At 44.4% G+C, this 129755-nt stretch overlaps 13 protein-coding genes, 1 long non-coding RNA gene, 1 other non-coding gene and 1 pseudogene across 36 annotated transcripts in view; 10 read left to right on the top strand and 6 right to left on the bottom strand.

Annotated features, from left to right (window-relative positions):
• The window catches only part of pip5k1cb (phosphatidylinositol-4-phosphate 5-kinase, type I, gamma b), a 28507-nt gene extending 22817 nt beyond the window's left edge, over positions 1 to 5690 (top strand). For 3 of the 9 annotated variants that reach the window (XM_081723224.1, XM_081723226.1, XM_081723222.1), the window contains 4 exons: positions 516 to 798; positions 2466 to 2537; positions 2869 to 2955; positions 3738 to 5690. In XM_081723224.1, the coding sequence (XP_081579350.1) occupies positions 516 to 798; positions 2466 to 2537; positions 2869 to 2955; positions 3738 to 3740 (445 nt within the window). In that variant the 3' untranslated portion in view covers positions 3741 to 5690. The other 6 variants (XM_081723223.1, XM_081723225.1, XM_035528591.2 and 3 more) reach the window with 6 other exon arrangements.
• A 2467-nt stretch (positions 5691 to 8157) lies between these two features.
• LOC145659865 (uncharacterized) lies at positions 8158 to 11560 on the top strand. The gene is made up of 2 exons (XM_081723228.1): positions 8158 to 9559; positions 9708 to 11560. Exon 1 carries the CDS (start codon positions 8774 to 8776, stop codon positions 9125 to 9127), a length of 354 nt encoding a protein of 117 aa, XP_081579354.1. The 5' UTR covers positions 8158 to 8773; the 3' UTR covers positions 9128 to 9559; positions 9708 to 11560.
• A 657-nt stretch (positions 11561 to 12217) lies between these two features.
• rab11bb (RAB11B, member RAS oncogene family, b) lies at positions 12218 to 17005 on the bottom strand. Its single transcript, XM_027023802.3, has 5 exons — positions 16798 to 17005; positions 15440 to 15635; positions 14933 to 15126; positions 14063 to 14143; positions 12218 to 12583 (listed from the first exon to the last, which is right to left on the bottom strand). Exons 1-5 carry the CDS (start codon positions 16835 to 16837, stop codon positions 12438 to 12440), a joined length of 657 nt encoding a protein of 218 aa, XP_026879603.1. The 5' UTR covers positions 16838 to 17005; the 3' UTR covers positions 12218 to 12437.
• A 5812-nt stretch (positions 17006 to 22817) lies between these two features.
• LOC113585956 (mitochondrial import inner membrane translocase subunit TIM44-like) lies at positions 22818 to 26295 on the top strand (annotated as a pseudogene).
• A 1731-nt stretch (positions 26296 to 28026) lies between these two features.
• On the top strand, positions 28027 to 30561 carry ctxn1 (cortexin 1). Of its 3 annotated transcripts, none has more exons than XM_081723509.1 (2): positions 28027 to 28095; positions 29626 to 30561. In XM_081723509.1, the coding sequence occupies exon 2, from the start codon at positions 29688 to 29690 to the stop codon at positions 29991 to 29993; it is 306 nt and encodes a 101-aa protein (XP_081579635.1). In that variant the 5' UTR covers positions 28027 to 28095; positions 29626 to 29687; the 3' UTR covers positions 29994 to 30561. The 3 variants fall into 3 exon arrangements, with proteins under 3 accessions (XP_081579635.1, XP_026879604.1, XP_035384511.1); XM_027023803.3 differs by having other exon boundaries at positions 29614 to 30561; XM_035528618.2 differs by having other exon boundaries at positions 28028 to 28095; positions 29651 to 30561.
• A 4062-nt stretch (positions 30562 to 34623) lies between these two features.
• On the top strand, positions 34624 to 42674 carry cers4b (ceramide synthase 4b). 3 transcript variants are annotated; one of them, XM_081723881.1, is made up of 11 exons: positions 34624 to 34963; positions 35543 to 35739; positions 37711 to 37828; positions 39083 to 39201; positions 39348 to 39405; positions 39887 to 39937; positions 40529 to 40621; positions 40895 to 41023; positions 41325 to 41431; positions 41580 to 41833; positions 42358 to 42521. In XM_081723881.1, exons 2-11 carry the CDS (start codon positions 35570 to 35572, stop codon positions 42369 to 42371), a joined length of 1113 nt encoding a protein of 370 aa, XP_081580007.1. In that variant the 5' UTR covers positions 34624 to 34963; positions 35543 to 35569; the 3' UTR covers positions 42372 to 42521. The 3 variants fall into 3 exon arrangements, with proteins under 3 accessions (XP_081580007.1, XP_026879595.1, XP_081580008.1); XM_027023794.3 differs by having other exon boundaries at positions 34628 to 34963; positions 41580 to 41736; positions 42358 to 42674; XM_081723882.1 differs by lacking the exon at positions 40895 to 41023 and having other exon boundaries at positions 34628 to 34963; positions 41580 to 41736; positions 42358 to 42674.
• Positions 42675 to 43972: 1298 nt separating this feature from the next.
• trnan-guu (transfer RNA asparagine (anticodon GUU)) lies at positions 43973 to 44046 on the top strand. The gene has a single exon. It is a non-coding gene; the product is annotated as a tRNA-Asn (tRNA).
• Positions 44047 to 44551: 505 nt separating this feature from the next.
• uba52 (ubiquitin A-52 residue ribosomal protein fusion product 1) lies at positions 44552 to 46140 on the top strand. Its single transcript, XM_027023782.3, has 5 exons — positions 44552 to 44655; positions 44957 to 45068; positions 45150 to 45236; positions 45486 to 45588; positions 45942 to 46140. The coding sequence occupies exons 2-5, from the start codon at positions 44966 to 44968 to the stop codon at positions 46033 to 46035; spliced, it is 387 nt and encodes a 128-aa protein (XP_026879583.1). The 5' UTR covers positions 44552 to 44655; positions 44957 to 44965; the 3' UTR covers positions 46036 to 46140.
• Positions 46141 to 46234: 94 nt separating this feature from the next.
• Positions 46235 to 69674, bottom strand: LOC113585962 (homer protein homolog 3). 4 transcript variants are annotated; one of them, XM_027023779.3, is made up of 11 exons: positions 68949 to 69639; positions 68237 to 68286; positions 62962 to 63118; positions 62760 to 62873; positions 58316 to 58447; positions 57574 to 57681; positions 53816 to 53949; positions 52647 to 52803; positions 49045 to 49152; positions 48840 to 48920; positions 46235 to 48331 (listed from the first exon to the last, which is right to left on the bottom strand). In XM_027023779.3, the coding sequence occupies exons 2-11, from the start codon at positions 68257 to 68259 to the stop codon at positions 48146 to 48148; spliced, it is 1200 nt and encodes a 399-aa protein (XP_026879580.2). In that variant the 5' UTR covers positions 68260 to 68286; positions 68949 to 69639; the 3' UTR covers positions 46235 to 48145. The 4 variants fall into 4 exon arrangements, with proteins under 4 accessions (XP_026879580.2, XP_081579118.1, XP_026879582.1 ...); XM_081722992.1 differs by lacking the exon at positions 48840 to 48920 and having other exon boundaries at positions 68949 to 69665; XM_027023781.3 differs by lacking the exon at positions 62760 to 62873 and having other exon boundaries at positions 68949 to 69569.
• Positions 69675 to 70138: 464 nt separating this feature from the next.
• upf1 (UPF1 RNA helicase and ATPase) lies at positions 70139 to 86221 on the bottom strand. Of its 2 annotated transcripts, none has more exons than XM_035528732.2 (24): positions 85876 to 86221; positions 85173 to 85309; positions 84810 to 84899; positions 84532 to 84699; positions 84112 to 84292; positions 83664 to 83825; positions 83357 to 83444; positions 82956 to 83054; positions 82570 to 82678; positions 82099 to 82258; positions 81669 to 81787; positions 80298 to 80462; positions 79875 to 79989; positions 79382 to 79525; positions 78867 to 79080; positions 78529 to 78646; positions 78088 to 78244; positions 77645 to 77787; positions 77054 to 77228; positions 75608 to 75689; positions 75325 to 75486; positions 74480 to 74703; positions 74076 to 74198; positions 70139 to 73482 (listed from the first exon to the last, which is right to left on the bottom strand). In XM_035528732.2, exons 1-23 carry the CDS (start codon positions 86044 to 86046, stop codon positions 74079 to 74081), a joined length of 3303 nt encoding a protein of 1100 aa, XP_035384625.1. In that variant the 5' UTR covers positions 86047 to 86221; the 3' UTR covers positions 70139 to 73482; positions 74076 to 74078. The 2 variants fall into 2 exon arrangements, with proteins under 2 accessions (XP_035384625.1, XP_035384626.1); XM_035528733.2 differs by having other exon boundaries at positions 83360 to 83444.
• Positions 86222 to 86399: 178 nt separating this feature from the next.
• Positions 86400 to 93753, bottom strand: pgpep1 (pyroglutamyl-peptidase I). 4 transcript variants are annotated; one of them, XM_027023774.3, is made up of 6 exons: positions 93625 to 93753; positions 92711 to 92939; positions 90574 to 90626; positions 90051 to 90167; positions 88723 to 88955; positions 86400 to 88329 (listed from the first exon to the last, which is right to left on the bottom strand). In XM_027023774.3, exons 2-6 carry the CDS (start codon positions 92898 to 92900, stop codon positions 88137 to 88139), a joined length of 786 nt encoding a protein of 261 aa, XP_026879575.2. In that variant the 5' UTR covers positions 92901 to 92939; positions 93625 to 93753; the 3' UTR covers positions 86400 to 88136. The 4 variants fall into 4 exon arrangements, with proteins under 4 accessions (XP_026879575.2, XP_026879576.2, XP_026879574.2 ...); XM_027023775.3 differs by adding an exon at positions 91268 to 92344 and having other exon boundaries at positions 92711 to 93714; XM_027023773.3 differs by having other exon boundaries at positions 93358 to 93714.
• A 30-nt stretch (positions 93754 to 93783) lies between these two features.
• jund (JunD proto-oncogene, AP-1 transcription factor subunit) lies at positions 93784 to 95589 on the top strand. The gene has a single exon (XM_027023772.3). It carries the CDS (start codon positions 94056 to 94058, stop codon positions 94944 to 94946), a length of 891 nt encoding a protein of 296 aa, XP_026879573.1. The 5' UTR covers positions 93784 to 94055; the 3' UTR covers positions 94947 to 95589.
• Positions 95590 to 103180: 7591 nt separating this feature from the next.
• si:ch211-178n15.1 (uncharacterized) lies at positions 103181 to 113083 on the top strand. The gene is made up of 3 exons (XM_035528093.2): positions 103181 to 105172; positions 106461 to 107164; positions 111125 to 113083. The coding sequence occupies exons 1-2, from the start codon at positions 104189 to 104191 to the stop codon at positions 107025 to 107027; spliced, it is 1551 nt and encodes a 516-aa protein (XP_035383986.2). The 5' UTR covers positions 103181 to 104188; the 3' UTR covers positions 107028 to 107164; positions 111125 to 113083.
• Positions 113084 to 120002: 6919 nt separating this feature from the next.
• On the bottom strand, positions 120003 to 124235 carry loxl5b (lysyl oxidase-like 5b). The gene is made up of 7 exons (XM_027023768.3): positions 122592 to 124235; positions 122374 to 122482; positions 121879 to 122016; positions 121511 to 121667; positions 121301 to 121396; positions 121024 to 121139; positions 120003 to 120845 (listed from the first exon to the last, which is right to left on the bottom strand). Exons 1-7 carry the CDS (start codon positions 123463 to 123465, stop codon positions 120839 to 120841), a joined length of 1497 nt encoding a protein of 498 aa, XP_026879569.2. The 5' UTR covers positions 123466 to 124235; the 3' UTR covers positions 120003 to 120838.
• A 1111-nt stretch (positions 124236 to 125346) lies between these two features.
• Positions 125347 to 129755, top strand: part of LOC113585967 (uncharacterized) — an 18272-nt gene continuing 13863 nt past the window's right edge. The window contains exons 1-2 of the long non-coding RNA XR_003411562.3: positions 125347 to 125468; positions 125750 to 125977. This is a non-coding gene — a long non-coding RNA (uncharacterized LOC113585967). The remainder of the gene's footprint in view (positions 125469 to 125749; positions 125978 to 129755) is intronic.
• The window catches only part of nmrk2 (nicotinamide riboside kinase 2), a 2875-nt gene continuing 2190 nt past the window's right edge, over positions 129071 to 129755 (bottom strand). For all 3 annotated transcript variants that reach the window (XM_081722587.1, XM_027023786.3, XM_081722588.1), the window contains 3 exons: positions 129664 to 129755; positions 129478 to 129563; positions 129071 to 129392 (listed from right to left, as the gene is read on the bottom strand). The exon at positions 129664 to 129755 is cut by the window's right edge and continues 15 nt beyond it. In XM_081722587.1, the coding sequence (XP_081578713.1) occupies positions 129478 to 129563; positions 129664 to 129755 (178 nt within the window). In that variant the 3' untranslated portion in view covers positions 129071 to 129392. The remainder of the gene's footprint in view (positions 129393 to 129477; positions 129564 to 129663) is intronic.

Genomic DNA, 129755 nt, shown 5'->3' with positions numbered 1-129755 from the left:
TAACCAGGTTAAAAATGTCACCGGTTGTTGTTAGATTGTTCAGCACTGGGCCAGCGAGGGGGCGGGGTCGGGGCGGGACGTGGGCGGAGCAGGCTGAGAGACGGGCTTTAGGGCCTTGGGGCTTCACTGCGTCCCCAGACTCACCTGGTCTCACGGCAGGCGAGCGCTGTGGAAGTGGTCTAGCAGTGTCTCGTTTTCACTGAGCATCTGGAGCTAAATTGCACATGTATGCAAATAAATGCCTCCCACTAGACTGTACTTTTCAAGGTACACAGTTTTAGACTGAGTGAAATATGATGATATATTATTTAATAGCCAATTAGTTATAAAACAGATGTGGAGGCCCCGGCCTGTTTCACGCACAGAGCTGTAGATCACCTGAAGCTGGTGTTCTGAAGCGTGAATTGTGGTAAACCTGTTTAGAATTCAGATGTACGTCCACTATATATAGAGAAGAACATGGCGTCTAATAAGGTGCGTGATTCGATGCTTGTTGGCTGACTTGTCGGTTGAAGAGCCTGCGTCCGTGTTCCTGCACGCAGACGGGGAGAGGTCGGAGTCGCTGCCTTTCCAAAAATCCGCGAGACCGAGATCCTGGATGACATCATCTCGGAGACGACAGCGGATACCAGCCGTCTGGAGGCGGTCACCCAGCCGGTGGCCCTAAAGCCGGCAACCTCGGGCTCGGACGTCCCCTCCCGCGTGTCTCTTGGGGAGCGTCCCAAGCCGGGCAGGCAACTCTCCGGCTGCCAGGGCTCTCTGGAAGAAGAGGTGGAGGCCTTCACCGATATATTCTTCGTAAGTCCGGCTTGTGTGTATGCAGAAGGCAGAGGGGCTTCGGAACACGGGCTGTGACCCACAGCGCACTAAACACCACGTGTGTGGCACCGCTTGCATGATATTTTGAGACGTTTTGGGATTTTGAGATGAATGTTCAAGACTGTCACACACGATTGCACTACCACCGCACACGCGATGCCAGTGGGCACGTTTGTAGTAGGTGTTGTGTATGGGATGCAGTCTTGATTAACTGTGGGGCTATGTGGGGGTAGTGTAGCCGTGAGGTGCGTGTTCCACATAGAGGCTGACGACTTGGTGGAACTGTGAAGGTAAAACCGTGTGTGTGTTTGTGTGTCAGCATGCATTATCCCTCTCTACACAATACTGTGTGCACACAGGTATCTCTTCCGCTTCCTCTCACTGTGCGTGCGTGTGTGTGTGTGTGTGTGTGTGTGTGCGTGTATATGTACGTGTGTGTGTGTGTGTGTGTGTGTGGGTGTGTGCGTGTATATGTACGTGTGTGTGTGTGGGTGTGTGCGTGTATATGTACGTGTGTGCGTGTATATGTACGTGTGTGTGTGTGTGTGTGTGTGTGTGTGTGCGTTTGTGTGTGTGTGTGTGTGTGTGTGCGCGTTTGTGTGTGTGTGCGTGTATATGTACGTGTGTGTGGGTGTGTGCGTGTATATGTACGTGTGTGTGTGTGTGTGTGTGTGTGTGTGTGTGTGTGTGTGTGTGATAAACAGAGGTGCTACTCTCTCTGGCATCATGACTTCATACGAGTGACTCACTGCAATATGTGTTCGTGTCACTCTGTCTGTTTGCATGACAGCACTTTATCAGTGAACAGTCGTAGCAGTCAAGACGGAGAAGTGAAGCTTTAGAGAAGATGGTTGGTCTACCGTTTAATCTCTCTCTCTCTCTGTCTATCGCTCTCTCTCCCTCTTTTTCTCTCCCTCAATCTCCTCCTCTTCCTCCCCCCTCCCCTCATTAAAGCTGGCGTGAAGGCTCTTTCCTTTTGTGAGATTTGCTGTTCTGTGCGTTAACTGCTTGCTTGCACCTGTAGTATTGTTGGCTCGCACATCGGTTCTGTTGATCACACATTTAAATGCGGGAAAATATAGGAGCAAATGTCTTCAGTCTAGTCATTAAATCCCTGCTCACTCCTAGTGTTTAATCTAAATAATACAAATCATTTTTCTTCAGGAGGGAAATTTTCCCTGTGATAGTATTCAGTTCATTGCTATATATTTTTGTTATTACAGATTCCCTTAAGATGGGAAAACTATTTTACTGTTTCATTTTTTTCATTACACTCAGACAGTCAGTAATAAGATATTTTGGGCAGGAACAATGGAATGTCAAAATTGGAAATGTTTTTTTGGAGGTGTGTCATTTTCCTCTTTTCCAGCATCTCACTCTTTTTTTTTTCTCTTTTACTTTCACTGTTTCTTCTGTGTTCTCTTTTGCTTTTTATGAATTATAAAGTATTTTGTCTTCATCACATAACGCATGCATCTCTCTCTCTCTTTCTCTCTCCCATTTTCCCTCATTTATTTACTGTTTTCCAACCCTACTGTATTTGACCCTAAAACAACCCTTACTCTCCAATTTTTCCACTCCTGTGTGTGTGTGTGTGTGTGTGTGTGTGTGTGTGTGTGTGTGTGTGTGTGTGTGTGCGCTCTCAGTATGCAGAAGGGAGATATTGGGTTTATTCCCCCATTTCCCATAGGCACAAACTCAGCTCGGGCTATGATGCTGTAAGTGAACTGAGCCTTAATGGATATAGCTCCACCCCCAGCTCAGCCATAGCTCCACCCCCAGCTCAGCCATAGCTCCACCCCTCACCCCCAGCTCAACCGTAGCACTAAGCTCTGTCTTGAACACCTGTCTGAAATAGGAAACAAACTTAGACACTTGTCTGTTTATTGTAGTATCCCAAGTTAGCGGATGAGTGTTGACTCCACTCACTTCATGCTTTTATTCTCCTTGTCCTACTTTTGTCTGCCTCTCTGTCATTCCCTCCGTGCTGCCTGCCTGTCTGTCTGCAACTCTCTGGCGCCCCCTGCTGTTGCGTCGGTGGTGCAACAGCAGCCTCAAGAGGACAGGAGCTGGGTGTACTCCCCGCTGCATTACGGCTCAGAGTCTCGGCCTGTCTCTGATGGCGAGAGAGAGACAGTAAGTGTGGGATTCCAACCAAACTTCCCCACCTGCCCCGACCCCTATAGGCCGCCGTCACGAGGGATCCCCACTGAAGGAGACTTTGTCTTGTGTCCTGTGTCCATCACTGTGTTCATTCATCGAGACCACTCACACACATTCATGTTCACGTTCATCCATGCAGGTAGTCGGCCATTTACTCTTCGTTCTGCTCGTTTACTGTAGTCCTTCGGTCACATCCGCACGCCCTCGTAGCGAGTTTCGCCGTCTGTCCCTAACCACCGTGTTTAAGCCCTGCCTGAGTGTCACAAGATAAACACAGGCTAACGGGGGTGGTTGACCCCTGTGGCATCTGAGCTGCTGCCTGTTCCCTGCCCTGCCCTTGTTCATCAGCAGGAGCAGCGGGCAAGGTCACGGCGTGTACTGCGGCCCAGGGGGCGCTGTGGAGCACTGCAGCCTAATCTGGGTCTGCTCACACCTCCACACAGGAGGCATACTCTTGTGATACTCCGCCTCTTTGTGTGTGTGTGTGTGTGTGTGTGTGTGTGTGTGTGTGTGTGTGTGTGCGCAAACACCTTTGTTGGCTGTGTTGGACCTTATGCTGGCAGCACAGGTGCCAATTAGTTGCAACTTATTGAAGCCTCTGACTGTGTTTGTTAATTTCTCTCTTTTTCTTCCTCTTCTTTCACCCTTCCTCAACCTCTCATTCTCTCTCCCTCATTCCCCCCTTCTTTTTTTCCTCCCACCCCTCTTCTCTCTCTCTTCCTGTTCTCCATTTTTTCCCCTCACACCCACGTCAGTGAACTCTGTGCAGTGCGAGAGCTCCTGCATATGGCCTGCCCTGTGTTCGTCGGAGCTGCTTTCCAACCGAAGCGCGGACGCCGGGCACCCACCTCCCCCTGCCCACGTGAGCCAAGCAGCTTGGCCCTGCTCTGCCGAGCATCATGGGAAAAGAGGAATTTTTTCATAAAGCTAAGGGGAAGGGAAAAAAAAAAGAAAACATCTGGCAGACCATCACCCATCATCTCCCCCGCTCCTCCTCATCTGTGGGCAGTGCTGCATTTATCCGTCTCGGATCAAGCGAACGCAAGAGGTTCCCGCGACATGCGTGCATGACTCCTCAAAGCCCGCAGAGAAACGCATGGTGCAGAGGACCCATGATGCAGTGCGACCATCACTACGACTGCCCTTTAGTCATTCCACTGCCCAGACATGACCATTTCATCCACCTTGACAACGAGACTGTATCTGTGGCAGGTTGATTTTTCCATGATATTGTTCTGTAGATGTCTGCCAGTTGGGCAGTGTGCTCTTTCACATGTACTTAAACATATCACTGAAAGGCAGCCCTGGCCAGAAGACATCACTTTAATGACTGTTTCAGGTTTCAATATGTAATTTTCTGCATATCAAATAACAAAGGGCACTGGTGTCACTACTGTGTCACAATAAGATCAATATTAGAAGAAACACACATCTACTGTAATATACAAAAGTTAATAAAATGTGTCTCTTCTTTTTCTGTTACTTTTTTATTTATAAATTATTTAGCTTGAGGAGATCTGTAGTTGTATTTTTTTTAGTTGTAACAGTTTTAAATTTCATTATATAAGAATTTGACTAGAATTGGTTGGGTCATACTGTATGTTGACTCCTACTGTACTAGACAAATGTTTTTGTTTGTTTTGTGTAATAAGAATATGAGATCCTATGTCTTAAATTCTGTTTTAAAAGGTAAACTTATTCATGGTCTTACTGCCATGCTGTGTATCTGTGTGATGGGGGTGCAAAAAGTGTGTGTGTGTGTGAGTGTGAGTGTGAGTTATTAAAATGTATTACAGTCTACAGATATACAACTGCTTTTTAGTTGTTTTAAACTGTTTCCAGTTATATTTTTAATGCGTTTGTTTTATGAAAAATAAGATGTACAATTTATTTATTATCTTTTATTAACATTTATGTGATGGAAGTCTATGTCTGCTTTATAGTTTTTTAAAATGTATTTTATATGTTCATTTGTTCGTGTTGATTACAATGTCTTGTCCACCTGTGGCATTCAGTCTTGGAATGACGCTTCCCAGTCACTTAATGCAAAATAGAAATTGGATCCTTTATGTTGTTTACCTTGGTGTAGCAGTATGATCCAGAGTCATTATCCAGTACGCGATTGCCTTATTCGGGTAAATCAAATGATACGTTTTCCAGTCTGATCATGGTCAACGCTTTTGTTTTTCCCAAAATGCAACGGAGGAACTTGTGTTGTAGCTACTACGTACATATGTACCGAACTGTATGATGTATGTTTTAATTGATAAGGGGCTTTATTATTTTTGATTGCATGTGAAAACATAGATTAGTAGGACGGGAAGGGCGTAATGGTTCGTTCTTGTCCTGTATTCCAGACTGCTTTAGCTGTTCTAACGTCTGGTGCAAAGCTGTAATGTTTGGAGAAAAAGTCAATAATCTGTGTGGGAGTGTGTATGCATGCGAGTTTGCTATGGTGAGTGCGCGCGGGCGTGGACATGTATTGTTAGCTTTGTAGAAAAATCTGTGCTTTACTTTGACTTTCTCTCCAACAGTCTATTTTCCTGAAAGGCATTGCATGTACTCCGTACCAAGAAACACTGATGAAATATTCATCTGTAACCATCTGTGTCCATCTCTTTAAAGGGATAAGTTGATGGCCAGTGTGTTGAACAGATAAGATATAGTGTGAAAATGAAACATAAAATAAAATTACATTTGAAAAATAATATATGAATTTGATTTCTGGCAATATTAATACTGTTGTGTTGTTTCCACATTAGAGATTCCACGTAGGCTTTGCAGTATACGGCCAATTAGCGAATATCCTGCGTCACAGGCTCACTAGCTAATTGTTCCGACAGCTGCGGCGTTATCTGACGAGCGACTCGTGTTTAGGCTGAGGGGAGCAAACGCTGAAGGCCGCCGATGCTGTTTGCAGCTTCTTTATTTTTAATAAACAGCTCGCTGGCTACAGGTTAAGAAAACGTTAGCACGGAATTCCCTCCAGCGATTGTTTAACGTTTCCACACGTTCAGAGGTGACGGACAAAGGCGATTTTGTTGATCCAATGTGGACATCACTAGCCTTTAAGGGCAGGTTTAGTAGCGGTTAACTAGGACAGCTAGCTATTACTAGTTATGTAGCTTAACTTGTTAGATAAACTAAGCAGGCAAAAGTGGCTTTATTGATTATTGGATTCCATTATCTGAATTTCACTGTTGATGACCTATTTCTTGTATATTCGATTCTGAATAAAGAATGAACTCGCTAGCTACCTTATGTCTAATTGCATCTTAATAACGGTGACAAGTTTAACTAACAACGTAGTTGGCTGGCTAGCTTGATGGCTAAATGACTGATGAACTGCTTCCGAAGGAGCCTAACAGGGCTGAGCTCTCTCATTGTGATCTTAGTGGATGTTCTACGTCGGTATCAGAACACGACGACGATCGTGAGGATCCTACCGGACAGCCGAGCCGTGAGAACACTCATTTTCATGACACGCCAGTGGTTTAACGTTTTCGCTTTAACGCAGTGATTTAGTAATGGGACAGTAGTTAGCCGTGCAATTGAAAAGATTTCGAGCAGGGGGAATTCTGAATTTCCGCTATACGAGGGCGTCTGAAGCACTTCTGTAAACGCTCCATCGGTATGACGGAATTTCAAAGTGCAATACATTTACTCTCACCATTCAGTTTAGTAGAAATTCCCTACCTTGCACACACCACACACTTTCTGGCCAGTTAATTCCTACAATCTGTTGCCATGCAGTTAGTTTGTCAGCTACCCTGTATGCCAATTATCACCAGTCATTTTCTGACCATGGGGCATCTGCAGACTGGATATTAGTTGGATGGTGTCCCATTGTCAACACAGTAGTGATGGAACATGGTGTTGGCATGGTGGATAGCATTGCACCATGTTTCTTTACCTGGGTCCATGTCACTGCTGGGCTTGACTGGTTTGCCACCAGAAAATATCCAGCCAACAGTTGCCAGGAAAGCAAATAATGTGAGTTGAAGACAAAAGATACTCAGGAATACGAGCTGTCGTTCACATAAAATAACTTGGAGATTTAGTGTGTAAAGCGATTAAACGTTGACAGTATTCCCTCGCCACACCTTTCTCTTGATGCTTAGAGACATTCAGCACGCTAATGGCTGAGCTGAACAAGGAGATTGATCGCCCAGAGTCACTTGGCAAAGCTGAACTGCAGAAACTTGTCTCCAGTACACAGAAGGTAACAATCCGGCCTGAGCTGCTGACCGTGCCTTTTACGTCTGCCCTCACTAGCTGTGTTCGGTACCTAATGTTACTGTAACCTCCATTAGCTTATCCTTTTCTATGTGGCTTGGAAGTGGACACGTAACCTGGACATTATTGCTGCTTTTGTGGTCATTGCTGCCAGTGACATTCGTTCCACAAAGCCTCACACTTGCATCTTAAACGATCCGCACACCTTTTGTTGGCTGGGATTGAGGCTAATTTCAGATTAACTTGGTCTCTCTCTCTCTCTCTCTCTCTCTCTCTCTCTCTCTCTCTCTCTCTCTCTCTCTCTCTCTCTCTCTCTCTCTCTCTCTCTCTCTCTCTCTGTGTGCAGCATTTGTTGGAGAAAGGGCTCGATAATGATTGTAGAAACCCACATGTCCTGGAGCATCTGAGACCAGCAGTGGCACAAACAGATGGAACAGCGGAAGATCTCGACGGGATCTCGGCACGGCTGCACGTGCCCTCTCTGCAGAATCTCCTGCATAAATTAGGCTTCAGCCAAAGCCTGGTAGACAACCTTATGCTATGACGTTGTACCATGAGGCCATCCATACCTCAGAGACCATCTCTTGCAATCATCTGTTACATTTAAACTCACTGAGCTGATTTTTACTATAGTATTATTTGTTGGGTACCACTGATGTTGGAAATCTCTTTATGAGATTCTTTATAAGCAGTATGAGGCATTGCATTTCACCTTATGTAGTGCACTCATATGAACTGAATTAGCAATAATTGTTCAAATCTAAAAAGAACCATTTTGTATATTTAAAAACTTTACATATCTACAACGTAAAATACACACATACCTTCAATATTAAAAACTTGATATTAAAAAGTTTGACATTTTTGGAATTTGAGAATTTTTCAAATTCCCTTCTGTTGAGTGTTACGCTTTGGATCAGAGATTCCCAGTCCAAACCTCTGACACTCACACCATGTAGTTATTTCCCAATGCACCTGGGGAGGTAATTGAGAACTGTGGGATGTTGTGTAGCTGACTCAGATGTATTAGAAGCAGGGTTGGGGGGGGTCTGTTAAAAATTATGATATTTGAAGACATTTTCAAAATAGAAGGGTTTTTTTTGTTTGTTTTTTTGTTTTTGTCTTGTCAGCCATGTTTACTTTTTGACCAGGGAAAGGAGAATAAGTAAAACCAAAAAATCAAAATATTATAATGGCACTAATTTGACAGTGTGACATCACTAATCGTTGTTTTCATGCTCTTTATAAACCTTATGAAATGATTACTTGGTCAGCAAGACTATTGACAATACCTGTGGTATGCTCACAAAGGCATTCTGTAACACAGTTAGTTCCAATAATACCAAATCGTTCCAGTCACCCCTAGCTGTAAACTTGGCCAGAACAAAAAATGTGGACTGTCTGGGCACTGTAGTTTAGGACCTTGTCTCATTGCACCTGTAGGAGGAGGTGCAGAGCTACCTGATCTCGGCCAACCGTGTCTGCCCGATGTCCGAGCTAGACTTTGTGAGAACTGAGCTCGCGGACCTCTGGCGCAATCATCAGAATACCATTGATGACCTCTGCCGATCCCTCCGCCTGGCCAATCAGGAGAAGATCCACGCCCAGGCCACAGCAAAGCATCTGGGCCTACATGGAGGCGGTCCAGTCCCTGCAGCAGCAGCTGCATTCGTTCCACCACACCGTCCAATCGCTGCGCAAGGACCTGTCTGTCTCAGAGGGCCTCGTCCAGTCCCTGCAGCACGACCTCCGCCTCGTGGAAGACAGCGTCTTCTCTCTCCGGAGAGAGCTGAACAGCCAGGAGAAGGGCAGACAGGTGATGCGCACGGAGCTGCGGGCAGCGGTGGACGGCACACGCCTCCTGCGGAGGGGCGCCCATGCCTCTGATGAGCTCCACCGCTCCCTCTAGCAGAGGCTATGAGTGCCTGTTGAGGAAGTTGATTCAAACGCACCAAAATCAGGAGGACAAGCTGCGAGGAGCAGCGGATGAGCTCCAGAGACAGCTGGCCCGGGCGAGGCAGAGGGAGGTGGGGCTGGAGAAGGCTGTGGAGCAGATCAGGGCGGAGGTGAAGAAGCTAGTAGGCCGAGGCCAGAGAGAGAGAACTGCACAGAGAGGGAGTGAACACTCCCACATTCGGGAGTTTACTACAGGCTACCAGTTCTAAAATATGATTTAAACGTGAAAGCGAATGGTGAGATAGGGAAATTTATCGCGCAGCTAGTTCTGGGACGGATGAATTGTTCAGCATGTTAACTAATTGAATGAACGGGGCAAGGAACGAATAAATGATTGGCTTGTCAAATAGATAAAAACATAGATAGAACCGAATTAATGGAGAAGGTGATCTAAAAAAAAAAACCTTTAACAGTCCATTTTTCAGAGCATGCTTTTTGGTGTTCAAGGCTGATAACGTAAACTTGGGTCACATCATCATGTCCATGGTGTCTTGTGTCTTCAGTGTTTTTTGTTCTTTTCTTTCCACTCATAGGCTTCAAGAACAAGCTTCTGGAGGTACACGCCAACACGAACATAGAGCTACAGAAGAAGTCCATGATGCACGAAAAGGAGCTCCAGGAAACAATAAAGCAACTCAGGTGTGAAGGGCCCCGCTGTCCTGTTTGTTCCCTCTTAGATAGAGACTCTAGGATGAACTAAATAAACTCCTTTCATCGAGGCTCAAATGTGAATCTCTGCTCAATGAGCGATCGCTTAAGAAAGACAGCAACCAGTCAACAACCTTTGAATCCGGCAATAGGCAGACAGTGACGGAGTACGGGGAGGGCCGAGACCTGGCACTGGAGTGCCTCAGGAAGAGCCTCCAGGAAGTGGCAAACGTGTCTGCCGCAGTGGTGGCCAGGTCACCTGGGAGAAGGACAACGTCTGCCTCCTACTCCACAGAGAGCCGAGGGAAGGGGAGAAGGCAGATGGCCTGGGGAGAGAGGAGTGGGCGGAGCTGCTGTGGAGGGCCAATCAGTGGGAGAAGGAGGTGGAGAGATTGGTAGGAATGGGCGGGATGAATGCAAATGAGGAAAATTGGAGCAAAGGTAAACCAAAAGGCATTATGGTGGTTCTACAGTAATCCTAGCACATAACAAACTGTTCCCCAGCTGACTTGTTTTTGGATCACAGTCGAAACGGAGCACCACAGCTTAATTTGTTTGACCTCTGTCTTGCCCAATGATTCCCCCATGTGGAACTGTGCTCGGCTGAGTCCACAGAGCCCGAGCTCAGCTAGCTAAGTGACCCAGGATCCCGTTACTGGCGGCTCTTATCAGGCGCTAGCAGACTTCCTGTGCCACACGGCCAGGCGAGTTCCAGTCACAGTGAGACGAGCCTGGCAGGGGACCACACAAAATGGAAAATGTCCAGACGAATCCTTAGCATATGTTGAAGTGGCTTTCCGTGCGTGTCTGTTATGGTGCTTATTTTCATTACATTACGTTGGTTTGCTAACTTCGTATTGCATAGATTTTAAGCAAAATCTCCTGTAAGTTTGTCAAACTCTGGAACTTCCACAGCCGTGCAGGGTTTAGCGTTGGGCCTGCTCCAATACACCGTTCAGTAAGGGCTCAGTAACGCAGTTAATGAGGCATGCTAGAATCAGGGACACATGTCTGTAGTGCTTTTCCCTTCAGCACTGGATATTGATGTCCCCATCAGGTGAACAGCTTCAACTTTTATCCTGTGCGTTTCCATATTTATGCGTAAAGGTCGTTCACTTCGCTGCTCCGGTCACAGGTGAATGTCCTCAAGTCTCTTCCTGCCTGGACTTCGTGGAAGGGAAAGCCCGTCGGCGCAAAGCTGCCTCCTATAGAAAGGCCCTCAGCATCCCCTCTCCACCGTCGCTTGCCATTCCGCATCCCCCTGGCTGAGCGCAGAGGGTCCGAGGCTGACTCCCACCGTCGTGTTTGGGATCAGACGCTTGGCCTATAGGAGGAGGGCTTGCACATCCGGCCGGTTTAGAACTCTAGGTAGATTCCTTGCCACTGTGAGCTGTGCGCTCATGTTACAGTGGGAAATTTTAGACTGCAAAAGTATTTCATTTCAATTTTAGGCATCATAATTCAGCGCATCGAAGGCTGAGGAATTTGCAGACAGATAACGGAGTTACCAACTTAGTTACCATGTTGGTTTTCATAAACTAAATTATGTAATGCCTAAAGTAAATTTATAGTACAATCAGGAATTATTTTGTTATGAATGCCAGTTTGCTTGTTTGTGTCTTTCTTCCACAGTTAATTTCCAGAGCAGTATAAGCAAACTGCCTCAGAGTTTATAGACTGTGTTTGGGTCCTACTATAAGCACTGTGTGTGCTTAGATTAAACAATAATAAAAAAATATTGCTGTAAAAATGACTGCTCATTTTGCTTCTTTTCAACCTGAAATGTGTCTGGTTTTGCCAATTGTTTTATATTTATCATATATGCATATCTTTTTATGCTTATTGGGGTGCAGTGGCATATTTCTGCTATTGTTTTACTGTATTATGCCTGTGATGGACTTTGAGAGACTACTTGAAGGGATTTAGGGACATTTGAGAGGATTTTCCAGCACTGCAGTCTGCATCCCCATTTAAAACACACCCTGAACAAGATAACAGCATTCATCCTCCACTGACATGGCAGCGTACCAGTTTATGGGGGCTGCACAATGATGTCATTTGATGTCTGTCATACAGGATAGGCCTTAGAAATCAATGACTCCTAAGCCCTGATCTACAATTGTGTCTCATGCTAAGAGGTGCAAATATGATCACAGATTTTACCACTGAAAAAAGCAACAGAATTGACCAAATCCTCCATAATCTCTAGTGAAGTAATTCAAGTCCTGGGTGCTGGGAAATGTAGTTTTATGGGTGTTCCTCCACAGCACTGCAACCTAGCTCTCTAAGCTAGGCTTTTGTTTTCACCATATTCAAAAGTCAAAAAACTACACCAAAATTAGATACTGTAAAATTTTATTTCATGGCAGTAGTGTGTGTGTGTGTGTGTGGGGGTGGGGGGGGGGGGGGGGGGGGTGGGGGGTGTGCACACGTGTGCAAGTATGTGTGTGTGCGCATGCCTGCCTCGTGTATGCATGTGAGTTGAGAAGCTATCAAAAAGAAAAAATATATATATATTACACAAATAAATTGTCGGCGGCACGACACGTAGAGAGAGAGAATTGGAGATGAGTGACTTGGGGCAGTTGGGTAGGACTGATGGTTGGTTGTCATGGTTACAGGTTTTGGCAGCACTGCAGTTTGTTGCCTTTCTGCCCGTCTGTGGTGGGTGGGACGCTGATGTCCACCACATTGTTGCCCGGCGACTCATCGTGGGCCGACCGGTCGGCGATCTGCTTCTGTGATACGATGCGGTAGATCTCTGCACAGGAAAACAAAGAGCCATTAGCGTGGACCGCTAGTTACAGCGGTCCATGCTAGTTCTCTAGCCATCTGATGCTAATTAGATGCTGGGTCCTTGTCTGAATTCCCTCCCTAATATGCAATTGAATCTACAGGTGTATATATGTGTAAAACATATAGACATCATTATGTAATATAAGAATAAATTAATGAGTGAGTGACTGTGAGAATATATATTCAGAATGAAACCAGAATGGTAGTTTCTGAATTTAATGAACATCTGAACAGATGTTTGTAGATGTTCCAGCCCTGAATTGCTCTACCCAGGAATCTACAATTTTGCCTGCAGAAGACACTAAGGTTTCCAACAGAAGTAGGCTACCAAGTTGGCAATACCAGGATCATAAACTTACCTTTGCTACCCTCTTTGGTTTCCCACTGCTGTTCAGCACAATACTGTTTTACCATATAGATTCAAGAGTTGATCAACGTAAACTACGATGTAACACTACCATGTTGTAAGATAAGCACATGTTCCACAAACTTCTCCACAGAAACTTCCTTTGTTTCTTTGTGAGGACACTGACCAGTCTCAGATCCCCAGAAACAAACTGCAGGTGATTCCTTATGTGTCATGTTCAGATGTTACCAATGATACCAATCCTAATCTCACAGCAGTCACACTTTGTAGCAGTATAATTGGGCATTTAGTCACATCATGCACCTCTATAGGGTGTACTATTAAATGTTTCATAGGAATGAAAGCTCTAACAAAATCTAGGATTAATACACACCAAGGCCATGCCAACCATCTAAATCATTGATGTCTTATTATTCTAAAACACATTCAAACGCAGCCATTAAAATCCTCATAATCCCTGTTAGGTAATCACTGGGTTTAATATACCATATGGTGCAATTTTTTTAAAGGCTGCATAAAGATTGCAGAATATGCCATTATATTCATCATAGTACAGCTCATCACTGCACTGAAGCGATGTGTGCCTTTTCCCAGCAGGCTTTGATCAGTTTTACCACATTTGTACTACATATATGACTAATAGTTACATAATGAGTTACATAAAGCAATTATACGAGCATTGACTGGTGGAGAACATGCCCTTAACCTTATTTCCCTGCTACTACATGATGCAAACATTTGGAATGGCCTATAGGATTTGCTATTGCTTTTGGCTTCGTCTGTGCTTGTGCGGTGACTCGTACACTGATGTGCACATTGACCTGTGTGTGCTCGTGTAATTAGGCCCAAGACGCGTGTTGCATCACACTGCTCTCACAAGACTGCGTCCTGACACATGCTTGTCGGTGATTTTACAACCTCGCATAAACTTGAATCACTGTGGTAATGCACTGGATTGGAGCCACCAGCCAGCTGCAGTTCTCCCCCTCGCGCACACTCAGTAAGTGTAATATTCTGGCACTGAACCATGATTTTAAAAAAGGAAGGTTTTTTTTTATATACATAAACATTGTGTACCTGTTAGAATGTTCTTGAATGCCTCCTCCACGTTGGTTGAATCCAGAGCCGAGGTCTCAATAAATGAGAGATTATTCTTCTCTGGAAGAGAGTTAGACGACATGCGCGTATTCCAAATGTTCTTTTTATGTCCTTCCAAACCATAGCTGCTGAGATCACACTCAAACGACTGGCTTCCATTATGTCAAAGAGCCCTTAACCCTGCATCTCATCGAAGATGCCGGCTTTACGATTCATGCCATAAGCACTGCTAAGCACAAAGACTTTTGCCTCGCCAGCCGAAAATAATCTCTTAAAAGAAAATTACTTAGTGCTGCTTTGAAAAGCTTTTAGCCATTGGATTCCTTGGCAATCACATTGCCTGGATCTTTTCCAGCCCAGGCCTTTTGGACTGCGAGAATTGTTCGAATCGGCTGCCAAATGCAAATGAAATTCCTCAAAATTGACTAAACAAACGTTCTATACCCATCTAGCAGAGTACAGCTAGCCTCACCCCACTGAGCTGCACATTTTGCTAATATATAACCACATCTAGTTTCACAGTGGTATCTGAGGTCCAACATGCATCAGTGTTATACATGAGTCAGGATTCCACTGTTGCTATGATTCTGTATGTCGAGCTCTTGTTAGCCATGTTTTCACAGTGGAACTGTAGTACCTCTAAGCTCAAGGCTGCATTTCCACAGGATAATGATCTTTGTTTTTTTCTGACAATTCCATAAAAAACCCCAAACGATTTCTCAGTCTCAGATACAATGAGAGAAAAAAACTGTTCAGTTCTATTTTTTTTTGGGGGGGGGGTTCTTTACATCCCAACCTAAACCGAAACTCTCCATCCACCTGCTTTGCCTGCCACGCTGGAGGGGGTACCTGCGAAAGCGCGCGCCTCGTCAGTGGGCACTGCCCTCAGGTGTCGCAGGTCGCTCTTGTTGCCCACCAGCATGATGATGATGTTGTTGTCGGCGTGGTCCCGCAGTTCTTTCAGCCAGCGCTCCACGTTCTCGTAGGTCAGGTGCTTGGCGATGTCGTACACCAGCAGGGCGCCGACTGCCCCCCGGTAGTATCTGCAGACACAGACGTGGCTTTTACACGTTCTCGTTTGTGTGCGCGTGCCTGTGTGTGTGGTGTGTATATAGGCCTCATCTTAACTCAGTGGGTGGCTGAGATTATACACTCAAGCACACAATTACGGTGTGCAGGGCAGAGCTAATTAATGCTACTTCTAACGACATAAACTGTTTATGTTCTCGTTATGATCATGAGCTGAAATAACTACTGACGAAACCGTCTCGTTCAAAAGTTCTGTAGTCTATCCAAACAGCAGTATATTTTATTTAAATGGGAAATGGAAATAAGTGTAATTTGCCCTGCACTCACGCAGAGGTGATGGCTCTGTAGCGCTCCTGGCCGGCTGTGTCCCAAATCTGCGCCTTTATCGTCTTGCCATCCACCTGGATGCTGCGGGTTGCAAACTCCACCCCAATCGTGCTCTTGCTCTCCAGGTTGAACTCGTTCCGTGTGAAGCGGGAGAGAAGGTTACTCTTTCCGACACCCGAGTCTCCGATAAGAACGACTGTAGATGGTACCAAACAAAAGAGTCAAAACGGCGGCAGCAAATTCCACCATCATCGAAGATGATGCCCTCGACTATCACGATATGTGCCATAGACCCAAACACACGCGACACTTCCAGGTGCCTAGACTAGTCTATCGTAGTGTAACACACACACACACACACACACACACACACACACACACACACACACACACACACACACACACACACACACACACACACACACACACACACACACACACACACACACACACACACACACTGTGTGTGCAATCCTAGTGTTGCATCTCGCCAGGAAATAAAACAGAACTTTGTCCGTTTCACGACGCTGCAGCTGTATGATAACGGCAAATCACTCCTGAATTGGCGCTTTTGGTTCGTTTTAACTTAGCTTTTTTTCAGCGAAGAGTTCAGCATGCTAATCGGAGCCAATGGCCACATATTCTTTTGAGATGCTAGAGGTTACAGTGCAACGATTTAAGATGAAAAAGATCGTCTGATGGAGGCTTCTTCGTCATTTTTTAAAGCTCAAACGAGACGTGTCGTTCTGATGAGTAGGTTTAGCTTTCGTAACAAGGATGTGAGCTATTGGGAACCGTCTTTCCAAAAAGCTGATTTAAAATTCTGCATCATTTCTTAAAATACCTTTTAATACCTTAAAATAGACTAAAAACGTCAAAGCCTGCGGCAATGAAAATATCCCGGTTATAATTTCAAGATAAATATGCGGAGCTAAATGTAGAGAAATCCTCTTTTGTGGGTCATACACGGGCCACAGCAAACGTTCTCAACACACATTTGCGCTGGTTATCGTTCATGATTACGCATGACCATGGCCTGGGTCCGCCTGTGCACTCACTCCCGATCTTAAAGCTTCCAAACTAAAAGCAGATGTTGAGTTCATCGACTACTGATGCCGCTGCAGGCGTCGCTATGTTGCAGTGACAGCTATTGTGCCCACGGCGGCAATAGCGACAATGACTGAAAACAGGATATGGGCACCCAGCGAAATTAGAGGGCATTCTCGCTACAGTCGAGACACCGTTTCCTCACAACGCGATACACTGTAAAAACCTATGGATTTTACTGACAAGAAAACAACGACAGGGTTGGTAAGCGCGCCTCTCCGATAAGGGAGAAGGCGGTATCCAGAATTTACCTTTGAACAAGAAATCGTATTCATCGTCCCTGGTGCCCATGTTACAGAAGACCGCGCCGAGCCTTAGTCCAAGGTGGGTAAGACGCAAAGCTACGGACGTCGTATCGAGTGTTTTACAGAGGGGGGGGGGGAGAATAAAATGAAATAGGAAAGACAATGCGCCCGTTCTGGCTGTCACATATAGCTGACCGCAGGAAGAGGGATCTCTCGTCTCTGCAGAAGGGGAGGAGTCCCGAGGTACGTTCCCATACCATGCGCGGGGTGGCGCTGCACACGCCGCTGTGTCAAAGTGAGCGCGGCTAAAAGTGTGGAGGAAGGGCCCCTTCAGTCGTGGTGCCGACTTCACGTTTTTAGGAGACTTGCATTCTCTCTGTGCTCATAATCCTAATTAATCCTAAAAGACACTAATCATGCTACGCACTCTGTTTTGATTTTGTTGTTATTTTCTTCCCAAATGGCGGCATACAGGACTACTACACATGCTCAGTATCGATAGATGAATGCACTATTACACAGTAAAGAGACATCAGTATGCTTCTATTCATATCATAGTTGATATTAACATTTGAGTTCGTGACAGCAAGTCCGACATGGTTTACGAAACAGCTCCGCAGAAGCAAAACCGGGCTCTCCCGTGCCTGCTGCTACAGCTTCCTGGCATCGTAGAGGTTTATAGAGGATTGTAGAGGCTCGTACAGGCTTGTAGATGCTCTCCAGACTTCTGCTGTAGCAGAGACAGGCTTACTGAGGCATGAAGGATCTTACATGAGAATGGGTGTTGGCTACTTCACTAAAGATTAACCTCTGCAGGGCGTGATGAGATGAAACAGATTTACAATTGAAGAGTTGCAACTCGGACAATGGTGAGAAACTGGAAAGAGGGAGAGAGCAATCAAGGGACACATAATACCACACAACACAAGTACATAACCAGCAAAGTCTGTGCATCAAAGGAATGGATGTAGTTTGGGAATATAGAACTTGTGCTTAAGTGCATATCAATATCCAGAAATCAACCTACTGTTCAACCTACCAGCAAGAGGAACCTCATCATCATAAATCCTCTGAAATGTCACAGGCACTGTGTGCACAGAGCTATTTAACTCACCGTGTCAAAAGTGAAACTCTGTGCTGTGTTCTTTATTATACACTGGTGTATAGACAGCTCTTCAGACATGTTATTTTTAATGAAAAGATACAGCCTATAATCCCAAAATCAAGGCACAGTCTTTAACTGTCAGTGTCAGTAGGTTCACACAGACCACAGCAATTACACCGCACGTGATTTTATCCAAATGTACAGGCCAAAGAACAAGAAGAAGTGACGAACGTTTGTGAAGTTTGTAGTTTGTTAGTTTATAGATTGATGGACTAAAGGTCGAATTTTAGTGATCTATGTTTTAAATACACAATCAAGTCATCTCAATGGGAAAACAAGTGCTGTCATTCAGTGACCTGACCTTTAATACCTGCCACAGTATATTGTAGCTAGTTAAACGTCATCCATCACGACGTGACGTCATCATTCGACAATATTCCAGTCCATTCAGCGATGGCAGCGTCCTTGTGTCGATGCTCTGCAGTTGAACAGTCTCCTACATTGAACAGTTTGTCCGGCCTTTTTGCTTACATCGTTTTCTAAGCCAGAGATGAGGAAATACTCATATTAATACTGCGATAAAGTCACGAAACCGAAGTGACGTTTGTACGTCACGTGTTCCTTCTGCTAAAGACGCATCGCAGAGGCGCACGGTACGCGTTCAAGCATGCAAACGTTACCGCGTGTGCGTCATTAGCTGAAGATTATATATGACAACTGCCACGACACTTTCACAGCATATCTAGTGAGTGTAAAAGTGTAATCACACAGTGTTTTGCCTCATTCACCAAGTCCGTCAGGCTGGCGTTTGCATGCCATTCCGCGCATTCACGTGGTCCCACTGAATTCCGTATAGTGAAATCAGTAAATTTACCATATCAAATTGAAACACCCATTTGTTTTCGGATAATTTAAGTTTTGGTATATCCTTTTTAGCTTTCGCTCAGGAGAAGCAGTATGCTGTCTACTCCATGTGTAAACCCCTCATTCAGCAACATTAGAGTGTTGAGGTGTGTATACAGGCAAACTGCCTTTTCTTTATAGTGTTTAGTTTTCTCTTGATCTCTGTGCTGATTAGTAGAGGCTCGTCAGGGAAACAGAAAAGAGGGCGACTGTTTTTGTGTTTGGAAAATATATTAAGGTATTAAGAAATAACTCATCCATGTGCTCATTCATCTGGTACCTACTCCACTACGAACTAAAGATCACACTAACCTTAGCTGAATGGGTTCAGGGTGGCACAGGAGCAAGGATGGAAACCTAAATAAATAGCTTCCTTTTTTTACGTACAGAAACAGCTCTGAATGCATGGTGCAACAGACCTTACACAAAAATGCCAAAAACACTGTTTTTCAAAGGCACAATGAGTCTTTCCCATGAGTCTCTCCCATGAGTCTCTCCCATGAGTCTCTCCAGGTCTTAGGCATCAGTTTCCAGTAATGCAGGGCACCTGTTGATTTGACTTTTGGGCCCAGTTCAATCACATACAAGTTCTGTGAAGTTGATTTCTGGATATTGAATTGCCCTTCCCTCTGCATTTCTTGGAGGACTTTTTCTGTTTTGTACAAGGATCTCCATCCTGATGGATTGACATGTATATGAGGTATGCTATGCTGTAATTGCTACAGTCTTTGTAAAGATCATCTTAGTAAACATTTTGTCTAGTTCAATATTAGACGTCACTACTTGTTCAAAAAATCTGCATTTTATACTCCATTTTCTGTTTTTTTCTGTGACTGTAAGTCTCTTTTGTAACACCACACTTTACAAAGGTTTCTCTGTAGCAGTTTTTTGCAGTTAGGACAGTTTCATACAATTTCATCACAACACTTCATGATGGGATATCTGTTCTCTAAAAGTAATTAGCTATATTGATATTTTTATTTCAAGTTGACCTAATCCCTGTTTTTTCAGACTTGTGACTTACCTTGATCTTTCATACTGAGGTCACCTTTCATTTGGTTAAAACCATTATTTGGACATGGGGGCTATAATTTAGCTTACCCATGCCATTGGATCCAACAAAAAATGTACCTTCTTGTATCAAGACTTTTTTTGTAACTTTATAGGGATTTTTTTAAATTACAACCATTGACAATCCAGTTAGTACATATTTTCTACTCTTCCTTTACCTCAGTGTCAGATTTGATGACCGTTCAATTAACTACCAGTAATTACAAAATCCAGGGCCAGATTTGAATATGAGGCTAGCATTTGAATTCCTCTGGTATGGGATACCGCAATGACGTTAGTCAACCCTTACATTTGAATTCCTCTGGTATGGGGTCACACAATGACGTTAGTGAACCCTTACATTTGAATTCCTCTGGTATGGGGTCACACAATGACGTTAGTGAACCCTTACATTTGAATTCCTCTGGTATGGGGTCACACAATGACGTTAGTGAACCCTTACATTTGAATTCCTCTGGTATGGGGTCACACAATGACGTTAGTGAACCCTTACATTTGAATTCCTCTGGTATGGGGTCACACAATGACGTTAGTGAACCCTTACATTTGAATTCCTCTGGTATGGGGTCACACAATGACGTTAGTGAACCCTTACATTTGAATTCCTCTGGTATGGGGTCACACAATGACGTTAGTGAACCCTTACATTTGAATTCCTCTGGTATGGGGTCACACAATGACGTTAGTGAACCCTTACATTTGAATTCCTCTGGTATGGGGTCACACAATGACGTTAGTCAACCCTTACATTTGAATTCCTCTGGTATGGGGTCACGCAATGACTTCAGTGAACCCTTACATTTGAATTCCTCTGGTATGGGGTCACACAATGACGTTAGTGAACCCTTACATTTGAATTCCTCTGGTATGGGGTCACGCAATGACTTCAGTGAACCCTTACATTTGAATTCCTCTGGTATGGGGTCACACAATGACGTTAGTCAACCCTTACATTTGAATTCCTCTGGTATGGGGTCACGCAATGACGTTAGTGAACCCTTACATTTGAATTCCTCTGGTATGGGGTCACGCAATGACTTCAGTGACCCCGCCATTTCTGCACAGCATCACTACGCCTCCAGGGGAGGCAAAGGAGTGTGTAGACTCGTTGAAGCAGGAGCTGAACAACAACAACGAGATGAAGGAGAACGCTCAGACGTTCAGGGAGGAGGCCAGGCGGATGGAGGAGTCGGAGGCGCTGCAGCAGGCCAGGAGGAAACATGTGAGCTGACTCCCGTGACCGCACAGTGTCCTGCTTCCTGTGGCCAGCAGGAAGTGGGGCCTAACTGCTGAGCAAGGTATCTCCAGCTCTGTCTGAAAAACAGCTTATTGGTAGAGGCAGAAAGAAGGACCCAGAATATAAGCATGTGGGATAAACAGGAGGTTATGTCTTCGTTATGTGGTTAACACCAACTGTGCAGTTCAGATGAACGTGAACTATACCAACTTGTTACTTCCTCAGTATATTAACTCTCTTGAAGAAGTTACTATTAGTAAACATCAATAAACAGTGATACCTTCAGTAAATGTCACAGGAGTATGCAATTATATTTCACTGACTTGCCTATACCCTTTCTTGATTTTTGCTGTTGTGTGTTTTGAACCATTTTTCTCTTGTTTGTCAGAACATTGAAGACCTCCGAGGTGTTGAAGAAGACTCAGAAGTCCTTATCAGAAACAGTTAAAGAAGTATGTGCAGTAAAATTCCCATGTGAATATGTAAATTGTCATCTTTTTATTTGCTGTACATGACCAAATGCAAAACAATTAACTTGGTATCACTTGCTATACACTGATAAGAGGACTGACTTGGACAGATGTGTTTTTCCTTTTGTCCTGTGAATGTGTGTGTTTAATATCATTATAGCCTGTGCTTATCAAAGGTGAGCTAAATAGTGTTCAGTGTATTGAAATCTTCGATACAATGATGGGATGCTTTATGGGACATACGTGCTGTTAGCGTTGGAACCTGGTAAAGCAGACTGCTGCTTCGTTCCTTGGAGGGGGTGGTTCGGAGGAGGTGGGTCACACCAACCTGGGCAGGAAGCTCAAAGAGGGGGGAGGAGGAGGCAGCTAAGACTGCCCGCTCCACCGTCCAGTCTGTGTCAATGAGCGGAGAGGCCCTGGGGAGGAGCACCACCGTCAGGAGCGATATCTCTCAAGTCCAAGTCTGATACCACTGTGCATACAGATGTGCTGAGTCAGAATGCGCTGCACGACCAGGCTTCGCTGACGCTTATCTGCGTTATCTGTTGAGGCGCCCAATGTTCTCTTCCTCTCCAAAAGCCTTCAGGCCCATGATGGCGCTATGTAATGAAATGATTCAAACACGTGTTTGATGCCATGATTGTATGCTTGGAAATTGGTTGTCCTAATATCATCCAGCTGTGACATCTCACTTTTGAGATGTGTGTGTGGGTGTGTGGGTGTGTGTATAGGTGGGTGGGTGTGTGTGTGTGTGTGTGTGTGTGGGTGTGTGTGTGTGTGTGTGTATAGGTGGGTGGGTGTGTGTGTGTATAGGTGGGTGGGTGTGTGTGTGTGTGTATAGGTGGGTGGGTGTGTGTGGGTGTGTGTGTATAGGTGGGTGGGTGTGTGTGGGTGGGTGTGTGTGTATAGGTGGGTGGGTGTGTGTGGGTGGGTGTGTGTGTATAGGTGGGTGGGTGTGTGTGGGTGTGTGTGTGGGTGTGTGTGTGTGGGTGTGTGTGGGTGTGTGGGTGTGTGTATAGGTGGGTGTGTGTGTGTGTGTATAGGTGGGTGTGTGTGTGTGTGTGTGTGTGTGTATGGGTGTGTGTATAGGTGGGTGGGTGTGTGTATAGGTGTGTGTGTGTGTGTGTGTGTATAGGTGGGTGGGTGTGTGTGTGTGTGTGTGTGTGTATAGGTGGGTGGGTGTGTGTGTGTGTGTGTGTGTGTATAGGTGGGTGGGTGTGTGTGTATGAGAGTGTAGGGCATGGGGGGCTCCTTCACAGAAGCTAAGAACCAGGTCCGAGTGTTTGAGGTGAATGAGTGTGTTCTGTTCCCTCTCCTGTCCACTTCCTCCACACCCTTCTGCTCTTAGAGTGTAGACCATATGCAAGCTTTAATACTCTCATATAAACCCCTGAACCTGATATGATATTTAGAAATACTTACTGTAACTTGTAATTGATATCTATGCGGATATGTTTCTGTACATAGAGGCACCACCCGAGCTGTCCTGCATAAAGCATCACAATGGTGCCAACAGTGGAAAGACTTCATATACAACAATGTAGTTTTCAACCGTATGAGCAAATGTTTTTTTTCCCTGAATTTTCTTACTCTTAAAGCTCATTCATTATGTGGCCACATGTAAACAGTTGCTACATTCTTGATAAACAGCAGAGGGCGCCAAGCCCACGTTATTAGAAATAACAACACTGCCCATGATCAGTTGCAGTGGTTTTTCTGTCTGCTTTGTTAAGGATTGTTTGAAATGAAGATGAAATATGACGAGAGTGACAACGCATGCATCAGAGCCTTAACCGATAAAGCCACAGACCTCATGGGTCAACTGACCGCTCTTTGATTATTGGAATCAGACTATAATAATCGTGAATTTTGATTATAGTTATCGTCTGGTATCAGGTGGCTTGTTCTCCGAGACGGAGATGTCTGAGGGCCTAACGGAGATCCTGAGTGCTGATCCTACCTTTGACAAACATGGCTTCCTTTGACAATGTGAACATGATATCATTCCTAATGTCTCAGAGGCCACACACACCCTGTCCAAGCTACTGGTTACCTGCAGGTTAGTGTGCCTATCTTTTTTGCCACTGAATGTAAACGTGATTTAAAACAACCATTATTTTTATTGATCAGTTGGGTAATTGATTTTTTTGACCCTGCCTTATAGAGAATGCAATACTTAACTTATACTTAATCTTTCTCTCAGTAATGCTGATTTTCCCAGCAGCAAATGATCAAATGTACCATGTGTCCATAAGATCTCTGTTTCTGCCCTCAGGCATTAATTAGAGGAGAGCTGGAAGTTTTTGAAGACTCAAGCTACGGAGCTGTAAGTACTCCTTTTATCTTCATTTATCTTTAACCGCTGCCTCACTCAGTTGACTCGCATGTTGTGTGAATGAGGTTTGGTTTTACAGCCAGATTTCATACCCGATCTAGCAAGCCAACAGCACAGGACTGCAGTTCCACTATAAAGTCCTGGACATCGACAGTACTGATGTACGCAAATGAACCCAACAGGAAGCAGATTGCTCCGGCCGCACTGCCTTCGATAATAAAATCTCTGGAGTCTGATTATGGCTGTTGTGATAAATTAAAGCTTTTTAAGTCTTTGATTGATTGTGGTTTTAAGCTTCAAGTTCAGCACAAACACACTGCATCAGATGCCATCAACCTAATACTTTTCAAAATAATGAATAGGCCCTGGAGGGTCTGATTAACAAGAACTTATTATTGTAATCTGACACAGCAACAATACTAGTTGTTGTTAATTAAAATTCCTTTTGTGGCATGGCCAACCAGGCCAAAGACACAGCATACATTTACGGCGTTTAACTCTGATATAAGTGTGATGATATTCATGCTCTGTTTTTCCATGACCGTGTACCTCTGTGTGACCAAGTCTCTGTGTGACCACGCCTTTGTGTGACCACATCTCTGTGTGACCACGTCTCTGTCTGGTCGTGTGTCTCAGATGTGCCATGGGGAAGATCATGGAGCAAGGTCCCGTGCTCATCATCACATTCCAGGCCCGGGTTGTCATGGTAATCCGCAGCGCCAAAGGGGAGGTAGTGGATGGAGATCTGGTGAGCATCAGCAAAACTCTTGTAGTCCTTGAGTTAGGGGAAGGTTAGGGTGTTGGTGACACATCAGCAGTCATGCCCAGATCTTATACAAAAACCAGAGCGCTGCAAATGGCAGAAACATTCTTGGTGAGCTTTACTTAGTTTCCATAACAACTTGAAAGTATTTTTTCTTGATTTTCAAATATATAGTGATCTTTTGGAGGCTGTTTATTTCTGATGTCGTGTGTGTATGTGTGTGTGTGTGTGTGTGTGTGTGTCTCTCTTTGTCTATATGTCTGTGTCTCTGGGCACTATGCAGATATCAGGAAGGGCTTAACCCACATGCAGCCTGGAAACTGTTGGGCATCTCTGCTTCCAGCACAGAACAAGCGGTGTTCAAAATGCGCGCACACACACACACACACACACACAAACATCCACTCTTCACACCCTTCACTTAGTCATTAACTTTGTTCATGGTGTATTTAAGACAACACCTGAACACTTACGTGTCTGTGTTCTAAGCTGCGGAGAATCTGAAGCAGATCACCCACTGATGAGGGACCTTTAAATGACCTGATATCTGGTTTGGACAATTCTAAGCATTTTCCATCAAATGGAATGTTGAATAGGACCAGAATTTGGTGTACAGCTGTGCTAGTGGGATCAAATGATTGGGAGTGTCGCTATAGCAAAGACAAAACCGATTTCTTCTGCAGCATAGGCTGTGCACCTCGTCGACTGGAGACGGAGCTCAGTGCATACTGTGTGATTATGATTAATCTGTACAGAAAATAATGAACACAAATGTTAGTGCGGTTGCAGTGTAGCTTGTTAGATTCTGTTAATGTAACTCCCAAAGAATAACTTTGTAAATTTTATTTGTTAAAAAAAAATATGTGCTGTTAAAACCAACTTGTATAACAAGGAAATATTTACAGCCAAAACATGCAATGTTTAATGCAAAACAATAAACATTAATGTTGGTCATAAATGCCTGAAACTTGTATATTAGAATAAGCAGTTATTTTCTGGTGTATTTTATTGTGAATACAAACATTTACAAAGCTTAATGTCTTTTCAAACTTTAAATGTGATGACTAATGAGTTGCATACACTAAAAAAGGTCGACAGTCAGGCTACTAAAGAGTTTCAAAGGACCAGCATTCATTTATTATTATTGTCATTATTATTAACACTTGTAGTTTTGTTTTTATTTGCCATGCTCTGTGTTTTAAGCATATTCCACACTGAGTTTTAACCTGTAAGGTACTACATTATATGGGACAGCAGGTTACCACGTTGCAGGTGCTACATTGCATGGGAGAGCAAGTTGATCAGAATGGCAAATGGAAGATACCCTAAAGGTTTACGTACTGCATTATGTCCTGTAAGTGTCATAAGTCAGAATGTACTGTCTGCGTCTAGGACTCATTCTTCTTATTTTAAGAAAGGTTTTTTCTGAAGCAACTTATGAATGTGTGATTGGTATTCGTAGGCACTGTGTGATCTATGCACACATCTGTATTTATGTACAAATAGCACAATGTACTTCCTTTCATATTTTGACCATTTGACCAATGTATGTTACCAAATTAATTCATTTTTTTTAATGTATGTATTTGCAAATAGTAAATTCATTTCTCAAACATGCAATGTTTTAATGGGAGACCCAGCCCATTATTTTAAACTCATGTCTTCTCTGCCAGTTGAACGGATCGATCAGCCAATAAAACATTTCTGGCATGTCGTAATGTGCATGTTTGTATAAAGACGGGGACCAAACATTATCTAGTTAGTGTAAAGCTTTTCCCTTAATCTCCGAGTTTCATTTCCACTTAATATGCTACAAAAATAGTTTTGTGGCTTCATGTTTTGCTCACAGTTACACCTTTTTGCATGCAATTCCATCTGACAAAAAAGGGAAAAGCCTCCTACTGCAAAATAGGGAGAGAATACTCCTGACATTTGACTGGATTTTGCCATCTATTGCATCACCATAAAAACATTTGAAGGTGACGATATAGTGAATAACAGCATGTTGGCTTGGTAAAATTTACCAAAGCAGTGAATAGCAGGCTTATAGCAAATTCCTCCCACAGAGCGTCCTAGTCACGCAGGTGTTTAGCATTAACCTGTAATTGTTCGTGAGAACTGAGCTACTGACTTCTTACAAAAAAGGGGGGGAAAAATTGCAATTGCAACAGTGTTAGAGTGGAATATGAATGTGATGTTTCAGTTCCAGAGAGTAAGTAGAGAAACAATTTTTAATCAACTGCAAAGCAACAATGATTTTATTTCTATATATCCCACCTGAGGGAGGGAGAGAGTGATGGTTATAATGATAGATCACTTGGAGTATACGCCGTTCTCAGGCCTTTGTGCACTGCGGCTCCAAAATCAAATCTCAAATTAAAAAAAAAAGTCTGGAGCGACCCATTGACCCACCTGGTACAATCGTTTTTATGAAGAATGCAACAATATTAAATAAGCCGTGTTTCCTCAGGATATCTGGATCTGTGATAAAAAAAAATTATTGTCCTTGCGGAGGCTTCCAAAAGTCTGATTGCGTAACAGATGCGCAGTGACGATGAGCTTATGATGGACAGTAGGTCAATATGAGACATTACGATGTACAAATGAAATGAACGTGGAGGGGGTCATTGAGGGTCATTGGCTGGAGAAACCCAGAAAAGGCTTGCTGATCGCTTTGTTGGACATATTCGGCTTTCAGACTGAAGTATTTATCGTTTCCAGTTTGGGGGGGGGGCATTGTAATACTAACGGATATTGCATTAATGGTATAATTGTTTGTATTGCCAGTTATGGCAGCAGTTGAATGTATATATGTACTATGCATTTGGCTTGCACAGCTGATTAAGGACCCCTGTCCGAAACGTTCTGTTTCTCTGGAAACTCTGTATACTCTTTAATATGTAAAAATCCGAAGAAGATTCTAGGTGAACGCGCGTGCGTGCGTGTGTGTGTGTGTGTGTGTGTATATGTATATGTATGTATGTGTGTGTATGTATGTGTGTGTGTGTGTGTGTATATATATATATATATATATATATATATATATATATATATATATATATATATATATATATATATACACACACACACAGAGACAACCAAGTATTCGAAGTATTCAAGTGTAGCTTGTTTGTACTTTCATGCCATTAACTTTGCATCTGTAAGTTCAGGCTAGGAGAAAAGGTCAATCCGAGCAGAATCACAGTAGCTGTGATGGCTTAAAAGTTCGGCTTTGCTGCCTTGCTCTTGGACACGTGTCCCCTCTGAGCGCCCGCGGCGCAGCCAATCGGATGCCGTGAGCGTGAGGGCTGTTAGCGGGCGCGTGGCGAAGTGCAAACGCTGGAGCCAACATTCAACACTGTGCGCGCGGATCCCGAACAGCGGAAAAGAAGCAAAAAACCATTACAGGTCTCTGGATAGGTGAGTAAACACCTTTTTATACGAAAGTTCAAAGCTGTAGTATGAATATAGTCGGCGCTTATTTTGGAGGATGCGATCTGAATTTGTACAAAGTGTGATTCATATTCATATTTAAACAGTAAACCAGCCATTTACCGTAAATACCAAGTGATTATTCAGAGCTCTCCCAGCTTTGCATGGTTTTAACTAGTATCCTACTAATCTGTAACAAGGTGTAAAATGCTGTAAGCTACACTATGATTTATCTGTTGCTTGTGAACCAGTAGCTAGTTGGATCAATGAACCTCAGAATTGAGGTTGTGGTTTTCTTCGTTGTCTTCGTTGTACTCAAGGTATCTAAGACTGAGTAATTTGGCTTTAGCTATCTGACATCATGTAACCTCTGAAGGGTCAGTTTTTTCATTGTTTGTGGGCCATTTCTTCTGAGAAATCTCTAAATAAAACATTTAAAATATAGATTTTGTCATATAATATTGTTTTTTTTTAATCACTGATACACTTTTTAAAAATTCCTAGTGTTGCCTATGCCTGTGCTTGAAAATCTAAAATAAATATAACGTGTTGTTACTAAAAATAAATGGCTTACACAGATTTATTGTAATAAGCCGACAGCTGATTGCAGACATAACTGATATAAGACATAGCCTATATGACCTTCCCTCTTTTTGGCATTGTTATCAAAGCCCTTGAGACCCCCAGTTGGATAGCATTGTGCTGACTGTATATGGAGCTACTCAGCTCCACTCCTGTTAAGTTTCTATAGCGATTGCATTCTATAGGCACTTCTTAGTGTGCTAAACCGCTCACTGGTTCCTCATGCCATCTAGGAAAAGCAACTTATAAAAGAGGACTGCAGCAGGAGGAACCATGCAAGTAAAACTGAAATAGCCCAAAGCGTATGGTCAGACGTTGCTGTTGGTGTGCTGTACAGTGTACGCAAGTAATAATGCTTCGTGTCAGATGATTACAGTCTAAGAGAAATGTATATGTCAGTCTGATATGCAAATGCAACCTGAGCTGGCAGTGCTCCTCCCCCTTTCTAACCAACCCGAAGTTCTCTCCGCCTACTTTGCTTGAAGGCAATATTATTTACTAGCATTTCTTGTCCTTTATGTGGTGGATATTGAACGAGGGTTTCTTAAGATTAAAATCAATTGATGCCTTTGCTTCACCGTGCATTCCTGCCTGGACCAGCTAGTTCACTCGGCCTACTTGAGTTTGCCCCTGTCAACCCCGCAGGCGATAATTGTCTTGCTTGGCCAGAGAGGACACCTGAAGGTGTCATGTGTGTGCACAATTAGTACGAGCACCAATGAGCACAAGCGCAGTGCAATTATTTAATTAGCATTGGCTATGCTGCTGATGCTTATAACTCGCTCCCTGTGTCACGGTCTAGTGGCTGTAGTTACGGTACAGCATGACCTGGGCAGCCCATCTCCATGGTGAAGCTGGAGTGTCTGTGATAGTTGCCTCGAAGCTTTCACTTGTTTTTTTTTTTTTTTTTTTTCTTTTTTTGAGATTTCAATTCAGGTATTCACATTCCTGGGATTTTTAGGCCACCTTCCCGACTTGCTCCGGACGCGTTGGCTCGGATGACTGCTGTTCCTTTTGGGAATTCTCTCCTCGGAAACATGAGCAAATCTTCCTTGCTGGGGCATGAGCTCCCATCGCTGGCCCCAGCTCCGGGCCCCCAGGTCACGGCCGGGTCACCCATCTTCCCTGATGCGGAGCAGAGCACGGCCCTGTGCTTTGTGGGACTCCTGCTGGTGTTGCTGGTCTTCCTGCTGGTCCGTTGTGTCCGGATCCTTCTCGACCCTTACAGCAGCATGCCGGCCTCCTCGTGGACCGACCACAAGGACAGACGGGAGAGAGGGCAGTTTGAGTACGCTCTGGTGTGATAAATCCAGGGAGTGGGAGTGGATGGGGGGGGGGGGGGTTCTGTCCAGGATTCCTCCTTTACATCATTATGAACATACATGGAGATCACATGACCTCACTATTGACTAATGCTTCAGTGAAATATAACTAAATAAAACAAAGGTAAAGTGAATTCTCCTGAATAGGATCTAGTGGGATTAATTTGCACTGGGTTTCTGTGTAACATTTAAGTAACTAGGTCAAATGGTATTAAACGTTTTTTGGTGGATATTCTGAATGTTTAGGATTTTGTCTTGAGATATGTGCCTTGTGTCCAAGATTGTGAACATATTTCATATAATGAATATTTTAATTTTCCAGATAGTCTTTACCATCATGATGTTTCTATAAATTGTTGAAGAGTGGTTAGCTATTTATCCCTTTATTGTATAATGAATTTATACTCTATAATGTTGCATGTTTGTTATATCAACTTTTTTTCCCCTGTAATTAATTCTTAATTAACATAATTATTCTGAATTAAGTTTATCTTTTTTATGGCTTTATTTAATTATTTAAGACTTTGGTATGTTACAGTGACTTGTCAAATAGTTTTTATGGGGATATTAAAAAAATAATTTTATGTAACATTCTGTAGCAATCATCTTCTCATCTATTCCAATATCTCATGCTGAAAACTGGGTCACTGATCTCCTGAGATCTTGTGCCTTTATGTCCTTTAGGAAAGGTTTAGTTTCAATATGAAATTCTATAGCACCTTCTGCACTTTCTTAGTACAGCCGGTAGAGAACATTAGTAACCTGACAGAATCTGGAGCAGGGAAGAAGGTGATCGTCTGAGAGGTGTTACATAAACGGCTTCCACAACTCGTAAAGGGATGGTCTACCTCTCCCTCTTTATCGAGCAAAATTAATTTGGTTAGCAATCATTCTTACAGGTTAATCTCGGTAATTATTGTAGATTACTGTGTAATTCTTTTTGTTTGATTGTTTATTTAACAACATGACTCCAAGAGCCTAGTAAATTTAGGAAGAGAAAGGAATATGGAGTGTTTGCACTCTAAATATCTCCAGCCTGCAAGTAATTGAATCAAAGTTTATTACCAGGACGACATCAGCCCGAGCATCACAGATGTTATAAAAGTGAGCAACCGCCCTCCTGGTGAGCATCTATTTTACTGTCTCATTCTCCTGGCAGTCTGAAGGCACCATTACTGCACAACAAGAAAGCAACAAGGTCATATTGATATAAACTACTACCCTGTTTTTTTGCAAACAACACTTCTAATTAAGGACATCTGTATTCATTTACATCTGTGGTACGTGGACCCAAATGCAGGAACTGAATTTGTACCGTTTTATGTGTTTTTTTTTTATATATATCATAAATTAGTTATTAGTTAACCGTGAGACAGTAAAATCTTTCTCCCATCAGTGGTAAAAAGCTGACATGTTAAACGAGGTTTGTTAGCGAAGGGGCTGGAGCTACACGCTGCACTCACTCTGGGCATCCACCCAGGGGTCCATCTGCTTCCTTGGTCTCAGATGTCACATATCTCACATGGGAGAACATATAATTGTGTCTTCCTTTCACCTCTGCATGTACATTCATGTTCAGTGCACTTGTTCACAGTTAGGTGTTTGAGCCATTTATGAAGTTATATACCTGAACGTCAGCTTGTTGTCCTTGATCCAGGCAGACTTAATGGACAAGCGCACAGAGGAGTCTATAGGAGAGTCACAGTCATTGATTATGAAATTGATTATGGCTGGTGCTAAATCTCAGTGAGAGGCCATTGATCAGCACTGCAGAGCAGAGGACGTGACATCCCCAGAGGCAAAGGGGCTCACAGTAACGGCCCACAGACCAATCACAGTAGGGACAGGCAGTGCTCATTAGTGACTCAGCCAATCATAACGTGAGGAGGCACTGAGCCACCACAGGGCCACCACCACTTCAATTGTTCACACAAGTGGTTGTTCACACTAGCAGTCATTCAGAATTATATATAAAGCACTTCAAGTGATAATCATGTCTAAAGTGCAAAGCATCATTCAATCATATACAATATTACATTTGGAAGAACTTTGGTTCCCAAGCACATTAAGCTTTAAAGGTTTTGTGAATGGGTTTAAAACAAACTATAAGGGGTTCCTCTCCGATTCCGCTCCAACACTTACTGCTCAGGACAACCAGAGGCCTGGGAGTTTGAGGGGGCAGCACATCACTTCTGCTATTCCCTGGGTTGCTAGGACAACCTTGGTGTTAATCAGTCCCTGATACTCTTGCTAGGGTTGCTGGGACAACCTTGGTGTTAATCAGTCCCTGATACTCTTGCTAGGGTTGCTGGGACAACCTTGGTGTTAATCAGTCCCTGGTACTTTTCCAACTTCTCACATTGCTTCCTTTGGATGTTTCCATCACTTCGGACCTTCACATCAATTACCCCTACAGCTTGCCAAATCTCACAGTTTCTGGTTGGTTCCCACCTGTTTATCTGTCTGGATATGGAGGTCCAACGGGATCTTAGCCTTGTTCTTCTTCTCCACTCTCTGCGGTTCCTCCTATTTGAACTTAGGGATGTCCAGCACATGTGCCTTGCATAAGTTACCGTATATGATCCCTATCTCATATATAGTAACATTTACTTATATATATTGAAAATTGTACTATATCTATAACTTTAACTACAATACACTGATGGACCAAACGTGTTACATTTATCTTAAATTCATGACTAATACCGCCCTCTGCTGGAGATAATCCCTCATAGAACGCACTAAAGTAAATTTTGCTGTTTGAATTGCAGTGACATGAAACAAATACTGTACTGCTGTTGTTTTTCTATTGTACTGTACTGCGGTTGTTGAAAAGTGACATTATTGAAGTTGATCAAATAAACGGAAAATGATAGAAATCTGAAAATTATAGAAGGAAGTAGCATTTGAGATCAAATTTAGTTAACTTGTCCATCAGTGTCACAGAAAGAAAATTACAGATAAAGTTAATACTTTCAAAATCTGAGGGTATCACTAGATATATAAGAATATAGGGTCTAAGCCCCCAAGGAGAATTGCAAATATGAACCATCCATTAACACGTGTGTTAAATGCTGCATTACTTATTGCAATATTTGTTTTTAGTTTGTTTTTTAAGTAATGTTACATTAGCATTTGATCTTCAACCAGGGTTCCTTTGTCAATTTAATTTTGGACAATTGTAATAGACGTTCGGATTACGTATTTTCTTTACTTTTATGAAGTTACAGTCTTCAGGAACAGTCTCTGACAAAGAGACATTCTCTAGCACATAAAGTGACAAACTATAATGTATTTTATTTATTAAAATACATAATCTGAGGGGGTGGGGGGTGTTAAATAACACTTAAGGAGGACTATGGCCCCCCTAACAGGAGCCTAATGACACCCATGTGAAAATCTACTGTTGCCACAATAATCAGTGGAGAGATTATTATAATTTCCCATGTGTGTTTCATTAAATTCCAGCAAACAAGCAGGACAAAGCTGTCCCTTCTGATAGAAGCTCCTCCACAGACACCCACAGGGCCTTACATAGTCACAGAGGAAGCACATTACACACTTCAATTCAATCTTAGTACAGAGATAGTTACAAGCACACCAGCCTACATAGCTACTCAGTTGCCGTCACACCTCAGTCTTGGTTAAGCACATGTGAGCCATAGCACAAGCTTAGTTATAGGCACCCCTCAGTCTTAGTATACACTGTTACAAGTACACTTTAGTAAAATAGGTCTATTAGTGTCCCTAGTATACAGGATGGGCATGAAATGTCCAGGTACTCACTGAATCGCCAAGTCTCTGTTAGGTAATAGGGACCAACTGTATCTACTGAGAATTCTCTGAACATAATAGGTAACAACGCAACACTTCAGAGACTGGATATATGGGGCAATATGCGGAGAAGAAGACTGCACACAGTGTTCAACTGTGTCCATCTTGACTTGTAAACACTCTAGGGATTAATTTAGCACTATGTGTTAATGCTGTGTAGCTGGTTACAACATTTCACTAAATTATTGTTGTTGTTGTTGTTATTATTATTATTATTATTATTATTATTGTAGCCTATAACCAACATGGATTATAATTGAAGTTACTAGGAGACCCAGTCTCAAAGGAAAGCTAGAACTCTTGGCTTGCAGACAAATAAAACAAACGCCACTCCTGTCACTGACAAAGGGCTGGTCGATGGTGACCAAAGAAGGCACCCATCCCATGGCAAGTGTATGCTGTCTACTTGGGAATGGGGAACTGGGGGTTTGTGATAAGGAGGGGGAGAAAGGCACAATTACATCTGGTCCCTATTTAGGATTTTAAGATATTCACCTTTATTCTCCTTTGTAGAAGCAGACCTGATGGATGGAGGTGCAGAACTCTGCAGCAGAGGTCACCTGTCCGCAGTTCGGTAGCTATAGTTCAGGTTCAAGGACGGCGAAAGAAATACTGCGACTGATTTCAATTGGGAAGGTGAACGGGATGTTAATATTTTAGCCATAACAACACAAAACTACTACAACAAAAACAATAGCAATAAACACGAGCGCAAATCTGCCCCCCCCCCCCACACACACACACGAACTAACCAGCTCCCCTCATGACACCGGTTCGAGGTAGACGCAGTAGAAACGTTTGTCCTCCTTTGTGTCTTTGGCTTCAGAGGTTTTATCGCCGTTACATCGCTTCTACCTGTTTCACTCAGCTTTATTTCACGCGCAGGGAAATAGTTTGAAAGTTTGTCCGATTCATTTAAAATCATGTGGCCACTAGTTAGCGCATTTCTGCGGCGACTCGGCACTAGATTTTCCTACGTAGTTAGCGTCCGTATGGAAATGACCTGGAACAGGTGCGGAGCAGAGACAGCCCGTTTCCAAGCCTATTGAACGCGGCACTTCTCCGTCCGGCCGGTTGTCTGGCAACTCTGACAACTGCTCCCGCAAAGACATCCACAGGTACTCGTTCATTTTTATCCGTCAGCAAATGAATGAGAAATGAATAGTTTAGGTCAATACGTAGCAAGTATGGTAGGAGAAAACGAATAGCCTCCTCGTAAATGTGTCGCAGCCTTGCGTTTATAAAGATAAGCATTGATATGAAAAATGTACGCTACGAAAACTGTTTACTGCTGATACATAACGTAGCAGTGCGCACTTTTGACAGGCAAGTGACGCAATGGCTAAATGGTCAGGCAACAGCCATCCTATAGCGATATAGATTAGATCTCTAGGGGCAGTGAATTCTCATATCGAGCATTTGATTACTTCGCTGGTACCGTGCAGGAAGGTACACTTACAGTCTCAAAGTAGTCAAATACAGTGTACATTAAAAAACAGTTTCAACCGTTTAGTATATGACCGTTGTAGATGGTCAGCCCTCTTCAAATAGACATGGTGTTTGCTATGAACAACAAAGTAGCTAACTAACTAACTAAATACACACACACACACACACACACACAGATTTTTATCAAGTTCACTTCGAATTCAAGCACGTATTAAACTCGTGCTTGTCTGTCTCGTCTGCCGCACAAGTCCCCTCGCGTCTGGGTGCTCTGTACCATGGAGCTGTTCAGTGAGTGGCTGTGGAAGCAGGAATACTGGCTTCCTCCTGGCATCACCTGGGAGGACATGGCGCAGATACAGGGCTCTGCCTGCCCGCTCCCCAGAGACCTGCTTGTTACGCTGCCTCTGGCGGTGGGCTTCATCGCGCTGCGCCACGCGTTTGAGAGGTAAATGTTGATTTTACACTCAGTCGTCTGTATTGTGCTGTGACAAATTTTCTGTTATGCTACAGCTATGTTTGTGGCAGCAGTGCGCGTTCCAGTAGCCCCGTTGTAGGATGTTGCTGATGTTCAACGAACAGCTTCTCATTACGAAATAAAAAGAAGAAAAATGCTGGAACACTGAAACTTGTGTGTTTTTAGAAGGTTTAAAGCTCACCAATCTGTAAAGTCCAAAGAGCGCATAAGATGTATCAAATTTCAATTCATCTTTAAAAACTAGCCTAAACTCTGAAATATAGAGCAGTTACAGGAAAGGATCTACAAGTATGCATTTTAATGGATTCTCAATGCATTTACTTTTTTATATTTATAAAAACTGTCACGGACTATTCACAGATTGCAATGTAACATTGCTGTAATCAGTCAGTAATACTGATATGTTCGACATGTATATTTCATGTTTGCATAAAATAAGCCTTTGTTTGGCTCAGCCCATTAGCCATATGCTGCTGTGGTGCCTTTGTAAAGTGCAGGGACGTGAGCTGTTTCCAGCAGCTGTGGGTCTGCGGCCCACGTGACTGTAAAGTGCGGGGACGTGAGCTGTCTCCAGCAGCTGTGGGTCTGCGGCCCACGTGACTGTAAAGTGCGGGGACGTGAGCTGTCTCCAGCAGCTGTGGGTCTGCGGCCCACGTGACTGTAAAGTGCGGGGACGTGAGCTGTCTCCAGCAGCTGTGGGTCTGCGGCCCACGTGACTGTAAAGTGCGGGGACGTGAGCTGTCTCCAGCAGCTGTGGGTCTGCGGCCCACGTGACTGTAAAGTGCGGGGACGTGAGCTGTCTCCAGCAGCTGTGGGTCTGCGGCTCACGTGACTGTAAAGTGCGGGGACGTGAGCTGTCTCCAGCAGCTGTGGGTCTGCGGCCCACGTGACTGTAAAGTGCGGGGACGTGAGCTGTCTCCAGCAGCTGTGGGTCTGCGGCCCACGTGACTGTAAAGTGCGGGGACGTGAGCTGTCTCCAGCAGCTGTGGGTCTGCGGCCCACGTGACTGTAAAGTGCGGGGACGTGAGCTGTCTCCAGCAGCTGTGGGTCTGCGGCCCACGTGACTGTAAAGTGCGGGGACGTGAGCTGTCTCCAGCAGCTGTGGGTCTGCGGCCCACGTGACTGTAAAGTGCGGGGACGTGAGCTGTCTCCAGCAGCTGTGGGTCTGCGGCCCACGTGACTGTAAAGTGCGGGGACGTGAGCTGTCTCCAGCAGCTGTGGGTCTGCGGCCCACGTGACTGTAAAGTGCGGGGACGTGAGCTGTCTCCAGCAGCTGTGGGTCTGCGGCTCACGTGACTGTAAAGTGCGGGGACGTGAGCTGTCTCCAGCAGCTGTGGATCTGCGGCCCACGTGACTGTAAAGTGCAGGGACGTGAGCTGTCTCCAGCAGCCCAAGTGATTCTATGAACACAAGCTCAGGGGACTAGTAGAGGGAGAGTGTAAGAGAAGAGGGAAGAGACTCCCAATCAACAAACAGGCAGCAGGCAGACATACAGTAAGAGCGTATGTGTGTGTGTGTGTGTGTGTGTGTGTGTGTGTGTGTGTGTGTGTGTGTGTGTGTGTGTAGGACATGACTGTTGCTGTGGCAGCTGATCACTGTAGTAACCTGAGAGTACGAATTCATCAGCTGATGAATTTGTGTCTCTCAACCATGTCTGTCCTCGTCTCAAATTTCCTGGGCCTAATTGATGTAGTTTACACACAAACCTACAGACACACACACACACACACACACACACACACACACACACACACACACACACACACTCACTCACACACACACACCTTGTAGAACATGTGCAAATCTTTATATCCCTGAATACATTTTTGCCCAATCAGTTTTACCAGTGCTGTGTAAACCTATCCACATTTGATCCACTAGGAGCCCATAAAAGAGAAATAGCAAGTAGTGCAGGTGTGTGACGCTTTTTCTCATCTGCAGGGTTGCTGCTGTTCCCCTGAGCAGACTTTTAGGAGTGAGAGACAAGCTTCGCTTACGAGTCCCACCTGCACCAAGCCTGGAGGCCTTTTACATCAGACACAGTAGACAACCTACACTAGTGAGCTCAGAGAATACACACACACACACACACACACACACACACAAACACACACGTTCAAAATAAACAAAAGATCACCAATATGAAGTGTGAAGTCCTAGATGGCTCCTGTATCTTTTACTTAAATAATAGATGGTAGCATCTGCACCCCAGATTTTGAGAGTGATGACTCGATCTGGCTATAATGCCACTGCTGCCTGTTGCTGGGTCACCGTCTGCCTCTGGGTTAGAATGGTGACATAGTTCGACCGTCGCCTGTCTACACAGGTCAGGGCAGGGTAAGGGCAGGGTGTCCGGACTGCTCCCATCTTCCCGTGGCCTCGCTGAGCGGCTCTACCATGTTGCGGCAGGGCCGTGCCAAGCGCGTGTTAATCCCCTTCCTCCCAGGGGTGCAGGTGTTTTTTGTTTTTCACCAGGTGAGTAAGGTGAGAGATGTTCCCTAAGAGATCTACAAGAGTGGAGAACAAATCCTGTTACAACTAAGAACAAATCTTAGATTTTTAACTGTGGCAGTCATCACTGCATGTTCATATTCAATGGTGTAGGTTTCACTAGAGGTTTGGGTTTACCAGCCCACATTTATTCCGCATGCAGTTTAGCCTCAGCCGCTTATCTCAGGTTACGATGCCCAAACAACACAGCCCACTTTTCCTTTACTGTCTTTGGCATTTTTCAGGATTCAGTCTTCCTTAAATTCTCAAACTGTATTTCTTTTCTTTTGTCAGTTGTTTTTTTCTTTTCACCCTTTTTTCTCTTTTTTTTGGTGCAGAAATGAACGACTATTTGAGATAAAGTGTGCAGTTCAGTTCTAAGCTAAAGTGCCTAATTCGTTTCAGCAGTAGTGTAGCAGCTAGCGGTATGAGGGCCGGTGGGGGGGGGGGGGGGGGTTGACTAAACCCCACGGCCCAGTGGAGGGGTCTTCTGAGCCACAGCTTCAGGCCGGACATCTCAGCTGCAGATATTTCATAAGGATCTGCTGATAGCACATGATAATTGCGGGGATGATATGATAATCACGGGATAATATGATAATCACAAGATCTGCACGAGAGCTGGGTTGCCTCCTCATCCCACGGGTGCCTTGAAACTTGCTCTTGCTCATGGGGTATGATCTCCAGATATTTCGCTTTTCAAGTGGTTGTTTCCCTTTTTCTGACAGCCATATACAGGTTTTTTATAGCTTCTGCCAAAATGTCCCTGCAAACCTTAAACCTTCTTTATTTTTTGTTTTGTTGCTTGGAATGTGTTACTCAGAGTGAGGTCTGCAACCTGGCAAAGCACAGTGGCCTAACCCAGAAACAAGTGCAGATCTGGTTCCGTCACCGTAGAAACCAGGACAGGCCCAGCAACACCAAGAAGTTTTGTGAAGCGAGGTGAGTCTGCCCTGGATAGCAGCAGTCATTCAACTGAGGCTAACACAAGCCTGTCCTAAAACCCATGATTTCCTTAACGTGAATAACTCCTGCACAGAGTGATGTTTTCTCGCACTCTAACAGCATACTTTTTTTTTGTTTTGTAGCTGGAGGTTTGTCTTCTACTTAGTTTCATTCACTGCTGGACTCGCGTCTCTTATTGATGTAAGTGATTCCTACACTGCAGTGGTTCATAGGCATTTTGTCATTAGCGACCTGTTTGCGTTTGCGTGCTTATTCTGGCAGAATAGAATGCGATGCAGTCGTGTGGGTTGTTTTTTTTTTTTAAATTCGTTTCTTTCTTTTTTTTAAACATCTGAACGTTAGTTTTAAGTGGCAGCATTTCAATTCTGCTTTGGCTCTTTTCAAAATGACTAAAGAGAAAACAAAACCTGTGAATGTTCACAAAAGGCATGCCTTTTTTTCTGAAAAGAATTAAATGTCAGTACATACACTTCCCAGTAAAAAGCCCCGCCCATGGGGTTTCACATCACCCACTCCGCTTTGTCCTGGTTTACAAGGAAGTGATTTTTGAAGTTTTTGTGAACTGTGAACTACCCCTATTCCGTGCAGTTTCCTTGTGCATTTGTGAATGCGTTCGTCATGGGAGCCTGTCACCTGACTACACTGTTCCTCTTCCTCATAGACTCCATGGTTTTGGGATCAGAAAGAGTGCTGGAGGGGATACCCACAACAGGTGTGCACAACCACACAGAGGGGCGGGGCTACAGCTGCAGGGGGAGGGGCAATGGCGGTGGGCGTGTCTGCAAGGGCAGATTAATTCTATAGCTCTTCATTCAGAGACCACTGGAAAGACCTACTTAACCAAAACATTCACATTCACTCGAAAATAATTATTTTCATATAGTCAAATTGCGAATTTCCAACAGGGCTCCCAATAGTCTGTAAGAAAGAATTTGCTATTCAAAATTCCCTGAGAAACTATGGGTGTGTTTATCGAGTCATGTGTTTGGGTTTGTGAATGCACATGTTATGGGTTTGCGATGGACAATTTTGGTAAGATCATAGAGTAAAGTTGATACTGGTGCTCCATCCCACATCCAGACACTCACCTGAAACATGCCAGAACACTTGATTCATCAAAATCTTTTATATGAAACACTTTCATTCTGCTTTGTCTTCTTTGTAGCCTTATGGTGAGATTCCATTTCAAACTGGCGTTCTTATCTTATTATTGCCACTAATTACCCTCATGAAACACGTGTATGTTTCCTGGAACATGTCTTTGTCATGAGCTTCCCCGGTTTTTGTGTTTTTTTCTCCGTAGGCAGTGGAGAAAGTGCACTACTGGTATTACCTGACTGAGCTGGGCTTCTACTGGTCTTTGCTACTGTGTGTCTCTGTGGACGTCAAAAGAAAAGTGAGCATTTATCACAGGGCTCTGCCAGCAGTGCTTCTGACTTAGCAGGGCTTTAGCAAATTACACTATGAGTTTTAGTATAATAAGCGGAGTTTGTGTATTACATACTCTGGTTACAGTAGGCAGAGCTTACTTGTGACTTTTGGGGTTTTAAGCAGGGAGGTACCTATGTAAAAATATATCCAAACATTTACAGTCTAAAATCAATATTAATATTATAAAGTATTAGATTGGTTGGCCTTTTCCTTCTCTGAGCTGCGTGCTCTGTTTCAGGATTTCAAAGAGCAGATCATCCACCACTTTGCTACCATTGTGCTGCTCGGGTTCTCGTACTGTGCCAACTACGTCCGCGTTGGCACCCTGGTCATGCTTGTCCATGACTCGTCTGACTTCCTGCTGGAGGTGAGGTCTGTGGTGGAGACCTCGCTTAGCAGCGGGTCTAGGAAGTTCAAAGAGTGGAACACAACATGGCGTTTTCCCTCCAAATGGAGTACCGGAACTTGTCCTCTAAAACGTTTGTCTGTGTGTAGGGCAGCAGATTATCGATGAAGGTGTTATATGAGCTTTGGACTCCCAGTTTGGTTGCTTTGGACAACAGTGGGTTGATTTGTTTGTTGAGTTTTGATCTGCCGGGATGTGATGGACTCGGTCGAGCTCAGCCGCGGTTAATGTATGATTTTTCTGTCTCTCACTATCTCAACAGTCTGCAAAAATGTTCAACTATGCCGGCTGGAAGAAGACATGTGATGTGCTCTTTATAGTGTTTGCTGTAGTGTTCCTGGTTACACGCTTGGTGATCTTCCCCAGCAAGTAAGACGATTATCAGACCAGGTTTTGTGGGAAACCAATTAATCAATAATAAGATGTTACATCTGCATAGTCATAGCCTAATAGATTAATATTCATAGCCTAATAAATTAGTAATTAGAGGCTAATTCTCATTACTGATACTCGGCAGGATCATCTCCACCACTCTGATCTTGTCCATGGAGGTGTTTGAGCCCTTTGTGGGGTATTACTTCTTCAACGCTTTGTTGCTGGTGCTCCAAGCTTTGCACGTGTTCTGGGCATGGCTCATCCTCCGTATGGCCTACAAGTTCCTCTTCCTGGGCAAGGTGTGTTACAGCTCTTGGGATGAAAACATGGCAGCCGTGTGGAAGCCCACTGGACTAAAGCTCGAGGCCAAACTACTACCTATCGTACTTCACCCTGGTACAAAACACTGAGGCCACAACTACCCTGAAGTCTTTTTATTTTTGTTCAAAAACTGATTTAAGTCCTCGTCACAAATCAGGTTGAACCACCGCACTAAACCGCATTTGGCACTATACCTATAAGGACAGAATAACTAAACACCTATACTATAATAACTAAACATCTGGACTGTAATAACAACTTTGTGTTTGGGACTCCCTCCTCCCTCTGCACATTTAATAAACTTTACCACTGGCAAAAAAAACCCAAACAAACAAACAAAAAAGTAATGGAAATATCAGACAGAAATTTTTAACTTTTAAAGTAGCACATCCATTTTTTCTGGGACTTGTGACACGAATTATCAAACTGGTCTTAAAAGCAGAAGACATGCAAGTGTAAATAAGGCAACTTCTGTTGGTTCACACTTTAAATTGCATGTTACATGGAGACTTTTTCCTGTTTTAAATTGCTTTTACTGCAAACAAAAAGCCAAATTTGTTGTAAAACCTAAGTAACTTTCACACTTATTTCATCCGCAGCTGGAAAAGGATGAGCGCAGCGATGATGATGAAAGTGAGGAGGATGAGGATGAAGGAGGAGAAGAAGAGGAGCAGACCCCCTGGAGGAAGAGGAGGATCGTCCTAGATTCCAAACTAGCCATGATGACTTCAAGTTGTGTTCTAAACAACTTGGCCAATCAGAGAGCTAATGTGTGCAGCACAACACCCAAAGCTAGATAGCACTTATCGAGAGAGAGAGAGAGAGAGAGAGAGAGAGAGAGAGAGAGAGAGAGAGAGAGAGAGAGAGAGAGAGAGAGAGAGAGAGAGAGAGAGAGAGAGAGAGAGAGAGAGAGAGAGAGAGAGAGAGGGATCATATTAGGTTAAGTTCAAGTACGTTTCACATATAACAGTCCTGATACTATTATATCTTGTATGGCAAAGTTTTCGCAAATGTTAGTTGTGATACACCTTGTTGCACAAGGTATTGTGTAAGGGGCATCTGACTGCAAGCTGCTGGTTCCTGTTCTGCTGCATCTCTGACCCTTATCTCGACCACTGTCATGTCTGCCATCTAAGGCATGCGAGGGGGTGGAGATCCACACGCTGCCTCATTGAGCTGCTTGTTTAGATTGAAGCGCAGATTAAACGGGTATGATGCTTTGCCAGGAAGTTTGTGATCCCGGCTCCGCGCTGGTTGATTTGATTATCCCAACACTGCGTTTCCCAGGCTCGGGCTGGGAGAGGCCTGTGAACGTACATGCGCTGTGAACTCGCGAGTGCTTGGTTAGTAGCTAATGGCCTGAGTCAGGTACGTGTGAGCGGAGAGAGCCCGCAGGATCAGCCGAGAAAGCATCGTCAGAGCAGTAAAGCTGACTACAAATAAATCATGTTCATGAACATAAATTCATCCTGTTTATGTTTTGTGTATGTACTGACATCTACCAAAAAAAAAAAGGAAAAAGCAGTTTCAGAAACTTTAGGGAAAACCTTTTTCTTGTATATATATTTCCTTTCTATTTGTGTTTGTCTGTGTATTTCATATTTATTATAAATTATATAAGCGAAACAATGCCTCACTCATTTTAAAAATAATACATCCTCAGAATCTGCATTCGGAGTTGTTCATGTGCATTTGCGTGTATCCATTTTAACATCTAACCTTTAACCATTCACAATACGTTATACAGCACTGATATTTCACACTGATGTGAAGCTGCATGCTAAAGTCATATGAGGTAGTACAAATACAAGTCCTGTGCTGACAGTCAGAATCATTTTTAGTGTGGCTTCGCTGTAGTACTTAGGCACCTCTTACAGCTGGGCCATGTAAATGTCTGGCGCCCTTTCTAAGTGTACACAGTCTGATTTCCCATCCGGAAGTATACCTGCAGTTTAGCAGTCAAGGTGTGTTTAGAGTAGGTAACTCTCCCATCTGTGCAACGCATTTGGTGCCCCCTTGTGGCACAAGGAGATATTAACATTTTTTCAGCTATTAAACTAAAGCTTAGTCGTTTGAGCCAGACTGTAGCTGGTTAAATACAAGCTAGCTCGTCGCTTCGTCCTCATTTTCCATCATTCCAGTGTGCTCACTAAATAGAAATAAATAAATCCAAAATGTACTACTCTACCTTATAGGAAAGCTTCCACAACGTGTGTCTCTGTGGCGCAATCGGTTAGCGCGTTCGGCTGTTAACCGAAAGGTTGGTGGTTCGAGCCCACCCAGGGACGACAATTTTATTTTTTATTTTTTGGTTTGCCGTTTATCTGTCTATTTTAATCTTACTCTCAAAATTACTAAAAAAATGCTCCGTGCAAATACTTAAAGCGACAACAAAAGGAGCTAAAACGAAACCGGTCTAGGGAAAAATAATGCACCCGCAATTACATGGTGAGACACTAGGTGTAGCACTGAAGAGCATGATATCGTATTATTTCGGAGCTACGTGGTAAATTAATCAATAAAAATACAATATTGAAGTCGCTACAGCAATGAATGCAACTTGTTTATTTTTCAAATGCAACTGTTAATTTTTCATCCGCAGTTGTTAATCTCATAGATAACGTTAAACGCTTGTTTTTACCAAGGTTTTTTCTAGGCCTGCCTAACCTCTAGTAATGTCAAAAATAATTTAAAATGAAATACATCTAACAAATTTTAAATGGACATGTTTCTGAACTTGGAATTTCTGAACAGAAACACCAGCCTTTTGTTGTTTGCTGGGCGTATTTATCCTCCTGTGCGATAGGGGGCAGCATTACTTTTTTAGTGTCTATGTTGGGGAATTTCAAGCGGAAATAAACCTTCGGTCTTTTTCCGCCGAAGCAGGCTGCAACGGGGTACGTAGGATTTTTGGTCCATGTAATTGTGGAAAATATAGTTCTTGCCTGGTTACTTGGGAGATATATTTACTAATCTGTGTCAAAGTAAACGTTTTGTAGGTCGTTTTAGTGAGGGTTTCTTTGGCACTGCAAGGGCAATTAATGCCTTTTATAAGGCGTAGCAACATCAAGCTAAGTGGCCATGTGTCGATGGCGTGCTGAAGACTTGAATTTCAGTCGGTATTTAACTAACAGAAATATTGCTTTACAATCCTTGTAATCTCCGTCAAACTAATCTCGTTCATGTTTACTGCGACAGTAAGGCAAAATGCAGATCTTTGTGAAAACGCTGACTGGGAAAACCATCACCCTCGAAGTTGAGCCCAGCGACACCATCGAGCATGTCAAAGCCAAGATACAGGACAAAGAAGGTGGGTAGTAGCCCGGTTCCGTTAAACGCCTCACGGTAGCGTGGCTCGGTTCCGTTAAACGCCTCACGGTTCTTCCCTCAGGTATTCCTCCCGACCAGCAGCGTCTGATTTTCGCTGGCAAACAGCTGGAAGATGGCCGCACGCTGTCAGATTATAACATTCAAAAAGGTGTGTTTCTGCTGTGTCCGACTTCTAAACCATTCTCTGCCCGTGTGTTAGAACCAGTCCTTCACATACCAGAATGATGTATATACTGTTTTTGTAGGTAACATTTCTTGCCTTTTAATGGTGCTTTAATTTGATATAATCGTTGCTGATTGTGTATACATTGACACCTACCACTACATTTTAGTTTGCAACATACTATTCTTTTAATGCCAATGTGGCTTCATCTGTCTACAACCTCCTGTTTTCTAGAGTCTACTCTCCACCTGGTGCTGCGTTTGAGAGGAGGCATTATTGAGCCTTCCCTCCGGCAGCTGGCTCAGAAGTACAACTGCGAGAAGATGATCTGCCGCAAGTAAGGAGCCGTGCGTTAAACTCAAACGTTCAGGTTTCCAGCCCTAAAACCTCAATTTTGGCAGGCTAGGAGAACACATACCCTCTTCAACTCTGAGGCCTAACACATTGCCAGTAATTAGTAAAAGATTTTTGTAATCCTATTGGAATTGTCAGTTACAGCAGCAAACACCGCAACCCAGATGATGAGGCATGATTTTGCGGAAAACCATTCTTGGGTGTGGGAAAACGTACACCATACACTGTTACTGGCTCATTTTATGGCTGTGTTCTGTCACCTGGCTGTTAACAAAGGTTTATGTCCGTTTGTAATGCTTGAGTATGAGAATTTGATCATTGTCTTTTGGTATCTAGGTGCTATGCACGCCTCCACCCACGAGCGGTCAACTGCCGCAAGAAGAAATGTGGGCACACCAACAACCTGCGGCCCAAGAAGAAGCTGAAGTGAACTGTAGTACTTGTGCTACGAGAGTGGGGATTACTTGTGGAGGAACTGAGTCATGGCAGGGATAATTTGAATGGGGATTATTACCAATAAAACCTTTACAAATAATTGTGTGAGTGTTCAGTGTCAATGCAACAGCCCAGTAATTAAGTTCTCTCCCATTTTGTAGAAGGAAGTGAGGTGACAAATTCACACCAGTCACTCAAGTAGAGATTTTGTTTATTAATGGAAACTGCAGCAGGTCAGCACAAACAGACCTCAGAGTCATTAACTGATTGTGTCAAGGCCAGGCCAGAGTAACTGCATAAAAGAGTGTAAAAGAGTGTGCATACATATACCGATCTAACTTGACATTTCTCTAGATGCTCAGTATTGTTTGCACAGTTCAAGGTAAAGACTGCAAGAGAACAGCACAATCCCATTTGGCTGTTTTGCAGGCCACGATATGGAAAAGTGCATCACTGCAGCTGTGCATGTACAACTTTCAGCAGCTGCACTAAAATAAGGCCTTTGATGTAGGAGCAGGACATCAGGTCAGCATACTGTTAAAAGCAGAAGGAGCTGATAAGACCGGTAATTGTCCCTTAAGAGGACAATCTTGCAGGCAAGTTATGTGCTCTTAGAGTTTGTTCTACGATGATACATCATGCTCCCGTTTGAGAATGTAAGACAAAGTCCGTTACAGTTACTTCCACGCTGTTAACTGCAGGCCATTCTTGTGTTGCAATATGAAACCTGCGTTTGCACTTGGTGCTGTTTGTATTTTGTTAAGACTGGATTATGTTTGTGTAGGGGACAGTCCCTGTGAGAGAGACACAGGTGCTCGTACATGTGTTTTTCTACATTTCAAAACAGTTTCTTTGTCAAGTAGAGTTCACGTTCATGAACACATGGAAAAACGGCTCTGAATAGATTTAGTGAAGCAAAAACACAACCATGCAGCCTTGGTCAAACAAGGCCTATGGCACCACCACAGCTTAGCAACACTTAGAAGCCCTATATCTAGTTGTGAAAGCAAGTCATTGGAATGCAGAACTAGACTCATCCAAGCCACAAGCTCACATTCCTGAATGACAAAGATTATCCTTAACTCATACTTAACTATTACTTTCCTAGGGACATCTTGATCTATAGGAACCTAAAGAGTAACAAACTAACTGTATATTGTGTTTTCTACCCATTAGTACAATTCTACAAGTGCAACTACCTTTTTGCTCTTACACCCCATATGTACCTTTACCACTGCTACCTTAAACACAGGATAACGCACTCCACTTCATGAAATGCCAGGAGACGGCACAGTAGCGTCCTCGGAGAACAGCAGTGTTTCTGCTGGTCTTTGGTGTGTGTGTCTCCAGCTCTGACACTGCCTGTCCATCTTCTGTGCAAAGAAACCGAATCCACGTGGTACATTCAGTGAGGAGTGCTCAAAATGAACCTTTCCCCAGCAGTTCATGTAAATTAAAATGGCACTGTAATTCCAAACATCAGTAAAGCATTATCGACATGTCTATTCCATGCTCAGTGTACACACCCACAGCTGGATACCACTTCTGCTTTTATGTTAATCTATGCTGTTTATTTAAAAAATAAAATATTTTGTAAATAGTACCATAGCACTCATTAATTCTACTACTGATATATCCATAAGTGTGCATTGTTTACATCTACAACTTAATATAATGCAACTTAATGTTACTTCTAATCTGCCTCGTTACATTCTGCTCCTCGGAGGAGACATTTTACCATGCTTCAGTCGATGTATCAAAAATAGTACTTTCCCCCCCCCAACTTCATCATTTAAACTCATTGATTTATTGCTAGACTTTTAACAGAAATCACTTACTGCAAACTGAAAAATTAAGAGAAAACTCAAAAAAAACAAAAACAAACCAAACCAAAACACGGTGCGCATGTGTGGTCACTAGCCTCTCATATGTTCTACCTGGAAAGCAGAGCTACACTACGTGCTGAAATGTGGTGCTTTCTGAATGGTGACCATTTCATTTGTCGTGTTCCCCCCCCCCCCCCCAACCCCCTTCAGCGTCACGCTGCTGAGCTAAATGTCAGCTAAAGGTCCCCCCCCGAAGGCTGTGCCCCCCTTTCGACAGCCCTATTTCTCGAGCAGCTTGACCAGGCTCTGCCGGAGGTCGTTGAGGTCGAAGATCTTGATGTCAAGGATCTGGACGACGCGCTGCACCTCGTTGTCGGTTCGGTCGCGCTCCTCCAGCGTGGAGGCCAGGGTCTGCTCGGCGCCCTGCACACGCCGCTCCAGCTCCACGTTCCGCATTTCCAGCTCCTGGAGAAAAAAAAGGCGCACAGTGGGAAGACCGCGGCAGGCGTTCGACCTCTGCACATCCGTTCATGGCTGGGTAGTTCAGGTTCAGCACGTAAAGGGCAGAAATGGCCACACCGGCATTTTGGTCCAACCTCCTGTCTTAATGACCTCCACCCAGGCGGTGGAATTAGTTAAAAGGGTGATACAAAATCTCGTGTCTCCTGGATCTGAAGCGCATTCTGTTAATGATACCCATTCTGGTGTGACTGGGCTGTTATCCAGGTTCAAACCTGTCCTAATGCATAACTGCCAATTCCATTCTTTCAAATGACGATCGCTTTTTAAAATCAAACTGCCCCTTTAAATAGCCTATGTCTGGCAGAAAACCATTAACAGGAGCTACTCAACACTACCAGTTCATGTCGGTGTGCTAGCTCTGGAAAACCATGGCTGGGCAGTCTGACATGTAATGCATTGGACGGGCCCTGCTATGCAACTGCGGGTTCTGTAGCAGAGACGCACTGCACACCTGCAGCCTGTGAATGGCTTCCTCTCTCTCCTGCTCCATCTCGTGGAAGTCTGACTTCTTCGCCTGGAGAATACGGATTTCCTGGAACACAAACGCAGCTGCAGGGCAGGGTCCGTCTGGGACCAAACGGGACGGGCGAGTGAAGCAGAGGCTGCAGAGCACGTGACCCAGTTCTGCTGGAGCAGGCCTGGAGTGTTCTACATACCTCATCTTTGGCCTTCAGTAAGGCTTCCAGTTCCTCCAGGGACTGTGTGAGTTCATCTTTCAAAATGTCGCTGGGTCCGTGGCCTCCATGGGCCTCCAACTCAGCCACCTACACACATTTACATTTACATTGATGGAATTTAGCAGATGCTCTTATCCAGAGCGACTTACAAAAGTGCTTTGTCATGTACTCATAGAATGCATCATAGCCAGTAGAGTAGGTTAGAGTTCAAGATACCAATGAACTACAATACTGTAGAAATACAGGGATCAATGCTGAAGTACAAAACACTTAAGCTCTATCTCAGACAATGAAAAGTGAAATAAACAATAAGTACTAGAGTTTGTTAGTCAACAAAAGAGCAGGTCAATGGTCATTTAAATATTCCACAAATAGATGGGTCTTCAGTCTGCATATGAGCACCCTCCCCCCCCAACACTCACTCACACACACACACACACACACACACACACACACACGCACACACACACACAAAATGCTACAATGTCAAGCCACTGCAGATGGTCCTCTGGTCACCCAGGCCTTAAAGAAAATTCTAGTACTGCTCTAAAAAAATTCTCCACATCTTATAGCATTTTAATATGATGCTGGGTTTATTTTGCGAAATGCAATGTAAAACGCCTTCCCTTCGGTATGAATGACATAGAACTAGACTACATTTTTTTGTTTGTAATCTAATACTGCAGTCCAGTGTTTTCCAGTCTTTATTACTTCCAGCTCATTGTAAATCATAATAAAGAAGAGAATGCCGTAATCTTATAGCTATTTTAGGATTGGTGTGCATGAATAATCTTTAAATTATTATTTTCAGTAGGGAATGCTACATGACTTGTAGATCACCAATGTGCTAAAAGGTAAATAATATTTCCTAAATAAATTGTGAAAACATGAGAAGTTCATTCACACAATAACTCGAAAGCATGAATTGTGATTTGTGGGCCGTGATTGTGATACTTAACTATTTGGAATTTTTGGATTGCCACTGGATTTCATCTTTCTTTCTTTTTTAAATTCTGCTGTGAAACATGTAGATAGTATTTGGGATTTTGCCTTTCATATCTTTAATATGTTGACTATTTTCTAGCAATTAAAAGGTGATTTTGAATGTGGGTGTGGGTGTAGCAGTTTGAGTGTCTTTCGAGTCTGGAAATCACACTTATTACAAACCTCTTCAAGAGTACAAAAGTCTTATGAACATCTTATGATCCTTGTGCCCTGTCAGCGTAAGTTCACTGAATGTGGGTCTGAGTTGCCACTTACACACTCCTTAACACCCACGCACACAGACACACCCGCAGACTTTGTTTTAATTGTGTATACATCAAGAACAAAGACAGGGCCATAAAACCCAGAAGCAGGACAAAGCTCTTTCATTTTCTATGGCCTACAATTATGATGTGTGCATATTCGCTGCCAACTAAAAGCACGCCCTCGTTTTAGTGACGTAAAACAGGTCTATCACTAGGAGAGAAAACTCAAAGAAGTACATGTATACGTGAATAAATATGATGATGTATTGTTTGCTTTGTGACATCCTAACACCATTTAGTGCTTCCTTTAGGAGTGCTGAGGCTTGGTGAAGGACTTGGACCTGGGGCAGGCGCGCCTCACTTTCTCCTGCTCACCATCCATCACGCACGAGCAGAGCAGGCCGGTGCAGGCCTCCCTGGCTCTGCTCTCGCGGTGTCTGCCAACAACCCTCCCCCTCTGGTGCTGCGCTCCACTAATGCCATGATACCCCCCCCCCCCCGGGCATCCACAGCCAGCACTGCCACGCTGTGTGCGCATTCACACACGCTCACACAGAATTACAGAAAAAGATTTAAAAGGACAACTTGCAATGGTCTCTGATACTTGGACAGTCTTGAGAGAGGAGGTCTTATTTTTAACTGAAAAGTGCAAAAGAAAAAAATTCCCTTGAACGAGGGGCAGCCATTTCCCCTTAGTGATTTTTCATTTCTCCTAAGTAGGCCATTGAAAGTAGGATATAACTGTCCTACAAACCCTGCTCGCGCTCTCGCTCTCTCTCTCGCTCCCTCTCCCTCTCTCTCCCTCTCCCATCCCATGAGACATGAACCATTTTCAACCACCTGGTCGCCTGTTTCATACCAGAAAGAGAGAGAGAGAAATAGAGACAAAGAGAGGGATGCTTGATTAAGATCAGACTTCTGCTTTTGTTGGTTTCCCAAACAGTAAAGATAACGCAGAATATTGTACCAATGAGTGTGAGGAGTGATTATGAACATTGATCGACAGCAGCTGTAGACTGACATAAGGCCAGTTAAAATGTAATACTACAACATGTCTGTTGGAGTCCAAAAGGCAACAAAGCACGTCAGCTCTCTAAGCTGGTGGCCTTCTAATCGAAAATGTGTGTCATAGATTCATCAACTCCTGCTCATTTCTTCTGCTGAGTCTACAGAGTTCAGAATACCACAGTCTTCCTCTGAAAGTCCATTAAGGAGTATATCACTTTATGAAGTTCACCATCTACAATATCATAGAAACTGGAATGCCATTAGCCACCCTCCTGGAACCAGACTGTAGCAGAAACCCTGCCAACTAATCTGAGCTCATCACATTCCACTGAAGCTGGGCAAGAACCTCGCTGATTGGACTGGCAAGCACCAAGGCAATCCAATCATGACAGCCAGCCATGATGGTGACAGGTCCGTTAACCAATCAGACAAGGTGAGGTGGGATTCTGGACCAATCTGGTTGTAGGCCAATTACCCTCCGCTCAGCTAAGTACATGTAAATCAGCTGTAGTGAGGGGGAACAATAACAGGTACTGGTACTGGTCTGAATTCTCATTACGTCACTAATCTCTAGTAAATGGACTTGTCTATGCTGAGCTTTTAAAATGAGTCACCACGAGAAAACAATTAAATACCATGGCCCAAAGATACTTTTTAACTTAAATTCTCTCCATTTACAAAATGAAAAATGGCCAGCATGTCTGGACTTGACTGAGATGAGTCCATGAATTTCCAATTACATTTCTTTCTCCTGTGAAGTGTTGTTTTTTCTGTCTAGCACTATGAATTGAGACTTAGGTTTGAGTAAACAGCTTTGTGACTCAACTATAATGCACTGCCACGTGACCTCTCGATGAGTGACACTGAGCGAGTGAAGAAGGGAGGCAGAGAGCCTGAAAATACGTCTGGAACGGTTATCTGACTGCTGGCTGCCTGTTTGGACTTGGATCACCTTGCTGCCTGCTTGGACTAGACTGTCATTCTGGATTGGCACATGCGTTTTGAATGTCGTTTGGGTTTGGAACGGGCTGTCTTTCTGGATTGGCATGTGGGATTGGATTGGGCTGTTTTTTTGGATTGGTATGTGGGTTCAGATTGGCGAGTGGTTTGGACTGGGCTGTCTTTTTGGATTGGTGGAAGGGTTTGGATTGGCCCGTCGGATTGGACTAGGCTGTCTTTTTGGATTGGGCTGCTTTTTTGGACTGGTATATGGGTTTATACTGGGCTGTCTTTCTGGAGTCTGTCTGTTCAGAACATGGCTGTTTGATCTCCTGAAACGGCTGGCGTGCGTCCGTCGGGAGGTCCGATCAGGGGCAGCCTCACCTGTTCGCGCAGCCTCTCTGTCTCCTCCTGGTAGGCGGCCAGCTGTTTCTTCCACTGCTCCACGTTGGCATTGGCCTCGTGGAGTGCCGCCACCAGCTTGGCATTGCTGTCTTGCAGGGTGAAAAGCTCCGCCTCCAGGTTCATCTCGCAGATGGAGCTGCAAAACCGGGGGCAGACGGACGAACAAGTGACAGGTGGGCGGGGGGGGGGGGACACTTTCAGCCAGGGCTCACAGGGCTGATGCCACTTTAATGCTTCGTTCAAATTGAATTAACTGGAATTCATTCGTATGTTCCAGCGTATACATCTCAAACCAGCCGGGGTGACATGAAGCTTGTTTTCAGGGCCGTTTCCCCAGACATTAATTAAGTTCAATGACTAGGGCGGATTTTCGGTAAATTTCCAAAGGAATCCCTGTTAGCAGCGAATTTTAAGAATAAAGAACCAATTCATCTTCATATCCTTCATGACAAATATCAAATTAACGTAGTATCATGGACGTGCAAACAAACAAAAAGATCCCCCCAAAAGAATTCCAGTGGCCTTTAGACAAAAATGGGCCATTAATAAAGACATTTTAAAACATCTTTGAAGAAGCAGCCTCCTTACGGTAAACCAGTAGCAACATTTCTGAGTCTGGGATCACAAATCACTTGTGTAATAAAACGGGGCCCCAAATGACACATTTCCCACTCAGACATCCCTGAACTAGGCCACAGCTTTTCTCTCGTCTAAGGGCCCCGTGCAAGCACCACCGTCTCGTTGTGTTTTATTATTCGTACTCACCATAGCAACACTTAGAAAAAAAAAGAGCACTAGTGGCCAATAAAGGACAGAGGCAGCGCAGGGGGGTGGGGTGGGGGGTGACTCGCCGCGTGAGCGCTGGCGCTCGTAAGTGCACTGGATACAGCACTTAAGCGTGACTCAACGCTGTAATGGCTACTCGCTCAGCTGTCCATGCTGGAAAAAAAAGAAGAGCGTCCCAACCAGCGTCATTGGGGGGGGGGGAATGCAAAGTACAATTCCTGTTTACTGGGGATTATGTTATTGTCATTATGGCCGAACCCCAGCACAAGAGCAAGGTGGCAGTCGGCGGCTCTGAGTTAGGTCAGCCTTTCTTGTTTCTGCCCCAGTGGCACGCGTCTCTGTCTGCGCTGCGCTGCGCTTACCCCTCGGACAGCATCTTCTTGATCCGCTCCTTCTCTGAGGACAGCGTGATGTCGGCACTCTGGCTGCGGAACAGCTTGTCCTCGGGCCCGTTCACGCACATCACCGGGGGCGACTGGAGCTCGTCGGACAAGTCCTGCAACGTGCACGGGACACGGCCTGCTTAGCACGCGCGCGTGCGCACACACCTCCACGCGTCAGCGGCCTGAACCGGGCTCGAACATATTGGATATTGGATAATTGTCAGATCTGCTGAAAAAAAGCCATTGAAGACTGTGAGGTCAAAGTGACAGGGTCACACATGATGGACTAACTCCGCTAATCTTAATAGGATCTCAAACCACTCTATAATTAGTGCGGGAACCGCTGGAGAAGTGATTTGCTAGGAAGACAGAGTGAGTGACCCTTACAGAAAAGGCAGTGCAGGGATGATGACATGCAGTATTGTCCAGAAAGGGTCACTCCTCAGCTGTGGTGTTAGGTCATCAGTCCAGCTGCTACTGGTGATGTGTGAATGTGACACCAGAGTACAACCTCAAATACTCAGGATATAATCAACAATGGGTATTACAAAGTAAGCTACATGAGCCAAAGAAAACAAACATGCATGACAACAAACAAACAAACAAAGATAGAAAAGTGGAATGAGTTCATTTCCGGGTGGGAGTCCAGTTACAGCTCCCCTGAGGGAAACGGCCATGGGCTTTACATGAAAAGGCCAACGTGAATATTATAATGTAGTGGAATTTGTTTTGCGCTTTTTATTGTGTGTAACAACTGAATTGTAGTGCTGTTGTGAAAATACAATGATGGGCATTAAAGGTCGTAAAGGTGATTAGGTAGAAATGGCCTTCACAGCCCAGCAGGTAATACATGACACCTACCACACGCCTTCACAGCCTAACAGGTAATACACGACACCTACCACATGCCTTCACAGCCTAACAGGTAATACACGACACCTACCACACGCCTTCGCAGCCCAGCAGGTAATACACGACACCTACCACACGCCTTCGCAGCCTAACAGGTAATGCACGACACCTACCACACGCCTTCGCAGCCCAGCAGGTAATACATGACACCTACCACACGCCTTCACAGCCTAACAGGTAATACACACCTAACACACGCCTTCACAGCCTAACAGGTAATACACAACACCTACCACACAGCTTCAGAGTGCAACATGTAATACACAATACCTACCACACACCTTCACAGCCCAACAGGTAATAAAAGGCCTTTATGGCCCAGCAGGTAATACATGACATCGAGCACACACCTTGTCTGTCATGGATGATAAAAGTATGATTTGGGGATCAATGGACCAACTAGAAATAAATATTTATTTTTCCACTCCCTTACAGTGGAACAGCGCAAGACAGGCTAACACTCTTCTCTGCTCTCTCCTGCAGTGGCCGTGGTCAGTGGGGCCGAGAACAGGCGGCCTCATGGGCAGCAGCTGGGCCAGTGCCCGTCCGCAGAGAATGGGGCAGAAGTGACGGCTCCGATACGCGGTGCCGGGGTGTGTGTGCGCGGGGAGGTGTTTTTTTTTTCCCCCCCACTCTCACCTTTGGCTTACTGATTTACCCCGCGGCCTGTGTACGGGCCTGAATTTTCTGTAATTCCACACACTGTGACACATCGTGACAATGTTGTTGTCAAAATGCACTGTACAAATAAAATGGAGTGAGCCGCAGTGCGGCATCAGCGACGCGCAGCACACGAGTGTCTCGCACGCGCTCGCTTTCAAGCCAGGATGCTCATGCTGGCGGCGTGGTGTGCATGCCCTAGCCTCGCTGACCTGCTGGCTGCCTGGACGTCTGACATGTTCCTTACTCCCACTAACACACACGTGTGACTCACCTGTGAGAACTGAAGAAATCCAGAAAGCATTATGGGAAAAGGGACAGAGGACAAGGATGTTAAGATGAAACTCCAACACAGACAGGGGCGTGTAAATTTCCCGGCATTCTGGGCTGCAGCCAGGCGTCTTGGGTTTTCCAGGGACCGCGTGATGAAGTAGAAGGCCGAAGCGGTGGCGTTAAAACCGCAAATTTGCAAGCAAACGAGAACGCGCAGGAGGCCCTGCGCTCCGGAGTGACAGCGCCCATTAGCTATGCAGTGGTGGAGCCTGCTGATTGGCTGATTGCTTAATTGCTGGCCTGAAAAAGCCTGGGACCTTTATTGGATGGGAGGCAGACAGCGTGAGCCAAAGCACACGGCCGCGACGGATAATTTTATCTCTGCCCTATTTATCCTCGCTCTTCCCAGGGAGATGAATGACCCAGCTCATTTTTCTCTCTCCTCCTCTCCTCTCCTCCTCTCTTCTCCTCCTACCTCCTACCTCCCACTCCATCCCCGCTTTACGTCTCCCTCACCGCTGTGGTGGGGGGTTCGGGTTTCAGCAGTCCTGGGATAGTCGCTCGAATGTCTGTGAGCAAGTCTGATTACTGGGTAATTTAATTTGGAATTAAATATAGTGGGGCCTGATTGGATGCAATGGCTCGAAATACTTGTCTGTCAGACAGTTCCACATAATCTTTATGACTGGACAGCAAGTCAATCTCTCAGAGAAACACCAGTTTAGGTTTTATCTGTCACACTCACTCACACACACACACACACACACACACACACACACACACACACACACACACACACACACACACACACACACACACACACACACCACTCACACACACACATACTCACTCACACACACACACATACTCACTCACACACACACACACACACACACACACACTCACACACACACACACACACACACCACTCACACACACACACACACACACACACACACACACACACACACCACTCACACACACACACACACACACACACACACACACACACTCACACACACACACACACACACACACCACTCACACACACACACACACACACACACACACACACACTCACACACACACACACACACACACACACACACACCACTCACACACACTTAATACATTTCCAAAATCTAAAAGGATGGCTCTGGCCTTTGCATAGCATGCTAGTCTTTTTTCTGTCAGCAGTAATTAAACACGCTCGTTTCCAAACGTTCACGGGCGCTGAAAGCCTGAGCCACGGGGCACGGCCCACTCCGGCGTGCTTTTATAACCAGCACGTGGTGCATTGTGGAGCCATTTACCAAACCGCACACATCTCCCCGTCTGCCGCCTACCTGGCTAGGACTGCCTAGTAAAAGATGTCCTTGTACAAGGAGAGTTCATTCCACAATATTGGTCTTGTCTCTCTAAGGTTTGCTGCATAGACTGTAGTTCACAGCTAGAGTTTCAGTAAGCCTTTGTAAACAGCAGCACATGAAAAAGAACTGTTTTAGAGTGTTTTCACAGCTTTGTGCTACAATTTAAACCAAGCCGAACTGTATTCCTACTGCTTTCCTACTCTAAAATAATTAAATGAAGTTCTAAATATTAGTTCCACATTTGGTTAAAATTAAACCCTTATTCAAACTACATAAAGCCTGAGTCTTCACGTAGCCTGAATAAACTGTGTCAAGCCTTGAGAACACTGTTTGAATCACAGACCTAAAAACATTCTCCAGAAAATGGTCAATCCCACTATGATGTCTCATATCATTTACTCAAATAAAATAAACTTAACACTTCAAAATCACATGATGAGAAAGAGAAAAAATGTCACAATGGCTTAAGCATGAATTGAGCGGTGTGTGTGTGTGTGTCTATGTGTGAGAGAGAGAGCCCACCTGCGGAGCAGCGATGTTTAAGGCAGGGTTGGCCAGTTCCATCTTGTCCTGAGATTTCTCTCGTGCCAGCCGAGTGGCGTCTTTTACCTCTTTAAAGCGCTCGGCAAACTACAACAACAAACAGCCACACACTGACGGAAATGACACCATATTAATGGTAAACGGGTCCCGCCGCCGGAACTATGTGTCACTGACGTGGCGTCAGAAGTTAGCCCCTCCTACTGCTGTTGTGACCTTCCCACAGTCGTTTGTCATTTCGCTTGGGGCGACCACATCACCTAAATGACATTATAACTGATGTACAAATAAATGTTACTAACTGAAATCAAATTTGCTCCCATTTTAATATGGCTGTAACAGCAGAGAGCAGATTATTAAAATCAAGTTTCCATGTGCAATAAAAGCAGGTCTGCGCTGAGAGAACGGTCTGCACTATATGTGCTATTTCTTTCTGTTTGCCGCTGATCAGGGGACAGACTCGAAAAGGGGTCAGGGTGATATTTGCCGCTGATCCTGGATCAGACTCACACAGGAGCTGGAGTGACTTTCCACTGGGACCCCAGGCCTGTAGAGGCAGAGTCGCTGCTGATCCTGGATCAGACTCGAACAGTGACCTGCACGATTTTCCACTGGGACCACGGGCCTGTAGAGGCAGAGCTGCTGCTGATCCTGGATCAGACTTGAATTGGGGCCTGTGCGATTCTCCACTGGGACCTCAGGCCTGGGGAGGTGTGCGCTTTACCTGGTTAAGTTGCTGTTCAGTGGCAAAGCCCAGGCCATACACCGTGTTGGCCCGGCTGTCTGCCCACTGCCCAAACTTCTGGGACGTCTTGGTGAACGTCATGTTTGGCGTGATGGTGCTGTTGATGATAGCCTGCACACAGAGGGAATCAACCAATGAATAATTAGTTATGAATCAATTGTCCACAGTAGGAGGAAAGGCACTTGGTTTTACCATTAACTTTATTATAAACATTTATTGTTTAAGAACACAGGAACATTGCAGGGGATCAGACGGAACCTATAAGATGATCTGCTGGAGTGCACTATTTGTGTGCAAAGCTTCCCATCGATTCTTCATCAGTGGTCAGTTTCTGATCACAGGACTGCTGTTGGCTGCACATTTTTGGGTGGCAAGCCAGCGTCAACTTGGCAGTGAGACAGAGACGTGGAAAAACTCCAGAAGCACCGGCGGGCTTCTGGGCTTGATACCCTCAGCAGCACAGCCCAGCACTCGAGGCCTTTCTGCAACCGTGCCGCGTTATCGCTCTGTGGTGCGAAAACCGAACCCGGATCTTAGGGCTATCAATTCAGGTTGGCTACCAATTCTGTCCAGCATCTGGTGCCTCTGATATCAGGACGTTCACTGACGTGTAATTAGAAAAAAACGCCCTCTTACGGGCAACAGCAGTATGTCCCTCATATCAGACAAACGCAGGCATACTGCCTTTCATTCTCAATAAATACTTGGGGATAAATCTGAGGCAAATGTACTTAAATATCGTCTAAACATATATCTGGCTCATATATGACATGGACACAACCGTAAAATAAATAAATAAATAAATAAATAAATATTTAAATCTTTGATCTTTGATTGCAATTCGGATATAAGATTAGTCTATAGCAGTAGTCATCAAATCTGGACCTCTAATCCAAATAAACTTCTGGATTTAAAAAATAATCCCTTGTTGATTAATGTAGTTGATTAATGATCAATGTCACTATTTGGGCAGCTTGTCATCATACCTGATTCTTAGGCAAGGGAAAGGTGGAAAACCTGCAGGGCCGGACCTAGAGGGCAGTGAGTAAATACCGCCGTTCCGTAGTCAATCAGACTCCTCCATTCGAGGGATGGAGGAGGGAGGAGCTCGTGGGCTCAGGAGTGCACGCCTGTCTGTCCCTCTCTGCTCTGACCATTTCTCGTGTCAGGAGGTCACGTGGCTAGATTACCCTAACGACATGCTGAGGAATCCAGGGAATGGGTTGTGATGTCATAGAGGAATTGGGATATGGGTCAATTCCAAAATGGCTGGATCTTGGCCTTACATTGCCCAGAACGCTCTAATAAATCAGCACCCACCAGAGCTTTGGAAGGAGGGACGCCGCTGCCCAGGAGGATAGTGGGTAACTTTAATTTACTTCCTCATCCTGAAACAACTCCATTCAAGACATTCCTTTACTAACACTGACATCTCAGTAGAGGTGTGCATGTTCCCTGCTCTTGACCACAGAGCAGGGCTTCACTGAATCCTTTTAATGTAATGAAATGAGTGTAACATTGCTATCTAAAAAACAGGCCCTGTCGCTCATTTAAATTCATGACAGTAACAGGGTGTGCACCTAAAAAACCTGTGATCCTGTTGGACATTAGTTCCTGCAAGACTAATTTTCCTACAAAACAAATATTCATAATGAATTTGTCAGTCAGTATAAATATGACCAGACATTTACAGCTGGGCTTCTGCAAAAAGGTTATTTCACCAGCAAATAGACGCAAACATGCAAAGAGGTTTTAATAATAATCTGAAAATGGCTGCAAGATGAGTTCTTGGATCTGAATGCAGACCGAACGGCAATTTCACGTGTTACTGCAGAACCACATGAAAAAAGAAAGACAAATAAAAGGTAAACCAGCAAACAATAGTGAGTCATTCTGTGACATCAAAAGAGGGCAGAAAATGTCATGTGAAATACCACATCGAAAACAACAACAAAAAAACAGCACTGAAATGAGACAGTCCAGCAGTCCTCATCACATTTAAACCCCTGACCTGGCTGCTTTTTCCTTCGTGATCTGTTCATATGTTCTCCTCATGAGCGTGGCTCTTTCCTCATTGAGCAACACCTCCAACCTCAGCCTTTTCTCTCCTCATCAGAGCAGCTCCTCCAGCTGCCTAAACCCCCGGACCCCTGGCTATCTCCACCAACTGGCATCGACTGGACAGACTAGAGGGTGGTTAGGTCCCTCAGCATTGACCGCTGCACTCTTTTCTAGACTCTAGATTGTCATTAAGTGTAACTGCTCTTTTGGAAACATCTTTTGAGAAAAACATGAATTGAAATGCAGTTCTAAGTGCTTTATACACTCAGGAATGCACAGAGATATGGGCACAGGATCCCGGGCTATGCGAACCACCATGCTGCTGCCACAGTAGAGGCATGTCTAATCACCGCTAATGCTGCTGCCACAGTAGAGGCGTGTCTAATCACCGCTAATGCTGCTGCCACAGTAGAGGCGTGTCTAATCACCGCTAATGCTGCTGCCACAGTAGAGGCGTGTCTAATCACCGCTAATGCTGCTGCCACAGTAGAGGCGTGTCTAATCACCGCTAATGCTGCTGCCACAGTAGAGGCGTGTCTAATCACCGCTAATGCTGCTGCCACAGTAGAGGCGTGTCTAATCACCGCTAATGCTGCTGCCACAGTAGAGGCGTGTCTAATCACCGCTAATGCTGCTGCCACAGTAGAGGCGTGTCTAATCACCGCTAATGCTGCTGCCACAGTATGAGGCGTGTCTAATCACCGCTAATGCTGCTGCCACAGTAGAGGCGTGTCTAATCACCGCTAATGCTGCTGCCACAGTATGAGGCGTGTCTAATCACCGCTAATGCTGCTGCCACAGTAGAGGCGTGTCTAATCACCGCTAATGCTGCTGCCACAGTAGAGGCGTGTCTAATCACAGCTAATGCTGCTGCCACAGTAGAGGCGTGTCTAATCACCGCTAATGCTGCTGCCACAGTCTGAGGCGTGTCTAATCACCGCTAATGCTGCTGCCACAGTAGAGGCGTGTCTAATCACCGCTAATGCTGCTGCCACAGTCTGGGGCGTGTCTAATCACCGCTAATGCTGCTGCCACAGTAGAGGCGTGTCTAATCACCGCTAATGCTGCTGCCACAGTCTGAGGTGTGTCTAATAACCGCTAATGCTGCTGCCACAGTCTGAGGTGTGTCTAATAACCGCTAATGCTGCTGCCACAGTCTGAGGTGTGTCTAATCACCGCTAATGCTGCTGCCACAGTAGAGGCGTGTCTAATCACCGCTAATGCTGCTGCCACAGTCTGAGGCGTGTCTAATCACCGCTAATGCTGCTGCCACAGGAGAGGTGTGTCTAATCACCGCTAATGCTGCTGCCACAGTCTGAGGTGTGTCTAAACCGCACACAAAAAATAAAGAAAATTAATTAAAAGAAACTAGGATGGTTCAGTTCTGACTGCAGAAGATTGATAAAGTCTATACAAGGTGGATATATATTGTATTGTGCTGTAAAAAATAACATTTCTTTGATTATGGCCTCCAGACATAATTTTGCTTGGGCCCCAGAAATTCCAAATCTACCCTTGGCCACAGTTTGAGGTGTGTCTAAACGCAGCTAATGCTGAGCCACAGACTGAGGTGTGTCTGATCACTGCTAATGTCAATCCACAGTCTAGGGTGTGTCTAAACACAGCTAATGTTGAGCCCAGCAAGGGACCCCAGCAGGATTCGATTTCATAAGTCATAAATTCCCCACAGAAGTGCATCAGGGGAAGTGAATTTTATACATTAACCCTCTTATGTCTAAGGGGATTTTGTCTGTTTTTACATATTTTCTTAAATCAGCCAAGGTAGCTATCAAATATTTAATGTGAATATTACATTTAAAAATCTGTTTCATAGGAACAGGTAGTTGATATATTAATACTGGTATAAGTGTGATATGTTCTCTCTTTCCAGATGATATTGAAGCTACTGCATCTTGACAACACTGCAGTCAAAACTAGTCAAAATGTTCATTATTTAAAAATAAAATGAACATCTCAAAAATCACAGAAGAATTCATTTCTTGGCATCTCGTAGAGAGAGAGAGAGAGCGAGAGAGAGAGAGAGAGAGAGAGAGGAGGCAGCCCTGAGGTGAAACAAACTCTGAATCTGTAAGCCATGCTCCCAGGCTTTTAAACAATAAATGGTACTCAAGCACTGTCACTGTTACGCATGGACATCCGCAGCCAAGTCTGTTCCTCCTTAGGTCACTCACCAGCTGGATTGTGGGTTATATTTACCATCAGAAAACCAATGAACGATTCACTGTAGTGTGAATATCAGAACATCACATAACACTTCACTGAACGGAACCCGCTTCACATTCACCAGCCACAAGGTACTCCAGCAAGCTCAATAAATCTATTTGATCTTTTCATCACAAACCATGTTTGTTGCCTGTTTTAGAGATGGGATGGGCTGGGTAAAACTAGCAAATCCAGGAGCAGAAGACAGTTGGCCTATTCCCACCGGACAAGACTGACGTTTGGTTGCAGTTACCTGGGGAATCATAACGACAGTTACTACTACCATCTACAGTGAACATGTCGGTAGAGGAACCAGGTCTCAGACCCACACGCTGGCTCACCTTGGTGCCTCCCACACTAATAATGCGGTAGCCATGACGATTGGCGTCGTAGAAGAATGAGACGGTGACAGCATGCTTGCTGGCTGGGATCCAGTTACGCTTGGTGGCCGGATCAATCTGGAACACGTGTGCTCGGGTGCTGAAAATGGGTTGCTCCCTGTGAGAAAAAGACCCAGAGAATGTGGGACAAGGCACGATACACACAAACACACAACACACACACACTTCCACGCTAATGCTCCTAAGAACAACAATGTCCATAAATGATTCCGTCTGCATATAAAATGTTTAGCTATATTATGATCTGCAATCGTCCTTAGAATGAATACAGACGAACCCTTATTTGGGGGCTTGGATTTTAAACTTTATCTCAATCGCCTGCTATGAAAACCACATTGTGTTGAAAATATTCCTTCAGTCTTCTTGGAACCTGTTGTTTTGGAACCTTATATTAATTCACTGTAGCAATTTTTTGTATTCCTTTTTATACTTTATATTTTCTGTAAATGCAAGCCAATGTGCTTTAGACATAAGACGAGTGTTAAAAAGCGCTTCTCTTATATGATGTATATGAAATGTATATGAGACATATATGAGACTTACGAACCTCTGATGCACATTATGTGCTGAATCAACACAAGCTTAAGATGAGTGTATGTGAAATGGAAGCAAGCCACGGTGTGCTACTGAGATGCCAGACACCAACATACGAGGATCCGGGCCCCAAGGTACTAACGTACCAGGAGCGGAAAGACTTATTTGGGTCAAAGTGGTGACTGAGTTCTTTCAGCTCGATTTAGCAGTTTCCTGATGCTTTTACCTGGATTTTTCACAAGCTAGTGCTTTTAGAGCATGGTCATGCATTCATTGTAGAAGGCTAAATGATGTACAAATGTCCAAATGACTTCTGTGTGCTTTTCTGCTGAAAACAATGGCTGAGGTGTAAAAAAAACAAAGTTTAGAATTTGGCAGGACCACATGGTTGCAAGCTGCTCCAGAGGAGCAACAACAGGTTCCGAGGCTCAGCAGTAAAGGAGGTGCTGCCGAGGCAGCCCTGCGGCTACACAGAGGGGTGGAGTAGTGACGTTGCTACGGCGAAACCATGTTTGACTCGGCCTGCCGCAAAACCGAAGTGGAAGCTGTGTCTTCCGAAAACCTTCGGCACGTTTGTCTTGAGCGGTGCCCTCACAGTATCTAGCTCTAGTTTCCATGATCCAGTGGAAGGAGGGGAGAAGCAACATGTGGACTGTCACGCCTTCTGCGAGGACACACTGTGGGCTACGTTACCCATAAGCCTCCTGTTTGTTCTCGGTCCCCAGATTATTAGTCATATGTGTGTCCTGTTTTCGTTAATGTGTTTCCCTATATAGCCCAACATGTTTCAGTCAGTCTTTCTGAAGCCTCGCTTGCCTGCCTTATGTTTCTGAGCCGTTGTTTACCTGTGTGCGTTCCTCCCGGTGTTCTTGGATCCCTGCCTGTATTTTTGGATTAGTCTCTTTGCCTGTTTCCTGTCTTTTTTTTTTTTTGCCTATTATCTGCCTTCTGGATATTACCTCTGCCTGTTCTTTTGACCACGTCTTGGACTACGCTGACCTTTGTTAAACGTTACCAGTTTTACTGCGTGCGAATCCATCTCGGTTCCCTGCACCTGACATGGACACAGTATGCTAGGACTAGGATGCTCTTTGGATGGGATTAGTTATGCTCTTTCCATCCTGGGATGGCAGGGCCATGTTGTGCATGTGACCGGGATACAGGGGTAAATATATGAAAGTGGCCTGGCCTGCCCTGCCAGGAAAGTCCGAAAGTCCATAAAATAAAGGAGCGCAGGGAGCCGGGGAGGCCTGCGCTGAAGGGACGAGCCGTCCCACAGAGGGAGCTGGGACCCTGCCGAGAGTCGCAGATGGAAACAGAACCATCTTCGTGGAAACAGCGGAAAGGGAAGTGGGAAGCAGATGAGCCCCATATTCCAGGTTGGCGCTCTTTTCCCAGAGCTTTTCCGGAATGGATGTGGTTTTGAAACTTTTGTTCCACTGACAATATGACATGAGCAGAGAACATGAGGAAACCTGGAGTGGTGCGGAGTGCACAATAATGAGCTGCTAAAGGATTCAGGAGCACAAACCAGCCAATCACCGGAACAGAGTGCATGAACATTTAAGCTAAAGACTACCAGTACATTTCATTGCACAATACTGGAGATGGAGCTGATAAAACCACCACCACTAAAGGAGCAGACAGCAAAGAAACAAAACACGGATTTACCCGACTCTAGCCTTGATGCCTGGTTCTAACAACTGACCATCTTTTAAAGACACCATCTTTAAAGTTATTTAAATGTAGTCACCATTTAAGATGATATCGTTATCGAATCAAATTCAAATAAAGAGCCTGAACATAATTTCAAATATTTATTTGTGGAAGGAGAGGCTCACTGCTCTTATATAGTTATAAATACCATGTTACAACAGACGTACAATGCAATTCCAATAAATCTAGGCTAAGAGCCTTAAGAGTAATCAAAACAACCAATAAACACCCATTCAATTAACACAATAAATAATCCTTATTGTATATTCCTTGGAGATCTGACAAAGTGACTGACAAACTGACAAGATCTGACAAACTGACTGAAACAGTGCTGAACCCAATACCGAGCCCATTCAGTAAGGTTACAAAACCCCTGTGCTCTAGGCTCTGTCTGTATTTATACACGTAGAACAATCTCTCTCTTTCAAGCTGAGGCACGTCTCAGCACTTCATACCATTAATGGCTGAGTGGATGTGAACCACTTTGGAAACAGTAGCACGGAAAAACCCATTCTTGCCCTGCTGATGAGGAGGGCACAAAACCTCTACAGCACATAAACCTATTGAACAAACTGCACTTAATAACTCTAGATAATAAAAATAGAGGTTATATTTTATAGTAACAGATAACAGCAGGCTCCTGGCATTAATTGGGCCAATTTGGAATTACACTGCATCACACCAAACAGTTTGGCCCTAAAGAACACATGCAGGCCATCATCCAGGCATAAGTACCCATGCACATCTTTGTATGGACCCCATGTCAAACTAGTTTGGAGTAATAGCAGAAGTGTATTTTTCGTTCTGATCTCTGGGTAATCCATACTGGGGTCTCCTGATCTTGCAGTGCTTTCCAACATCAGTGCATCCATACACCCACCCACCTACACACACGCATACACAAATCACCAGGATAATTACAACCCTGCTGCGATGAGATCACCTTGCTTGGCTGCATCCCGGGGACGCCACCTCACCACTGGAGCTGGCTGCCTGGAATAGCCCAGGCTGAATTGGCAGAATTCCACCGGGCGACTATCTCCCAGGGGAAGAGGAGCATGACACTCACACGCAGATTGCCACAGGGAAGCAGAAGACTGGTAGTATTCTCCACAGTCTCATCATTCATCACCTCAGCTCAACTCACCTCTCATTTATCAGTCACACTATATAGTAGGAAAGTGGCCAAAAGGTCAAAGAACACTGGAAGGCTTTTCTGAGCATGTGCTTTGCTTGATGGTCTGTCAAATGCCTTTGACTGACAACGCTGACTGACAACAATAAGGCCCGAGACATATTGTTCAGTTGACATGTCGTTTAATTTGGCGAGTTTGTGCTCACGAGTTATATTCAGTGCGACTAACATTTTATATGGCGGACACTCCAGGTGATGTTTCACGGACAGTGCAGCTGTCAATCGATGTGATTCAATGCTGCTGGAAACCAGAAGCAACCAATAGGGAGGTGTTAATCTTTGTGCTCCCCCCACACCACACATCCCACACACACACACACATACACACACACACACACACACACACACACACACACACACACACACACACACACACACACACACACCACACATTATGCAGACAAACGAAAGAGGAACCAGTCTCCTTACAGAAATCATGTATTTCTCATTCTATAAATAGCCCATGCAAATAGCCATAAGCCCTTTCTATTAACAAGATGTTACATCCTGTGTTGATGTTTGTGTGCATGTTTGCGTGTGTCCATCTGTCAAACCCTGTCAATGTGTCAATGTCTATTTTTAATCCCTGACCACCACTTGCCTTAGTTTCCACTGAATTTTTGCCAGATACATACATTCCTAATGAAACACTTATTGTGAAATCTTACCGGAAAAGAGCCTATGCTCTGTGCTGTGAGAAAGGCAAACTGAAGAGCAGATGAAAACAGCCCATAAACTGGTGGCATGTTCCATGGCAGTAACACAGTTACTCCACGCAGTTAGCATTTGTATTCCAAGTACTAGCTATAGCGAACAAGCTACCTTCCAGATGTCACTGATAGGATGTCTGTATACTACGCCTCTCATGTCATTGCTTTGTTTACACTGGTTATGAAACCACGTCAGACAACACAAGTAGCTTGTGCATTAGATTTAGGAAGCATGTTCATCTTAATACTAGTTACTATAATTTTTCAACTGTATTAAATGACCAAGATGAAAACAGAGTGGGCGAGGTCACTCGGGTTTGTGAAGAAATGCACAATTTCACGTGATGCGAAAAATTAGCACAATCGGGTCGTACCAAATCGTGTGTGCGTGTTGAACCCTTGGCGTTTCAATGTGAGAGATTGTCTGAAGGGCGAATGGCGGCATTCAAAAGTAGAAATTAGGCCACACGCTTTCCTGACTGAGTCTTCACACCTTAAGAGCTTCAAGGTAATTTATTTGCTGCTTTCAAAATCATGTGGTTCTACTAACATTAAACTAGTAAGAACACACATTGTCCAAGCTAGATAAACAGCCTATCAAGTCTGCACGGGAACACACCATGAGGCAGACACTTTGGAAGGCCTTGCACTCAGAGTAACGGTAGCATGCTCCTCCCATGTGGCAGCCAGGCAACCAGTAATTAACAATGACGACTTATCAACATAAAATCCTGTGACCTTTTGGTGACGCTCCACATGATAAACCTGCACTGTCTGGGGTGAGATGTACCAGTCAGACCACGAATTTTCAGTACACGTCTAACTGCTACAGCCCAGTTCAAAACAGATTTGTAAAACCTAACTTGACCCAATTCATGTTGTAAAATGGAATAACCTAGCACTCGGCATGAATATTATACATAAATACAGGCTTGGTTTTAACGCTCTAGGTTTGTTGGCCTGAAAAAGGATGTAATGTAATCTAGCTAAGTTACACAGGCAAGTCCTGCCACCCCACGGTATCGGTCAGCGAGCCCATGCAGTAAACGGGACTGCTTACCTTTCTCTATGGGCTGGAAACATTCTTACTGCACAGATGAGCACCCTTTTCTGCAATTAAAAAAACAGTCTGAGTACAACGTTAGCACATACACAGGCACAGACCGTTCTAAAACCTCTGAAAATGTTGTGCAATTGCTTTATTGTTTGTGATCAGGTTATGCCATCTTTAAACATTTAATATGTGTTATAAATTATGTTCTCCAAAGACTGTTTCTTCAAATAGGCTATACTATGCATACGAATCCACTAATGATCCAATTACACAGTTTACTACGGCTAAGGGCATTCATAAACAAGTAACAACACTTTAATATTCCCTTATTTACTCTTAATAACATTTTCAGATACAAAAATTGTTTAGCCAAGTTATTGTTATGTCAATACTCAAAACTTCACTGCTGAGTATATGAAACGATTCTACACGCAAAACCTCGTGCTGCCTGGACTCACTTACAAGCGTTTCAAGAGTCTTGACTAAGTTTAAGTAAAACAAGTCTACCCGACTTACTAACAAAACAAGCAAGCAAACAAACTGTGGAGCACTGCAGTTCCCTTTCACTTGTGTGTAGAATAGCCTAGTACATGCTCTTACTGAGCGCCAAGTAGCCTACTTGTTGTCAGACGCAACATCTGCCGATAGCTACAGCTCTGGACTATTTCAGAGTGGGCTCGTTTGGCAGCCCAGCATCGTGCAACACCAACACACTTACCCCATGTCGTTGAAAATACAAGACAGATCAATTAAGCGTCTTCCCTGCACCCTCCGAGGGAACAACTGTTGTGAAGCTGCAGAAAATGCAGAGAAAATCCCACCCCCCCACCCGCTTAGTCGTGTCCGGATACGGATGCTTCACAATTAGCGGCCGGAATTTCACTACGAATGGCAGGACAGCGCTTTCTATGCATTGAGGGGAGCGGACAGTCTGCTGGCACAGGGTCTAACGAGGGTCGCACCGTCTGCGGGACATGAGCGCCTCAAACTACAGCTGAGGAAAAACTACACGCCGACGGACGACCACGAGCAGCAACACATCACATCTCGTGTGAGCCGCCCCCCCCCCCCCCTTCGAAGCCTTATCTTTCTTTCTTTGACTGCACTTCAGTAACCTTGCGGACAACTGCAAAGATTGCAGACCCGCCTCCCCCCCCCCCCCCGGAATTGTACTCCTCGGGAAAGCGGCGCGCTCTGAAACTCCTGCGCAGCTGCTCGCAGAACCGCGATCGCGAGACGCGCGGGGGGAGCGGTGGGGGGTAAAACGCTACTTTGCAACTCGCTTTGGACTGCACGATCTCCGCCGAGACCAGTCGCCGTGATGGGTCAATCGCTGCCTCTTACTGGGATTTTATTATTTTTTTAACGGTTCTCGTGCCCCACCTGCTGGATAGAACTCGCGCGGCCTCAACCCGAGGCCTCGAGCCTTATCCTCGAGCGCTTCGCGAGCCTTCCAGTAAATCCCGACCCCTCCTGCCCTCTAGTGTTTTCTGCGCATCGACCCACCGCTCGTTAAGACCTCGTAGCGCCGCACATACTAATGAATAAGCCTCGAAGCCTTCACACGTCGGGAGCCTACGTGTTATTGCTTGTAAAACAATGCGTTTGTCGGCCAAAATCAGTGGAGTGAGAAGTGCTGAAACGACACGAGGAAATGCAACGGTGTGTGTGTGTATATCTATCTATCTATCTATCTATATATACACATACATACACAAAAATTATAATTCAAGGCAGAATAAATTCGTTTTACATATGAAACGACAATTACATTATATTCTCTTCGTCCATTACGATCTCTACAGAATTTATAGGTGTGGTGTCATTTAAAATAGAGTCTGTACATTTCCATATAATACTTGGTATTTGCTTTTCAAAGACACTATACTCAAAGTCAAACAAGCAGGCTTATTTGTGTGAAATAAAGCAACATTTATTTTGTAACATTACAAGAACTACATACTTCAAGGGGAAAAATCCTATGAAACGAAATCTTGTCTCTGGCAATTCATAACGTCTGATTCGCTCCCGTCCAATCTCAGGCAGGTTATAGCGCCTCTGGTACTTTATCAGTATTAACCTTTTACAGCTCCCAATTCTCTGAATGTATCCTTAACAGGCAGTCAGTCTCGCAGCTGGTTAATTCTGACATTGTCATGTCAAAAGTACTTAAGTTTGGTTGTTAGTTGAACACAAACACAGGACTTCGATGCTGCCAATGAAACAAAACCCACATCCAGGGACTTCCAGGATTTTCTCTTTTTGCACTAGACCATGTGCTATGAAAAAAACCTAACCAGAAAACCTAATTTGTTCATTGTCATGGATGTTTACAGACTTGTGTAAGTGCAAAGTACACGGAACTAAAGGAAACCAGATTAATTCAATAATTTTCTACAAAAAATACAAACATGAAGATATGTTTTAAATATTTCATTTCTTGTTTAAACTATCAGTTGCAGTGCACATTGACGTCAGATACTAGTAATGGGAATATTATCCATACGATGAAAACACTATGCATACAAGTAGTGAGGGCCCTAAAATGGTTAAAATGACCTTTTCGCCTGCAGCTGTAACATTGGCAACAGCTCCGTCACAATTAACTGCTGTGTAGTCAATCAATAGGCAATGAAAAAGGTGAAAGTTTTAAATCAACAGCGGGACCCTAATGGCAAGGTTTTCTAAGGTGCTGAAATATGGGACTAATGGTAATGATATTAAAATCTGATTTGATGCTGAATATGGATCTGCAAAGCATGAAGATGGCAGGGTTAAATAGGATGACAAAGCAACCATCAAGAGTGTCTGCAGTGGAGATGAATCAAAGTTTTGACAATTATAATTGTACATTAAATTATTAAACAAAACAAACAAAAAAAACAAGACAAAACAAAACAAAAAAAAAAGCCAAACAAAAAAACCCCAGTCAATTCCAGACTGTGCTGAATCTTCAGAGTTGAAGTGGATAATCTGGTACACCTCACATTTGTATTGACACTATACAAATTAAATCCACATCAAAACAACTGGCGAGGAAAGGAGGGGCAAAAAACAAAACAACAACAGACCAAAAAAACAACAAGTAAGAAAAGTAAGAAAAAACACTACCAAAGCAAAATAGTAAAAGCTAGTACTAGTCTCCAAACAAGAGGGCCCAGTTCAGGAGGCCCATCCACAGGCCTCTGTGAGAGAGTACTACTGCCAATGCACGCTAGCGACCAAGCAAGCCACAGACAAAGAGCACAGACACCCCCTTCAGTTTGCTTGTGGGAAACAGGGACACAAAGAGAGACTCTCACCTGTCTGTCCTGCTGATGTCACCTATAGCACGACCATCACTGTTACTTTGGGCTTTTTCTCTCATTTTTTAAAAACACACATATACGCACTCATGCGTGTTTGCGTGTGTGTGTGCGCATATATATATATATATATATGTGTGTGTGTGTGTGCGTGTGTGTGTAATATATATATACATACATATACATATATACACACATATACAGACACACATACATACATATACACATATATAGATTTTTTTTTCCCCACCCAGCATTCATAGGTCAAAATCACCAATGTGACTCAAGGGGCTTGATCCAAGAACACGCTGACGTTTGATATCTGGTGCTTGATTCCCAATTTCCTAAAACAAGTGGGGTGATTAAAAAAGAAAAAAAAGAAAAAAAAAAGAACTCGCTTAAGGGACACTACCTGTGGTGGAAGCATGCTGATTATGACTGCTTTATTGAGCTATTATTTTCTTACAGTCCTGCAGCCCCAGAAGCTGAGCATGAGAACACGCTGCTCCACTGTCACTGGAGCGAGCTTTAGATGCTCCAGGAGGTTCAGATAACTGTCGAGACACACAAGACAACAGTGCTGCCCGACTCCAGTCTGCTGTGCTCTAGGAGCACAGGGGTGTTTAAGAGACACACTAACTCTTGGAGCTTTGCTGTGGGCTTTATGCACTTTTCAGCTAATTTTCTTGTGAACCTAATATAGAAAGTTTGCCATGTGGAGGAGATTGCAGAGAAATCATCAAGCCATTAACTGCCACAGCTAAATCTAGCAGGCTAACACGCGCCGTTCTATTGCATTATGTTCTGCTTCAACGAAAAATGGTCTAAAACGAAGAGCAGAAAAAAACAGAAGAAACTTCAGATCATTCAGCCCTTCCTTCTTTCCAGAACTTTTCTGCCTTTGTCTAAAAAAAACCCCAAAAACAAACGAACGAACAAACAAACAAAAAAAACAAAACATCAAAGCCATTTGCTAAGCCTCCCCCTCACAGCAGAGGGCAGGTGACTTCTCTCAGCCTCTCCCCTTCTGAACCTTCACCAGACTCCAGGCAGAAAACTTTCCTCAAAGTTGAATCCTTCTTCAGTGACTCCTAGCACCATTTTTTGGAGAGGAGACTGCCACCGCACCTGCCACCAGCACATAAAAACAAACCAAAACCCCTTAACCTAAAAAACCTAAATCACATCAAAACTTTCCTTGGCAGATTTTCCCCCATTCTCTCAGAGATGTCTGGTGGCAATCCCTGAATGTTAGATCTCAACTTTGAAGGGAAACGTTTTCCCAGAATCAGCTGCTTGAAAGCGTTTTAACTTTCATATTTTTATTGATTCACTTCTTGCATTTTAAAGACGTCACCCCCTCTTCCAGCTTTCACCTTGTGGAGACGACAGAGCGAGCTTGGGGATTTAGTTGGGTTTTTTTTTTGTGCTTTTTTTATTTTTATTTTTGCATGTCGTTTTAAGAGAACTTCGTCTTCACTCAGTCTCGGGCGGCACTGCAAGGCGTGTGGCTGCTGGACTGCAGCTGGCCGAGAGAGAGGAGGCAGGGAAGGGGCCTCCCACCCCCGCCCTCCCCCATGACCCCCAGGAGGTGCCCTCACGGTTTATGCGGAGTTGCAGATCGAAGATCTTGTGTGGTTTCCCTCCCGCATCGTCTCCTCCTATGCTGCGTCTCCTCCTCTCTCCTCCTCCCCCCTGTCCTCAGCGGCTGGCGGGGTGACTTCCCCCCTCCACGTTCTCTCTCTCTCTCTCTCTTCTGGTCCTGCTTGTCCTCTCTCTTTTTTTCACGCGTGTGATTGGTCTGATTCTCTCCTGTTGCTCACACCATGGTGCTTCAGTTGTAACAGTGGAAAACGGGCATCCATGTTTGTTCTTTTTTTGTATTTACCCAGATTTAAAATGCTGACGAACTAAGCTCAGCACGGGCCTAGCTCCCGTTCCAACAACCTGAGGGCACAGGAAAAGGCGCTCTACTATTATTACTGCCACAGGAGGGCCACATTTGATATATACAACTAACAACAGTTGAGGAAAACACACAGGAATAAAACAGCCACTTCTCCCACAGGAGGGGCCCATCAGTACAACATATGACAATATTGCAACACATCACCACATGCGTTTTGTATTGTGGGAGATTACAATATAAAACAAATGCTCTCAGTGAAACTGTCAGCAAACTGACAGTGACTGTGTATTTTATGTTACAAGGTTATTTGTTAAAATAGCAGTGGTAGCTCAGTGAAGGTTGTAATCAGAAGGTTGCCAGTTCAAGTACCACCACTGCCAAGTTGCCACTGTTCGGCAACTTGGTTTTTTGTTTTTCACAATACCAAAGTTATGCTGTTCCTTATCGAACAAAGCCAAAATCACTTGGAGGTGAATTGATGTGTACTGAGCCGTGGCGCCCCTGTGTGGGATTAGGCTGTCGTTACAGGTCTGCTTCAGCATGGATGTACCTACACACTCATGTCGTGCTACTCTGGTTATTCTCTCTGGTGTTGGGGTGGAGGTGGGTGTGGGTGCGTGAGGTCTCTTACACTCTAATACTGTGAGAGTCCAGTCACTCCGCCATGTTGGTATGCCCGTTCACCCTGATAAGTGGAATCCTGGGACAGTGCCACATCCATCTGAGACTTGAACTCATCACCCAGGTAGCTGTCCTGTGGGGCAAGAGAACAGGAACGTGTCCTTTCACACTTCTCAGCGTGTTCCCACATGGACCAAGACCACCTGTATATGCTGAGGTATGGACGAGTACATGAACACTCGCATGTGTATGAAGTGTGACAGGCTATGCTGTGTAGGAGAACATGTAATGTACTTTACACAAGCATGGACACACACACACACGCTTCTCAGAGACAGCCAGGGATAGTTGCTATAGTGAAAGTCCATGACTGCTGTGTGTGTCCTGTCTGCGTGTGTAGTGTGTGTGCTGTACCTGGGAGAGTTCAGGCTGGGACAGGCCTGGCTGGCTCATCTGTGATGGCTGGCTCATGGTGATATAGCCCTGGGTCAGCGGGCCCTGCGAGAAAGGCTGGGACACCAGGTCCTGGCTGGCCTGGCTGCTTGCCATGTTAGCCTGCCCGCTGCCATGGTTACCAACACCGCGGTTCCTCTGACGACCCCCGCGTCCACCCGTCTTGCCTTTTGGAGCTCCTCTGCCTGAGCGCAGAGAAAAGGCACGAAACAATAAAGGGATTACAAAGGAATTCTCCAGCGTTAAACTAAAAAAACAAGCCTTTAGAATGCTACACAGTGAAAAATTATGCCCTGGGGTTATATCCTCTGGAAATCTATGTGAGAAAATGATTTGGTCACTGCCTGTAACTCAAAAAACAAAGCATTTGACAAAAACTATTTAAAAACTGCTCTGAATGCTGGATAAAACATATGTTGGAGGTTCAACACCGGAGTTATCCATTAAGACAGCTAGAGGAAAACCCCAAACAGGAAGGCATGTCAGACAAAGGGCCACCAGTTACGGATGTACAAACGCATGGATGCATTGTGATAGTGGCAGATCAAACTGATGGTGCAGATTCAGTTCGACTGGTTCACCTTGATGTCAACAATGTCAGAATCGATTAGAATACTATTTATTAAAGCATGGAATGTTTGTCAAAAATAATAATTGTGTGGCCCTTTTCAAATGTTAAAATCCACTAAATGAAAAAAACCCAGTCTTTTTTCGAGTGTGGGCAAGTTCATTGAAATAATACTGAATTGTACGAAAGTAACTCCTCCCTGGGCAGTGACACGGGGCAGCGAGAGGTGCTGTCCTACCTGCAGCGGGGCCGTTCACCTGGCCCAGGTAGCCCGGTGGGGGCATGGGGGGCATGACCAGGTTGAAGGGGATCGGAATATTCATGGAGGCCATGGGGTTTGGCCCGGCGCCGATCATCCCGATCTGGTCGTGAGTCTGGAAGTACATGTTTGAAGGACGCCCTGCAACAACAAAGCATTACACGGGGCGTTTATCTTGGCTCGTGGCCAAATTCTTATAGAGAGATGAAAAGTTGCATTGTGTTGCGATAAAGCAAGGGAGGCTGGTGTTGGCCTTCCTCACCGGTGCTGCTGCGGTCGTACACCGAGCCCGGAATCATGGCCTCACGTGCGTCGTACATGGCAGTGCTCATGAAGCGAGCTCCCTGAAACGAAACACACACACGGCATTTAAGAGGGGCACGAGTCGTAGGTTTAATGTATGCATGTGTCTCAAACAATGTAACATGGCAACCTGCCAAATTTCTCAGTGTTTTTCAGAGAAGGCTTTGCCATGTTACAACGGCATTATGATTAATGCACTGGAGGAAATACAGTTCCCTAAGGTCTGTGTGGACACAGGAGATGTGGAGCATGGCTCCATTCTGCAGGTCATCTGAGGGACAGACCTCACCGAACCAGCGCCTTTGGAACTGGAGGTCCATGGAGTGCTATTAAGTTCATCTTTAACTTATATCCAGCCCAGCATTATACTGGTCACATCCTGAATTCACCTAGAGATCACTAAGCATAAACATGCTCCAACATTGCCGATAGATTCCTGGTCAGAACCAGAATTAAAAACACAGCAATATATAGCAGGTGCCACCGAAGTAAATTCTAAAGAAGATTCCAGCCGAGTATCTGCAGTACTATAGAAAGAGATGTAGAGATATTCAAAACTGTAGTGAAGTACACATTTGTACAAATTCAGAAGCATTTTGCTTTCACAGTTGAACGACCTCTGTCCAAAAGCATCCCATTTTGTACTTCACTACAATTTTCTAGTTACAATTTCATTACTCTCTCCATCCATCCATGCTTCTATCTACGGCATTCTAATACTGGACATTACAGACTAAAGACATCCGTTTACATAGGCAGCAATGAAGATAGGAAACTCAAAACAAACAAACAAACAAAAAAACAAACCGATCTACACACTCTGAACTTTACATCTATTAGAAAAATGTGGGGTTGGTTCCTAAAGTTGGTTCATCCTCCTTAGAACTTCAGAAGCACTTTGCTTGCACAGCTGATGAAGGACCTTTGTCCAAAATGTCCCATTTCTCTGGAAACCTTATATACTGCAATTTTGATTGTCTACATTTACATTTGTCACACAAATATTTTTTTAATTATTTGTTTTTGGGATGGAAAAAAAGAAAAGTCCAGGAACTGGTGTTGTAGTAAAGTCACAGAAGACACAGCTGCAGTGGGACTTCTTTGATAGGGCTGCGACGAGGCCGGTAGTCTTAGCCTGTGTTGTTGGCAGTGCAGAGGCAGGTCTACCTTTTTGGCAATTGTTTCAAACTCACTTACACTTGATAAGGACTGAGATATGTACACAGCCTCAGACAACTTTTTTGCAGACAGCAAGACACACCATTAACTAGTAGACAACAGTATGGCTAAGTTACCTTGGTGTAATGAACACACATATCAAAACTTTAATAACCTAAAATTAGAAGTTATTAAAATACAATAAATTAAAAAAAATAAAAAAAATAAAAGAGAGTGAAAGGCTCACAGGGTTGATGGTGTTGACAAGCTTGCGGGGTTTGCTGAACTGCATGAGGCTCTCCCTCAGGTTGTTGAGGGGCCCTTCCACCAGAACCTTCTGCTCCTTGTAGTAGTTCAACAGGTGGTTCCAGAGTGGCTGCTTGGATAGAGCCTTAGGGTTCCCCACAATGATCACACCGTATCTGATAACACGCGCACGCACGCACACACAAAATGAATGTTTATTTAAGACCCATCCTCAATACATCCACTATGCAGTTCTCGGCTATGGATCTTTCATAAAAAGCAGCTTGTAGTGATGAATTGCCTGAAATGAAGAACTTAGTCCCCAAGCAGTGGGTAATTTCACTCTTGGAAGGCCAAAGTGTTTAGTGCTGTCAGTCATCTAGTGCTTTATAAATAGTTGATTGTATATGGTCTGTAATGGAGGCAACCAAAATAAAACAAAAAACATACATTATACACGAGCCAGTACATACCAACACTAAAACTTGTGCACGCAGGTGCAAGAACTGGAACTCTGCTTCACAAACCCCTCCCCCAAACTCCCCATCACCAATCACAAGCGGGTCTGAAAGTTGTAACGGCCTTGCGTTACCTGGCCCTGGTCAGTGCGACGTTGAGCCTGCGTGGATCGTTGAGGAAGCCAATGCCCTGGTGCTCATTGGCCCTGACGCACGACAGGATGATGAAGTCCTTCTCCCGCCCCTGGAAGGCATCCACGCTGGCAATCTCCACTTCCTGGAAGAGAGCCAGACATGCGCTGCGTGATTAAGGTGTCCACCCCACGCACGCTAGCAGCCAGGATGAGGTGGAGTCTAGGCCACGCTCAGCGCCCTGCTGTTTCTCAACATCACGCTGGTGTGACTCACACGTGAGCGTTCTGCCATTACTGAATTATGTGCACTATAAAACAAAGGCAAAATGAACTCGTGAGTAAACTGAAGGAGGAGTACAGTGAGCGAGCTCTCATACAGCTGTGTGTGAATGTGAGCATGTGAGAGTCTATGTGCAGGCGTGTGTATGTGTGCGCGCGTGTACCTGGTAAAGCTTTGTGTGCAGGGAGCCGCTGAACTGCATGTACTGCACCAGGTAGGACCGCTGGCCCTCGTACGGCGTGATGATGCCAATCTGGTCGGGCTTAGCTCCTGCCTTCAGTAGTCGAGTGGTGATCTTCTCCACGTTCGCCGCCTCCGTCCTGCACGCACAAACCAGTGACCTTTGCAAGCTGTACAAAACGTGCTTTGGCACATGCTGTGTATTTCCATGATGGTAAGCAGCACTTCTGCCTTGGCCCAGGTAGGTCAATCACACACAAGGGGCTGGGTATTAATAAAAAATTTTTAATATCGATATATTTGGTATCAAATAACAGAACTTTTGAACACTCTGCCATGCTGAAACAGTTCACCCGATGGCACCCAGCACCCACTTCCAGTCCCAGCCTATAAGGGCTAAGCAACTGAAGGTGGAAGGTCACACCTGTTGAGGTAGGAGGTCCCGGAGCTGGCGATCTCCTCCTGGCCCTGAGTCACGTAGAAGAACATGGGCTTATCTGGCTGGGGCCACTGGAAGTCAAAGCCCTTCTTGATGCGGTCGGCTGAAGTAAAGCAGAAAAAAAGGAGGAGAAAGGGAGGAGAAAAAAAAAAGAAAAAAGGATAACTCTCCAAATATGTTCAAGTCTAGTTATGCCTAGTATCAAACTACTGATCAAGGTATCGAGTATCAAAATACATATTTGCTGATGTATATTTATACACACACACACACACACACACACACACACACACACACACACCCCTAGTTGGCGTCAGGCATACCAGCAGTGACTCCGTTCTGCAGCGAGCCCTCGTAGAAGATGTTGGAGGGGAAGGCGCTGAGCGCGGGGTGCATGCGATACTGCACCTGCAGACGGATGGGCCTGATGCCCAGTACGACCAGCCTCTCGAACAGGGACTGCGACAGCCCCGCCTTGGCCGCCTTCTTACACATCACCACGGGGCCGAGCTGGCAGTGGTCGCCCACCAGGATCAGCTGAGGTTGCGGCGGAGAGAGGAGAGAGGGCAGGGAGGAGACGGTGTCATCACAGCGAAGAATGTTCACTTTCGCCCATCAGAAATTCAGGTTTAGTTACTACATTGGGTTTCTTATGGCGTTTCCTTCAGGATCTGACTAGAACCACGTTGGTGATGCTTGACCCAAAGCCAACGGCTTCGAGAGGCAACCTACTTCACCAGTAAAGGGAAATGTGATTAGGTGTTCACTCTGGACTCGGAGAGGATTCAACTCAATGGCTCCAGCACATCATGTCAGCAAGTTGGCATGTGGGTACTACCTGCTTGGCTCCCAGCACCACTGGCACCATGCATTCGGGCTCCGTGGCCTGTGTGCTCTCGTCGATCAGGATGGAACGAAACTGCATCTTGGCGAGGCGGGGATCACCTGCTCCCACGCAGGTGCAGCAGATCACATCTGCATTCTGAGAGAGAGAGAGGGAGAGGCGAGAGGAGAGAGGTGTTGCAGAAAGGATACATCTGTTGCTATGGTCTGCAAACACGTGATTGTGCTACCTGACCTGCACTTATTTTGAGGGGGAGGATAAAAAAACAAAAAAACAAAAAAAACAACAAAAAAAAAACACCTTCACATTACTTGTTTAAAAAAAAAAAAAAGTTTACACAAGATAGGAAGGACACCAACACAAAAAATGAAGAATTACATTCTTCACTGTCTGTACTCAGTAAGTCCACTGCAGATAACTGCAGATGTGCAAGCTGTTGAGTAGGTGCATACTTAAAAGAAGTGTGTGTGTGTGGCGGGGGGTGTACCATGAGCAGCTCTCTTTCTGCGGTGCGTTTCAGGGCTCTGTAGCGTTTCTCATCTGAGGAAGACAACTCTCCAGTCTCATCCTTCAGCTGCTGAAGCTTCTGCAGCTCTGGCATACTGCACCCAGACCAACACACACAATACACATGCGCACACATTACTTATATGAACATTTTCGCATGCCTTTATGTCGTCTCCAGGCTGGTTCATTATCTGGAGCTGGAGGACAAACAACTATAAAACAGCTTCCCATCATCATTATCATCAAACAGCACCTGTCCTGGCCACAGACCCGTACAAGTGTCCTCCTGGGTGCCGATCTCGGCATAAACCATCACTAAATCGTCAACATTGCAGCCCGCTCGCCCTTCAAACACATTGTGTGTGCCACTGGGCTGAAGCAGTGTTTTTTTTTTTTCTTCCACCTGTCCATGTTGCGGATCTGGTTGTGCAGGGCAAGGAAGGAGACGGGCGAGTCGATGGCCTCTCGGCTCTTGGCGCACAGACGCACCACCTTCAGCCCCGTCTGGTGGATCTTCTCTGTCAGCTGATCCACGGCGATGTTGCTGGGGGCACACACCAGTACGGGCCTGGTGCCAGAAGGCAAAGGGCAGACAGGACAGTCACACCATGGTTAATGTTTACCTCACATGAAGCACAAGGTTTCCCGTCCCTGTGGCTTGTGAGTAAGATGCATGGCTAACAATACACTAGACTTTAGTTTTGAGTTTTCCAAGCAAGTCTGATGTTCTTATTGGGGGTTTTCAGAGTGATGGGTTAAATGACAGGTGTTTATAAAGTGTGCACTGTAACTATGTTTAAAGATGCAAACACCTTAATGGAATTAATAATGGTCATCTTTCTGTTACACAAAATATTTCGAATTATTATTTTCTTCCTAACAGAGGCACTTCACCCCACATTCCGAACACACTGATATAAAATAAAAGACACTCTGTGCCAGAAGACACAAAAAGTTCTGTGAACATAAAAATAATTATTTTTGCACACATTTCCTAATAGGTTGGGAATTTTTATTTATTTCATAAACTTGGCTAGGCCAGGGATTTCCTGAGATTATTAGTGGATGAGAAAAGAATGAAGTCTGAACTATTTGAAGCGAACTCTCCTCTTTGTAAGGCAAATGAACTAAATTCCACACTGCCATCTGTCTATTCTATTTCGGTATAACTGATCTCACTTCGCTATACTTTCGACATGCTTGCATTTTCTGCTAAGTCAGTGCAGAACAGGTTTTAAACCTGTAGTGGGCAGTCAGGCCCTTCTAACCCTTCAGAGAGTACCAAAAACATATCTTTTTAAAAAGTGTATGCAATAAAAATATAAATCACATACACACACTCATAAGAAGATTCCAGGTAAATGACTGCAGTGTACTGTAGTAAGAGACGTAGAGATATACAAAATGATAGTGAAGTACAGAGTTTCCAGCGAAACAGGACATTTCAGACAGAGGTCCTTCATCAGCAACGTTCTGTTTCTCTGGAAACTCTGTGTACTTTACTTCAGTTTTGAACATCTATCCATAGACATATGGACAGACATAAATGCACACATACATAGACTCACACGTTTCATAAATAAAAGAAACAAAACAAAACAAAAATAAAAATAAAAACAAGTTAATTAACCTATATAGGTTACTTTACCTATTCTTGTTTACTATAGGATGCATTTCTATCCATGAGTGGAACTAATCAAAACTGGTCATGAACAATCACAGTTCCAAGTAAACATAAAAACAACGTAGTCTAGTAACATTAGTTACGTCTTACCCATTGCCCTGTCTAGCCAGGTGGTAAACAATGGTTGCTGAGGTGACAGTCTTGCCAGTACCTGGAGGGCCCTGGATTAGACTGAGGGGACGCTGCAACACAGTTTTCACTGCATACACCTAAAGCAAACAAACATAACTTTCTAAATATGACAGAACAAAACATATGACCCAGTATAGACAAGATGTAACTAAATGCCAGCAATAAATATGCAGGAAAAATAAAAAATAAATCGCAGGACCTAGCAGCTATTGAAAAGATTAAACACAACAGAAAAGATTAAACACAACAGATTAAATACAACAGAAAAGATTAAACACAACATTAAACATCTTCACATCTGAGGAGAGTAATTTTTATTTAGAGGGCCAAGGGAGTGTGCCCCTTAGAAGCAAGAGGCTGGAGTGGCACATCCTATGCTCCTGCCCACCTGTGAGTGGTTGAGGTCAGGCAGGCCTTGAGCAGTAAAGCGCTTGGGCAGCTGGCACTTGATGATCACATCCTCCACCTCGTGGCCCAAAAGCTTGTGGTAGATGTAGCCAGACACTGAGGTCTCGTCCACTGCAAATGTCTTCAGAGCACTCTGCATACTGGGATGCAAAGGAGACACTCACTCAGCAACTCTCCAGTGGTGATGACGGAAGGCAGCAGAAGCAAATCCCAAATTCATGTACATAATTAACCAATTAAAGCCCAAATGCAAACACATAATTAACCAGTCAAAAAGAAGCTTATGTTACCGACTACCAACCAATAAAATTAAATTAAATATTATATTTCACACAATACTGACAATACAGTAGTCAAAACTGATTAAACAAAAATAGTTACTAAGTGTGTGGAACATATAAATTGCTCAAAAAAATAATAATAATAAAATTTGCCCCAAGAAGTCACTAACCGATCAAAAGATGTGGATTTCCACACAAAGTCCACCTGGAAGTTGTGGGGCACCTCTACGGGAGCCCCAGCGCTGCTCCTTAGCTCAATGGCAATCTCGTCTCCGTAATCTGGGAGGGACCACTTAAGGACGACCACTTACACATGCGCTCGCCTACCAAAGACAACTTCTCATGATCAGGCTACAGTTAGCGCTTCAGCAAACACAGTTCCTCAGCTTGCTGCCCAGCTCCAATTATTTATTTGTTTAATTATTTAAACAGATGGCAATTCAGAGTCACTCGCAAGCGCATCTCCGAGTACGTGAACAACCCACTAAATTAATAAACTATGTTTAAGTACAAGTACAGCAGCGACTCTGCCCTGTGAGATGTGCAGGAAGGATACTGTCAGGCACCTTGATGACATGTCCAATACCCTTCCAGAGAGGAGCCATGTCCCCCTTGTAACGCAGACAAATCTCGTCCCCTTGCATCAGACGCATATCTGCAACAGAGTACAGACGGTAATCTTCACAATGGCCCATTTTTAATGTACTTGGTTTTATCAAAGGGTTTGCCCTTATATCCATCACATACATAATACGTCTTAAACCAAGTCCCATACATACTAACAAACGCAGACACACCAACTCACCCACTCAGACAAAAAACACACCCACCCACATACACCCACACACACGGACGTGTCCGTGCATACATCGATGAGGGATGCATGGGGCACAGAGGCGGGGATGGGATGGATATGAGCCACTGGTAGACACAGAAGATGACGAAAGTAAATATTACCACCTGAATCCGTCTTGGGAAGAGTGAAATAAGCAATCCTCTTTTTATTCAGGCCCAAGTCCCACCTGACAGTTATATTATCTTGGGTCTACAACAAAACAAAACAAAACAAAACAAAACAAAAAACAAGAGTATTCAGAAAAGAAGGAAATTCATCAGAACTATTACAAATATCTCTCGCACCATTTCTGTGTACCACTGCCCTTCTTGCGAACTAGTGACTTTAATGCAAACAGTCAGGTATCTGGCTGCAGGAACTGGTAGAGTCACTATTGCAGGCAGCGAACGAGCAGTGCTCTGAGTGTACCTGGGACTCTTTGAGCTTCTTGTCATAATCGGCCTCCAGTTTGACCAGTGGCCCGAAGATGTTCTGATACTGGTAGGCGTCCTCGTATCGCAGCAGCACATGCTGGGGCTCCTCATCCACGCCGGGCTTCTCTAGGTCCTCCAGCGTTGCAGTGGGGTTCTCCTGCAGAGAGCAGAGTGAAAGCGCATGAAGGGACACGTTGTACCAGGGACTCTCGACAGCGCCAGCGTCACACAGAAGCTCGAGTTTAGAGAAGCCTTTGATTATGCTGGAGTATTGCTATGCAAATCGCATCAACTTAGCAGCTTTATCATGTCACACTCCCTGCTAAAGTTAGACTTCAATACACCAAATAAAAGGCATTCATACCATGCCATCCCATTCCTCCCTATATTCAGAGCACATTTTCTGAATGAAAATGTTGGGCGGTCACAGAAGGTTCCGGTACCTTCCAGAGCTCTTCCAGTTTGTTGATCTGCTGGGCTGTGATCTGGCGTGCCCTCAGTTGCTCCTGCTCAGATGGGATCTTCACCAGCCAGGACAGGAAGCAGCGGTCCTGGATTAGAGGCTGCCACTGAGAACTGTCCCAGTTAATATCCTTCAGACTGCTCTGACTGGCGCACGGCTGCCTGAACACCCAAACAAACACACACACAACCCCCAAACGGGTCCATTGTACTTTCACGATCAGGTTAAACAGGCAACAAGTTCCTGACAACTCAGCTCAAACGAGCCTTGTAAACCAGAACCAACTTTCAAATTTATAAATCGGTCTCAGAATCGAATGTGCACAGTCCATTTGAAGACCTACACTCACATGGCTGGAGTACGCCAAGTGCGACGAATAAGAGCAAGCCAGTGGCCTTACCTGCACAGGAGCACCACCACAGAATCAGCCTTGGCTGGGATGAAGCCCAGGAGGAAGACATTGCGGCAGCCACAGTTGTAACACTCCAGCACAGTCTCCCCCAGCGGCCCATCCTTGTGCAGGGTCACCTCCTTACACTTGGCCCTTACCAAATGGTTGACAATATGGCTGCGAGAAAAGGAGGAGGGGAACGTGGAAATCGACAATATCAGCAGTGTCTGACTTAACTTGACACAGTGATGTGAAACGTAAACATAAACAAAAGTTCCTCAACTGACCTGCCAGAGGTGTTGCCACGACCATTGCAAAACCATTTCTTGCTGGTATTGCAATATACCACACAAGCAGGATCATGGATACCACAGTAACTTGACGAGGACAAAAATAAACAAACAAATAAGAATAATAATAGTATTAATAATAATAACAATAATAATATTAATAATATCACCAACACTGCTGAATAACTTGCCATTACTTAAGACTAAATCATAGGCTAGAAATTCAAGAATCAATATCTTAGCTGTGAGTTCAGTGATCTAGGTACAAATAAAGACACGGATATACGTAGCTAATAATAATAAAAACAACGCTATTATTTTTTTAAAAAACAATTCAGATTAAAGCTATAGTTAAATTACCTGCAGGCATGCACAGGGAGATCCTTGGTGTAATAGGTATCCTCTTCATCTTCTTCAAAATTCAGCTCAGCCAGAAGTTGACTAGGTTTTACAACAGCATCCTCGCCATTCTGTAGGACTCCGTCTGGTCCATTCACCTTCACGCATACAAACCGATTTTTTATTATTATTTAATCCCCGCTGAATTAATAATTGCACAAAAGAAACGGGAAACTAACTTCGTGACCTGACGGGGAGCGTGAACAAGCCCCACGTTACTCGAGCTGTTATGCGTCTCTCCCCTGTATAGCTAGCATAGCTAACCTGGCTAAGATAGCGCAGCAGCAGCTGGGAAGCGGGCTAACTTTTTGCCACGCTAACTGACTGGCTAAATGAACAAGCCGAACCTGCTTGCGATTAACCCAAAATAACGCATCGTACACGACGGCTGTACGGTCCATTCAGGTACGGTATAGGCGTTTTCCTTATAGCAACAGCTAGCTAATTTTAGTCAGTGAGACTGTGTGCGCTAACGTCATTAGCAGCGCGCACGCTATCTCGGCGCGAGGTTAGCCGCGATGCTAACCGAGCTCGAGCGCCAGGAGGCGAGCTTAGCTGCGATGCTAACCGAGGCGTAACGCCACAGCGTTTCTGGTTACGCGGAAAGCGACAAGACCCGCTAATTCCGTGGCACGACTCGCTAGCTTGCACACAGAACACATACCTGGTTGTCCAGCTGGCTCTGCGTTTGGCCCTGGGTCTGCGTCTGGCTTGGCAGTGTGAAATCGGTGAACTCAAACTCCGAGCCCTGGGTATCAGCTCCGAGCAACTCCGCTTCCTCGGTGTCCAGGAAGGTGAGTGTCTGCGAGCTCGGGCCGTACGCTTCTACACTCATTTTTTAAATCCCAACCAGCGACGTCCGCCTTCACAATTCAAGCAGAACAAAACCCCAAAACCGATAGTATGGAAATGTAAAAACAAACGTGTTCGCGGTATTGTTTTTGTCTGAACTTGGACGCGAGCGACGTTATACAAATGCAAGCATACGGTTCGGAAGGAAGCTTCAACTCCCACTCGAAATGGTGACGTGAACAGCACAAGAGTTTTACGTCGGCACACAGAGAAGATGACGTGTACACAAGCAAACTCACATTTCACTAAGTTGGCTCGGGAGTGAAAGTGCCAGCGCTCCCCTATGAATATACCAGTTTAAGGTTTGTAAAAACAAACAATACACATATATAGTGATGGAGTTGAGATCGTTCAGATATAGATTTTTATTTATTTTTGCCCAGAAGTATCGAAATTCGGTCTTGACATTCGCACAACCCTCAACTTTTACTCGTGTAACAGCAACGGAGTCAGTATTGTGTAGCAGAAATGAACTGAACTTTGAATTTCGATGTGTGGTCAGGGTAAGAAACAAAGCAAAAGAAGCAATGCAGGCTGGCAGTAGCCCTATCCATGGAAACAACAAAAAGGGATTCCAACTCCTCACAGATGCCAACGTCTGGACAAGTCACTTAGTCAGTTAACACTACAGTTTGCACGTGGTGTAAGACAAACTGCACGCAGCCTTTAATATTTAAAAAAGAAAAAACAAAACATTAGTTCTAGTATACTCAGTAAAAATGTTAAACATACTCTGCAACTAAGAGATTTATCTACACATTGCTACTAACCTAAAAGAAAAACAATTTAGTAATAACATGTATTGATGGTATTGAAAAACCTGCAGTAGTCAGAGGACATAATATAAAGCAACTGGAATGCCTAAGCAAGCCATAGGGGACACCTTAGGCTTAGGCTGCAAACAAACAGGTGTCATATATTTGGGAATGTCAACTAGGTAACACATGTATATGACTAACCCCACTCCACAGGTTAAATATGAAATGATAATAACTAGTTAAATATGGAACATTGTAGCAATCAGCTTCACAGACTGGTCCAGTGTTTTTTCTTTAACAAAAAACAAATAAAACACCACCACCACCACCTCTGCTTAGGAAGGAAGGAGGGAGGAGAGAGAGAGAGAGAGAGAGAAAGAGAGAAAGAGAGAACATTAACTGCCATATTCAGACTCAAATTTCTTGTGATTGACATCATTTGTGCACTTTCACTTAATGACAAATAATTATTAGTGTCATACACACTCCTGATTCACAGTATCATCCTTCACAGAAATAAAGCTGAATGACAATTACAATACTCCTGTTAGCTGCTTATAATGTTTACAGAAGATCTTGATATACAAAAGGCATCGGTATTTCCAAAGTATGTGCGTTGACTGATGATGTATTACAAATACACATCATTTTCAAAAACAGTATTTTCCAGATACTACAGCTAATCACATCTGACCATTGGAAGCATTTCAGTGCTTACACTGAACAGGCTATTATACATCTAAATCAACCCTATAAGGCAGGTGATACCTATTCCTTTTATACATCAATCTAAATACACTGCTTTTTAAAAATTTTTTAGATCAATATCTCCACTAAAATAAAACACACTACTCCGAGCCTAGCCACCCAGATCAATATAAAATGTGTCATTATATAAAGAGACTGTCAAAAAGAAGCACGAGGAACATGACAGCTTTCTGTTCAGAGTCTGTCTGGGGTATATTAAAAAGTTGCAGAGGATTTGGGGACTGTGTTGGAAACCTTACTGCGCATGGCTATAGAAGGGTTAATGAAGTGCACAGTGCTTCCATTCAGATCACGTCAAAAATCATCTCTATGCATGCCACCACATCTCAGCATCTTTTGATTATACCCCATAAAGTGCCATCTGGATTTTACCTGGGCACAGCAGCTGTAGGCCTCACTGAGGCTGCGTCTTAAACCAGCCCAGGATTCTCTGCATACTGTGCGCAACCACTGATATCAATGAACATAATCGTAGCCCCGTCCTTTGCACATACACTACACAGAGGGCAAGTGAGCTGCTGGTGGGATTCTCCTCCTGCATGCGCTCTCATTGGCCGTGCTGGCAGTGCTGCTTGACGGTGCTGTTCTCCATCTGCTCCAGCATCTCCAAGACGATGGCCCTGAGGGCACGGGCCAGCTCCTCTGCGCTGTATGGCTTCCCCAGCGGTGGCACGTGAATAAAAGCCGAATGCCCCTGGCCCAGGTACAATGACGTGTAGTAGGTGTAGTCACACAAGTACCTGTGGGGAGCCAGAAGAGGGTTGTCCATCATGCAGGTTAAACAGTGGCCGTCCTCATGCAGTGTTTCACTGTTACTCTTAATAAGACAATCTTTCCATAGGATTACTGCAGTAGATGAAGGATAAAGAAATTACACATGACACAAGATCAGTCTCTTTCTCTCTTAGATTTAGGAGATTTTAAAGGGATGTTAAAAGGTAGCTCAGTGGTTAAAGTACTTGACTAGTAATCAGAAGTTTGACAGTTCAAGCACCACTGTTTCCAATTTGCCACTGTTAGGCCCCTGAGCAAGGCCTTTAAACCTTAATTGTTCATACTGTACTCAGTCATGACTGTAAGTTGCTTTGGATAAAAGTGTGTACCTTGTAACTGTAAATGTTTTGAGTGTGTACCTGCCAGCATCCTTAGAAACAGATACAGTGACACCAAGTTCTGAGGAGTTGACCCTCTTGCAGACAGCATCCATATCTAAGACTGAACTGATACAGTCTGGCCCGTCCTCCATGCAACACTCGCTTTCAGGGCAGAAGTGACAGTTGTCAAGTCGCGTGTAACCATGGTTATGGCCACATTTTTCAAGGGTAACTGTTGTGGCCATTCCGGAAACTCCAACATGGACCATTAACTTTGGAAAGTAAAAGAAATTAGTTTCAACAGTTATTTTTGTGGGCATTCATTGATTGTAAAAGGTTTTTACGATTTTTAAAGCAAACTGTGACCTGGCCATTCTGCTGTCAAAGCCAGTGGTTTGCATCTTGTGGTGACCCTCCTGAGATGTTATGCCTACATTGCTCAATTGTGATTGACCTGTTCAAATATTGAAATGTTTTTTTCTTCAAGACTTAAAGTATTCTCCATTTATCCACTGCAATGTTCTTCTGTGGCTTAACAAGGCTTTTGCTGTGGCTAATCTGCTCACCTGACTGTTATTGGTTCATAGCAAGGTAGCAAACAGGTGATATTTCAGGTACATCTCTACCTGATGTACTCTGTTGAGCTGTTTTCATGCCAACCTGAATCATGCTGAGAAGCAACAGCCACGTTATCTTTTTGTTTAGCTCTGGATGGCCAAGAAGCAACTGAGCAGACAAATTTCCAATTACGTTTGGTCAATCGAAGTGGGAAGAATGAGTATAAAAAGCTGCAATTATTACACAGCTCACATGAAATGGATATGCTAAAATGAAAGCGGGTAGTCTGCACTACAACTTCACAGAGTGCTAAAGTACAGAGTCACACTTCAAAAGGTTCATATTACTCAGAAATATAACTCTGTGTGTGTGTGTATAAAATAAACAAGTAAATAAAAGCATTTATGCCCACTTTGCTGAGCTTGTGTCCTTTATCGTTCTATACAATAGCATATTATGGCAATAATGTCTTGATGTTACACATGCATTACACATACACAGAATGTATATTATCATAGAGAAACATCAACTCACATGCATAGTTTGAAAATTGTTTTGAGTGATATCCTGAAAAGAGTTGTAAAATTTATAAAGGAAACATCAACATGTAACTGTATATATGTATGTATGTAACTGGCTGATTAAGCATAATTTGGCAGTGTGAAATTGGTGAACTCAAACTCCGAGCCCTGGGTATCAGCTCCGAGCAACTCCGCTTCCTCGGTGTCCAGGAAGGTGAGTGTCTGCGAGCTCGGGCCGTACGCTTCTACACTCATTTGACAATGTCAAACAAATGGCAGCAACTATACCTGTGGTTTGTAGCGTTTCCATAGCGATGGCAGAAGGTTCTGGACTGCTTGGTACTCTACAGGAACCTCAGTGACATGCAGGTCCACAATTTGCCCCAGCCCCAATTTCTCCAGCTCCTGAGAAACACACCCACACACCCCCCCCCCCCCACACATACACACCCCTACCTGTAAGAGGGTTTACTTCAAAATATCATTTCTCTTTTTTTAATTTTTTTAAAAATTCAGTTAATGGTTAGGCTGACAGTGAATTAGAAACATGTCTTTTGCGCCTTTTGATAAAATTATACATTTGGGAAATTCTATGTTTCCAAAACACACAGCTCTCACTGTAAGTGAAAGCAATGGATGATGCAGCTGATTCTTGGCATGCCTTACTGGCTGTGTATTTTTTCTAAGACACACTCTTTACATGGAATTCTTAAAGCTACATGAACTTATAAGATGATGTTAGTAACATTTTAACTTTGCTTCTTAACAAATGGGAAGAACAGCGTGTGTGTGTGTGTGTCAAAACTCATACCTGCACTGCAACCCAGCTTGCATTAACAGCATGTTCACCAAATGGTTCAAACCCTGTAGAAGAGACAAAACATTATCAGTAGTGTCAAAGCTGTGCAACATTGTTCATGTTGGTAGTCCCATACATTCATTCTACAAACATAACAGGTGCCTGTAAACTTAAGAGAGTGCCCTGCGGTCTAGCCTGGTGGGCACTCATCTAATTTATCCAACCCAGATTTAATGAATAACTTTTAATCTTGTTTAAATTCGACTAATATTGTATGTAGATTAACCCTTTGGCAGCAACAAATCATTAACGTTAACCCTTAGTAACATCATCAGAAATGTAAATCGCAAGCCTGATCTGTACATTTCCACAGTGCACTTAGAAGTGTTTGGCCTATTCAGTCTTCATTTAGCTGAATCATAACCGCACATTTGATTTAATGGTTTTCTTTTTAAAATGGGTAATGCTAAAACACTGAACAAAAAAAACAAACAAAAAAAAACAACACAGTTGTGTATCGATTCGTAAGTTTGCTAGTGTTTTTTAAAATCATCACTAACGGAGCCAATCGTAGAGCGACAGCTGTCAAGCGAAAGCCCTAAACTACTTGACAAGGCTGCGCTCGATCAAGTCATTCTTTGTTTTCACAGTAAGCGACCACCAACAAGAGTTTACCAATATGCGGCACATGAAACAAAATGTTTACCTGTCACAATAACCGTCTTCTTTGGATCCATTATCCTGAACCTAACGCGATGGCCGTTTGAGTGAGCTTTGTTAGATAATAAGATATTGTTTCATCGGACAAGTTGTACGTGAATCGACCGCCTGATCACTGATGGTAAATACAACTCCCATCAACTCTTCCTGTAGTCTTCTTCCTTCACGTTTACGTAGAACACAACGTTATGAAGCACAATAGCGTCACCTGCTGATCATGTGGTTATCGAAGACATGGGTTGTGTCCAACGTGTGTCTAACATCACGTCCCTTTCTTACATTGTAGACCAGTTGTTGTTGTTGTTTTTTTCATTCTTACAATGCGTGTAATTGAATATTTACATATTTCCAGTTTCTGCGTGTCAAAACCAAGGTGAGCTTCTCTAGAGGGTTATATCATATATTATTATAGGACTTTGGGAAATTGGTATCTTGGCATATTTCACAGGCTAGCAAAGCCAGGTCAATATATTAGTTTGAACTGATTTGTTTTAAAGTTTCTAGATGTTTTAAAGAATGAAAAATGTATTAATTAAAATGGGGCAATCGTGACTAAGTTGGAATAGGAAACAGACCGGTCTAGCATTTGTGCATGGCTGTAAACATCCTCTTGCTCCATGTAGCTGATTCCTCTCCAACCACAAATTTGAAAAATATGTGATGGCCTGATCTGAGTGGCAAAGGCAGATCATAAAAATCAGGCACAGTCTCCAACCTGCATTAGGTCACTTGGAGCAGAGATCTAGTTCGAACCTGTTTGCGTTGGCTGGTCTTGGGGACTCTCTGGGGTGCTGTTAAGTGCTTGTGTTGTAGAGGAAGGCTTTCTCATTGCTGTGTTCATATATTAGAATCACCTCTGATCCCTTTGGCACTGGGCCCCACACATGTGCATGAGTCATGAAGGACAGCTATGCAGCACAGCCCTAAGGAGGCCAGGGAAAGGGCTTGCAGACTTGAACGCTCTGGCTCCGTCGAGCTTCATGTGAAGTAGGCAACCAAAAACTTGCTACAGAGTCAGATGAAGCACATCTGAACCAGACAACCAACATCAATAGAGATAGGACTGTGGATTTGAGGAAGAACACAGAGAAGTTACCCCACTGGTGTTCTACCAGGGAACAGAATTAACATCCATCCAGCAACCACGCCACACCAGGGAACAGAGCTAACAGCCATTCAGCAACCACTCCTCAGCAGCAATATGTCACTGCAGCACAGAACCAAACAAAAGGAACTGCAGCATTTTTGTGAATTCAAACGCCCACATTCTTATCACCACACCGACAGATTGTAGTTTCTGAATCTGAAAGAAAAAAAAAGACCAGCGAAGAAGACGGCTCTCTGCCGCCTACACTTCCTCTCCATCCGCCACAGTTGCTTATGTCCTGTGGTCTTCTCCCTTTATGCCTCTCACCCCCCTTCCATTCACCTGATTCTGCGTCAGAACCCATGTCAGAGTTGCCATAGAAACGGGTGATGCTGGTGCTGCTCTCTGATGCAGATGGTCCGTGGACGTCATGGCTTCCCACCGTCATATCAGGGATTTTTTTTCCCCTCCATCTTTCTCTGCCTTCTTGGTTATTTATAGAAACCACAGAGGCAAGTACACCAACCAGCATGATTCAGTCACATCTTCAAGGCAACACCACTGTTTCCTCCTAGATAAAGATCTTTAGATGTATTGAGTATATCAATGCACATATATTCCATAAAAAAAAGATGTTCTATAGCTAAATCTGGATTGCTATTACTAGTAAGTATATCTTGCACAAACATAAAATAAAATAATCAGAAATAACAAAAACTATATGGGGTTCTTCAGGGTTATAAGTGGACTATATGTGAATATTAAATATTAAATAAAAATATAAAGCATTAAATACTGGCGACTCAAAAACATTACCAGCTTGATCAGCTGCAAATATGTCACTACAAAGACTGAAATAAATATGTGCCATGCACTAAAACAAATACTGCAAGCTCTACTGTTACAGTATAGTTGTGCAACACTGTAAGAAAGCCACAAATACATTTGCTGTCTCATAACTGCACCATAAACGTTCATAATACACTTACATTTATTTTAATTAAAATTGTCTAAGTGTATCGCTTCCGCTTATCAGACGGCTAACTTTGTCTTTAAATGGGGGCGTGTGAAAACTCTCACTAGAACCAGATATGAAAATGGCGTGGAAACTTCAGATTCACACGTTCAAAAGGCCTCCACACGCCGAAAGCAGGAACCATCCTGCCAACACCGCGGCGGCCCTCTGTCCCCACCCTCCCGCGCTCTACGCGCTTAATGACATCAACCCACAATGCACCACAATGTTTGCCGTTTACCTAACGTCTCCATGACGACGACGGTTAGCACAGCCCCTTATTCAAATGAAACCGGAAGAAAACGTCATTTTTGGCCAATCTGAGCGCTCTGAAATGACATAATGGAATTTTTAGGGATAGAAAACTTGCAAATGCTTATTTACGCCCATAGATAGAATTTCTTGAGCCCGGGAAGACTCGTTGAGGCAACAGACAGAATAACTCCTTCAACAGGACGTAGCAAACGGCGATAAAAAAAAGACTACGTACCAGAAAGACTCTTTACCAGACACTGGGCGAAAGATAAAGGATTCCCGGGAAAAGCGCACGAAAGCGAAAGCGCACTTTTTTCCCGGTGGAGTGAGGGCGCACAACTTTCTACTGAGCGTGAGAAGACGTCTAAATGAACAGCCATTTGGACAAGTTCATCTCACCCCTTTTGAGGGTGTAGAATGGAAACAACCCTCTATCTAGAAGAGGCGTTTAACGACATCCGAGGAAGCGCTGTTGTTTTTTCTCACGACAGCATGATGAAGAAAGAAATGAGTTTAAACCTAGATGACCAGAACAGTTCTAACTTAAAGCCAGACCTGAGAGACGCCGAAGGCATACTCAATTCACCAGACCTGGGATTACTGAAACTGGCTTCGCCAGAACTGGAGCGGCTCATCATTCAGTCCAATGGTATGGTTACCACGACCCCGACATCCCAGTTTGTTTATCCCAAGTCCGTGAGCGACGAGCAGGAATTCGCCGAGGGCTTCGTTAAAGCCCTGGAGGATCTCCACAAGCAGAACCAACTGAACGGTGGACCGTGCGCGCCCCCGACTCTGAGCAGGCTCGCGAGCAGCGCCACTCTCGCTTTACCGTCGGACCTTCCCGTCTATACGAACTTGAGCACGTTTGGAAGTAGCCCGCTGGGCACCACGGTGAATTATTCCACAGACACGATCCCATTCCCACCACCGCCCTCGCATCCGATTAGCGCGCAGCAGTCGCAGGCGCGGCTCCAGTCCCTGAAGGACGAGCCGCAGACCGTGCCCGACATGCAGAGCTTCGGAGACAGCCCGCCTCTGTCGCCCATTGACATGGACACGCAGGAGCGCATTAAGGCGGAAAGGAAAAAGTTGAGGAACCGAATAGCCGCCTCCAAGTGCAGGAAAAGAAAACTGGAGAGGATATCGCGACTGGAAGACAAGGTCAAAACCCTAAAGACGCAGAACACCGAGCTGGCTTCGACGGCCAGCGTCCTAAGAGAACAAGTGGCGCAGCTGAAACAGAGAGTCATGAACCACGTGAATAACGGCTGCCAGCTGCTCCCGAACCAAGTCCAGGCATATTAACGGCGGGTCGAGGGCGAACTCCATCCAGTATTCTCTTCAGTACCGTTCTCAGAGGTCACGGACTGATTATGCGATTCCCACCATCGGTTTGTTCAGCAGAATGCTCAGACTTCCTGGAACCCTGCCAAAAGAGGGGACACTTATTTTGGTGCTGATGTAAAAAAAACAAAAACAAAAACAAAACAAAACAAAAAAAAAACGTTTTGATTATGTTTACATTGTTTTGTAGCAGACTGACTAAGGTGGTCTCTCGAACACAATACCAATTACACTATTATATTTGTTCTCGCATTCTCATCCTATTTGGGACAGAGAAAAAGGCTAAGGCACTACGGTTTTTTTTTGTTGGGTTTTTTTTTTTTTGCATAACGAGACAAGCTCAATGAGTGCGGTCGAACAGAGATGTCATGCATGCACTCTTCTTGTTTAAAGCCTTATTCGTCTACAAGCACTTATTAACCAATGACCTTATCTATTTTATATAGAGCCAGCTATTCACACAATGTCTTATCTTTTGCTATTGTTAATTGTTTGGCGTTTTGTGTTGGATTTACTTGTCCGAATGTTCTTTTGAATTTGTCACCCCTCCGTGTATTTCGAGTTTCAAATGAAATACTGTGTAATAAAGTTGTATTGCATTTGCTCCGTTGCTAATGCTGTTCAATTCATTTGCATGAGCTCACTAATCACAACGTGCTCTTTAAGTAGGTTTCACCCTCGCTGCTCTGCTTGGCCCGTGGCTTAATAAATTTGGGTGTGTGTGTGTGTGTGTGTGTGTGTGTGGTTAAGAGAATATGTTGAATTGTACGTGGTGGAATCCATTATTCTGCTTTCATCTATTCAGTGACATTTTTTTTTTTTTTGCAGAAGGCTGCATAGCTGTGAGCATAAAAGAAAAAAAAAAAAAATCTAATCCTCATTCCAAAATGTGTGGCCATCTAATGGCTGTAAGTGGTATAGCATCGATTGCCTATCAGACTAGCCTGGAGCACCATTCAGTCTCGTGTATAAAACAAACATACAACTTAAAGTGCATTAAAGAAAAGCCAACAGTAACTACTTCATATCTAGTAAATCCAAACTTGTTAGAAACCAAAACATTTTGAGAAAACACTTTAAGGTTAACAATTCACAAAAATGAAATTGAAACCTAACTAGAGGTGTAAGTTTCATTTCAAGTCTCTAACCACCCATCCTAACACATTATTTGAGTAGTGTGAGCAGGAATTATTTGGAGGGGCACACACCCCCACCCCCCTCCAAAACTACGCCATTGAACCACTAAACACAGACTCATACTGTGTAAGTGTCAAAACAAAAAGGTTATTTACTGAATGTAACATGAACATAATGCAAAATGCCTATGAAATTGGAAGTGCAGAACATGGATTTTTATCATTTGAACTTGCAGTGCCAATTGTGTGAGTGCAACTGAGGACAGGGCTCATTTAATGGACTGGTCTCCTTTAATGCAAGTAGATCAATCTGACAATGTAGGGAAATGTCTTTAAATATTACACATAAGGAGAAACTATGCCAATATACTGGCACTGTTTAACAGTATTGATAACACCATAAGATACTAATACAAAAATATGTTTCCAAAGCCAGCATTTTGGGATTTTCCAAGAAGTATCCATTCTTTTCCCCCCCCGCAGAAACTAAACTTGACACGGCTTTTTTTGGGTCTGCGGGCGAGGGAACAATGATACTGAGAATGATACTGTTTAGGCTGCTGCGGTACTGACCCGCTAAACACACGAGGTGTGCCACTGACAGCTGCAGTAATGTACACCACACAAACCTTGTGGGCACAGCTGCCAGATGCCACGTTTGGGACAGCTGGACTAGTTCCAGGGTCCCATGGGGTATTGTTACTTTCCTGCAAATTCTGCAGTACCGTGCAGTGTAATCAAACTCCCCATTTCCAAAGTCTTGCATTCGAGGGTGTGACACAGTAGCACTGCTCAAGTAAGCGACACTCAAATATTTAGTGGTACTTAAGACAGATGTTTCGAAAAGTAATTCACCACCTTATTACAGCATATAGAGAAATTAGGAAGAGAAATCCATGGACGTGCTAGAAACATCATTCCTGTCACAAAGCATAGAAAAGCATGTGTTTCTTGAGACGCTCAAAAAAACCACAGCATTGCGACCTCGCTTCACACAGTTCTACAATGCCACTGTCAACAGCAAGACCACTTCTCCTGTTATTGTTGTGTGGTTTGTCTTTGCTAATGCACAGTCCAGCAACCAACTACAACATGTTATCAAACACGCGGAGAAGGTCGTTGGCTGCAGCCCTCAAATATTTCCTGAGCTCCAAAGCAATGAATGGTGCCACCAGAGGGTCCGCAGTTTCCTTATGACCCGGACATCACTGACTTCAGAAACGTCCCCCTGGAAAGCACTTCAAAGTTCTCAAAACCAAAACCAACAGGCACCTGAACATAGATGTTCCTCTCTGCTGAATGATCAACCTGCCCAGAACACGCTACTTTCCAGCGGGAAAACACAAAGTCATTATTAATGCTGTACTATAATGGCCACATGAGCTCTGCAGTACTAAACTGCCATGTTTATGCAAGCACACCTTACATGTCACAGTGCTGAATTAATTTTGCAGGCAGAAATGTATATATTTTAAATGTGTCTGGTTCACTCCTGCAACATGTATGTTGTAACTTATGTAGTTACTGTTTTGTGTTGTTTTGTTCTAGTTCTATGTCTTGTATATTTATCCCATAGATGGTAATGCCATTCCACTTGTGTCTTGGCAACGCTATGTTCCATTGTGCAGTTTCTGTCAGACCCAGGCAAATTCTTCTACATGACAAGTACCAACGAATAAAGTGATTCTCAAGTCTGATTCTGATTCTGATAAAGACATATTTGTAACAGCAGTTTTATCCTGTAGAGGGAGCCACACCATAGGTGTTGGTGCACCTGCACTGAAATATTTTCCCCCCCTAATCAAACCACAAATCCACCCCTGCTGGAGTTTTCCCATAATGAGCACTTATGAGCAATTGCGCTGTTGCCTTTAACTTGCCCTTCATAAGTTCCTGCACAAGAGTTGACTTGCTGGTGCTTCCTCGTTGGTGCTTCAGACATGTCTGCCCTGCTGACCTCTAAATGGCTCTATTGTTATTCCAAACAAGCCGCCAGGGTTAATTAACAGTCCAACCGAGTCCGGCAGCCGTGACTCAGGGTTTATCTGTAGGTTGGCATCAGCTGTAGAGCAGGCAGAATTGGGGTCAGGCATGATTGTGGCTGTGCTTGCTGCTTTCACTGTTGCCATGGAAATATGCTGTCTTGGTCTGTTTCTGTACGGCCGCACCTGTTGGACTTCAGTGGGAAACAGAGCATACGAGTTGCCTGATTGTTCACATGGAGTTCCTGTCCTTCGGTGTATTGGCTAATAGGCCCTTCAGCAGCTATTCAAGTCGTTCCATATGACCTTCATGACATTTGGCCACTTGCAATATAACCACAAATAGCACCTATTCTACTCTTTGCCGTCACAGTTATTTTGATCTCTGGAGTGACCCTGTCACACACAATAGAAGGTCAAATAAACAGTCCAATGGCAATAAAACAATACCTCTTTCAAAAGAAGTGGATGTTAATGAAACACAATACATTTTCCTGTGAAATGGATTGAAGTTAAAACAAAATCCAGTGGCAAATCAAACAAGGCTGTGTGTCCAATCCGTAATGGGCCTGCCCTGTTTGCCAGAGACAACGAAATCAGTGTTGATCCAAAGTGGACGAGAATGCATAGGCAAGTGTCAGGAGAAAATTCCCCCCATTCTGTGTATGACTGGGCATAAAGAACCCCGTCTGAGCAGGCGAGAGTGAGATATCTGTCAGATGGACTTAGCTGTGGCCGGGCTGATGTGGCCCACCTAAGTGCTTTCTCTCCTCGGAGAGAACAATAGGATGCCTTCAACTGCCCCACCGACTGACCGGAGGGTAGCAATTCTCGTAGACCTTATCATTAGAGGAAGACTCAGTTCACCCTAAATGACTGAACTCTTTTTACAGTCTTTGCTACAGATGATGACTGGTTCAGAGTCTTAGCAGGTGAGCAGGAGTGTACTGTACATCCAGGATGCCTGAATGGATACAGTGCTACACAGGGGCTTGAAGAACTACTGATTATCTAAAATTCATAATTATGTGATTCTGGCTGTAAATCTTTCCTACTTGTAACAATTAGCCAATATCAAAAAGTCCAAAAAAGCTGGATGTAAAGCAGAGATAATGAAACATTCTTGCCCACACGCCGGCGGCCTAGTTCATCCCGGCTTCCTTGCCGCTGCACCCTGACAGCTTCAGCTGTCGGGACTTGAGGGAGCTCTGCCGAGTCTGTCTGCAGTCCGCTAGATGGCCGACAGATCCGGGGGCATCAAAGTTCGAGCACTCTGAGTGCTTCAGTTCTGGCCAAGACTGTGCGATATGTAGGACAGAATGTATCAGCAAAGGCAGAGGAGGTAGTGCTAAATCGCTTCCAGAAATACATCTACTGTGGAGTGTAGTATGTCCTTGGTCTTAAATTTAGAAACATATCAAGAAGATTCACCTTAAGAAGAGATGCACAGAAAATGACTGATAAGCGCGCTAGAATTCAACAATCATCAGGCATTTGACGTGTTGTTCAGTAAGGCCCCCTGATCCTTTAAAGTTCTGTAATTTTGGCAATTTTTCAAATTAGTACTGTGCCCTGTTGGTCTGGATGATATTTTAACTTCCATAGTACCATAAATTCAGATTGAGCTTTGCAATGCCATGATGAGCCCACACAGCAAAGCCCGAGCCAAAGCTTTGAATCGTGACATGAAATCACTCTTCACTAATGAGACGACGTGGGAAAATGGCTAAACCAGTCATCTGGCAAACACGGCCACTAATTATGAGGTTGAAGCAAAATGGTGGGGCAATTTCTTAGCACCCCAGGTCAGGCTGATGGAGCCTTTTTCAGAGGAAGTGCCCAAATTCCATGTGCTGCTGTACTGCTGGATTTTGGTCTTCTTTTTGATTAAGGAATGTGTTTCATTTTCCCTCTTTATTTATGCGGTACCAGTTCCTCTATTGGCTTTTAAAATGTGATCCTTGCTTTCAAGCCTTTTGCCATTGTGTAATCATTACGAGCCATCCATTCCAATGCATATGGGGTCTGTTTAGAGTAACTGCTACTGGACCACAACGTGTGACCACCAGGCTGGAACTGCTGACCACAACAGCGTCGAGTTTGGTGTGAAATTGCTCCAATGTTGCCCAGTTTTCTCATCTTTAAAGTATTTTGGCATCAGCATAACTGCTGGTAATTCCGTGATGCAATTCGGTTACACTTGGTCATTCCACAAGGATGTCTGGTTTCTGATAAACTTACACTTTGGGATTGAATCCAGTGGTTTCTGGTTACGTGTGAAGTCTCCCATCATTTATGTGGAGGAAGAAAGTCCTGCCTAACCTTTACATTACACACTCGTCGCGTGTCTCAGTTGGGCTGTGTGTAGCAAGTTGTGTAATTTAGTATGCCAGCATTTATCATTCACAGCAAAACAACCTCGGCTGTTCCGGCAGCCCACTTAACAACGGCAGATAGGAAAAGGATGAACCGTAGTTGGTCGGTTTCGATTCAGCTGACTCAGGAAAAATAATTCAGGCATTTAAAGTGGCTTCCAAATGAATCATCACGTTCAACGAGATTCTGGGAAAAACTAGACCTGGCCCCCACTAGGGCTCAGTATGAGTTGGAGAGCCATTTCCCAGATGAGCGTAGATCCCTGTCTGGATCTCATCACTCCCCAAATGCTGGAAGGAGTTGTCGCCCCAGTGTCTCTGAAGCAGAAAAGTTAATTCCGCAACGACTGCATGAATCCAGGTGACGATAATAAACACAGCACGCGGAACAGAGGATGCCATCCTGCTGTAGGCTTCATTAACAAGAATGCTGAATACACCGGTTTCTGGATCCGTTTGCTACCAGTGCGCCTGCATGATTATGATCATAAATGTGCAATTTATATCTGAATATGTATGAATAAGAACAAATGATTGCTCAAATTATTGAGAGTGAAATCGCTTAATACATGTCCAAAAGGAGTCTATCAGATAGTGTGATGATAAACTTGCCATAACAATTGCAGTGAAGTGTCTGCACATGTTTGGTCAAACCTGTCAGGTACAGTCATATACAGATACAGTCATGTACAGGTACAGTCATGTACAGGTACAGTCTTCCTCTCCTTTCACCGTAGTCTCCCTCTTTATTCCCTCTATGAGGTTTTGAAGTGAGTTCTCAGCCAAAATGGCAAAGAACAAATTTTTTTCTCCCCACGTCTGCTGTTGACCATGGCAACGGCCTCCTCTGTGTGCTTACAGACAAGGCGGCTCTGCACGCTGCAGCGCTCTTCCTGTTATTACCACGGCAACTGCTGCCGTTGTCCTCATCATCATCATTTCCTAGTTTATATATCCACACGTGCGCTCCTAGAACAGCCATGGCTCCTTAACGCATTACAGTGGCGAACACATGAAATCGAACTCTTCTAACACCTAAGGTACGTGCCCAAAGTTCATATTATACTGGTGATAAACTAAACCAAGTGTCCTATGTATTTATTTATTGGATAGGGGCTTACTTGCGTGGGTTTTGCTTCTAAAGAACAGAGATCGGCCTTTCTTGGAAGTACTTAGACAGATATTACACCAAGTAGAATGTACTGCTTGCCTTTCAAAAAGTTATTTTCAGATTCTCCATCTCAGAGGACAGGCCTCCTCCGTGACCCCTGCCCCGCTCAGCTCCCACGCCACGACAGGCGCAGAAATTCCTGTGCGGGTCCGCCGCTGGATACCAGCACTAACGGCCTTGCCTTCCGCTTCCTGGATGGTTTCCATAGGAACCTAATATATATAAAAACCGGCTCTCCGGTCACAGTGCCCAAGATAACTCTGAACATGTGAAAAGAGAGGAGAAAAAGAAGAAGAAAGGATAAACACAACAACAATAACAACAACAACAACAACAAACGTGTGCAGTTTAAAGCCCTGGCATTATAGTGGCACAACGAGTGCAACAGCCTGAAAATGGAACCAGAAGCTACTCGGTTCCTCTAATTACCCCATAAACCATCTTGAGCACTTTTAGATTTGGCTTCTTAATTTAACTCCCTGACGAAGCCTGAGAAAGACAAAGCATATAATTGACAATTGTGTCATGCTGTATGCTGTAGGAAAGCCCATATGGGAGAATGTTTAAATTTAAAGTTGAAATGCCACCACCCCTCACCCACACACATATACATGCACATGTACACACGCACACGCGGGGTCTTCTGTCATTTTTTGACAGGTGCTACCAACAGGCGCCTTCACCCCACCCCACAGGTGTGTGTTTATTTTTGTGTGCGCCGTTTAGGTCAGCTTTGTAAGAATGTAGGAAGCCTCCATATAATCACAGCCCACCGAGCCCTGGTCCCAAGTAATGTACATGTCATGTTCTGTTCCTAGAGAGAATGTTTTCACAGCTTTTATCGACTTGTGCATGTATGCTGTAGGTTAAAGGCAGACGGGAGAAAGAGAGATTGCGCCTGCTTTGTAATGAAGGACATGCTGCGATTCATCCTTATGCTAGAACTCCCACTAAACGTCCCTGGCACCTATTACTTAAGCTTCAAGCTCGTACTCACAAACATATCTGTCAATCCGAAGTATTCTCACATCATCCCCTAAGCATCTTTCCTGAGAACTGCCAAGCATATGCATAAAGCTCTGGGAAAAAATATAGCGCTCCTATTTGGGGACGTGCACAAGATAGACACAAGGGACATATCCCATTTTCTAACGGAAAACTTTAGGTGTGAATAAATCTGTTGAAAAAGTTTTTTGAATGCGCACTGTGCTGACTGTTTTACCACGAGTATTTAACCCTGACAGACAGTGGTGTGTGCGAGTGCGTGCTGGGCTTTGCGTCTGACATGAATCAGATAAGCACAGGGACAAACTCTGTGTCTTGCAGTAAAGACTTTCAGCTGCACTTGCTTTGAAGTCTTTCAAATACACTTACTGTGAAGGGATCCGAAGGAGGCACGAGTTATTTTGAAAATCCCCCTTCCACTGGGGCTGCCTCTTTCCTCCCCTCTCTCCTTCTCTCCCTCCCTCTCTATCTCTCTGTCTCCTGCTCATGTTAGATCCTGTCTGCTTTGGCGGTGTCTGAAACCCCTCCTCCTCCCCTCTCTCTCTCTCTCTCTCTCTCTCTCTCTCTCGTTCTCTCCCCTCCCCATTTCAGGCAGTGTGGATTCCTGGCTGTGTTTAATTGGCGAGTGGCAGGCGGGCTTGAGAGCGAGAGACTGAGAGAGAGGGAGCGAGAGAGAGAAAAAGAGAGAGAGCGGCAGTGTGGGAGATCTGAGGGAGCGATTGGGACTCATATGGAGAGGCAGTGTGTCACACTGGCTTTACGAGCTGAGACTTTGACTTTCTGAGAGTGAGTGAGAGGGAGAGTCAGAGAGAGGGAGAGAGAGAAAGAGAGAGAGAGAAACTCAGACAGACGGAAAGAGGAGGATGGGCTAGAGTTTTGGGATAGGGTGAGCTGCCTCTGAGAATTTTTACATAGTGGGAAGAGAGGGAGCGAGGATACAGAGGGCAAAGGAGAAAGGAGACGTTGAGAGAGGGGGAATGAGAGAAAGGGCAAACAAAGTGCGGCAGAGGGAGGGATAGGTAGAGGAATGACTGAACCTTAGTGAGGGATAAGTACAGGAAAGACTGCAACGGAGTGAGAGAATAAGGTGGGAGGGGGAGGGGGGGGAGAGGCCCACCACTGGAGAGAGGGCAACAGGCGGGCTGTGTACGGGAAGTGCGAGAAGTAGGGAGAGAGAGAGAGAGAGAAAAGAGGGAAAACAAGGGAAGGTTAGAAAAAGAAATTGAAGGAAGGAAGGGGGAGGTGAGTCTTGAGGGAGAGAGAGAGAGTTGCAAAGTAGAAGACAAACTGAAAGGACAGAGAAACAGTATGTGAGAAGGGGAACAGAGGTGGAGAGCGAGAGAGCGTGCACGCGAAAGGCCGAGGAGCGAGAGCGAGAGCGAGAGCGAGAGAGAGAGGTGTGTTTGAGAGAGCTACGCAGATGAGGAAAACAGTCTTAGTGAATGGCTTGGGTGGAGAGAGAGAGGGGTGGAAACCAGTTGTTTTGTAAGTCCTCTGCCAGTGCGGCTCCTGGACTACTGCTGTGCACTCTGGGATGGCAGGGAGAGGACATCCAGCCTTCCATCCAGCCAGGGACTACTGCCACCACTGCCTGCTCAAGGAGCCAGCGCTCCCCCACAGGCCGGGGCACATGGACGCGCCATGCCCAGCTCTGGAGCCCGGTCTGGGCCCATTGCCATGGAGGGGGCGCTTGCCTTTCCATTTCCCACTGGAGCTCGGGATGGCTGAGGACCAAATGGATAACCGCGACCGGCACGTCCCCCAGAGAAGGCAGGTGTACCTGGGGCCAAGCCACTGCCCCGCGTCCGAAGGTTGCAGCCCTCCATGGTACTCGTGGAGGGAGGTGAGCGCGTCTACATGGGACTGGCCACACTGCGTGGGACTGGCCATGGCCCCCAGGCTATCGTCATGTACATGTGCATGGGAGAGACGTAGGGAGTGCGAGTGCACGAAACCATGGTACCCCACCGGGAAGCCACACCTCTTTAATGGCGGCCCTGCGCCACAGCTCTTGCCGGCTAAGGTCAGGGGTCAGGGGTATTACAGAGAGGCTCGCTATGTGGCGATGGAGCATTACTGGGACTGTTATAGCGGCGCACACCTACAGGGGTCCAAGTGGGACAATCTAGGTGCGTGTGGATACAACGGACGCTGTGAAAGGAGACATGTCACGTTTGAGAGTCAAAATGATGGGAGCGAATGCGACAGCGCAGAAACTAGCAGACCGGCCAGTCCCACCACGACGCACTGTAACGGGTCCTGGGCATTCTTTCCCACCGAGGTGCCCCAGAGCCAGTTCAGGAGCTGTAGGATGCCAGGATCCAGGTTACCAGTGAGTGTAGTCCAAAGAGAAGATCCCGAGCTGGGCCGAGCAGTGCGTGCAGAGGGGCCTGGGGCGCTGGAGAGCCGGAGGAACCAGAGGAACCAAGGATCTGTGCGCGAGCAGATCAAACAAGTGGTCACAGAGCTAGAAGATGTCCTTGGTGGTCTCAAACAAGTCCAGTTGGAGATGAGAGAGGTGAGGAAATCAATGCTGAAGTGAAACAACACTTTATTGACTCATGGCTGCTGTGTTTTAGGTGTATAACAACAGGAATAATTAGTTTGCTCAAAGCCTGTAGCCTTTTGATGGTTATTCCATGAGTACACAAGAATGAAATAGACCTTTAGACCACCTGAGGTCATATAATCACTGTTAGCACTGCCGCCATTTACTTTTCACACTCTGTGATGTATATATGTGCAAAGAATATTTATGATAAGGGAATCATCCTTAGGTCTGTCCAGTGATCCAGATCTTTACGACAAGGGGTCCTAAGAAAAAGTGTTAGAGAGAACAAACCAGGCCATGATGAGAATAGTGTCCAATGCAAACCAGAGGAAATTTTCCAAGTGTCGTCTTTGCAAACATCTCGATAATGAATCCAGTCTGACAGCTCCAGAGAGCGAAGCTACTGCTGGCCACTGAAGAACATGAACCCAGCCTAAATAAACAACAGGAGGGAAAATACAGTCCCAGATGGGCTCAGAGCTTCTCGCAGTCTGAAAAGCTGGAGAACTTCGCTTGCTCTTACAGGACATTGTTTCTTTATCGGGGGATCACTGGCTTTTTTGTAGGGAACAGGATCGAGACAGCTCTCTGATGCAGAGGCATGAAGGAGACAAAAGCCCAGATTTTTTTTTTTTAAGCTATTTTGACACCAGAATGATGGGTGAATGCTTTTTTAATAGGGTCCTGGACCAGCCTGGACAATGTCCATTAGAAAAGAAGCGTCACACAATCAGTATCTAAGGACACTGTGCTTTCTGCAGCTCCACATTAGTGATAATGGAAAGAGAAGAAACAGTAACTGAATTATTTAGTATATTATTTAGAACCATAATTGTTTTAGTAGATACATCATGAATGATCTCCATGAAAAAGCCTCTTTACAGATCATGTTAAGAGGCTGGGGGAATTTTAGGGAATTTCAAAGAATGACTGAGAATTACGTTTGCCTAATGATGTCTGTTAAGAATATGCAAAGTAATGGCATTTAAGGAGCATCATGTAGCGATTCCTATGGTTTTTTTTGGATAAAATTATCCTACATTCTCCCATCTTTCTGTGGCCACACAAAGTGATCTTGCAGTCATTACGTTGTCATGTGTTTGGACATAGAACATGACCTGACATAACAAACAGAACTTAACCAACTGACAATGGGTTGTTTATTCCTAAACTACTCTGCTTTGGGGTTGATCTACTCACAGTTCGTGTTTCGAGCAGGGCTGGTTGAGCCTAACTACTGCATTGATCTGTGCAGGTCGTTCAGCAGATTGACCTTCTGACGTCCAACATTGACCTGAAAGAGGACCCGGGGCATCATGGCGACTGCTTTGGGGTGGTGGAGATCATCCAGGACTCCGAGGGAGATGCGGAATCTCTGCAGCAGGGTGGAGTCCGGACTACTCTTCTCCAGTCGGAGGGCGGCCTGGCCGCCGGCACCTCGGGCAGGAGGGACCTTGACGTCGCGTGCCCCCCTGCCCATGGCCCAGTCGCCAAGGAGTCTGCGGACAGCAAGCGAGCGGTTGCCACGTGTGCACAGTGTACGAACAGTGTGGCCAATGGGGACTGCCTGCCAGCCAGACCTCCCAAAGCCAAAGTCAAAGAGCTCTGGCATCAAAGGAGAAAGACAGATCACGTGGCCCCTTCAAAGCCGCCCAAACCCCCTTTTCCCCTAGCGGGCTTGATTAAGACCCAGAGACCCCTGCCATGCCCACAGAACGGACAGGTCAAAATGGCCCTTCAGGAATCTAACCAACCCCCGGACATCATGAAGATACCCCATTACCCTGGAAAGCAGAAGCAGTTTCCTTCTACTGTTGTGTAAAGGGGGTGAGAAGGGAGTCATGCTGCTTCAGACTGCAGAGAACAACACACACACACACACACCTACACACATTACACACGACACAAACAACGTGAATAGGATCTCCCCCCAGCTCCAACATGGTTAGGTAACTCGGGGTGAGTGGTCGACAAGAGTCCTCAATAGAAGATTGTTCATCCTGAATGTGTGAAGTGTGTGTGCATGTGTACATATCTGCATGTCTGTGTGTGTGAGTGTGTGTGTGAGTGCCTGAGCATTTGTACCTATTTGTTACCATTATATCTGTCTGCGTAAAAACTTATGGGTGTGTACGTGTCAGCATGTGCACCTGAATATCCTAAACATTCCCTGGTATGCACATATAATATATGAAGTTGATCTGTGAAAATACCTAAATGGCCTGTTATGCAAGATAAGGCCTATGCAGCAAAAAAGCCTCCTCGCTAAGACTCCCTTGCCCAGTGCACCGTGGGATGCGCAGAGCAAAACAAGGAACTCTTCTCAGAACTTCAGCCTTCTTCCACTCGGGAGAGCCCAGATACACATCGCTGTTCCCGACGTGATCTGTCTGCTCGTCAGGGTCGGTGCGCTGTCAGAAGGCCACGCTCGGCTTCTCGGGTTACCGGTGGCACCGTCGGGTTTCCCGTGTGTGTGCGTGGGGTGGCGGCACAGGTCCAGGCTGCCTTGGCGTTAGTCGGGGGAGTGTGGGGGAAAGTGCCTCATCGAGGAGCATGGAGGATGGTGCTTTGTTGTACTGATCAGTATGAAATTCAAGGGCAATCAAAAGTGTTTTTAAGAAACACGTTAAAAATAGCGTATTATTTGCTCTCTGGGCTTAGAATGGCGAGATTAATAAGAGACTGGTTAAGAGCATTTACTTCTGCGAGCGTGAAGAGAGCTAATGCTTGGCTTCATCTTCAATGACGACAGCTTGTCTAATATAAGTGTCTGGATGATAAACATGTTGACACTGCTTTTTGTGCAGGGAGACAGATCCCATAATAGCCTTATGGTCCAAATGGACTTGCGTTGGTGGGAAAAGCCAAATCTGCGTCATTCTGATTTTCAGTCTTCAAATTGCAGAAACTGTGTGTACAACTATGGTGGATTCCCCCCCCCGCCCCCCCATGTTTTGAAAACAGTGGTTGAGGTTTGGCAGGCTCCGCTCATCGTCCTCTAGTGGAGGGTATGTGCAATGGCAGCCTATTTCCCCCCAGCTCACCCCACACGCTTGAGCCAGACTGACTGTCTGGTTTTGATTAGACGGCACTCGCCTTGGTGACGCAGCGAATGGGGCGAGATTGTACAGCATTTGCAGAGTTTCGGTAAACACGGCCGCTTTCAGACGCAGCCCAAAATGGAACCACCCACAGTTGGGAGGAGACACAACATAGCATAACGCCCAAAGCAGGAAGCTGTGTACAGAGTAGAAGCTATCAGAGGGAGTGTTGTAAACATTTGTTGTGCCCGCAGAACAGTGTGTATTTCAGTAAGTGACTTGTTTACAGAGAACATTCACTCTCCAGGTGTCCTCCATCAGATGAAGAAGCTGGTTTTGTGTTTTCCAGAGTCATCACTGACCACCACCACAGTGTTGACCCATGTGAAGGTTTAATTATTTGCTGTTGGTATTCATTAAAGAGTAATCTAACTTCCCACAGTCTGACTGCAGAGCAATAAGAGTGAGTGAGTGTGTATGTGTGTGTGTGTGTGTGTGTGTGTGTGTGTGTGTGTGTTGTTGAGCTTGCCCACACAGACTATAAAGTCTAGACTTATGAATGTTGGAGCATATGGTGCTTGCCTGATTGCGTTTCATTGAGCTAGCATGCAGAACGTTCTAGAATCTGGTGGTAACAGAATGTGTTAATAGTTTTACCGTGAGAGATTTTTCACTTGTGACAAGAAAGAATCTGCTGCAGATTGCCAGTCAGTTAATTAGTTTAACCATTACGCTAAGTGCTCGCTGAAAAAAAACAAAACAAAGCGATGATAAGGAGACTTCAGAAGGAGACTTCTGATTTCTATGTCAGTTAGTACTAGCGCTGTGCATTAAAATCCAGGGAAATTAAAGCCCTTTTGACTTTCACTTTACTTTCCTATTGCATTATGATTACACAAAACTTATAAAAGGAGTACAAAAAGAAATAGCTTTCTACTTTAGAAAGCGGTGTGAATAATAAAACCTAGCTTTCAGAAAGGCCTGCTGGAGGTCCCTTTTACCACTCGGGTTTATTTTTACTCCAGACTGAGGCGTGCTGTGGTTGAGAAGTGACCAGCCCGTTATACGAGCAATGACGCAAGGCGTGGAGATGATCAGACAGTTCAGCACACACACCGGGTCTCTCTCTGTGGCCTAGCCATCAGTGACCCTGTGCAGTTTCACCGTGAGATCTGCCTGTTCCCTGGAACGGGACGTCACGGATTTGGCACAGTCGGCCACAGGTCAGGGAGAGGCCGCTGCTACCAGGGTTTGTGTGCATCAAGTGTCCCAGACAGCTGGTCTTGGGTCAGCTTCATATATTTTTACAGTTCGGCCTTACTGCCGAACATCCGCTGACCTGCGGAGTTGAACTCCCACCCAGATCAAGGACATCTGCTACCCACAAAATTTAGCTCATGGGCAGATCTAACACAACTGGTCCAGTGACTGTGGGTCTTCTGAACAGGTCATTTATTTATTTGAACTAAACTCTACACAAAGGCAGATCTCCTGGAGGACAGATGTTTATAACTGATATGTGATCATTCCTATTAGTCTGTTTAAGGGAAAAAAAAGGATCTTACATAAATGATCTTACTCTGAAACCTTCAATACACACAGAACTATACCACCAGGTGCACTGTATTTGATGGAAAAAGACTGCTATGTTCAGTTTTCTGTCTCCAAGAGTCACAGGCTTAAGAATAGTCTTTCACATCCATTATGACAGCCTCCTCAGGTGTCCAGGTGGTTTTAAGGTCTACATCTTCCTGGCATGGCTGGTTACTATGGTTACAGTGTTAGTGTAAGGACCAATGTTTAATACCTGAGTTTAGACCTGCATTTCAGTCCTACATACAAATCAAGTCAACTTACATTTATAATGTAATATGCATATGCAATGTATATGCACATACAAAATCTATGGCCTCCAACTAAAGCTGGATAGCAAGTTATATCCCTGGTGTTATGTGATATCTAGAGAGTCATCTATGAATATTTATATCAAAAGTTGATGGGACTGTGGAGAAAAAAAGCACACAGTGAACCTATTAGAATAAACCTTTTTAGGTGCTTTAGATGATCACCATGACAACGAACGTCCCATTGTTTGCATAAGGATTAGGTATGGACGGTTCACATTAGCCGTACCCTGCGTCTGAAACCGACAGAGTGCCGTGCACTTTTCTGTCTTGCGCTCCATCTGTGACGTTTTTTCAAAGCGGAGTCTATTTTGCAAATGCGCACTCCTGTGGCGCATTTCCAGCGCGGGCAGGGCTCCTGCTCGGGCACTTTGTCAGAGCACTTCTTCAAGCCACTCCTGCTGTCCTCCAGCATGGCACATTAATCACACTCCTAAATTACAGTGCAAAACAAATGCATTGCTGGTGCGCTGCCATCCAGCAGTTCAGTTATTTATTTAATTTTATTAGATTTTTGTAGCTGCGATAATAAGGTTGGGGGGTGGGGTGGGGATGGGGGGGCATTTAAGTAATTTTGAACTCAAATTCGAGCTATTGCTCAAGTCCAGTGTGTCAGTAAAAGTGGTAGCGGGTTGGAGTTGGGTCAAACTTCAGGAAGGACAAACATTAGTGTTGCTCTTATAAGAGAAGCTGAGTTTGTTAATCATGGCTAAATATGAATATGCAAAATATTCAACTAAATATGCAACATATAATTTTAAGGTATGATATTTCTGTATATAATTAGTGTAGCACTAACAAATGTGCTGGTAGGTGCTCTATGTTTGGCTCACATTAAGCATCCCTTTTCGTGCCTAATTGCTGATTCGATTTTTCTGGCATGGTCACAAAGTTCGCATCCTACTTGTGACTTTGTTCTAAAAGCTTCTGGAAGTGCTGAGCTTGGAGTTGTTAAACTGTCTGTCTTTTTACAGGGAGGCCGCAGAGGAGAAGCTGCCATGAACGACAGGCCAAGGACAGCCTGCTGGAAGAGAAAGTGTTTCCAACGGAGACCTCCAAAGCCATTTCATTATCCTTCTCTCTCTCTCTCTCTCCCCTCTCTCTGTCTTTCTCTCCCTCCCTCTCTCTCTGCACTCATGTTTGACTGCACTGTGTCCACCAACAGAACAAGTTACTGTTGCTTGTGCACTTGTGACCTGTAACCTGAATTTATGTGTTTGTGAAGGTAGTGCTACTACAGAAGAACAAACTTTTCAGTTCAGTCTTGCCACCCTCACACACACACACACACACACACACACACACACACACACACACACACACACACACACACACACACACACACATTATGCAGTGAAATCCCAGCATTTGCATGGGATTTAGGACTGAGGCCATGATGACCAAAGAAAGAGTTTGAACATTCCTTACTGTGGCTGAAATTAACAGGATGTGACAAGAGTATGAAATGAAGGAAAGGTGGAAGTTGGCCCAGAGGGTCTGGCGAGATAACAATCGTAATAGTAAACTGAAGCAGTTGTTGCTCTGAAAGGCTGTGCATAAAACCTCATCTGCGATGAATATATTCAGCCTGTGTGTTCTGTGATCCAGTGTTTTGGATCTGCAGTTTGTGACTCATAAACGATGCAGAACCTAAAGCCAATGTAAGCCATTTGTGGAGACTGTTACCTTTAAGTAGTCGCGTTGATATATTATGGCCGCAAGAGGGCGCTTTATACCGCTGAAATGCCACTGAAAGCTGTGTCACGTTGTGTAAATCATAAAGGAAGCAGAAAAGGACCAATGTGGAAGTACTCAGAAAACGCGATGTCATCATTTCGTATCAGCCGTTACATAAGCAAATTTCATACAATATTCTCTCTGCACAATTGAAAGATTATTTTTTATGTTTATTGTCTGTAAACTGTTGGGGGTTTTACGGTTTTTGCAGTACAAATATATACAGTATTTCAGCATGCGACATTAATTCAAATATATTTTCTATAGAATATTTGTACGGTTCAGAACAGTGTCTCCAGTCTTGACAGCGTCTGTGTCTCTGTTTATTTAGGTATTGTCTGAGAACTCACTCACTAGGAGGCCCCTTTCTTCTTTCCCAGCATGCACCTCTCCCAGACTACATTATTCAGTGATATTGTATTTACAGAACACCAGGAGCAGTAAAGAATTGTGTTTTCTTTATTGCTCAGCAATATAAACAGCTTCACCCTTAATGTGTGTGTGTGTGTGCGTGTGAGAGAGAGAGAGAGAGAGAGAGAGAGAGAGTGTGTGTGTGTGTGTGTGTGTGTGTGTGTATCTGTGCATGTTTGAGTATGTGTTTATGAGTACTCTGGCACATTTAAAAACTCCAGCAGAACTCCCAGTCCGGGTACACTGATATCATAACATCTGCTGCCATTTTAGCATCCGTGCTGTGCTAAGAGTCTGCCATCCAAACGATGTCTCTCCAGTGGCGGCCTTTTAACTGAACCTGAATGTAATATGGCTTGTAGACGGGAGCTACACTGCAGTAGAGGGGCACCAGCAGATAATGGTTCTTTTCTGTAAAATGCCCCTGAACGTGAAGTGTAGCTAATAAAGAAATGAGAGTAGGCACAAGACACTCTGTTTCTAACATGTTCTATTAAAATTAGTGATAAATGTATGTGTAGCATAAAATAGTGGAATAGTGGGAAGCTTCTGTGATGGTGCGCTATCACTACATAGTATTGTGCCCTTTAGTTAAGCATTTTGTTGGTGTTCATCTAGTGAAATCCACTGCACTCACAGTGAAACCTTGGAACTCCACCAGTATGTGTCAAAATGTGCCAGTCACATGGGCTCAGTGAATAAGGATGTTACACTGTGATCCCTCATTGTTGATATGCTGTAAATGGCTAAAACGTACTAAATGAATAGAGACGTGAGTAACAACAGTTTCTGTCAGTTTATGTCAGTTTGTGTTGCATGTCTTTTGTTTCCAGCTGTGTTTTACAACATTAAGTAAGGCTTTTCCGTCAGGCTACAGGAGGCCTGACTATTATGAAACTCACAGTTACAGTTTAATTCTCTATGAATGCCCCAGGCCCTGCTAACAGCAACCAAACATTTTAATGTGGTCTGGTTGTACTTATAAGGAAGCAACGGTTCCTACTTGTCAATTTTTTGCATTTAAACCTGAAGAACAGAGAAGGGAATGTGTTTTTTTTTTTTGGGGGGGGGGGGGGGGGGCATTTGGTTGGACTGAAAAAAAAGGGTGAGGTTTCCTTTGTGCCAAAGTGTGTTGGGAGTGATAACATTGCTCAAAAGCAGCTTTAATCTGTAGCGCTGGCCTCAAAAGCACTTATTTGTCAGCACTGTTTCATTAGGTTATAGCTTAAAATAGCAGTAGGTAACATGTAGAAATATAACTTTTTGTCATATTTGCTAAAACAATCGCTGTGTCCTGACAGTAGTGCATGAAACATATAGGCTCCACCTATTCCTCCTAACGCCATTGGCAAGATTCCACCGCACCCAGATCAAAACAACCAATCAGAGCCAGGAGGCGTGTCTGACCGAGTTTCAATCATTGCTCGTGCACGCATGGCCTCACTCGGTCAAGTGCAATCAGTGTGGGGCCTCAGGATAAACAACCGCGATCAGTGAAATACTGCCAATCCACCCTTTGTGACCAACAGCTTTCATGACATGAAGAAAAGCAAGTTAAAAAGAAAGAATTAGACCGAACCTGAGATAAGTCAAGAATAAACACAGCAGCTTTTCAGAGGTGAAAAAAGCTACAAGGACCAGAAAAGATTCAAAATCAATGCCGATATAGCTAACTTTCTGCTTGACGGGTAGCTGATTACCCTTGCTTGATATATATATTTTTAAATTTGATTTTCAAAATAAAATCAACTACAAAGTTGGTAATGGTTATGGTAACAATCTATAGTGCATTTCTCATTTCACTGTGATGTTGCTGTCGGGCTAGAGTTGGATTGTTTCCCAGGCTAAGGATACTCGTTAACTGTTTTATTTGAAAGTTGCTGAAAATATCTTCGTGAAGGCAGTCTTATCTGATGTTTGTGATATTTACGTTTGCATGTGTTCTCAGTGATGTTGAGATTTCAGTGTGCACAGCAGTCTCCTCTGCGGGGAGTGGCCGTGGGGGCGGGGCTACACAGGGAGGGGGAGGAGCCTGGAATTCGCATTTTCAAGTCTATTCTCTTCTGAGTCCCACCGACTGCAGCATTAATGCATTAAAGGTAAACATCGGTTTCGGGCGTGAACTGCCCAGACCCACACAAACCTTCTACAAAACTAGTTCATATTTGTCATCTGACATGAACATGTGGGCACAGTCATTGGATCGAGATGCTGTAAATGTTTGGTCACCCCTTTATCCTTAACGCGGCTTAGTTGGTTCAATACAGTATCACTGCGGCTTGCTGTTAAATGGTACGGGACGTCGCTGGAAAATCGCCCTCTGTTTCTGTATTTAGCGGACTGTGAACGTAAGATTTTGCGGCCCATTTCGCTCACCTACCTCGTGGTCTTGTTTTCACTTTATATCATGCCCGGTTTGCCTTTAGAGCTCATTTGTCGTTGCTGCTGACCTTCTGACTAAGGTGCTAATTGCTCCGAGGGTTAGAGCGGAGCACCGGGTCATTTCCGCGCCTTTATTATTATTGGTCTGGGACGCCAACCAAACCACGGAGCTGTTTTTAATTTTTTTTGGACGCTTCGGTTCAAATTGCTCACGCAGTCCTGTCATACCTAGTATTAGGAATAATGCCGTGATTAATTTAAGATTCTGTGTGTTTTCTTTTCATTTTATTCCTCCACGCCTTCAGACCGTTTGCGAGAGGAACCCAGCCCAGACATCCAAACTAAACGGCCTTGTCTATGTTTATTAAGCTTCCAAAGCAAACCCTCTGGAAAAAATGTTTGGTCTTTTGGCTGTATGCTGAAACCTTTAGATCACAAACATATTGTTTTAATGGCATTAAACAAAAACAAAAATTCAGTGAATAATTAACTCTCAGAAAGTCATTTAATATTCTCACGTTGGATCAGAGAGGAGCACAGGATCAGAGAGCAGGTACAGCAATCTTGTGCTCACATAACCAAATCCTTGTCCCCTGAAAAACATAAAGGCAAGCGGTCTTGTATGGGAGCAAACAAAGTCATAACGTCAGCAGGCTCTCTGTTTCGCTTGTGTTTATTTCTGTAACTCAAAGCTGGAGGAGGAGGATGTGATCCAGTGCGGCAAACGCCTGGAATTTGATTGAGTGGCGGCGATGGTTAGCGATGGCAAACACGCAACGAGGGCGGACTTGGCAACCTCAGCCCTGCCTCAGACGTTAGGTAAGATCCCGGAGCCTCCCTCCTCTCCACACACTCATTCATACTCCCCAGAAACCCCGCTGCCCTTTTCACTTGACATCCGAGGTCATTCCTGCCATGTCCGAAGTGGCTCCTGGCTCTGACCTCACCTTCATTCCTCTATTCCTCTTCTTTCTCTCTCTCTCTCTCTCTCTCTCTCTCTCTCTCTCTTTCTCTCTCTCTCTCTCTTTCTCTCTCTCTCTCTTTGTTCATACTCTTGTAGGACAGTAACATGGGTAGAATTCTCTCTCTTTCTGTTTGCTTTCCTTTCCTCGTTTTCCCAGCGCGATTGCCCTGTGAAATGTCAGGATGTTAGAACCATAGACAACGTTAGGCCGATTCGAGTAGCCAGGGCTCTTACTGCACTCTGCTTACCCAGAATGCCTTAGAGGCCGCTCTGTCTCACCACCGTCACCAAGTCTACCTTCTCGTCTGGCTAAGGGTGGGTGAGCGGCTCCTAGGTAAGCTTGGGGTGCAGAGCCATCTCTGCACAATGATAGGTGAAGATGAAGGAAGGAAAAGTACAGAGGGGTAGTGTGTGTGTGTAAACAGATATATGCTGTAAAAGTTAGTGTGTCACTTCACAGACAGGTCTCTGATAGAGCTTCTGATGACCTCCAGATGCAAGTGAACAAAGCACTAAAGTGTTTTGAACATGTTTCTCTCCTCATTCTCTTTCTGGTATACTGTAATTGTGTTAGATGCTAAGGTGTCCATACCGCTTCTCCAAGCACAACACTCAAGGTTATCTGACGTGAAACATCTCAGGGAATGTATCCTCTTCGAATGTTCTGTTTGAATGTTCTAGTGTTGCCACATGTCAGGCTGGAGGTGACTGGGAGTCACGTGCCACATGAACACACCAGCACTCCCCACAGTCCACATTTAAAACCCGCAATAAAGAGAAACCATTCACACAAGTTTAGTGACCTCAGGCTTGTAGACTAACACTGAAACACAAAACTCTTGTGTGTTTATTCATAGGGACCGCACACAGGTACAACTGAATGACAAAAAAAACCCCACAAGCCCACATGCTTGTTTTTATAGGGTCTATATATATTAGGTTTGAAGAGAAGTGTTACAGAATGGGAGTATCACCTATAACACGCGCGCACGCGCACACACACACACACACACACACACACACACACACACACATACACACACACACACACACACACACACACACACACACACACACACACACACACACACACAGTGCTGTTAGATATGAATATGAGGTGGTATGTATTAAACCCAAATACATATGATGTGTATTTTTGATGGAAAATAGTCCACCTAGTCCTAAATATTTTTGTGTTGTAACAGTGGAAAATCATTGAACGAAAAAGACATAGGCAAACATCCTAGCTGGTTTGGCACAAAGCTGCTTCCTGGCAGAGACCACAATCTGACCAGAACACACACATAAAAAAAGAACATTTGTTTTTAAAATGTACTGATGTTTTATTTAATCAGTTTGTCCCTCTTTGGGGGATTTTTGGAATACAATATCTGAACATGAGTAGGCGGGCAATTAAAAAAAAACAAAAAACCCATCATTTTTCTTTCAGTGATGAAAAGCAAGGCAGGACATATCCTTCCGCATGCCAACCACGCACAGTATCCGAGATCATAAATCAATTATTTTATTTGTTCAGTGAGTAATTACAGATTTTCTCCAGCTAGGTAAGGTAAAACGCAGTCCGAGTGGCTTTTGCTGTTTTGTAGCGAGTACAGACAACCAGCTGCCCTCCGTGTTCCATAGGGACAGAACATGAACTCAGCAGTGCGCGGTGCCAATGCTGACGCTGTATGTTAGTCGGAGTGTCTGCCAGTTGTATACGTAACCTGTGCGAGGTGGTTCCTTGTCTCGCGTTCTCTCTCGCGGATGTTGTGTCTACTGTAAGCTGCCTCCGTTATCCCTTTCACCCGCCGCGTGGTGCTGGCTCGCTGTTCCACGCTGAGACAGCGGTTGAGGAATTTCTCTGCTCTGTGCGTACGACGGCGTGCCGTCGGGCTTGACGCGGGCGAATGCAATATCACCCCCCCCCCCCCCCCCCCCCACACACACACACGGGCTTGACCGAAAAGTAACCATGAATAACTACAAGTTACTACCAGTTCTGGGTTCCTTTTACAAAGGATTTGTAATGAATTAGCAAGCAGTACAGCAATTACCACATACCACTGTAAAATTGACGGTATCTGTCAAAAACGGCACCGGAGTCACAATGTAGGCTATCCCAATATTACAGTTAAGCCCTAACACCGAGTCACTATCTGACAGTAACATAAAATATCCATATTACGCACACAAGAGCGCAGATTCATCCATGCTATTGCAGATCCGCTCTCGGCTCTTCAAACTTTAATAGGCTGCCTGTCACACCTCTCCACGTGTTGCGAAAGTGTCTGCTAAAGTGATTGAAAAACCTCAAGTGCAGAGCAGTGTATCTTACTTTTATGTTATGGGTCCACTTGAGTTACTGCTACCTGCGTGCATTTGGTTTGGCCACCTTGTAATGCGTTTTGGTGACGGGTTGAGGAATAGGAGCGATGCCGTACATGTGTGTACGTGCCGCGTGGTACATTAAGGATAAGGGGCTAGGCGCCATGCCATACACTTTAGCCCGAGGACTCTGTCTCGCGCTCCAAGCAGCTGGACAAACAGCCTCCTTCTTCTCCCCTCCGTGACATATTTGAGAGGCGCTCACCGTCGGCAGCCCCTGACGCGCGCCTAACAGCGCACTCAACAGCCTCCTTGTCCTCGGCGAAAGCTCACTGCTTAGGAGGCCGTGATGCGAGTGCACAAATCACCCTTTTGCGTGCCTCTTTGCTGACGCGAAGGAAAGAGGGAATAAAAATAAAGAATGTTTTTCCCTTGCATCGTGAACCCGAATTAAGTGTAAAGGGCGGGGACAGAGAATAAAGCTGTTCGCTGCAGCCGAGAGTCAATATTAGACGAGAATACCGAGACAGACAATAATGGAGCAGATAAAAGGGGAAGGGGGGGGATTTTCCAGACACTTTCAAAAACAAGGGGAAGCTATTCTGGCAGAGCGACGGCTCCCAACTGGCCAGGATAAACCTCGCGCCGTTTACGCGCCTTGCTCTTATGCGCTTTTCGTTAGCCTCATATTTGGCGCGCGTCCTCTCCTCGCGCGGCTATTCCTGAAACTTGGATCCCTGTTACAGTCTCTGCGACCACGCGACCCTGGCAACCCTCTCAGCGATATGCTTAGTCGTTCCGTTTACCAGGAAGTTCAGTGTTGTGGCCGGTCCGCTCATGAACCCAAATTCTTGTTTGATCATGAATTTGTGAGACGCTAGTTTTGTCACAGCTTGGAATGTGTGTTCTGCGCAGAGAGAGAAAGAGTAAGTGTATGATAGTACGTCCTTCATGTTGCAATGGCAGACACGGTAGGGGGGTTTAATGCCATTCCAGCTCAGTCTTCACAAGCCACTGTGAGTAAACAGACAGCCAGAGGTCCTCTGCAGACCTCACTGCAGACAGACAGACAGCCTCCATTTACCCTCCACATACTCAACAGATCAGCAATTACACCTAATACAGATTCTGTCTGCTCTATGCCCAGTGTTTTACACTCCCAAAACAGAATCCATTACAGGGTGTCTAAAATATTAAAAAGCACAAATGTAAACCCTAAAATACCTCAAACTACATGCAGTTAGGAGGCTTTGTAGGCTAGCTATTCAATGAATGTGGATGTATTCTGTAATAACAAACCAGTCATCCAAACGACCAGTGGGCCGCATTGAAACTTGCATGACACATGGTTAACTGGCGGCAGACGTTGCTGATAGGACCCTTTTAAAGTGGTTTCAGACTCTTTCTGAGGGTGTTGACTTTGAAAGGGAGGTACCTTGATTTTAGGCAGGTATACGCAAGAGATTAATATTTTATTGAGAACTCTCAAAGGAAGAAAAAAAGGGGTGATATTTGGGCACCCTGTGCTAATGCGTGTTTTTACACAACCAGCAGCCCAGGAGAATGTTTGGCTGAGGAACAATTCAGCATTACAGTGATGGCAGGAAACATTTGATCCTTATTCATCACTCACCAGGAACAGAAAACAAATAGCCCAAGGGCCCAATAGTTAATCCAATAAAAATGTTATACATGTCACACACTGCATTTTTGTGGTTCTACCTGTAATAGCGTTCGAAAAATGTTTGAGGGTCAAAGCAAGAGAAAAAAAACTCCATTTACCAGACTAAACGGTCTCAGCTGTTAAGATTTTGCCCTATCCACGTAGAGACGTCTGTGCACAGTAAATATCCCAAATACCCCAAATTCCTCAGGATCTGCTGTCTAATATAATTAAGTCAAACAGTGATTGCATATTATTGAACAAATAAAACATTTGCAATCAGTCTCCAACTAAAATACCTTTGAGTGAACCTTCTGTTAGTTAAAACCATAGCTTGATAGTTCATTCAAATAGATTAAACAGAGACTTTGTGTGGAATGGATTCATAATTTAATGTCAAAGAAGTTTAACTAAGAAACAAAATTCATTTCAGTATTACATTCTTTTTGGGTTATGTTCATTGCATATTGAGCCAAGCGTCCTCCACTGTGGAAGCTTTCTTGCATAATCATGGCACAGGACAAAGGAAGCACACAGGACAGTGCATGCAGACTCAAACACCACACACAGGGGTTTAATGGAACCATTAAGCTTTCATAGAACAAAATGGAACATGCACGTGGATTCGTTTGGTCATAGGGTTGCTGAGGATCTGCAGTGGAAGGTCATTAAATCACTCAATCAGAAATTAAACTCAAGTAGAGATTATACAAAAAAGGACCGTGCTTTGGTCTTCGTTGTTTTAAAAAGGTACAACACATCCTTACAACTTTATATATAATAAATACTCTTAATTCTAAAGCAATTGGCTATACACATACAGTAACATAGAGACACATTAAAAAGCACATTTTAATAATACAGCTTAAATACAAAATAACAGTACAATAATACTACAAATAATACTTTCATTTGGACTGGACACTTTAAAAAGAAAAATAATGAGACCGAAGGAAAGAACTCACACACTAGAGAAAAGAAAGCGAAAACAATGGAATGTACATGTTGCTGCAAGACTTTGTTGCTTGCACAGGGTCAGAACATAAAAATAATCTAAACACAGATACAGTACGTTGTTATGACACATTATTCCAACAAACAAAGGGAATATTTCAAGTTTTCATTCTAAATCAAGGGTGTCATACAAACCGGCAATGCACAAACAATTAAAAACGGACCAAAATGTCCATTTCTCCAGTCATTTTAGTTCCTGTAAAAATAATACGAGTCAAAAGTGATGTCTTTAAGGTGCGCGATTACAGTTCATTTATAATACTACTATTACTAATAATAATAATAAAAAATATAACATATATAAACTTATCTAAGTGCATGAGTGTCTACAGTGTATTATGTAATACATGTAGTATATACTTCTATTTTTTTACCTGGTTATCCTGCAGTTTCGAGTCTGGACATGATGACCACTGTAGAAGATCTCACAACGGACCACGTTGTTGGAAAAGTCCGACTCGGGAACAAGAAAATTCGGGTTAACTGTGACCTACAGCAAAGGAGAGAAAATGTACCAAAGAATGCAACAATCTGTCTAGAGCACAAACAACCATTATCTGTCTGTTCCGATCATCTCTCCCGCGCCTGTGTCTGTTTATATCTAAGCATTTGAAGTGTATGACTGCGGTATCCTAATTAGGTTTATCTCACCTTAAGGATATAATTTCCTGGAGGAACATCTGTGATGTCAATCCACTGGCAGTCAATGTTTGCAGCATAGGTGTCATGGCAACCAGGGCTCAACCCCTACAGTACAGAGAAGGATTACCAAGCACTCAAACTATGATTCGTCAAATAACAGACACTGGTAATCAGACTTGATAGTTGGGTTTATTTTTGTTTCTGTGTGTGTGTGTGTACCTGTGTGTGCGCAGTGCAAGCATAACGGCGACGGAAGCCTGGGTCACAGCCAGTGTCCTCCAGACAAAAGCTGGCCTTGTGGCCCTCTGCCATTTTTTGCCCACTGGTCTTGTCCAACAGGTCATAATTACTGAAGGCGTCCATGCTGTGGTAATGCCTGTGGCATGAGCGGAGGAACAGCAACAACGAGGCACGTGGAGCAGCAGAGAGAGAAAACAGCAACTATAAGACCATCTTTAAACTGATCACGGCAAAATTCCCAGTGTTGGACTCATTCTCATTTGTGTCCAGCCATACTTAATTAGGTTTTACTTTGACCCTGTAGGAGCCAACTTAGCATCAATTCAGCACCACTGCTGGATACTCACTGGTGACAGCTGTGCCACTCCCATTGGTGTCTGGGTTTGACAGGCAGGAAGTCTGCTGTCCCCAGGTTTCGGACCCTCTGAGGGAAACGCAGGAGGACCCTGTAGTCGATGTCTCTTACTGTTGGTCTATATGCTGACCTTAGAAAGAACATACAAGTCCACTAAAGAGTGCATTGACAAAGGGATGTATAGACACAATGAAAGACAGTAAAATTAATATTTAGGGTCTTAATGAAGTATCCAGCCTACTGATCAGTGGAATTCATACATAATTGTCCATGTATTATATTTAACATAACCTGGTAATAAACTAGTATTTGAAACGTTTTGGAAATGCAAAGCCTACTAGTACATTATTTAATGTCTATTTCAAATAAATGTAACTACATTTTTATGGACATGAGATAGACATCATAAACAAAACTGAGGTCATTTGAGGTGATTTGCGCTATTCTAAATCGAGAGTTTCATTGCATGAGAAACTGTAATACCTACCGCGCGAGACAGTTCTCTTCAGCTGCGCAGCGAAGAGCGTACATCTGCATGCGCTGGATGTAGGAGCCCGCCTGAATGGAATAGGCGTCTGGAATTAGGTCCGGAAGGCCTACAGAGAAAGACACAGGACGCTCCTACATTAAAAGATTTCTTTAAAAAAAAAAACAAAAGTCCAAAAGGGCTTAACGTTCGTAATGCTCTCCCAACGCACAGCTCACCGTTGTGGAAATATCTTGTGCCATACCCAGTTCCAGGAGGGGGGCGGCGAGTGCGAGCGACTGCTCGTCCGTTGGATGGATAGACGTTGTAGAACACCGCGTTTCTGTGGTTTTTCAGTGGGTTCCGTGGATCGTCGCTGACCATAGCGTCCGGTGTTACTCCTTCCTCGGTCGGCACGTTTGATCCAGACGGCGAGGACATATCGCTGGCACTCATTACTTGCTGGGGAGCTCCGATGGTCGCATAATCACGGCCCGAATGCGCGTTTAAGTTCTCCACACGCGCAGTCTCCCTAGGCGCAGATGCTGCGTTCCCCTGGCGCGATGCTTGGTTACCGGCCCCGGGTGACCCAGGAGACCTTCTTGCATTATTTTCTTCCAGGCTCGAGGTAACACTCCCTCTTCTCTGGGCGCCGCTACCGTAATATTCGGATGGAAGCCCTATATTTGTGCCGTTTGAGTTGTGCGCGTATTCAGGAGTGTAACGGCGGGCGCCCGGGGGACCCGTGAGTCCCCGACGCAGAGGCGCAATCGGCTCCGATTGCCTGGCACCGGCTGCGTGGCCTTGCGCCACTGCATACTGCCTACTGTCGCTGGGTGTCAAGTTTGTTGACATCGCTACATGAACGCGTGCCGTGCCGTCGTGTACTGCCGATGAGAAGCGACTTGACCCTTCGCTCCGGCTGCTCAGGTACACCCTGGACTCCCTCCTGGACTGTAGAGGCGCGTGGTACTCGGACCCAGTGCTCAATAAACTGTACACCTGCCCGTTATTCTCCCACCGAATCCTCTGCCTCCATGGGCCATGGTCCCGTGCCTGTTGTCCATTAACAATGTTAAGTACATACAGAAGCAAAATTGCACAAATAGCCATCTTGCACCAAAGCGATAAAACCAGAAATTAAAAGTTTCCGACGAAAGATTAAAAATCAGAATTAACAGCTATTCCAGCAAATCTTGCCTCTGTCCAAGGTGATGCCTAATTCTGCTGCGCACTCTAGGTCTTCTGGAGTGCGTTAGCGGCATAGTCTGAATTTCCTCAGAGAAATACTCGAAAGGTAGAGGAGGACCGCCGGTCTGTCATTTATCAAAATGAGAGAGTTTACACACGCATGCACAGACCGGGTTCATTTCAGCGGAAAACGAAGTTAACTCTCTCCTTCCCAAGACCACTTACACACGTTATTATTAAGGTCCACAACTGTATTGACCTGAGGCAAACTTTGCGCACAGGCGACACTTTAGGTCACATGTGCCCAAAATGAACTTTAGTTCTCTGGCTTCTTCACCAGCTGTGAACTGTCGATTTATCTGACGGTGACGGAATACGTCTGCCATGCAAACCCAAAGTTTATGATCTCACCGCTTTCGTCCGTATTACACAGTTTGCACTCGACTCATATTCCAACGTAAATAAACATTTATTGCAAAAGTAAAAGCCCTAAGGGCAAATTTATATGAGGATGAACAAATAGAATCTATATGCAAATATGTTTAGTTTAAATAAATAAGCTAAATAAACGTGTATTTTTTTTATATGTAAACAATACCGCAAAAGCAAAATGAACCTACTTTGTTAATTAATAGAATTGGTTAATTAATCTAGCAAACGTGTTGAGTTACCATCAGTTATTTTGATCTTGTGAAATAGTTATTTATTTCAGCTGTTTAATAAAATATCTTTACGATTTGGGCCAATATATGACTGATATATATGCATTCTGTAGAAACTTTGCTTGATAATTTGGAATACAATATACAGAAAAAGAACAAATAACAACGACGACAAAGAGAAGTGTTATCTGCACTACACAGACCGTCACTTTTGCTTTTGGAGCAGACGTGTCATTGTACGAAATGCGATTAAGTAAACAAAACAAATCAAACACAAAAACAAAAAGCTTACATATTTACCCACAAGGTGGCGGTGTGCGTTTACTAAGCGAGAAAATAACGCCTTTAATAAAGCCTATGGCACCTGAAAATCTAACCTAGGCGTGTCCAAGTCCGGTCCTGGAGGGCCAGAGTCCTGCAAAGTTGAGTGATTATTCCTCAAACACCTACTAAACACCTACTTAACACTGTGCTACATTAACAAATATTAATCAACCACACCTGATTCAACTCAGAGCAGAGCAATCACTGAATTTTGCAGGACTACGGCTCTCTAGGACCGAACTGGACACGCCCGATCTAAACAAATGACTCATCAACGCAGCAAGGAAACTCGGTGTGGGCAGAAAACTCATATTAAAAGGAACCAGCATGTAAGAATAAAACATGGTAGATGCACGCCAGCAGGAAAATGTATGCAAGGGATTATTAACCTAATGGTTCAACTGTCAAGAACTTGTCGGAAAAATTGTTTTAGACTTTCTTATAGCTAAAACAAATTATAATGATTTTAACATAGGCCAGACTGAGCACTAGACAGTTTTTCTGTAGGCTAGAATCCATTCTATTTTCCTTGAGATTTTCTACCTACGTGAAATGGGCCTGGAAACTAATCTGGGGTTGCAGTTGACCTGCTAATTAGAGGAAAACCCCTGCGAGAGTGTCTTAAAATTGCGCAGGAGGCGGCGGGTTTGTCCCCGAAATACCTCGCCGAGTGCCGATAAAGGCAAAGGAACGAATATCACCCGCCAAACATATCCTCTTGACACACCGTGGGGAACTGCCAGGGTCCCACTCTTGCCAAATAGGGCAAGAGCACCAGAAGCATCTACAGTCTAATATTAACCTGCAAGCCGACGTTTCCCAGAATACGTCCGGCAACGCCTCTTCGCTTAGCATGTATAAGAGAGGCGAATCCGTCCGGACTGTTTGGCTCAAGACACTACCCTTCAACCAGGATACTCAGATACAGTTTAGGCTACAGTAAGTATAAAACATTACTTGATGGTTTGATTGTGTATCTAAAAAGTGAAAATGGCAGTAGAACCAATCACGAGCACATTGTCGCCATAACGTTTGGACGCTGTCGGCTGTAGTAGAAATAAATGGCAAAAATTATTGGGAAGAAAAGACCACAATGACTTGACGGTCCTGGTTGTGTTCCTAAAACACTTTTGAGCTGTTAAATAAAATTCCCCTTTTGATGCACCCGACGTCACACTAATGTTTCTACACTTTGAAATTATTTCATTTTATGAATCTAGGTTTCCAGAGCGGCACTGATCTTTGCCTCTTGTGCGATTAAAACGAAGATGGTCTTTATTGGTTTGACCACAAGATACCCCAAAAGGAATATATCTGCCCATTTTTCTATACACCTGAAGCAACGTAAAGACACAATACTCTCCATGGAGTTTTCATCTAAATGATAGTGACCTAGCGGCTGAATGTCATCCTTTACTTTCCGTCTGATCATATGGGACCACTGTCAGGTGAGAAAATGCTGGCTTGTTGCAGGAGCAGGAGCATAGGTGTACATGGTCAAGAGAATCACGCACAATCACGAGAACGAGTTGCCTGAAATCATTAAGGATCATTTCAAACGTTGCTTGTAGTTTTTAAGTGCAAGGGGTCTATCACATATGTTTGCCTGTTTTTGGAAAGTGTGTGCGTCAAGCACAAATGCATAACCGGAACACGTTTAAACGCGGGTTCGAATTGGTTATATTTCATACTATCAAGATGACGTTTACCGCAAAGCCAGTACTAATGTTGGTGGTTTAAAAAAAGAAAGCAACTGAAAAGAAGCTTTACTAAATACGCCTTGACAGAGCTTGAATTTGATACAGCATTGGCACAGGCGATCCGTGACCTGGGAGTCCGATGCTAGCACACGCCATTACTATCAGATAGTCAGGACTGGGCGCTTGCTGAGACGTACACGTGCTCTCTCATGCCCTTAAGAATTACGTCACATGCCCTAAATCATCACGTCCTAATTATTTACTAAGATCTTGAAACAGGCTTTCATAATCCGAACATATCCGTGCAGATAAATGGAATGTGTTTACATTTTGCTTGGATTAGTTGGATCACTTAAATACTTTGATTCAGATTTACAAACGATTACAGAAAGACCAATCTACTGAAACATGAAAACACCTACAATGTACCTACACTCACTGGCCTTTTTATTAGGTATAGACATCTACTAAAAACCGAAGCACAGTTTTTGGCCACCGGACCATTGCTGAGTGGATCTTAAATGTACGATGGTCCGTTCTTAACCCGTTATCAACACTGATATACTCGGAGCATAGCTGTGGGTCTTGAACTGCTCCACATTTAACTGGCACTGCAGTGTCACAGCTGGGACAAAAATTATTTGCCATTTAAAACTATTCAGCCAACAGCAGTCCTGTGGTCATAATCGACACAACACATGCAAGGCAACCTAGGCGCTAACTGCATACGTCCAGGATATTTATAATAAAAGTGGCGTTTACAGTGAAACAGCTGTTGAGCGTAGATTTCTGATTCTGTTAGCAGTGTTTACAGATAAATAAAACGTAATACACACAGTAATATATGGGATTAGGTCGAATTTTTGTAGGTGTAAGTCACTAGGCCTGCCTAGTAATATGAATTAGAATTTCACAATATAACTCACTATGAATGAATTGTTTTTATTAATACCTGATCAAGACTCTACATGTCCACAATGCAAATCATTAGATTAAAATGTTTGAAGGAGTCAGGGCAAGTGTGAGCTGCAGGGAGGGAACCAGTCATGTGGCAAATGTGCAAAGCATTCCACTCACACCCCCACACATACACTCACACCTGCACATACACACACACATATACATGTCTGCACACTCTTGCACAGTGCCACTTCTGTTGTCCAGCAATTCGACTTATGAGGGGTTGTGGCAGACTTTTAATCCCCTCCGTCCCCCATCACAGACGCCTCACACATGAGCGTCTGAGGAGTCCTGTGCAGCTGGGAGGTCAGCACTGACCGGGTTCACTACAAGACATCTACGGTACCGTGACCCGTGGCAGGCTCATCTATTGGCTACAGGCAGGCGAAAGCCGTCTGCGAGGGTCTCGCAGAAGGCGACATGCCGCATTGTTTGTTTTCACCCTAGTGCCAAGCGATGTGTTGTGTGGTGATACGTGTGCTCTGGCAGGGCTTCGCTTTCACACAGTCATTTCCTCACATCCATTCTTGTGTTCGGCAGACACTACATACAAGGTCAAAAGTTTTCCTTAATCACTAATCAATTTCCCATGATGCTAATTGGCATGGCATTCCTAAGTTACAGGAAGTAAAAGGGCATAGAATAGCAAACCTGTTCATCACCCACCCCCGCCCCACTCAAACCAAAATAGGACAAAACTTGATCTACAACCCCCCCCTCCCACACACACACACACATTTGCCGTAGCAAACTGTGATGCTGGCAAAAATGTTGGTCTGGGTGTCACCCCTCCCCCGACACAGACCTCGTGAGTGTGGGGCCTGCCTGACACTGTGGCAGAGTTGAAGAGGGTGTGAAGGTGTGTGTGTGTGATATTTAAAGACCTTGTTCCGTCTGTCCTCCCATGACACTGTCGGCCTAAATATAAATGGCTGCTCTGCCCCCCACCCCTGAGATGCCCCGGGGCTGGCCCTCCAGCCCTATAGCCCCCCAGGCCTATAACCCTCCACCCCCCCCCCAGTGCCTTGCCGTTTCTTCTGCTGTGGGAGCCGCATGGTGCAGCCACGCTGGGCTTGTCGTGTTTTTAAGGCTTATTTCCTCACTAGTCATCATTGTTTGTTGCTTATTTCTTTATTTAGTTAGTTATAAGGGTTAACATTGAAAGTAAATATGCCAGCACTGGCCAGCTGGCTAATTATGGGTTGACAATGCTGCCCTGTTGCATTTAATATCCAAACAACACTGGTATGTTTCACCATGTGAAGCTACTCATGGTTTAGGAAGTTACATCTGCTTTCTGGACATGTGTAAGAGTGAATGAGTCTGAGTTAAACATGTATGGACAAGGTCATTCATTCAGTGTGCTCAATGGTAAAATGTGTCCATCACATTTCATATTAGGGCATAAGAACAGGTTTGGAGTTATTCATAACCTGTTGGGCAGCATGTGCATTACACACCTGCTGACTTATTTCCATGGTGTTGCTGACCTCAAAGTCTCCTGACTTAATGGAAGCAAGGTCAACCCTCCACTGGGAAATGGTAGTACTGCATGCTCTGGCAGGCATGCCTGTGGGGACCCAGTTTTCCATTTATTACATGTTTACTGTTGTGCAGTTAATGGCTCCTTGGCCAGTAACACTGTGGGATGACCTACAAGTACCAATAGTGCTGGACAATGCTCTGTTTGTTGTGTCTTTTTGGAATTTCTCAGTATTCAGTCAGTTACTGAGCAGGGCTGGCTCACGGCTCTGACGTTTTATTGTTAGGTGTATAGGCATAACAGCACTAAAATTGACACTTTTTGCAGTGAGCGGTTAGAAATGTGTACACCACAGTGAATCCTGAGATACATAAGGAATAAAAACACAACGCATGGAGTGGATTAAAGTGTCTTTCAATGAGGATGTAAGTGTTTCACTAAGACACAATTTGTGATTCAGCCCAGTTACATATGTTGACCAAAAGACAGTAAGTGTCCATGCTGGAAAGCCTTCCAGGTTTATTCCTGAGTTTAATAATGCTTATATATATATATATAAAAGCTACAGAGAAATATAAAATATCAGGCTTCTGACATTGGTTTTAAAATAAGTTCTTTGTGTTACGATATTTACAAAATTCATTCACTGGCAGAAGCCGTCTTCACTTCAGTTACTATTTACAGTTCTATACACAGGCATCTTCAGGTGGATTGGACCCACTGGAAGAGAGCACAGAGAATGCATCAGTATCTGCTTAGTTTGAGCCTGTTCATGGCTGGAGTGAATGGCAAACCAAAGCTTTACCTATAAGCTATTCAACATGCTGTTCTGGATGTCCTCATAAACCTGGTTATAGAGCTCATCCTTTGATTTCATGCCATCCAGGTAGTCTGCGGGCAAGAAAAACAGGATTATTGAATGTCATTCCATCGCAGTGTTTCCTTACTCCACCAGAGGAACGCCAGTGCCTGACTGTGTTTGTTCACTTACGAATAGCTCTGCAGTTGTTCTCCATCTCTTTCCTGTGTTTCAAGTACATGGGCCACACATGGCCATCAAACAGACCAGGAGGATCGGGTACT

The sequence above is a fragment of the Electrophorus electricus genome, chromosome 11 (assembly GCF_041902795.1).
Source record: "Electrophorus electricus isolate QZ-2024a chromosome 11, ASM4190279v1, whole genome shotgun sequence".
In the NCBI taxonomy this organism is placed as follows: domain Eukaryota; kingdom Metazoa; phylum Chordata; class Actinopteri; order Gymnotiformes; family Gymnotidae; genus Electrophorus; species Electrophorus electricus.
Note: the sequence above shows the minus strand (reverse complement) of the source record. Positions and strands in the feature narration are given on the sequence as shown.

Excerpts from the sequence above, each read along its gene's own strand:
- upf1 (XM_035528732.2), bottom strand. The coding sequence starts at position 86,046 with ATGAGTGTAGAAGCGTACGGCCCGAGCTCGCAGACACTCACCTTCCTG. Across the intron at positions 79,081-79,381 it reads TGGTGCTGGGAGCCAAGCAG|CTGATCCTGGTGGGCGACCA; the intron begins GTAGTACCCACA and ends CCGCAACCTCAG. Across the intron at positions 78,245-78,528 it reads GGGACCTCCTACCTCAACAG|GACGGAGGCGGCGAACGTGG; the intron begins GTGTGACCTTCC and ends TTGTGCGTGCAG.
- cers4b (XM_027023794.3), top strand. The coding sequence starts at position 35,570 with ATGGAGCTGTTCAGTGAGTGGCTGTGGAAGCAGGAATACTGGCTTCCT. Across the intron at positions 35,740-37,710 it reads CTGCGCCACGCGTTTGAGAG|GGTTGCTGCTGTTCCCCTGA; the intron begins GTAAATGTTGAT and ends TCTCATCTGCAG. Across the intron at positions 41,024-41,324 it reads CGTCTGACTTCCTGCTGGAG|TCTGCAAAAATGTTCAACTA; the intron begins GTGAGGTCTGTG and ends CTATCTCAACAG.
- si:ch211-178n15.1 (XM_035528093.2), top strand. The coding sequence starts at position 104,189 with ATGGCAGGGAGAGGACATCCAGCCTTCCATCCAGCCAGGGACTACTGC. Across the intron at positions 105,173-106,460 it reads TCCAGTTGGAGATGAGAGAG|GTCGTTCAGCAGATTGACCT; the intron begins GTGAGGAAATCA and ends TGATCTGTGCAG.
- LOC113585962 (XM_027023779.3), bottom strand. The coding sequence starts at position 68,259 with ATGTTTCCAGCCCATAGAGAAAG. Across the intron at positions 62,874-62,961 it reads TTAGTGTGGGAGGCACCAAG|GTAACTGCAACCAAACGTCA; the intron begins GTGAGCCAGCGT and ends ATGATTCCCCAG. Across the intron at positions 49,153-52,646 it reads CAGAGAGGCTGCGCGAACAG|GTGGCTGAGTTGGAGGCCCA; the intron begins GTGAGGCTGCCC and ends AAATGTGTGTAG.
- ctxn1 (XM_081723509.1), top strand. The coding sequence starts at position 29,688 with ATGACTGCTGTTCCTTTTGGGAATTCTCTCCTCGGAAACATGAGCAAA.
- jund (XM_027023772.3), top strand. The coding sequence starts at position 94,056 with ATGGAAACAACCCTCTATCTAGAAGAGGCGTTTAACGACATCCGAGGA.
- rab11bb (XM_027023802.3), bottom strand. The coding sequence starts at position 16,837 with ATGGGCACCAGGGACGATGAATACGATTTCTTGTTCAAAG. Across the intron at positions 15,636-16,797 it reads ATACGATTTCTTGTTCAAAG|TCGTTCTTATCGGAGACTCG; the intron begins GTAAATTCTGGA and ends TACCATCTACAG. Across the intron at positions 14,144-14,932 it reads CGAGGCGCGCGCTTTCGCAG|AGAAGAATAATCTCTCATTT; the intron begins GTACCCCCTCCA and ends ACTCTCTTCCAG.
- loxl5b (XM_027023768.3), bottom strand. The coding sequence starts at position 123,465 with ATGGCTATTTGTGCAATTTTGCTTCTGTATGTACTTAACATTGTTAAT. Across the intron at positions 122,483-122,591 it reads CACAAGATATTTCCACAACG|GCCTTCCGGACCTAATTCCA; the intron begins GTGAGCTGTGCG and ends CTTTCTCTGTAG. Across the intron at positions 122,017-122,373 it reads GAAGAGAACTGTCTCGCGCG|GTCAGCATATAGACCAACAG; the intron begins GTAGGTATTACA and ends GTTCTTTCTAAG.
- LOC145659865 (XM_081723228.1), top strand. The coding sequence starts at position 8,774 with ATGACCTCTGCCGATCCCTCCGCCTGGCCAATCAGGAGAAGATCCACG.
- pgpep1 (XM_027023774.3), bottom strand. The coding sequence starts at position 92,900 with ATGCTGGTTGGTGTACTTGCCTCTGTGGTTTCTATAAATAACCAAGAA. Across the intron at positions 88,956-90,050 it reads GGAAACGCTACAAACCACAG|TTAATGGTCCATGTTGGAGT; the intron begins GTATAGTTGCTG and ends TACTTTCCAAAG. Across the intron at positions 88,330-88,722 it reads GTTTCTAAGGATGCTGGCAG|GTACTTGTGTGACTACACCT; the intron begins GTACACACTCAA and ends GGCTCCCCACAG.
- uba52 (XM_027023782.3), top strand. The coding sequence starts at position 44,966 with ATGCAGATCTTTGTGAAAACGCTGACTGGGAAAACCATCACCCTCGAA. Across the intron at positions 45,237-45,485 it reads AGATTATAACATTCAAAAAG|AGTCTACTCTCCACCTGGTG; the intron begins GTGTGTTTCTGC and ends CCTGTTTTCTAG. Across the intron at positions 45,589-45,941 it reads GAGAAGATGATCTGCCGCAA|GTGCTATGCACGCCTCCACC; the intron begins GTAAGGAGCCGT and ends TTTGGTATCTAG.